This window comes from Rhea pennata, chromosome 19 (genome assembly GCF_028389875.1).
Source record: "Rhea pennata isolate bPtePen1 chromosome 19, bPtePen1.pri, whole genome shotgun sequence".
NCBI classification, from domain to species: Eukaryota; Metazoa; Chordata; class Aves; order Rheiformes; family Rheidae; genus Rhea; species Rhea pennata.
The window spans coordinates 632,370-768,577 of NC_084681.1; the positions used below are offsets into that span (position 1 = coordinate 632,370).

Below are 136,208 nucleotides of genomic sequence, written 5' to 3' on the forward strand. Positions count from 1 at the left end.
CTCTGCACCAGGGCTCAGTCCTGGCTCTCTGCTAGTCATACATCTGCCACGGGACAAGTCCATCAGCTGGCAGCGGGAATTACTTGTGCTCTCCATAACCTCATCTGCAAGCCTAGTAAACATCTGAAGAGGCAGGGAGCGCTGCTCTCTGCAGAGCCACGTTGGTCTCTCCCCAGGCACAGGGTCAGGGAAGGGCATGTAGCATGAGGACAGTTTAGGGAAAAGCCTAGGCACTGCCTTAAGGACGGGGCAGCTCCTGAGAGCTCCCAAGGGAACAGGGGCCAGTCTCCCCCGGACACAGCGATGGCCCAGCAAAACACCACAGGGATGCAAGGAAGATACCTTCACCGCAGGCGCTGTGGACTAGAAGTGGGGAGATCAGGCTGTAGATCATGTCATCATTCCTGGAACTCAAGACTCCCTCTTTGGCCGGAAACCCAGAGCCCAGGCTGTCATCACAGAGCCACCAACTCACCACAAAAGGTTTCTGTTGCAAGCAAGGGCTGGGCTGCGTGCTAACGACTGCAGCACGGGCTACCCCGTGGAAAACCACACAAGGGAACTTCACTATTCCATGTTCTCTGGCAGCTGGGGGCCCTGGACTGGGGGCCTTGCAGGCTGGCGCAAAGCTAGGAACACCATGCGGTGACAGTCCTTTGCCACCAGGTGCCACTGCCGAAACACTCGCACCACGCATGCTGCAGCAAAGCCAACGCTTTACAGGAGGTGCCAAGGCCAACTACAGAGCTGGGAGTGCTGCAAGGCATCCCTTTGCTTGCCAGAGCCTGACCAGTGAGCCCGGGGGCACGCGTGCTGGGCACTGCCAGCAGCGTGCTGTCAGGGCCTGCCCCAGCACCCCTCCTAAGCCCCCCTCATCCCTCCAGTCCAGTGCAAAAGTCTCTTAAATAAATTCAATGCCCTCATATTTCACGCTCCCAATTTTGGTCTCAGGCAGGAGGAAGCGCCCGTCCAGAGTAAAGGCCATGATGTAGCTGGCGATCTTGCCATCGTCCTCTTCTGATTTCAGCGCCACAATGATCTGGTCGTCTGTGTCTGGGATGAATTTGAAAGAGGAGAAGCCGTGGGTGGGGACCACATCACCCACGTGTCCTACTGTGACATCCCCAAAGTCCTGGGTGGAGCTCAGCAGCAGGTTGGTGCCCCGCCGCTCATCTGCCTTCTCGTTGTAGCGCTCGTGGCTGGCGCGGCGCGGCAGGAAGAACCAGCGCTGCAAGGTGTCGCTCCAAGATGCCGACTCGTGGATCAGGTAACCTAGGGCAGGGGAGCAGTACGTGATAGCACGGGGCAAGTACAACATCCCACGAGGGCTGAGCAAGCACCTGGTGCCGTGGGGCCGGGGCAGGACTCTCTGCCCATACTAAAGAGCACCCAGAGGTAGGGAGTCAGAAACCCATACAGTGCAAATGCTTCCGCCTCCTCCTGCGCTGTCACCCAGTGCTGATTTCCCAGCATGGCAAGCCACATCCCATCCCTCCCAAAGCAGGGCACGGTACACCCCAGGGTACTGCATCCTCCACCTGAGGGACCCAGACAGCCAGGCAGTGCCAGCTGAGCCGTTCTCCAGTTGCTCATGGCACAGAGTAAGGGAAGAGGACAGCGGACAGAGCAGGTTCTCACCTCCTCTGCCAGAAGGGGGGAAGGTTCACTCGGGCCTCTTAGATCCTCTAGATCTTGCACCAGTCCCCATATCAACAGGAGAGCCAGGCTGTGGAGCCCACACAGAGTGCAGCGCATGGGGCAGTAGGAATGAGCCTTGCTTAGTACCTGGGGGGCGGATCCCAACTGCAGCCCTCAGCGCATTGTAGTTTGCCACCCAGTTCTCATGGCCCACGTCGCCTTTGTAACCGATGACTTTCACCCACTCGGGGTTTTCATTCACCACCTCTCCCGTTGTCGTGGTCCACTCCTTGCCCAGTCCTCCCACGTAGAGGTGTTCATCTTTCACCGCCAGCCACTCTGCCTTGAAGCCTGCAGGGGAGAGAACAGCATGAGCCAGGCGGGGGCTCAGCAGCACAAAGATGCTGGACCGCCCCACGGCTCCCTGACCACCACGCAAGGTGGCTCAGTGCTGGAGCCTCTCCCAGCTAGCTCCTCCTGATCACGCCTGTGTGGTCACAGAAAAGGTGCATCCCACCACGATACAAAGGGCCAAAGGTTTCACTGCTCCCGGTCTGCAGGGTCTTCCCTGCCCACGCACAGCTAACCAGGCAGGACAGGGCAGGCTCACCTTTCCCCACGGTGCCGTCCCCATCTGAGAGGATCACCCAGGGCACCACCTTGTTGCCTTCGATCTGGTAGACCACACCTGTGCGGTCGTCCACGGAGTACAGCTTCCCATTGAAGACGACTAGCTCTGAGAGCTCCATGCCCCTGCCCTTCTCAGCCAAGTGCGACTGCAGCACGCTTTCGTCTTTGTCCCATTCCACCGTCACGCTGTCCCCGCTGTCTGACAGCACCAGGTAGCCTTTCTTCAGGTAACTGAACCAGGTGTGCTCCTCAGCACCCCGAGACTGTGTGTCCAGGTCCGCAATGACTCCAATGCGGTAGCGCACGCCGTCGGGGTTTCTCTGGGGTGGGGACAGCGGGTAGGTGTCATTGTAGCGGTCCCCTGCCTGCAGGCCGAGTCGCCAGTTGTGAGGATTGGGTGGGATGGGCCGTGCGGGGGAAGAGCGGTGCAAGCAGAGGAGCAGCAGCACAAACACCACGCAGGCTGAGGACAGCACGATGGCTTTCCAGCGCAGTCGGAAGCGGGGGTCAGCACCTTTGGTCATGGACGCAAGGACAGGAAGGCCACCCACGCTGATCCGGAGGGAGCTCATAGACTCATGGCAAGGCGGGACGGGCATCAGACTGGGGGCGAGGAGAACCTGGCAGCGGAAAGAAGAGGCAGCAGGTCAGAGAGCTGGAGCCTGGTGTTGCACCAAGCTCAGGTGGGACCGTAGGACACAGTGCTGGCCAAAGGAGAGGCGAGGGGCCCCATCGTCTATTCTTCTGCAGCAGGTGAAGGCACTGCTGCTGCACACTGAGAAGCTGTGCTGGAAGGAGAGCCTAAGCATGGGTACTTCACACAGATCAGCATCCCGATGGACTAGTCTCACTGCAGGAGCCCTTAGCCACTTTTAGGCCTTTTTCAGCCTCCCCCTCTGCACTCCCAGGTCAGAAGGAGCCCGCACATGCTGGTGCGCAGCTGTTTTGGCCATCCTTGTGCACGATGAACTGCAGAGCATCCTCTACCTCCCAAGGGGCTGCAGCAAGCCAGACAGGGAGCCAAGGCACTCTGGTCTAGGGTGAACCCCAGGGGTTCCAGCAGAGGTGCCTGGCTCAGCAGAGGCCTTGCACAGCCCGGAGAAGAAGGACGTTTCTGTTTGTGGGAGCTCCTCAGCCAGGCAGCAAGAAGGACCTTTATCTCTGGAGCGGCTCGCTTGCACAGATCTGTGAGCTGGCTGGCCCTGCTGCTGTGGTCCCAGTGGAACCAGCCCTTGCCTGCGAGCGTGTTCCAGTGCCCAGCAGGGACAGCGAGGAGGAGACGTGGAGACGCGTGGCAGCTCCGCCCGAGCAGGATGCCTGTGGCTGAGCAGGAAGCACAGCACGCAGGTCCAAGGGACACACGCCCCAACCTGCCCAAGCCTTAAAGCTGCAGCAGCCCCCTCCCTGCCACCCCCTGCCCAGCTGGCCGCAGTGACACCATCTCCTCAGGGCAGGACAGACGTGTGCGTACCTTCAGCCTGCCCCAATCCATGCCTGCCTGCAGGGCCGACGCACACAAGCTCATGGAGCCAGCAGTGCCTCGCCCCGCCATGTGTCCCTCTGTATCACCCAAGAAGGGATGTGGCCGCTCCCCTGGGCTCCTGCAGCTGGTGTCCGGGGCTGTTCAAGGTGCTGGGAAAAGCAGTTTCCCTGGGGCTGGACGCTGCCCTGCCCCAGCGCCAGCCACTGTCACTTTGCGCCATGTAGCACGGGGAAATGATGCCCTGCTGGGCAGCGATCCCTCAGCCTGAGGAGGGCAGAGGGCTCCCCACAGCCTGGGCATAGCACATACCTGCCACCTCCCTCCTCTGGCCCAACGCTGTCCCTGAAGGGCCAGCCCTTAGCCACCCTGAGGCCCCGAGCACGGCGATGGGTAAGGCCAGGGCACGGTCTGTGCTCCCCGCAGGCAGCCGCGCTGCAGGGCTCTCAATGTGCCTTTCAGGCAGCCCAAGGTGTGAACAGAAGCTCCATTGAGCATGGGGGGCCGAGCACCGGGCAGACATGTGCTCTGCTGGCCACGGTGGGGACACAGAGCCGGAACAGCCCGCGTGGGGCAGCTGCTTGCCACAGGGCAACGGAAACACTGCGGTACGGTGAGGGACAGAGCCCCGGGGGGACAGGGAGTGCCCCTCCATCCTGCCCGGGACCCCAGGACGCCCGCCCCGAGCCGAGCCCTAGGGGCTCCGCAGGTGCTGACCCTCTGTATGGCCGCAGGGACCCCAACACACCAGCACCGAGCGTGGGCACCCCAGTGCGCTCACCCTGAGCAGCGCATTTGGGGGACCCCGACGCACCCGGCCCGGCACAGCCGGGACCCCCTGCCCCGCCGCCGGGACCCCTGAGCAGTCACGGAGGCCCCAGTGCACCCGCCCCGGGACGCCCCCGCTCGGCAGCGCTGGGCCTCCAGGCGCAGCCGAGACCCCCGGGGCCCCTGCGCGGGCCCCAGCGCCCCGAGCCGCCCCACGCTCCCTCCCCGGGCCCGGGCCCGGCCCCAGCGGCCCCCGCCCCAGCGGCCCCCGGGTCCCCGCTCACCGCGGCGCCGCCCGAGCGCTCACGCCGGCCTCGGCCTCGGCCTCCCCCGCCGCCGCCAGCGCGGACTACCGCTCCCAGCGCGCCCCGCGCGCCCCCACGGCTCCCGGCACGGACCAAAACACCTCGGCGCGCGCGCCCGGCGGGATGGAACTACAGTTCCCAGCAGCGCCCGCGCCGCGCGCCGCGAGGCCTGCTGGGGGCTGCAGTCCGCCCGCGCCGGGCCGGGCCGGGCCGGGCCGGGCCGGGCCGCCAGCGCCGCCGCGCCCCGGCCGTGCCGCTCCGGCCCCGGGCCGGCTGGCGGTGCCGGGCTGCGCCGGGCGCGCTGCCGCCGGGCCCGCGTCGTGCCCCGACGGGTTGCGGCCCGTCCCGTGGGGGCGGCCCGGTGGCGGGGGCGGCCCGGTGGCGGGGGCTGGCGGCGCCCGCGGCCCGAAGCCCCCGGGGAGCTGCCCCGCGCCGCCGGGCCCGCTCCCAGGGCCGCCGGAGCCCCGCGGCTGCCCGAGGGTCTCCAGAGCCCGGCCGAGGGGCAGGGGTGGGGGGGTACAGGGCCCGCAGCCCCGGGCGGCCCTGGAGCTCGGAGGGGTCCAGGCCCTGCGGAGCCGTTCGGGGCCTCCGCCGCCCGGCTAGAGCGGCGTTTCCCCAGGTGCCGGCACCCAGCGGGCTGAGCCCCCTCGTGAGCCGCGCCGCGGGGCGCCCGGGCCCCGGGGGGCTCGCCGCAGCGAGGACCGCGGCCGTCGCGGGCTCCCGCGCTCCTCTCCATCTCGCCCTGGTGGGCAAGACGCCGCGTGTCGGGCCGGCTCCTCCCGCCGCCGCAGCTCCCCCACCCAGCCGCTCACCTTGGCGCCTGGGATTAGCCAGGCGGGAGCGGGAGCGCGGCACCTCACAGCCCACGTTCTCGCCGCTCGCACCGAGCCCCGGCTGCAGCCGAGCTCCAGCGCGAAGCAGAACCAGGTAGGGAGGCAGCGAGGGACCCTGCTCCGGGGCCGGAGCCAGGCAAGAGGGACTGCGGCCCACGAGCCGCCCTGGCCCGGGCAAGCCTTACTCTGTGCGGAGGGGCCATGGCCTGCCCTGGGGCTGTGGCGCAGGGACCTAGAGCACCCCAGGCCGTCCCGTCCTGTGCACAAGGCCCTGCTTTGAGCATCTTCCGCTGATCCCTAGGGCACAAACTGTCCTTTCAGGGGAGGAACAGGTTGCAGCCCCTGCTGCTCTGCACCACTGGCTCAGATGTGCTCTGCTGACCCCACATCACCTCGGGAGGAGCTGGAGGGAGCTGGGACAGTCCTGCCCTACCGCTACAGCACAGGATGCATTTACATGGCTGGCAGGCACCAGCTGTGCAGGCATCTCTGAAAATAGCAGCCCTGGCCAGGGGGCAGCAGGCTTGGGGGGCTCCCCTGCCATGGGGCAGGCTCCTGCACTGGAGCAGAGGCTGTAGCCTCCAGGGAGCCTCCCCTTGGCGCCTGTCTCCAACATCTGGAGCCGCTTTCTGGCACATGACACCTGCCTCCCCTGATCTGAGGCCAGTAACGGCTGCAGCCGCAGGCCCGGAGCTGGCAGGCTCTGGGTGCACACATGGTTAACGCCGACCGACCGCGCTCTGCTGGGCTCACATCTGGCAGGGGGAGGGCGGCTCACTGCGTTTGTCCTGCTTCTTCCCTCTCCTCCTTTGCTCTCTAGAAAGTGCATTTCCGCCCTTCGAAAAGGGCGGAAGGGCCGAAGGAGGAGAAGAGGCTGTCAGAGAGGCAGGGAGCAGGCCGGGCTCGGCACCCAGGTCCAGAGAGGCTGGCGGTGTAGCACTTGGGAGATGCCCTAGAGAAGGAAAGGCAGCGAGAGGAGAGAGCAGCCTGCCCCAGAGGTAGGTGGGGGGCAGGTGGGGCCCTGGGGTGCTTGTCCTGCAGGCCCAAGTGCCATGGAGCTGCATCTTGCATGCTCATCCTTGCACGCCATCAGCGATGGGTGCTCCGGCATCTGTCCGGATTCACCCAGGAAGTGTGTGTAACCTCCCTAGGTACATTGTGAGTTGGGACACTCGCTGGGTGAGTTGGGACATGTCCAGCAAGGGGGGGACAGCAGTGGTCCTCCATTCTAGTTAGCTGCCTGTGAAAGGGGCTTCAGGAACTGTGGGGCTGAGTGCCTTGGAGGGGCACTGCCCAACCTACAGCAGCTCTGGGAGGTCAGACCCAGGGAGAAGATTAATGCTGGAGCCTCTTGCTGGTTCTGCTGGGTGCCACAGAAACTGGAGGGCTGGGTCAAGAGCTGTATTCACCCCATGAGCCCTTGAGTGCAGCTGACCCCAGGCAGCTCCCACTCTGCTGCCCACCAGATCCAGGCTGCTCCTGCGGTGCAAGCAGCTCCACAAATTTGCAGGCTGCTGCAGCAAAAAAATGGGGAGTGCGAGTCCCACCAGCACATTCCTGGATGCCAGAAACATCCTTGTTCTGGCTCCTGCAGCTCAGGGAGGGCAGTATCCAATGGCCGGTGAGCAGGGAGTGTGAGAGGGGCACGCAGATCCTACTGCCTGCCTCCACACAGCTCTGCGACCCCCCTCGTCCCTCTCCCTAGGGTTTGCTCTTGTTTCATCCTGATCTTTAACGCTGCCTGGAATGTATTTCAGGATGTTTTGACTTGCAGTCCCAAGGCTTTAGCAGCCGCTGAATTTCAATCTCCAAACTGCTCCTGGAGAGCATCCAACTCTGACAGAAAAAAAAAAAAAAAAAAAACAAGAGTCCCTTCAGCAAACCGTATATGCCCATGCATATAGGTACACCTCTCACCCAGTACATCTGCAGGGTGCAGAGGCCTCAGGGGCATTGCTGAGCCTTGCACACTGCCCGCAAGTGCACCATACACACCAGCGCTCCTGTGCAGCGTCGGTAGCGCTATGCACACAGCACCTTTGCCTCCATTTGCAGTGCTGCAAAAGTGCGGGAAATGAGCTGCCTTTCTCGGTGGGAATTTCCTAGTTAAGGATTTTTTAGCCCTGTTGAGCAGTTTCCTGCAAAGCTGCATTTTCCCAAGCGCTGAGCCTGCTGCAGATCCCAGGGGAATCCCTGGCTTGATGAGAAGCCTCAGAGCTGCAGTCCCAGAGCAGAGGGAAAGCCACAGGCTTCCCAAAAGCATGAGCGCTGGGCTGCAAAGGCTGCATGCCACACTTGCTAGCACATGGCTGGCAGAGCTGGAGGCCAGGCAGGGTTAAGAGAGCCAGGACTGATACTCCCCTGAATTACATCTACTTGCGGCACGGGGAGGGAGGCTGTGGCGCCAGGCTCCTGCGCGCTGCCTCTGTTGGTACCAGGCAGCGCCAGCCAGGCGCCAGCTGAGATGCTGGGCCCAGTGCACAGGGCAGGACAGGCTGCCAGAGACCTTGCAGGCAACAGCCCCTGTCCAGGCCTCACCTAGGGCAGGCGGGCACATGGGGAAACACATGAGGGGACGGATCTTTGCAGAGGGTGCGCAGCTAAGGGAAAGCCCTTTGGAGCCTCTCCCTCCCCCATCCCTCCTCCCCTTCCCGGCTGCAGTTAACATGACTCATAAGCCAGGCATCCTGGCCTCGAACGCCCTCCGCCCTCTGAGTGCGGGGACTCAGCCAGCCCTGATGCACTGGGGACAACGTGTGGACAGCCTAGCACGAGGCTGTCCCTGCCCCAGAGTTGTCACTTACCGGGCATCCCTGCTGCATGAGGAGCTGGCATTCACCCAGGCAGCTGGATTCTGCCCCAAACTCCAGAGAGCTGCCGCCCACCTACCCCGTTCCCACTGGGATGAGGCAGGAGGTGCTAGTCTGTGGCATGCTTGGCCTGGCTCCTCTCCCCTCACCGCTGGGGCGACAGCCCTTTCCACACTTCCACTCTCAAGACACAAGGCTGCAATGCAAGGGGCTCCTTGGGGCATATATTCCTGGCTCCTCGCAGACCTGGGCGGCTTGCTAGGCTCCTCAGAGCCTGCATCCCTTAGCACGCTGCCAAGCAACAAGCAGGGAGGCCATCTGGGAGAGGAGAGTCAGGCAAAGGCCGTTCTCCTTTTGGGGACACACCTGATAGATGTGAACTGTGCACATTGGCCCCATTATGGCTTTCTGGGCTGCGCTGGGCCCTCTGGACTTGCCCGTGGGATCTGCAGTGCTCCAGCAGCTCCCTGTGCCCAGTCCTGCCCTCATGCTCTACCAGGAGCCCTTGCAGTGTGGCACCACCTCAGATCCTGCTGCTGTGGCATACCAAGTAGCTGGGCAGCACCAGGTGCTTGCTTGGCCCCAGGGCTGGCCTGGCCCCTCCAGGGCCTTGGGGTGAGGTGTTGTATGCTTGGCCCCGTGTCTAGACATGGCCTCAAGCTAAAGAAAAATGAGTGTGACAAAGCAAGGAAGGGCAGCTGCCTCATGTGGACCATGGTGCCACCAGCTATTGCAAATATTAGCTTTGGCCCCACGCAGGATGCAGATTCTTGGCTGCCAAAGTTTCTCCCAATGGTGGCTGGCTCCTAGCTGGGCTGTGGATACCAGAAGGCATTTGTGTCTCTGGAGAAACAGGTTTTGTTTCCCTTGCTGACTCTCAGGTGACAGGCCCAGACATAGGTGCAGGCTGAGGGCTGGCTGCTGCCTGGGACAGGGGCAGCCCCTTTCACCAGTGCGTACACCTGCAGATTGCCCGCACACTCAAGGACAGTCCCTGGGGCCAAGGCAGGAGTACGGGCTGGCATGAGACTGAATGCAGACCCTGCCCCCAAGGGCGGGGCTGAGGACCCTCGGGAGGGGCAGGTCCCCAGCAGGAAGGCAGTTTGTAGGCAGCTCTGGCAGCCAGGAGCACCATGCAAGCTTGGTGCACTCCTCCCTGTGGTGACCTCCCAGTGCAATGGGCAAGGCCTGAACTGAAAGCGCAGCTGTGCCCTGCCTGGTGCAACCAGGCCCCACGTTGGGATCATCACAGGACACAGCAAGACATCTTTGCAGCTCCTGGGGACAGGATGCAGCACTGGGGGGAACCCACATGCCTTGCCCCTTTTCTGGGAGCTCAGGATGCTGCTGAGCACAGGCCTGGACTCATCCCTTCTAGCAGCTGGTCACCAGTGTGGGGAACAGCCCCTGGCCAGGGCCTTCCCCCATCCCACATACTCTCTTGCTGCCCCTTCCCTCCAGCACTTCCCTGTCCCATCCAGCTGAAGCAAGGGTGCTGGAAGGACGCGTCCTCATGAGGTCCCATCCTGCTGCTGCAGCCCTCATCCCTGTGCTCTGCTGTGCTGTCCCCCTCAGCTGTCCCTGGTGTCTTACAGGGCGCTGCTGCAGCATGGAGGGGCTTGGGGCAGCCAGTGTCCTGCTGCTCTGCTGTCTGCTGCTGCCTTCCCCTGCGGAGAACCAGCCCAGCCCACATATGCAGATGGACCCCAAGGAGACACCGTCCCAGCACCATGCTGCCAGGTGAGGGACCTGGGGCCCAGGGCAGTTCACCGAGGGGGACAGGGCAGTAGTGGTGCCCACTGAGTGGGGGCCCCTGGCCCCCACCACAGCTCCCCATTGCGCTTTGCTTTCTGCCCTCCCTCAGGGCCAGGTGGGAGCAGGACAGCAGCACCCAGGAGGGGCTGCCCCCCCGGCCCCGCTGCGTCCGCTGTTGTGAGCCACCCGACCAGCGCTACTCCTACCCCCCGCACCAGCCCCTGCCTCAGATCAACATGACCATCCTGAAAGGTGAGGGCTGCCTCGGCACAGCACTGACCACCACGGGCCAGGTGCTCGGCTGTCCCAGCTGAGCCCACTGCCGGGCACCCCACACTGCAGGGCAGGAGCTGCCCATGCTGCCTGCATCTCCCTGGGACCTCAGTGGAGCTGGGTTCCCCGTACTGAGTCTCAGCTCTCTGGGTGCTTCCCCAAGCAGCTGGAGGGGGAATAAGGAGCTGGGACTGGTGCCTGCGGTCCAGGGCCGTATGTGGAACAGGGAGGGAGGCAGAAGACCTCCCTGAGACATGAGCTGCTCATGCTGCTGATTGGGGCAGCAGTTTTGGTGGGCAAACATCAGAGCCTAGGCTGACAGTTGGGGGAGCAGGGACCGCGAGCAGGCTGTGGGCAGGCAGAGCCAGAGCTGGTCGGAGCAGCAGATCTGGGAGACGTGGGGGTCCCTGTTCTGTCCCCCTTTGCTAGCCAAGGGGCTGTCTGAGCATGCTGACAGCTTCCTGGGCACTGGGGGTAGAGGTGGCATCCATGTCTGACAGTATACTGTCCCTCCTGCTTTGCCCAGGTGAGAAGGGAGACAGAGGCGAGCGAGGCATGCAGGGGAAGTTTGGCAAGACAGGGGTGGCCGGTAGCAGGGGCCACACGGGGCCCAAGGGGCAGAAGGGCAGCGTGGGCGCCCCAGGGGAGCGGTGCAAGAACCACTACGCAGCCTTCTCAGTGGGCCGCAAGAAACCCCTGCACAGCAATGACTACTACCAAACACTGATCTTCGACACGGAGTTTGTCAACCTCTATGACCACTTCAACATGTTCACGGGTAAATTCTACTGCTACGTCCCCGGGATCTACTACTTCAGCCTCAACGTGCACACCTGGAACCAGAAGGAGACCTACCTGCACATCATGCACAACGGGGCAGAGGTGGTGATCCTCTACGCCCAGGTGAGTGACCGCAGCATCATGCAGAGCCAGAGTGTCATGCTGGAGCTGCAGGAGAAGGATGAGGTCTGGGTGCGGCTCTACAAGGGCGAGCGTGAGAATGCAGTTTTCAGTGATGAGTACGACACCTACGTCACCTTCAGTGGCCACCTCATCAAGTACAGCGGGGACCCCTGAGCGCCTGCTCCAACCCTGCCCCTCCTCCCTCAGCACAGGTGTCCAAGGAGCCCTTGCTACCCCCCCTTGCCCCAGGCATGCCACCCTCCATTAAGCCGTTAGCCCTTTTGAGTACCACCACCTCCAGCAGCTTTAGGAACACATGAATAACACCTCTGTCCAGCTCCACCAGTTCCTCAAGAGGCAGATCAGATGCACCTGGAGGCAACGGAGCTGCTTCCAGCCTCTGCTGCATTTATGACCCAGGAAGCCCATGCTCAGCTGGGGCAGGCAGGGAACACATCCCCACCTGCAGTTGGTTCACAGCTGGGTTTGCTGGGGTGTAAATGTGCAGAGCACTGGCTGTGACCTGGCACCAGCTGAACAGTTTTGACTGCCAACAGCCACAGTAACAAGCAGCACAGACCACCATATTGTGTGCCTTTGTCCCCTGCTCAGCAGCCCCCCGTGTGACATGCACTGCAGACTTCGCCTGTAGAAGGGTGGAGGATGCTTGGCATCTAGCAGGATAGGAGGAGGGGAGCAGCAACAGCAGAGATGCTAAAGGCTCCTGTTCCCTTCCTCAGGGCTGGGTGACAAGGATTACAATACTGCCCCGTGGCACTAGGGGTTGCCCCTGGGCTGATATATCCCTTTAAGTGCTGCCAGTGGGGGAAGAAGTTGTAGCAACTCCTCTTTCCCAATAGCCACCCCAGTCCCCCACATAGCAGCTTCTGCTCTGTGTTGACACCCACTGAGGAGGGGGCTAGATCCCAGCTGGCAGCCCTGGCTGCAGGGACCTCTGGCTTCAGCCTCTCCCTCTTTGGTTAGACTTTCTGCTGGCCAGGCTTTTTATTTTTGTATATGCAATAGCAGAGCAGGGATTGAGGCAGTGTGCTGCTTTCCCTCTGCTCTCTGTATGGCTTATGATGGCATTAAACAGCACAAAGTTTGGAGTCTTACTCACATTTCTGGTGTGTCCTGCTTTGTGTGGGCGTCCTCTGAGCAGCTTAAGTAGGTTCCCAGCTCCTAGGGTGCAGGTCCTCCCCTGAGAGCCATAGGAGACATGCTGAGAACAGCCTGGCCAAGCTGGTAGCAGGAAGGGGACACTGTCCCTGGAGACCCAGGCTGCAGCCCAGCAGGAACATTCCCTACCAGGGCACCTGGTATCAGGGAGCCACAAGGGCAGCTTCTCCCTAAGGGACAGAGACTTGGTGTAGCCCAGCAGTGGGGCAACAACCTCAGCCAGAGTCTGTCCTGCAGTCCCTGAGCACAGTGAGCAGGACAGACCTAAGGACTGCAGTCAGATTTAACAAAGAGTCCAGGTCATCAGGCAAGTTCATGGTGGTGACACAGGTCCAAGGTTAAGCCAGGATATCAATCTGCAGATCAAGTCCAGATCAACAAGGACCCCCAGCCAGGCACAACTGGGCTGAGCTAGAGACCAGCATACCCACAACACAGCTTGGGAAAGGAATGGAGGCCCTGGACTGAGCTTAAATACAGCTGTGGGCCCTTAGGCAGAATGTGGGTGGGAGCCCCAGGTGAGGCTGCTCAGGGCTATTGGGGCCTGTTGGTGCTCTTGGGCCCTGATGCTGCGGTACCAAAGGTGCTGATGCTCACATGCCCGTGCAGGATGGGGTGGAGGGGATGGACACAGGTGCTTGGGAGGAGGCAGCAGCCTTCTGATCTGTGCCAGCCCTGGCACCAGGCTGGGAGCCATCTGGTCGCAGAGCTCAGAGGCCACAGCGCATATGTCCCCTACGGGGATGCAAACACCAGGGCGATGACAAGCTGGTGCTGTCTCTGCGCCCAGGGAGCTGAAACACACAGCCCTTCTCAGCACGGACGTGGCAAAGGTGCCGCCGGGATGGTGCACGCTGATGTGTGGCCGGGGTGACCTGGCACCCCCAGCATGGGTCTGGCGATGAGCGCTTGGTCCTGGCCACAAAGCTGCGTGTCTGGGCCAGCCTCGCTGTCCTGCCCGGGCCTTGGGTGGGTCAGCCAGGTGGCAGAGGTGGATCTGTCCAAGAACATCACTGGGAAAGGCTCCCTGGAGCAGCGTGGGGATGAGGTCGCGCACGGGGGCCACCTGGGGCCGAGGGAGGCGTTCCAGGAGGAGCAGCCCTGTCCTTCGCCCGCAGAGCTGCCGGAGCCCTGCAGAGCCAGTGCTGGGGAGAGGTCTTCAGGGCAAAAGCACTCACTCCGCAGCCCAGCCTCTGGACTCGCTTGGGCCCTCGTGGGACCTGGGGAGGGGAATGCCCGGCATGTGGGGTAGCATTCAGCAGAGCTGTGATTAAACACACGCAGGCAGAAGGGCTCGAGAAGGCGCTGAGGGATCTCACAGTATTTTTAGTGGACAGATACAAAACACATCTGCTTTGATGCCTCCCTTGTGCAAGCAGCCAAGTCAGTCCAGCCCAGCTTGCGCAGGTTTGGAGACCTGGATGCATCTTTGATGCAGGATGTAGACCAAGGAGACAAGCCAGGCCTTCTTTTCTGTCCTAACACGGGCTCTGCTCTATACCACGGCCCTGGGCTGCCAGCCAGATCCCTGCCCTCACCCCGGCCTGGGCCCTTGCGCTGGCCTGGTCCTGGCTTCGTGCAGCACAGAGCAGATTTGGGCTTCTGGAAAGCGGCTGCCACAAGGAGCCTAATGACCAAAAATGTTCTCAGAGCAAGAGGAAAACAAAAAACAAAAAAATAATAATAAGAAAACAAAGCCAAAAAAAAGCACTACGAGGTTTCAGTGAAGAAAATACTGCTTTGTTTGGATTTAAAGGGCACTGGCACCAAACCCCCAGCTGCAGTTTGCAAAAACAAGCTCCCAGAGAGCAGCAGGCAGTTACAGTGTTCCCAAGAAAACAGCTTTCAGACACAACCCATTCCCCCGTGGCACCCGAGGCCTTGAGAACAGAACAGATTTCAGGGCTGCTCCTCTGCTGAGCATGCAGCAACCTGGCAGCTTGGAGCAAGCCTGTGGCTTCCTCCCTCCCAGCTCCCGGCACACCGGGGCAGCAAAGCTGTGGGGCCGTGCTGGGCCCCTCGGACAGATGGCAGGACCTGCCCTGCAACAAGATTTTCTCTGGGCACATGCCAGTTAAGGAGTGTTGCAGAGTTGCTTTTAATTGGGTCACCAGCAGTGGCCGAGTGGAAGCCCCCAAATGCCAAGGAGGCTCCCTGGAGCGGGGCGGCGCTGGGGCCGCTGTCCCAGCCCCGTCACAGAGCTGGGAGCCCCAGCCGGGCTCTGCGCAGAGGGGCTCAGCAAGGGGCCAGCCCTGCCCGGCGCGGGAGCGTCCTGGTGCTGCAGGGGTCTGCAGAGAGGAGCCGTCTCCCACCCAGCGACAGGCTCGGGAGCGGCCCCTGCCCCAGCACCCCCAGCCCCTGTCCTGTGCCGAGCACCCCGGGACGGGGCCAACGGGTGCCGCGATACGGGGCTTTGCACCCCGGGATGGACGAACCGTGCCCCCTGGGACGGAGCTGTGCGCCCCAGGAACGGGCCGTGCACGCCAGGAACGGGCCGTGCACCTCGGGATGGAGCTGTGCACACTGATGCGGTGCTGTGCACCCCGCGAAGGAGCTGTGCACCCCGCCATGGGGCCACGCACGCTGATGCAGCGCTGTGCGCCGCGGGCCGGGCCGCGGGGGGCCCCGCCGGGCGCCCCGCGCGAGGCAGCCCGGGGCCGGGCCAAGCCGGGGCCGGGCCGGGCCAGGCCGGGCGGAGCGTCCGGCGGTGCCACCGCCCCGGGGCGGAGCTGGCGGCGGCGCCGCGCGTGACGGGAAGCGACGGCGGCAGCAGCGACATGGACGAGGAGCGGGACGCGGGCGGCCGGCGCGGGAAGAGAGCCGGGCCCGAGGCCGGGCCGGCGGCGGCGGCGGCGGCGCGGGACGGGCGGCGGCGGCGGAGGTGCGCGGCGGGCGGCGGGCGCGGGGCGCGCGGTGCCCGGGGCGCGCGGTGCCCTGGGCCGCCGGCGGGCGCTGGCCGCGGTGCTGCTCCCGGTGCTGCTCCCGGTGCTGCTCCCGCGGCTCCGGGGGCCCCGACGGCTCCCGCGGCCCCGACGGCTCCCGCGGCTCTGGGGGCTCCGGGGGCTCCCGCGGCCCCGGGGGCTCCCGCGGCTCTGGGGGCTCCGGGGGCTCCCGCGGCCCCGGGGGCTCCCGCGGCTCCAGGGGCTCCCGCAGCTCCCGTGGCTCCGGTGGCCCCAGCGCCGCCGCTCCAGCGCTCCCCTCCGCCGGCAGCTCCCCGCCCGCGACGGAGGCCCAGGGAACCACCGTGCTGCACGAGATCGTCAGCTACAGCCCCCAGCCCCTGCCAGGTGAGGCCCCGCTGCGGGCCCTGTGGCCGGAGCGAGCTGCCGCCGGGGCTGCCGGTGCGGGGAGGCTCCCGCTGCCCCCCGACTGCGGCCCCGGCCTCTCGCCCGCCCGCCCGCAGCCAGGCAGTTCGACACCGGCACCACGGAGCCCGTCAGCTTCTTCCTGTCGGGGCTGGAGGAGCTGCTGGCCTGGCAGCCCACCGACGACGACGACTTCAATGTCGCCGCCACGCCGCTGGCAAAGCGCCAGCCGCCGCTGCACGCCGACAGACCCCGGACGCTGCTGTGCCACGACATGAAGGGCGGCTACCTGGAGGACCGGTGAGCGCTGGGCGGACGCTGGCCCACGCGGCTGCTCCCACGGAGCCGCTGGCGCCGGCACGGTGGTTGTGGACAGCATCTGCCCCAGCTAGCATTTTCCCCAGTCTTCCCGCATGGTGCAAGCTCCAAACCTGTTTTTCCTCTGCTTGATTCATCGTTCCCTGCTGGATTGACCTCAGCCAGGCGGGGACTGGGCAGGGAGTTCCCAAGAGACCAGGAGTCCTGGTCTGGAGGGCAGGCGGCCTGGTCTTGCTTGGAGCAGCCCTAGCTGGGGTCTGCGCAGGGGTCACCCAGCGCCGTGGCCCGGGAGGTGCCTGGGGTGGCCAGGGCGCAGGTCTGGCCGCGGTGCCTGGCCGCTCGCCCAGCCCTCCTCCCTCCCCGCCGGCAGGTTCATCCAGGGCTCGGCCACGCGCAACCCCTACGTCTTCTACCACTGGCGGTACATCGACATCTTCGTCTACTTCAGCCACCACACGGTGACCATCCCGCCCGTGTGCTGGACCAACGCGGCCCACCGGAACGGGGTGCCCGTGCTGGGTGAGGGCCGGGGCGGGCGAGCTGGCGCCGCGAGGCCGGGGCGGCAGCGGCTGACGCGGCCCCGGCGCCTCCGCAGGCACGTTCATCGCGGAGTGGACGGACGGTGAGAAGCTGTGCGAGGCGTTCCTGGCCGGCGGGCCGGAGGCGTACGGCGCCGTCGGCGAGCAGCTGGCCCGCGTCGCCCGGCACTACCGCTTCGACGGCTGGCTGGTCAACCTGGAGAGCAAGCTGAGCGTGAGCAGCGCCCGCTCCCGCCGGCCGCCGCGGCAGGGCGTGGGGCGCCCGCCCGGCCCCGGCCCCGGCCCCGGCCCACCCGCCCTCTGCTCCCTGCCCGCAGGCGGCCGCCGCGAGGAACTTGCCCCCCTTCCTGCGGCACTTGACGGCGCGGGTGCACGAGGCCGTGCCGGGGGGGCTGGTGCTCTGGTACGACAGCGTGGTGCGGAGCGGCCAGCTGCAGTGGCAGAACGAGCTGAACGAGCAGAACAGGTGAGCGGCGGCGGGCCGGGCGGCGGCGGGCGCGGGGGCCGGGCGGGCGAGGGGGCCCAGCCCCGCGCCCGCCCCCCGCGCCGCCCCTCGTCCCCAGGGAGTTCTTCGACGCCTGCGACGGGCTGTTCGTCAACTACAACTGGAAGGAGTCGCAGCTGGAGCGCTCGCGAAGCCTGGCCGGGCAGCGCCTCGCCGACGTCTACTTCGGCATCGACGTCTTCGCCCGCGGCGACGTCCTTGGCGGCGGCTTCGACTCGCACAAGGTCCCCGGCGCTGCTGCCGCGCGGGGCTGCGGCTCGCTCCCGCGTGCCGGCAGAGCGTGCCGGCAGCGCGCTCCTGCCGCGGGGCCGGCGCTGCTCACGCCCCGTCCCCGCAGCCCCTCAGCCTGATCCGCAAGCACGGCTTCTCCGCTGCCGTCTTCGCCCCGGGCTGGGTCTATGAGCACCTGGGCGAGGAGAACTTCCTGCAGAACGAGAACAAGTGAGCGCGGGAAGGGCGCCGGGAGGGCCCCGCGGCACCAGCCCCCGCCCGCGGCCGTGCCCCTCGCCGCCCAGCGCCGCGTCCCGGCCGGCGGCTCGGTGCCCACGGCTCCTTCCCGCAGGTTCTGGGCCCTGCTGGCGGAGAACCTGCCCACACACAGCATCTGCACGCTGCCCTTCGGGACCTCCTTCGGCCTGGGCATGGGCACCGGCCGCTTCGCCGCCGGCGAGGTGGGTGGGGGGCGGCCGGGCGTGGGGTGCCCGCGGGGTGCCCGCCGCCCGCCCCGGCCCAGCAACCCCCGTCCCGCAGCGGGAGGAGGCCGGGCCCTGGTTCGACCTGAGCGCTCAGGACATCCAGCCGCTGTACGCCGAGCGCCGGGGCCGCCTGAGCACCGGCTGCTGCCTGGGGGACGCCTGGCGCGGCGGCAGCTCCCTGCGGGTGCAGGGCACCATCGCCGCCGGCGAGGACCGCGCCGCCGTCCGGTGAGTCTGGCGCCGGAGCCCCGCGCCCGGTCCCGCCCGGCGCCGAGCGCGCCGGGGCTCGCCGCGGCACGCGCCGCCCGCAAACCTAACGCAGTGTCTTCTCTCTGTCTCCCTCTCCGTGTCTCTGTCTCTCTCTGGGTGGATTCGGGGTCACCAGCCTTTTCTCCTTCCAGGTGCAGGCGCCCCCCAAGCTCCTCCTGACGCTGCTCTACAAGCTGGAGGAGCCGCGCGGCGACGAATTCACCGTCTCCCTGGAGCTCGCCACCGAGGCCTCGGGGACCGCCACCCCCGCGGCTGGTGAGCGCCCGCGGCCGGCGCGGCTCGGCGCGGCACCCGGGCACCCCAAACCACCTCCGTTGCCTCCCGCAGAGCCCGACACCTGGCACGAGCCCCGGCTGCTCCCGGCACCGCCGCCCGGCCTCGCCAAGCTGCTCCGCGGCTGCGACCACGGCTCCCACGGCTGGACGAGCCGGTGAGCGCCCCGGGGAGGGGGGGGGACGGCGCGGGCTGGGCGCGGGGGTGCGTGCACCCGCGGCAGGCGGGCCAGGGCCGGCCCCGTGCCGGCGCCGCGCACCCACCAGCGCGGCCCCTCTGCGCGCAGGTGCTACGAGCTGGACTTGCAGGACCGCAGCCTGCGCGCGCTCTCCCTGCTGGTGTCCCGCCGGCAGCCCGGCCCGCGGGACGCCCGCTTCGCCTGCCTCCTCGGCGAGCTGCAGGTGAGCGCCGCGGCGGCGCGGCCCGGCCGCTCCAGCCCGCCGGCCCGCGTCCCGACGGCGCCGCCTTCCCGCCCGCAGGTGCTGGACGCCGCCAGCCTGGCGGGCTCCCCGCCGCAGGTGCTGCACGTCCGCGCCTCGCAGCTGCGGTGGCACCGGCGCCCCGCCGCCGAGCCGCTCGCCCTCGACCTCACCCTGCGCTGGTCCTACCCGCCCGGCCGGGCCCGCGGCTTCCGCGTGCACCGCGCCGGCGCCGGCGGCCGGCCGCCGCGGCCGCTGGGGCTGGCGCAGGGCTGCCTGTACCGCGCCGCGGGGCTGCCGGTGCCGCGGCCCGCCGGCCGGCGGCCCCGCCGCCTGGAGCTGCTGGTGGAGCCGCTGCGCCGCGACGGGCTGCCCGTGCCGCCGCGGCGCTGGGGCCGCCTGCTGCTGCTCTACGCCGAGCCGGCCGGCTCTGCCGGGCATTAAACGGGAGCGCGCCGCAGCCCCGCGTCCGTGTCGTCCCTGCGTGCGCCCCGCGGGGTGGGGGCTCGCACGCGGCGGGCCCGTGCCGGGGAGGGGGGATGCACAAATTTATAGCGGCAGCGATTTTGCCGCGGTGTGGTGAGCAAGCAGGCGGCAACGTAGCCGAGCGTGCCGCACAGCGCCGCAGGCACGCCAGCCCCGGTCGGGAGAGCGAGCCTGCCGGCGCTGAATCCGCTGCTGCCGCGCCTCGGGCGGGTGAATCGCTCCGGGACGCGTTAGCCGACGCTTCGGGACCCCCCCAGCCCCCCCGAAGGGCTCTGCCGAGCCCGGGGCATGCTCCCGCGGCTGTCCCCACCGGCCCCCCCCGTGGCCCCGCCAACACCTGAGTCCTCCTGGTTGAAGAAAGAAATCTTTATTAATAATTTCAATAATAATAATAATAATCCTTGTAGTAATAATAATAATAATAATAATAATAATACTGTTTATTAGAATGGTCACACCTTTGAAGCATACAGCGCGGCCGGGGCCAGGCTGCCGTAGGGAAGAAGCCGGCACAGCGATGAAGGAGCTTTGTACAGGGGCCGGGGCGGCGGGCCGGGCCGGGGCTATGTACACCGGGAATAGAAAAGGAGGAGCCGGCGCCGGGTGCCTGCCGCCGAGGCAGCGAGGGTCGAGGCGATGGCAGAGCCGGCGGGGGGGCGCCGGGAGCCTGCGGCGCGGGGCGGCCCCGGCGGGCGGGTTTGCTGCCCGGGAGCCCGGGGTGCGCGAGGGGACGGGATGGGGCGGGGGACGGACGGGCGGACGGGGATGCAAGCGAGTTGCAGGCTCCTCTGAACAAAAGGTCCCTTTAAAACGCAGGGGCTCTCCCCGCTGCAACGCCCAGGGCCTCGGCAAAGCGGCTGCGGCGCGGGGGGCTGAGGCCTCGCACACTCGACACGCTGATGACCGGCAAGCGCAAAAAGCACCGGCGCTCCGGAAAGGGAAAAGCGTGACCCCCACCCCCCCCACCCCCACCGCGGCCCCAGGCCGGCGCCGGGGCGCTGCTCCGGCGGGGCTGCGAGGAAGACGTGGTGCCCGGCGCCGCGGGCCGGCAGGGCCGCGCGAGGCGGCCGCGGCGCTCGGGCGCGCCGGCCCCGGCTCGGCACGGCACGGCGCGGCACGGCGCGGCACGGCGCGGCGCGGCCGGCGAGGGGCCTGCGGGCCGGCTGCCTGCGGCCGCTCCGGGCTCTCCGTGGCTCTCCGCCGCGCGCGCGCTCGCTCGCTCGCTCGGTGCATGTGTGTGGACAGTATGGGACTTTTCACTTGGTTGTTGCCGCTTTGATTTTTTCTCGTTGCTTTGCTTTTGATTTTTTAACTTTTGATCTTTTTTTTGTGTGTGTGTGTGTGTGTGTGTGTTTGTTTTTGCCCCTCCTGGTCCCAGAAGGCAACGGCCGCGGTTTCACTACAACAGAAACAGAAAGGCAGATCTTTCACTGGGGCGAGCCCGGGGGGCCGCCCGGCGCCGTGCCCCGCGGCCGGCAGCGCCGCGCTCCCGGGCCGCCGCGCCGCGCCGCGCCGCCGGCCCCTGCCTCTGCTAGGGGGGAGAGGAGCCGCCCGGGGCGGCTGCATCCCCGCCGGGCGCCGGGAGGAGGAGGAGGAGGAGGAGGAGGAGGAGGAGGAGGAGGAAGGGGTCCCGGCGGCCCCGCGCGCTGCCCGCCGGGCAGCGGCCCTCGGTCGGCGGGCGGCTCGGCCTCTGCTTAGCGCCCGGGCGGGTTTGGTGCCTAGTGAGCGGCCAGTGTTAGTACTGAGAGGGGCTGGGTCTGTCTTGCTAGTAGGGAGTGAAGCGGCTGTACCCTCCTCGGTATAGACTAGCCTGCAACATCAAAGATGAAAAAGAAAAGCCGATCAGTATTCGAGAGAGAGGCAAAGCCCGTTTCTTCCCTTTCTTTTTCTCTTCTTCTTCTTCTTCTTTTTTTTTTTTTTTTTTTTTGGCAGATGACCCCAGCGGGAGTGTGCGGGGGCGCCCGGGGCCGTGGCCGGAGCTCACCGCCCGCCCCGGGGGAGCCCGGCCCCGCGGCGGCTCCGGAGGGGGTGCAGAGCGGGGCTGGGCCTCCGCTGCGGCGCGCGGGCAGGGTTATAAAAAAAGAAAGAAAAAAAAGAGAAAGAAAAAGAAAAAAAGGAAGAAAAAGACGGCTTGGCTTTGAGAGCCCACCCCCGAGGGGGGGTTTTCATCTTTGATGCTGGCTGCAACGCTACCTCGGAAGGGCGGCGGGGGCTGCGGGCGCCGGGCCGGGGGCCGCGCTGCCCCGGGCTGGGCTGGGCTGGGCTGGGCTGGGCTGGGCGGGCGCCGCGCGGGGCCCCCCTCCCCGGGCCGGCAGCGGGGGCCGGCGGGAAGCCCGGGAACGCCGGCGGCGGCTGCTCTTACCATGGTGCCGATGCTGTACGTGGCGGCGGGGCCGATGGTGTGGTGGTACGGGTCGGCGGCTGCGTACACTCTGCCGTAGCTAGGAGCAAGCAGAGCGGCGGGCGTTAGCCAGCGGGCGCGCGGGGGCCCTGCTCCCCCCAGCCCGGCGCCCGGCGGCCCAAATCCGGGCGCCTCGGGGAGGGGTGGGGGGGGGTCTCGGTCCATCCGTCCGTCTGTCCGTCCGGGGGCCCTACCTGTCGCTGTACGCCGCTGCTGCCGCCGCGGGCTGGGCGTATCGGTACGCGGCGTAGCCCCCCTGGAGCAGCGGGAGAGAGGCCGTCAGCGCGGGCGCCCCGGCTCCCCGGCACCCCGCGGTGCGCGCGCCGGCCTCCGTACCACCCCCCCGGGCTGCCACAGACATTAACCTTAAAAAAAAATTGGATTCCCAGAGGCGAGGACGTCCCCTCCCTCGCCTCCCTAACGAGGCGTCATGTTAGATAAATCCTGCAGCCGCCGGCTTTTCCGACAGCGGGGCCGAAGGCCGGCGCGACGCAGCGTGCCGACGCTCGCCGGGACCGCAAACCGGGCGGGCACCGGGCCCGCGGCAGGCAGCGTGCGGGAGCCCGCGGCCGGCCCGGCCCGGCCCGGCCCGGCCAGCGGCACCGTGCCGCCTTGCCCCTGCCTCCCCCCGACTGCGCTCGCTGCCGCGCCGGACTCATTAAAGAGAGATGCAAACAGCCACGCGAGCGCACGGGCGGCAGCTCTGTGCCGCGCCGTGCCACGCCACGCCACGCCGTGCCACGCCACGCCACGCCACGCCGCAGGTGAGGGCAGCCCCAGCGTGCCCCCAGCCCGGGCAGGGCTCGAGCGCTTCCCGGAGCGCGCGGCACTTACGTAGATCTCGGCTCCGTAGAACCCGTCCTGGTACACGACCCTGCGGAGGAGGCAGAGGGGCGTCGGGCGCCGCGCGGCGAGGGTGCAGCCCCCCCGGCCCCGCGAGCCCCGCGCGAGGACGCCGAAAGCCTCGGACCGGTGCCTCAAGCCCGGGCGCGGAGCAGAAGCGGCGCCGGTTTTGCGCGAAGCCCAGGCGGCGAGCGCCGCGGGCCGGTTGGTGCTGCGGGGACGCGGCGATGCCGGCTGCCGTTCGCGCCCCGCTTTGCTCCTAAGCCGCTTGCTCGGGGCCGCGGTGCTCGCTCCAGCCCGAGCGCGGAAACGCCGCGAGCACGGCGGCGGCGGCGCGCGGCGGGAAGGGGACGCGCGGATTAGAGGGGGGACGCGGCGCGGGGCGGCTGCCGGCGGTACTCACGCGCCGTAGGCGGGGATGGGCGGCGGCGGCGGGGCGGCGCGGAAGGTGTTGTAGACGGCGCGTCCCCGGCCCCGCAAGTGGGCCCCTCGGTAGGCCACGGCCGTGCCCGTGGCCGGGTAGGGGAACCCCGTGACTGCGGCAGAGAGGGAGCCAAACGTCAGCTTTCCCGCCGGCGCGCACCCGCCTCCCCGGCGGGCATCCCGTGCCGCGGCCGGCGCACGGCGGCGCTGCCCGCCGCGGACGTTACCTGCATAGAACTCGGGGCCGTAGACGGCTCCCACCACCGGGTTCAGCTTCCAGCCTGCGGGAGCGAGCGAGCGAGGGCGGGCGGGTGAGCCGCCGAGTGCCGGAGCCGCGGCCCGGCAGCGCCCCGCGGGCGCCGGCGCCAGCGGCAGCTCGGCTCTCCCCGCCTCCGCCGGCCCTTACCGTTGGTGTAGGGGTTTGTAGCCTTCTTGTTGGTCATGACCCGGGCCGTGGCGTTGTTCACCTGCGGGCAGAGGCACGGTGAAGCTCAGCGCCGCGTGCAGCCGGCCAGGTCGCCGGCCAGGGAGCCGCTCGGTGCACGCGGGAGCCGCCCGGGACAGAGACGCGGTCCTGCCCGTGCGCTGCCTGCCCGCACCTCGGCGCCGGTGCCGGCCTGCCTCAGCCACGCTGCGGACCGACCGCCGCGCCGTGCCGCGCCGGCCGAGCGCTGCGGTGCTGCGCTGCCGCCCGCTCCTGAGCCCGCACCCACTGCAGGCTGCGGAGACGGCGTCTTTGGGGCAGGGCCCTGCGAGCTCCCGGCAAGCGCCGGCGAGCTGCGGCCGGGGCTCCGTGGGTGCTGCTCCCGGAGAGGCAGAGCCGTGCCCGGCCGGGGTCAGTGGCATCCTGCTCCCCCCGAGGCAGGCGCAGAGCTCGGCAAGGTGCCATGCAGCCCAGGGGCAAAGCCTGCGTTGGGCTGCAAGGCTCCGCAGAGCATCCTCCCTCCTGGCTGCACGCGGCTGGCGCGGGGGCGACCGGCAGAGGAGCCTCCAGCTCCCCGGAGCGAGCGCGCTGCAGAGACGCACCCGGCTCCGCCAGCCCCTGCTCGGGCCCAGGCCAGGCTGCGGACGGGGCCCCCGAGCCAGCCGGCGGCTCTGCTGCCGGGGCGCTCCCGCCCGCTCTCGGACGGGCCCGCTCCGCCCTGCACCGTGCGCCGCCGGCGCGGCCCCTTCCCGCAGCTCCCCATGCACGCCTCCCCGTGCAGCATGCACGGCGCGCATGCACGGCACCGCCCAAGCACGCTCCTGGGGACGCGCCGTCCCCGGCGGCTCGCAGGACCGGGAGCAGAGCCTGGGCGCGGGCGGGGGCGAGCGCCCCCAGCCCTGCTCCGCCCGCCGCTCCGCGCCCTGGGAGGGGGATGCACGGCGCACGGCAGGCAGGGCACTAGCACACTTATCTGAGCACCTCAATCTTCCGGCCCTCTACGATCGTGCCATTCAGCTTCTCCCGCGCCCGGTCGGCATCTGTGCTAGTTTCAAAAGTTACAAACCCAAAACCCTGTGAGCAGAGGAGAAAAGGAGGAAGAAAGAGACAGAGAGAGACAGAGAGAGAGGGGGTGCGGGGGCAGAGAGAGAGAGGGGGTGAATCAGGAGAGCTGGCAGAAGAGAGAAGGCTGCCGCTGTGCAGAGACGGAGCGCCGGGCCGGCTCCCGTGCGGAGAGTCCGAGGGGTCCCGGCTCCGGGCCCCGGCGTCGCCCCGCCAGCTGGGAGAAGAGGCTGGGAGAGGGGCACAGAAAGCAGGGAAGATACAACAGACATCCACACAGAGAGGGACACGAGCCCCCAGCGCGGGCGCGGGACAGAGAGCCAGCCCTGCCCTCCCGCCCTCCCTCCTTGCCGGCCGCCGGAGGAGGCTCCCGGCGTCTCTCCCAGGCAGCGCAGGGCAGTGGGATGGTGCCGTCCCTTCTGCCGGCAGCACGTCGGGGTCAGTGCGTGCTCCGAGGCCAGTGCACACCCCGGGGCCAGGGCTGGTGCACGCCCCAGGGACGATGCACGCCCTGGGGACAGAGACTCTGCACGCCCTGGGGATGATGCACACCCTGGGGATGATGCACGCCCTGGGGACAGAGACTCTGCACGCCCTGGGGATGATGCACACCCTGGGGATGATGCACGCCCTGGGGACAGAGACTCTGCACGCCCTGGGGATGATGCACACCCTGGGGATGATGCACACCCTGGGGACAGAGACTCTGCACGCCCTGGGGATGATGCACACCCTGGGGACGATGCACACCCTGGGGACAGAGACTCTGCACGCCCTGGGGATGATGCACGCCCTGGGGACGATGCACGCCCTGGGGACGGAGACCCTGCACACCCTGGGGACGATGCATGCCCTGGGGATCGGGGTGCACGTCCCCAGGGATGGTGCACACCCCTGGGGAACCCACTGCCCTGCTGTGGCCCGTGCCTCTGTCCCGTGGCCGTGCCGGGGTGCTCCCGCGCGGCTGGGGGCCGGCCTGGGAGGCGGATGCGAGAGAGAGAAGCAGCAGCGCAGGGGGCAGGAGAGGAGGGGGAGAGCAGGGAAGAGAAGCTCCCAGGGCCCCAGGGGCCTTCCGAGGAGAAACGCACATGTCACGGGGCAGCCTGGCCCGCTCCCCGGGCTCGCTGTAACGGCGCCGGCCTCGGGCAGCACCCACCTTGGAGCCCCGCTCATTGAAAATTATCTCCACATCGAGGATCTTCCCGAATTGCTGCAAGCGGAGAGAGCAGAGGGGTGAGCGGCCGTGGGGCTCGGCACCCCGGCGGGGGACAGGGCTGGGCGCTCGCGGGGGTCGGCGCCGGGTCCCCGCGGCGCGCACTCACCCCGAACATTTGCCGCAGGTCCGGGTCCCGGAACCGAAAGGGGATGTTGGAGACGTGTAACCGCTTGGGCTGCTGCTTGTCTGTGTTCTCTGAGGAGTGTAGCTGTTGGCTGTCTGTCTGTGCCGCTTCGTCTGTCTGCTGCTGGGAGCAACGCCGTCCCGTCGGCCTCCCCGCCGCGCGGCCCTGCGGCTCCCGCGGCGCCGCCCCGGCACAGCCCGGCCGACACCGGCGGGCCTCTCCGCTCGCGAGGTGCCGGGCACAGCCGGGCTCCGGGAACAACCCCGCTGCCCCCGCCTGCTGCTAGCCGCCTGCTTCGGGCTTCGCCTCTCCCGGCGCTGCCTGCCGCGGCGGCATGGCCGCGGCTGCGCTCGGAGCAGCGCCGCGCTCGCGTGCCGCCGCGGGGCTGCCGGGAGCGCCCGGCCCAGCGCTTCCCCCCAGAGCCGCATCGCGACCACGAGGCTGAAGCTACGCGATTGGAAAGCGGCCGAGCAGCTGGGTCACGAGGGATTAGAGACGGCGGCGGGGGGCTGCGGCGCAGGGAGCCCGCAGCGGCAGGCGCCCCGAGCAGCGCGCGGCCCTTGCACGGCCCCCGCCGCTCCCGCACCGGCCCGTGCACCCGTGCACGCCGCCCGCTCTTACCGGTACCGTCTGCGTCCCTGCTATGGACTGTGTGCTGGCGTCGGTGCCCGGCTGCTCGGCGTGGCTCTGTGCTGGTGTGTAGAGGGTCATGGCGTGCTCCGGTACTGTGCTTTGCCCCGAGTAGTCCGGCGTGGGGTGGGGATGTGGCGGTGCGTACTCTGCTGGGATCCCGTTCTGGGGCGGCGGGGGGTACTGGGCCGGGGGGTAGGGCTGGGCCATGGCGTCAGGCGGAGCCGTGGCGTCCTGGTTGCCCTGCCGGGAGATACGGCGCCGGGTGCCTTAGCGGCTGTGCCCCGCGCCGCCGTCGAGCCCCGCACCGCCACCGAGCCCCGCACTGCCGCCGAGCCCCACACCGCCGCCGAGCCCCGTGCTGCTGCCGCCGAGCCCCGCGCCGCCGCCGAGCCCCGCGCTGCCGCTGCCGAGCCCCGCGCCGCCGCCGAGCCCCATGCTGCCGCCGAGCCCCGCACCGCCACCGAGCCCCGTGCTGCTGCCATCGAGCCCCGCACCACCGCTGCCAAGCCCTGTGCCACCGCCGAGCCCCGCACCGCCGCTGAGCCCCGCGCCGCCACCGAGCCCTGTGCTGCTGCCGCCGAGCCCTGCACCGCCGCCGAGCCCCGCGCCGCCGCCGTCGAGCCCTGCACTGCCGCCAAGCCCTGTGCTGCTGCCGCCGAGCCCCGTGCCGCCGCCGAGCCCCGTGCCGCCGCCGAGCCCCGTGCCGCTAGCCCGCCCGCTGCCCCGCGCCCTCCCGCTGCGAGCTCGGTGCCAGCGCCGCACTGCGCCGCGGCGGCATCGCCTCGCCGCCCTCGCGGAGCCCCTCCGCCCGCCGGCGCGTGCCCCTGCCGCGCTCTGAGCCGGGATCCCCTCGGGTGCTCGGCAGCCCCCTGGCAGCGGGGCCCGTGGGGGACAGCGGGGCATCACCAGCCTCCTCTGCCCGGGGGTGGGGGGTCCCTGGGGGTCCGCGGCGCAGGGTCCCGGCCTGCCGGGGTGCCGGCTCCGCGAGCCACGGCGGGTCCCCGGCGCCGCTGGCCGCGCGCCAGCCCGGCCCGACAGCCCCCTTCGTTTCCGTTATTAATTAGGGCTGTCGCAGCGCGTGTCAGCCTGGCTGTTATTTCATTCAGGGACCATTAGGTTCCCCGGGTTCGCTGCTCGCCGGTGCTCAGACCTACGGCTGCCTCGCGCCTCCCGCCGCCCAGCCATCGCCGGCGCGGCGCTGCCGGCGGGACGCGGCGCGGCGCTCCCGAGGGCGGCTCTCCGCGTGCCCGTTAAAAGGCTCCCGGCATCGGCGCCCCGGCTCGGGCAAGGCGCCGGCGAGGAGCGCGCTGCCGGGCGGGCGCAGCGCCCCGCGCGACACGCAGCCGCGGAGGCGCTCGGGCCCCGGCAGCTCCGGCAGCCGGGCTCTGGCCGCCGCCATCGTCTCTAGCTGATTAAATGTCCCTCATTAACGAGTTTCTTTAATTAACGAAGTTCTTCTGTTTGCTCCGCTTGCTCCCCCCCGCGCTCTGCCTCCTCAGCACAATCCAGGCCGTTTCCTTTCAAGTCGTTCAGCGCGTGGGGCCGGTTCCTGCCGACGCCGCACTTTGGTGATTGCGCCTGTCAGCTCGGGGCTGCCGACTCCATTTTTAACGTTTTCTCCGTTTTAAGGGAAGAAGGCAGCAGAGGAAGCGCCCGAGCTCGAGCGGAGCGCAGGACGCCGGCGCCGGCACGGCTCGGGGCCCGCGACCCGTCCCCAGCCCCGCTCCCGCCTGCCGCTGAGCGTCAGCTGCCTTCTCCAAGGAGGAAAACACCGTAAATTTTGGATGATGGCGGCTGTGCCCAGCGCAGCGCGAGAGCTCTGCTGAATTATTAAGCCGCTGGTTACACTGCGTCACTCACCGGCTACCCGCCTCCGGCCGAGGCGGACGGGCGGCAAACGCCGGGGGCTCGGGCGGCAAGCGGCATCCTCGCGGCCCCCTGCCCGCGCGCGCCCGCCCGCCCCCGAGCCCCGCCGGGGGCAGCAGGACGATCCCCCAGGCTGCACCCGCGGGTGCTCCCGGCTCCCGCGGGGCGCGCGCCCCGCCTCGGCCCGGGGTCGCTCCCCCTGGCCGCCCGGCTGCTGCGGCGCCCCGAGCAGCACCGCCTCCCCGGCAGCGCGGCAGCCGCGCGCGGCACCGAGCAAGAAGGGCGCCGAGCAACGCCCGGCGCCTGCGGCGCGCCGGCTGCAGCGGGGCGGCACTTCACTGCTGCAACACGTCTGCAGCGGCTGCCGCCGGCAGCGCTCGCGTGTCCGGCCGCGAGCCGCGGGCGCCGGGAACGGCCCGGAGCGGAGCCCGCTCTGCGGGGCGGGCGAGCGGCGCCGGGCCCCGTGCCGAGAGCCTGGCACGGCCCGGGCGCGCGCCCCGGAGCAGGCGCGAGCCGCCGGGGCGCGAGCGCGGCCTCGGGCACGGCCCCGCGCTCGGCCGCTCGCAGCCGGGCCGGGAGGGAGGCGAGGGGCCGCGGGGAACGGCTTGAGTAGCGACGTGGCGGGGAGGGGCGGGCGGCACCGGCCGAGGACGCGCGCTGCCGAAGCCGTGCCGGGGCAGCGAGCCTACGGCGCTAACGGGACGGGACCGCTGCGGTCCCCCCCCGTGCCGCGGCCGGGAAGGAGTGGGAACGCCGCAGCCCCGGCTCGCTCCCCGGCTGCGCCGTGCCCGGCGGAGCGGCGCTGCCGGTGCAGGACGGTGCTGGGACGCAGGCGCCGCGCGCGGAGCTGGGAGGTCGCGGCGCACCGGGCCGGCGTGCCGGAGCGCAGGTCCCCGGTCAGCCAGGCACCGGGGGTCCGGCACGGGCTCCCGGCTCCATCAGCCGGAAACTTCGGAGCTGAGGCGGCATGAAATATTCATGAAGTAAATGGTGCAATTTCATCTGCATTCAGCCAACTTCATGTATATTGCAGCGCATTATGAAATGATAATGTTGTGTAAGCGAGGCGCGGCGGGGGGCTGCGCGGCCCCCAGCCTCGCGCCGGCCCGGCGGGCAGGCAGGGACGGGGCGGCGGCTCCGCGCCGCGCGCTCCTCTCGTCCTTCCCGCGAGCGCCGCCGGGGCGCTCCGGCAGCAGAGCCGGCCCGCGCCGAGCCCGCGGCCCCGGCGGACGCTGCCCAAGAGGAGCGGCCGGGCCGGCTCGCTGCGGAGCGCTGGGTAGGCCCGCGGGAGCGCGGCGCAGCGGGACGCGTGCACGCGGCAGCCAGGACTGCCCGGAGCGCTCCGTCTCCGGCGGGCGCCAAACGCAGCGCACAGGAGGTGGGAAAGCCGGGAGGGCACGGCGCAGGCTTGGCGGCAGGATCCCGGACGGGCAGGCGTGGGAACCGGCCGGAAAAGGACGCGCACCCTTGGCAGGGCTGCCCGAGCTGCCTGCTGCTCCGGGGCATCGGCACGGGCCTGCAGCGCGCCGCGCCGCGCCGCGCCGGCCGCAGCCTCCCCGCGCGCCGCGGCGGTGCCGGTGCTGCTGCAGCCGGGCCCGTGTCCCCCCCCCGCCGCCGGCCGGGCCCCCGCGCAGGTCCCCGCTCTCGCCGCCCCGCCGGCGCGCGCCCACGCGTGCACGAGCCCACGGAGCCCGGCTCTCCCACACAAACCTCCCTAATAGGCAGTCAGGAGCATAATTTTTCCTCTAATTACATATTCAGCACTTCTGAGAAAATGAGATTTTGGTAATTCAATTGGACTGAAAAGCAGGGCTATAATAAAATGAAATTTGTAACAATCGCGCAGTTAAATTAGTTAAATGGAGAGGAAGGAGCTGTGGAAAATTGACCCCTCGATCTCCTAAAGACTAATCAGACATTTGAACCGAGCTGCACTAACAAAGCGCCCGGGGTGCTGCGGCGGCGGGGACGAGAGCGGAGACGGCGCCGGGCGAGAGCCGGGAACAGCGGGGCCGCGCCAGGGCTGGGAGCCGCCTGCGCGGGGACGGAGCGGCCTCCCGGCCTCCCGGCGGGACCGGCCCGCGCGGGGACGGAGCGGCCTCCCGGCCTCCCCGCGGGTCCAGCCCGCGCGGGGACGGAGCGGCCTCCCGGCCTCCCCGCGGGTCCGGCACGCGCGGGGACGGAGCGGCCTCCCGGCCTCCCGGCGGGTCCGGCCCGCGCGGGGACGGAGCGGCCTCCCGGCCTCCCCGCGGGTCCGGCCCGCGCGGGGACGGAGCGGCCTCCCGGCCTCCCCGCGGGTCCGGCACGCGCGGGGACGGAGCGGCCTCCCGGCCTCCCCGCGGGTCCGGCCCGCGCGGGGACGGAGCGGCCTCCCGGCCTCCCCGCGGGTCCGGCCCGCGCGGGGACGGAGCGGCCTCCCGGCCTCCCCGCGGGTCCGGCACACGCGGGGACGGAGCGGCCTCCCGGCCTCCCCGCGGGTCGGGCCGCACGGGGACGGAGCGGCCTCCCGGCCTCCCCGCGGGTCCGGCCCGCGCGGGGACGGAGCGGCCTCCCGGCCTCCCCGCGGGTCCGGCCCGCGCGGGGACGGAGCGGCCTCCCGGTCTCCCCGCGGGTCCGGCACGCGCGGGGACGGAGCGGCCTCCCGGCCTCCCCGCGGGTCCGGCACACGCGGGGACGGAGCGGCCTCCCGGCCTCCCCGCGGGTCCGGCCCACGCGGGGACGGAGCGGCCTCCCGGCCTCCCCGCGGGACCGGCACGCGCGGGGACGGAGCGGCCTCCCGGCCTCCCCGTGGGTCCGGCCCGCGCGGGGACGGAGCGGCCTCCCGGCCTCCCCGCGGGTCCGGCCCGCGCGGGGACGGAGCGGCCTCCCGGCCTCCCCGCGGGTCCGGCCTGCGCGGGGACGGAGTGGCCTCCCGGCCTCCCCGCGGGTCCGGCACACGCGGGGACGGAGCGGCCTCCCGGCCTCCCCGCGGGTCCAGCCCGCGCGGGGACGGAGCGGCCTCCCGGCCTCCCCGTGGGTCCAGAGTGGCCTCCCAGCCTCCCTGCAGCCCTGGCACGCGTGTGTCCAGAGCGGCCTCCCCGTGGGTCCAAAGCAGCATCCCGGCCTCCTCATGAGACCGGAGCGGCCTCCTGGCCTCCCCGCGGCCCTGGCATGCGTGCATCTGGAGTGGCCTCCTGGCCTCCCTACGGGTCCGGAGTGGCCTCCGTGCGGGAAAGGCATGCATGGGGACAGAGCGACATCCCAGCCTCCCCGTGGGTCCGGAGCGGCCTCCCGGCCTCCCCGCAGCCCTGGCGCACATGGGCATGGAGCAGCCTCCCCGTGGGTCCGGAGCGGCCTCCCCGCAGCCCTGGCGCGTGGGGACGGAGCGGCCTCCCCGTGGGTCCGGAGCGGCCTCCCCGCAGCCCTGGCGCGTGGGGACGGAGCGGCCTCCCCGTGGGTCCGGAGCGACCTCCCCGCAGCCCTGGCGCGTGGGGACGGAGCGGCCTCCCCGTGGGTCCGGAGCGGCCTCCCCGCAGCCCTGGCGCGTGGGGACGGAGCAGCCTCCCCGTGGGTCTGGCGCAGCCTCCCCACAGCCCTGGCGCGTGGGGACGGAGCGGCCTCCCCGTGGGTCTGGCGCAGCCTCCCCGCAGCCCTGGCGCGTGGGGACGGAGCGGCCTCCCCGTGGGTCCGGAGCGGCCTCCCCGCAGCGCTGGCGCGTGGGGACGGAGCGGCCTCCCCGTGGGTCCGGAGCGGCCTCCCCGCAGCCCTGGCGCGTGGGGACGGAGCGGCCTCCCCGTGGGTCCGGAGCGGCCTCCCCGCAGCCCTGGCGCGTGGGGACGGAGCGGCCTCCCCGTGGGTCCGGAGCGGCCTCCCCGCAGCCCTGGCGCGTGGGGACGGAGCGGCCTCCCCGTGGGTCCGGAGCGGCCTCCCCGCGGCCCTGGCGCGTGGGGACGGAGCGGCCTCCCCGTGGGTCCGGAGCGGCCTCCCCGCGGCCCTGGCGCGTGGGGACGGAGCGGCCTCCCCGTGGGTCCGGAGCGGCCTCCCCGCAGCCCTGGCGCGTGGGGACGGAGCGGCCTCCCCGTGGGTCCGGAGCGGCCTCCCCGCGGCCCTGGCGCGTGGGGACGGAGCGGCCTCCCCGCGGGTCCGGAGCGGCCTCCCCGCGGCCCTGGCGCGTGGGGACGGAGCGGCCTCCCCGCGGGTCCGGAGCGGCCTCCCCGCGGCCCTGGCGCGTGGGGACGGAGCGGCCTCCCCGCGGGTCCGGAGCGGCCTCCCCGCAGCCCTGGCGCGTGGGGACGGAGCGGCCTCCCCGTGGGTCCGGAGCGGCCTCCCCGCAGCCCTGGCGCGTGGGGACGGAGCGGCCTCCCCGTGGGTCCGGCGCAGCCTCCCCGCAGCCCTGGCGCGTGGGGACGGAGCGGCCTCCCCGCGGGTCCGGAGCGGCCTCCCCGCAGCCCTGGCGCGTGGGGACGGAGCGGCCTCCCCGCGGGTCCGGAGCGGCCTCCCCGCAGCCCTGGCGCGTGGGGACGGAGCGGCCTCCCCGTGGGTCCGGAGCGGCCTCCCCGCAGCCCTGGCGCGTGGGGACGGAGCGGCCTCCCCGTGGGTCCGGAGCGGCCTCCCCGCAGCCCTGGCGCGTGGGGACGGAGCGGCCTCCCCGTGGGTCCGGAGCGGCCTCCCCGCAGCCCTGGCGCGTGGGGACGGAGCGGCCTCCCCGTGGGTCCGGAGCGGCCTCCCCGCAGCCCTGGCGCGTGGGGACGGAGTGGCCTCCCCGTGGGTCCGGAGCGGCCTCCCCGCAGCCCTGGCGCGTGGGGACGGAGCGGCCTCCCCGTGGGTCTGGCGCAGCCTCCCCGCAGCCCTGGCGCGTGGGGACGGAGTGGCCTCCCCGTGGGTCCGGAGCGGCCTCCCCGCAGCCCTGGCGCGTGGGGACGGAGCGGCCTCCCCGTGGGTCCGGAGCGGCCTCCCCGCAGCCCTGGCGCGTGGGGACGGAGCGGCCTCCCCGTGGGTCCGGAGCGGCCTCCCCGCAGCCCTGGCGCGTGGGGACGGAGCGGCCTCCCCGTGGGTCTGGCGCAGCCTCCCCGCAGCCCTGGCGCGTGGGGACGGAGCGGCCTCCCCGTGGGTCCGGAGCGGCCTCCCCGCAGCCCTGGCGCGTGGGGACGGAGTGGCCTCCCCGTGGGTCTGGCGCAGCCTCCCCGCAGCCCTGGCGCGTGGGGACGGAGCGGCCTCCCCGTGGGTCTGGCGCAGCCTCCCCGCAGCCCTGGCGCGTGGGGACGGAGCGGCCTCCCCGCGGGTCCGGAGCGGCCTCCCCGCAGCCCTGGCGCGTGGGGACGGAGCGGCCTCCCCGCGGGTCCGGAGCGGCCTCCCCGCAGCCCTGGCGCGTGGGGACGGAGCGGCCTCCCCGTGGGTCCGGAGCGGCCTCCCCGCAGCCCTGGCGCGTGGGGACGGAGCGGCCTCCCCGCGGGTCTGGCGCAGCCTCCCCGCAGCCCTGGCGCGTGGGGACGGAGCGGCCTCCCCGCGGGTCTGGCGCAGCCTCCCCGCAGCCCTGGCGCGTGGGGACGGAGCGGCCTCCCCGTGGGTCTGGCACAGCCTCCCCGCAGCCCTGGCGCGTGGGGACGGAGCGGCCTCCCCGCGGGTCTGGCGCAGCCTCCCCGCAGCCCTGGCGCGTGGGGACGGAGCGGCCCCATCGCGGCGCGGTGGCTGCCGGTGCTGCCGGTGCTCTGGAGCAGGTACAAATCCATTAGCCTCAACAGTTATCTTGTTGTTCGTCCTTTTTCATTTTTTTTTCCTCGTGTGAAAGAAAGACAAGTTTCTCATTTGCAAGTTAATTAGTCTAATTAGCTCTAATTAAGAGCTCCCCGCACAATGCGGATCGCGAGGAAGCCGCCACCGTCGCCTGCTCCCTCCCTCGGCTCCCGCCGCCGAGCCGGTGGCGAAGGCTGCACCGGCAGGGCGGCCGCCCCGGCGCCGCGTGCCCGCTCCGGCAGCCGCGCGCCTCCCCTCCGCTCCCCTCCCGTCCGCCGCGGAAACGCCGGGAAAGCGGCTGGCAAACTCGGGATTTCCCGGGGCCGGCCGCAGCGGAGCAGGTTTAGGGGGGCCGGGGTGCTGCGCCCCTTCGGCGGGCGTCCCGGGGCAGAGCGGTCCCAGGGCCGCGGCCGGGCCGCGGACAGCGCGCGGCGTCGCGTGCCGGCGGCGATCGCGCCAGCTCGTGCGCCGCTGTGCGCCCGGGCGACGCGAGCGGCGAGGGATCGCCGCTCGGAGACGAGGCGCAAACCGCGGCGGAGCTGCCATTGCGCCCAGGGCAGCACCGCGCCCGGGGCGCCGGAGCGGGGAGGGCTGCGCGGCCCGGCGGAGACGCGCGGCCCCGCGGGTGCCGCGCCGTGCCGGCTGCGCCGGTCCCGGCACCCGCCGCGGCAGCCTCGCGCCGCCCGCGGCTCCTTCCAGCGCTTGCCGCGCTCTGTCCAACGGGATGCCGGTGCCAGGGATCGCCTTCCAGCAGCGCTGCTTGCAGAGGCCTGGAGCGGCGCCTGCTGATCCTGGGCAAAGCCAACCGGTACCATCCGCGCAGCTCGGCCAGGGCGCGAAGCCGCCGGCGCTGGGGGCTGCCGGGGCCGGGGAGCGCGGCCCGCGGGGACGCCTCTGCCCGCCGGCCGCCGCCAGCCCTCTGCCTGGGGCCGCGGCACGGCCGTCCCGGGCCGGAGCATCCCCGCCGAGCGCCGCTGAGCCCGGCGCGGCCAGGCCTTCCCGCCGCGCCGCCAGCGACGTCCCGGCCAGCGCGGCGGCGGCGCTGGCTCTGCCGCCAGGACGGCTGCTCCGGCTCCGGCAGGACGCAGATGAGCTCCGCGCCGAGGGCTCGCGCGGGCGCCGCACGCCCTGCACCGAGGCGCGTCCCGCGCGCTCCCTGCGCCCCGGGGCGCCTCCTCCCGCGGCGCCCTCGCCTCTGCCCCACGCCGAAAGCTGCCCGGCTCCTGCGCCGCTGCAGCGAGCGGGGCCGCCGGGGCCAGCGCCGGGCCCAGCGCCGGGCCCAGCGCCGGGCCCGGGGCCACCGCTGCCGCGCAAGCCGCGGACCACGCGCAAACTCGCGCTCCGTTGCCTGGGTGGGGTCTGAGTCTCCACCGCCCGACGTCCGCCACTTCGGCACCAGCGCGCTGGGAGCACACAACTGCCTGCTTCAGGCAACTGGCTTTCTCCCTTGCGAAGCAAATACTCCAGTGTTCCCCGACTAAGGCATTTTTGGAAGCGTTTTGGGACCCTCTCGGCACCCTCAGCCCGGCCCCGCGTGGCCGCTGGCCGGTGCCCGAGGGCACCGCGCCGTTCCCGAGCCGGGTGCTGCGCCCTCCCGGCGCCCCGTCTCCGGAGCCGTCATCTCCCAGCTGCAAACCCTGGGAACAGGAACGCCGCCGAAACACCGCCGCCACGCCGGGGCCCGCTCCTGCTAGGGCCCCACCGCGTTTTGGGCCAGAAGTCCTTATCGCTCGATATGCGCAATGCGCCTTACGCACGAGAGCCCCGTTTGGAGCCGTCAGCAGGAACTGGGGGAAGAGCTGGCAGTTAGCACTCAGCCTTCATGGCAAAAGCAGCCGGGGAGCCAAATTACCACCGTGACTTTGCAGATCCCTGGGAGGAGCGAGACTACTGGGGCGTTTGAGCCCCCGAAGCAAAAGCTGCAAATGCCAGAACCGCCCCGAACTTGGAGCAGCTCGACAGAGCTGGTTGCAAACGCACTTTTCTGCGCGCTGAGCTCGGAGTCAGCGGGTGCCGCTCCGAGGGCGCAGGCGGGACGCGCGTACGGTGCGCGTCTGCACGGGCACGCTGAGTTTGCTATCCTAATTAGCCTTTCTTCTTCGTTAAGCCATATCCCTCCAATGACTGCCTGTAATGCTTCAAAGAATGATAGATACTAAATCTAATTTAATCTACCCATTCACCCATCACTATAGTACTAAAATAAGAATATACCTATAAAAAGAGCATCGCCAGGCAGTGTAGGCCTAAATTATAGCTTTTGTGGGAAAACCAGCTTTGCAAAAGCTAAAATTAATGCCAGTGTTTTCGATATTTTAAAAAAAAGAAAACGTATTTTTTTGCGGCTTGAAAGCCTTTCCTCCACCGTGCACCAAAACCGAACGCTGCAGTGCGGGACGAGCGCCCGGGAGCCGGAGGAGCCACCCAACAGCAAGGTTTGGGCTCTCGAGTCTGCGAATCGTGCAAGGAGGGGGAAGGAGCGGGTTTTTAAGAGAACCCGCTGTTGCGATATGCCAGAGTTCTGCCAGGAATAGACCTGGTCCCTAAAAATACAATATTCTAAACTCGGCAGCAGCCCTTTTGGAAAGGAATTTTCCAAGCAGCCTTTTGCAGCGGCTGGTTCCTGGGGAGGCCGGTGCTGCGCAGGTGCACCGCGGGCCGGGCCCCCGGGAGTGGGGGGAGCGGGACGCGGGGTCGCTTCCGCAGGGGGGCTCAGCCCACCTGTGAATTAGCCCGCACTGACGCACAGCCTGACATGCAAGTAACTTGCTGCGCGAGATGCGGGAGCCCAGGTCTCGCGGCTCGCGAACGGCGACGCCGAGCCTCCGGGCCCCAGCCCGCTCCGGGTCGGCAGCGCGGCTCTTCCTGCAGCGATTAGCTGCTCTGCTGTTACTACAGTTGAGACACTTCTTAAGCAGCGACTAATTCCTGTTAACTAACCGCAGCCGCCGCAGCCTCCCTCTCCGCTCAGTCTTCACTGAGCGAGAAGCTCAGCGCTACAGTGAAACGCCCGGTGCAGCCCCGGCTCTCCCGCCCCTCCTCGCACCGCCCAGCCCGCGCACCCAGCCCCGCTGCCGGCTTCTCGCCGGGCTCCGCGCTCGCCCGGCCCCGCACGCCTCCTCTCCCGGGCGAGCCCGAGCCGGCGGAGCCCTCCTCCCGCAGTCCCCGAAGCGCGGAGACGCGCGGCACGGATCCGCACCGTGCGGAGAGCTGCGTAACCAGGCTGCCGGGGCTCGGAGCACGGCTGCTCCCGGGGAGCTGATCGGAGCGAGCTGCGAGGAGCCTGCAGCCGCTTTGATGAGCTATTCAGACCGCCAAAGCCCAGCCACAGCTGGATTTTTCCTGGCATTTGGCTGATCAAAGTTTTGCAGACAACTTCATTTCTTGGTCATCCCTTTAAATACTGCCACCATCAAAAATATTCATGCCGGGAAGCTAGAGAAATACGAGCTGCCTCGTTGGGAACAAATGCAGCAAACGCCACCAGGTTCCCTGCAGGGAGAGCGCACGGCCACGGAGGGGCCGGGGAACGGGGCTCAGCTGGGCGAGGAAGCCGTTGCCTGCACCTGTACCGCCGCAGCAGCCCCTCCGCTGCGAGCTCCCAGGCCGCGCCGCGCCGTGCACCATCTGCGCGAGGACTTCATTTCCAGCACGGGCCTCTTCGGCTGCACACGGTTTTCAGCTACCAGCTCTCTACGTATATTTGCACAACCCATATCTGATGCACGGAGTTGTCTCACTGCACCAACACAGAAACACTTTAACTACAGACATGCAACCTCTAAGGTCTAAACTACCCGAACTTTCCACAGCCAACCTCAGTTCAGGAAAACATTTGAAAAAATAAGTTTGTGCAACTTTTCTGAGCTGTTTCTAGGGGTACACGGGTGAAACCAGGCTGGCTAAAGGCCGAGCAGGGCCAAGCACGTGCACACCAGGGACGGCATTGCTGCGCTGCATGCTCCCAGGTGTGTTAACGCAGTCCGCGTCCAACGTCCCAGGCGAATTCCAGGGCTGAGTCCCGACGCACAGTCAACGCGCTGGCAACGTGCACGACGCAGAGCCGCTGCTGGGAGCGGGGACCGTGCGGGGCAGCCGGGGCGAGGAGCAGCGCTGCACCGCTGCCCAGCGCCCTTCCCGCTCGCAAACGCTGCTAGCGGCGTCCCTTTGCCTGACGTCGTGCTGCCGAGCGCAGCAGCGATGCTGCAATCACCATCTCCAGACCCCGCATGCCGAACCCAGCAACAGACAAATCCGGAGGAAAGGAGAGAGATCCTGGCCCTCGTCTCACTCATTAGCTGGGTAAAAACCCAACTCCAAATCTCTTAATAAAACCCTCCTTTCTGGCTCGCTTGTCCAAAACTGCTGCCAAGGAGCAGGAGGCTTCTGGGAGACCAGGAAGGAAGAGACGCTAAACGCTACGTCCAAATTAAAATAAATAGGGCACTGAAAGGAACCAGAAATTACTGGGTGCAAACTGCCACGGGTGGGGAAGAGCCGTAAATGAGATAAAAGTGTCTCCTTCCGGAGACCTGAAACCGTGCTCGAGGGTGTCCTAGCTGGTCGCCGGCGCCTGGCACGCGGGTCTGCGGGAACCGCCGCCGCCTCCGCCGCTCCTGGCTCTGGCGAGAGCCGCAGGCAGAAAAAAGGGAATTCCAGCTGGAAAATGCAACCACCCATGCCGCCGCCTGTGCCGGGCCCTGCGCCGCTGCCCGTTCAAAGCATCGGATGCCTTCCCTTCCCCAGACCTCCCCAGGGACCGGTGGGAATCTGGGGGCAATTCCTGCCCCTCGCCTTCCCGGGGTGCCTGGGCAGCAGAGGAGGAGCCGCGGGGCCCCGCTGCGCAGCCCGGAAAAGCCAAGGTTTAAATCCAACCCACCCCCGGCACATCAGAGCCTTCCCAGTGGCTCTGCCTGCAGGAAGGTGACATAAATCACGCGCCCGCTGCGGCCAGCCCATGCACCAGCCCCGCCGCGCGGCCCGGGCCCGGCGCCGGCGCGCACGCCGTGGCTGCCCCGGCGTAACCGGTGCCGCGCCGCCGGCCCTGGGGCCTTGCTGCCCCCATCTCCAGCTCGGCGCCCCCGCGGCCGCACGCTCTCCAAGTCTTTAGGGACCTCTAAGGAAACGAGCCGCGCTGCCCCCGGCTGGCGCCCGCGCCGGAGCCCGCTGTCCTCAGCTGCCAGGTGAGCTGCACCGGCCGCGCAGCGAGCGGTTAGCATGCCATGAATTTTTAAAGCTCCGAAAGCACAAATGGAGCAGTTAGCCCGGCTGGGAGATGGGGATTTCCGACACGGCAAAGAGGCTTTTGAAGAAAACACTTCCTCTGCTGAGCCGCGCTTCCCCGGGGACGGCCAGCCTGGGAACCGGCGGCGCTGGGTCCAGTGGAGCATCCGAGAACCGAACCGCAAGACGGCAAGAGCCCTGACGGGAAGTTAAAGAACTAAACCGGTGGCGCGGGGCACCCTGCAGCTGCCAGCGCCCGGCACCGGGGCTGCCCGGAGCCCCGGGGCGGCCCGGACCACGCGGCCCTGCCCGACCCATCTGCCGCACCTCCGCAGCAGCGGCGAGACGGACCGGTTGGCTCCTGAGCCGGGTCTCGGCCCCGGGCAGGCACCGGCTCATCACACGCGCACACGCGTGCACACGCATGTGCGTGCATCCCCAGCCGCTCACTTTCCCTCTCCCCAGAGGCTGCTCCAGCCACGGACAAGCCTTACGCCTTTTAGCTGAGCATCCATCATTTTTCCTCGCTTTCTGCTGGATGATAGCAGCCCTGAGAGGGAAGGTGCTGGACCGAGGCTGGCGGCTTTGCCTGCGGCACTCTGCCGGCATCGCAGCCCCTCTCGAGCCCTGGCCGCGCTCCGAGGCGCTGCACGGAGCAGACGCCGCGGCAGCAGAACCAGAGCCCCCCAGATGAACTCGCAACCACGGAGCACAAGCTGCTCCCGCAGGGCAGCCCGCCGGCGCCGGCAGGCTGGAGAGGCCACGCGGGGCTGGAGAGGAAGAGGTTAAGCCCTGACCCTTAGCTTAGAGCAAGCCGGCCAGAGCGCACGTGTGAACTGCAAAGCAAAAAAATCCCCCGAAGAGGGTCACTTACCTGTTGGAGGTAGAGGAAGGCTGGAGGACAGGGGAGAGAGTGAGGAAGCATGCCTGAGTTGGAGACAAGGAGGCAGCCCGAGTTAGCCATGGAGCACAGCATGTGTTGACAGGTAGCCGTGAAGCTGCTCGCAGTTTCGTCCTCTTCTACACACTGCTTATCCTCAGTCTTCCTTGCTCTCCCCCGCGCGCTCGCCCCCTCCTCTTGCGCGCCCTCCCGGCCCCCTCGGGTGCTATTAGGAGGAATTCATCTGAGGCAGGCTGGCCGCGCTCCGCTCTGCCACCGAAGGCAGGAACAATGCTCGGCTATTTACTCCGGTGCCATTAGACACTGGCACTGAGCGCACGGTCTGCAAAGGGTGTGCGTGAGCGAGAGAGAAGGAGAGGGGGAGAGAGAGAAAGGAAGGGGAGGAGGAAGGGAGAGAGGGCGAGGGAGCGAAATAAAAGGGGTGGGAGTTGGAGGAGGAGGGGGAGTCCCCTGTGCATTCAGACATCAAACAGAGCTCTGTATAAAATGAAGAGAATCCGTAATGACATGAGAACAGCTGATCCCGCACTTAACCCCTCCGCTGCTGGGCTCGCGCGCAGATGGCTTCCCCGACCGCCGGCAGCCCCTTCCGCAGCCCCCGCCGCACATGCTGCTGCGCCGGGCTTTCCGCTCGGCTGGGAGTCGCACGGGGAGGGACGGGCTTTGCAGGCAGGGGCTGGTCTCCTTCCTGACACTGACTCCGAAGGAAATACAGATCTTACCGGGAGTTTCGGTGATGTAATACGGGCACACGCGCCCGGGGAAGCTGCGCCGCGCAGCCTGCGCTTCCAGCGGAGCGCAGCCCCCGCGCTCCCCGCGCCTCCCCGCCGCGCCGGGCGGCCCCGGGACGCTCCACGCACGCACACGGAGACACGTGCACAAGCGCCACGCTCGCCGCGGGAGACGCGCATGCAAGCACAGGCAGCCGCGGCGCCCGGCGGAGCCCGCCGACCTGGCCTGCGAGCGGTGCCGGCGCGGCGGGCTCCGCGGTGCCGGCTCCGGCGCAGGTGCGGTGCCCGGGCACGGCGCTCCCCGGCGCGGCCCCTTCCTCCAGGAGCGCTCTGGGGAGGAGGCCGCGCCGCGATGCAGCTCCCCCGGACGCCGGAGCATCCGGGAGCCCCCGGCGCTGCCGCGAGCGGCGAGGATGGGCGCCCAGCCCCCGCGCAGCAAACTGGGGGGCAGGCGGGCGCGCGAGGGGCCCGCTCGCCCAGGCCCCCTGCCCCGCGCAGCCCTGCCGCCAGCCCGAGCGCCGCGGCGGCGGCGGCGGTGGCGGCGATGCGCCTGCACCCGCGCGGGGGTCTCGGCCCGCGCCGGCCCCGCGGCCGCCCCGCTCCGGAGCCGCGGCCAGCTCCGGAGCCGCCTGGCTCGCTTTGCGCTCAAGTACGTGGGAAAGCGAAACCTGGGTTCAATTCAGTTTCCATCTTGGCCAAATATGATGCACAAAGGCAGGTCTGTGCCAGCAGCTGCTGATGCTCTGTCTCCTCTGGAGCCTCCAGCACATGCACAGCCCTGTTTGGAGGCTGGGATTTTCCACAGTATCCCTAGACATAGCGACATGCTGCAGTGTCCTGGTACATTCACAGCGGTTCCAGTCTATGCTGCAGATACTCGGCAGACAGCGCAGGTCGCGTGGCCAAGCTGGAGGCTCGAAGCAGCGCCGCGGAACAGGAGCAGGGGGCTGCCAGCCCCGCGCTCGGCCCGGCGCCCGCCCAGGGGCCGGCCCCGGCCGCGGGGGGAGCGCCGCCGGCGCCCCGCTCCCCATCGCCCCCGGCCCGCAGCCCCGCCGAGCCGCGGCCCCCGAGGAGCCCCTCCAGAAGCGAAGGCTCCTGGAAGGAAAGTTTATTTATCTGTTTAATTAAGATGTGTTCACCAGGCGCACAGACCCCGTTCCATCTGTCTCACTTACAGCGGCGTCCCAGTAAAATTAAACCTAATAAATATCAGACGCGGGAAAGCAAAGGGCACATGTAAGATATATGATCAAAGGCAGAAGTTGCACAGGGCTGCAGTTCTAAGCACATCTTTCTCTCTGCCCTTCGGGGATGGGTTGGCGACGTGCTCCCATGCACAGGATGGGGCTGGCTTTCCTTCAAATCAGCACTATTTTCATTTTTTATTTATTTTAAATGAACCCTTGAGGGCTCCTTGGTTTTGTTTTCTGGAAGAGGGAGAGCAACGCGACGCCGGACAGCGGCGGCCTCGGCTGCCGGTGCAGAGCCCGGCCAGGCCCCGGAGCGAAGCGGCGGGACCCGTCTCGGCGAGCGAAGGGGCGAGGAGGCGATCGCCGGCTGCTCCCCGCACTGCCCTGCCGGCCGCTCGTGGGCGGCTCGGCCAGCCCACCCGCGACACGTGCACTCGGCGGGAGCCCTGCGCCGAGCTGCGCCGAGCTGCGCCGAGCACCGCGCCAGGGCCGCCGGCCGGAGCGGGGAGCTCCGGGCGCCGCGGGGGACGGCCGGGCGGCGGTGAGTCCTCCCCACCGCTCCTCTGGCAGGCCCCGCGGCCAAGGCGCTCGTTAATTAAAAGCTCATTAGTAGTTAGTCATAGATATAAAGCGATTAAACGAGGGCTCCTGCCGGGGCTGAGCTGCTAGGAGCAGGGCCCGGGCTGCAGCCGGTGGCCGGCAGCGAGGGGAGGGTCTCCGGCTTCTCCGTCCTGGAGCTTGCTGCTCCGCAGGGCTCGGCTGCTGCCTGGCCCCAGCCGAACGCTTCCTGGCGCGGGACAGCTGCCTCGGCACGGGACCCCGGCTCGGCACGGGACCCTGGCTTGGCATGGGACCCGGCTCGGCACGGGACCCTGGCTCGGCACGGGACCCGGCTCGGCACGGGACACCCGGCTCGGCACGGGACCCCGGCTCGGCACGGGACCCAGCTTGGCATGGGACTCCGGCTCGGCACGGGACCCAGCTCGGCACGGGACACCCGGCTCGGCACGGGACCCCGGCTCGGCACGGGACCCAGCTTGGCATGGGACCCCGGCTCGGCACGGGACCCAGCTTGGCGCGGGACCCCGGCTCGGCACGGGACTCCGGCTCGGCACGGGACCCAGCTTGGCGCGGGACCCCGGCTCGGCACGGGACCCAGCTTGGCACGGGACCCAGCTCGGCACAGGGGCCATCTGCATGCACATCCCAGCCCGGGTAATCGGCTTTCCCAGGGCGAAACCAGCCGCGAGGCCCCCGAGTGTTAAAGGCTCTGTGGGTGAAGCCGATGCCCAGGACCCTCCAGGCTGCTCCCGCAGCGGGGCCGAGCGCTCGCTGCAGCAGGTGAGCGGGGAGCAGCTTTGCCGGCTGGGACGCGCGGCCCCTGCCCGCTGCACCCCACGGGCACGTCCACAGTCCCCAGGGCCCCAGCGGCCACCGGGGCCGGGGGCCAACACGGAGAGTGGAGACTCCGAGTCCTCCTGCACCGTGCAAAACCTCGCAGAAACCCGCTGGGCCTGCCGGGGCGGTGGGAAAGGGAGCTCCCGCGGGGCCGGGGCCCAAAAACGAGCCCGGGAGATGGTGAGAAGGGCCAGGCTGCTGCTAGCCCTAATTCCCTTGGCTGGTGCTAGTACAAAGCCTGCGGAAAAACCCACCGATGCAGATAGCGCGGTGGAAAGGGAACCGACGGCGCACGCATTTGAACCAGGCAGCGCGGCGGCGCCGGGCCGGGGCTCCCCATGGCGCGCGGCGGCAGCCCCCGGTCCGGCCGCGGGCTCCGCTCCCGGCCCCGGCCCCCCGAACCGCCTCAGAGCCCCGTTGCAGAGAGGAAGAGCCGGTCGAGGAGGAGGAGGAGTTCCGGCAAATCCACGGCGAGGAGGAATATCCGCCCGCGCAGAGGGAGGAAGCGCGGTGCCGTGGGCCCCTCGGCGGGTCCCGCGTGCCACGGGAGCGTGGCCCGGCGCCGCTCCGCCGGGACACCTGCACCAGCCTCCTCTGTCCCCATCTAACCTTTTTTCCCATCTTTTCCCTCGCTCGTTCCTCCTCCTGCAACACCTGTGCCTCTAAGGGGGTCGATTAAGCCACAGCCTGCTCCAAACTCCAAAATCATACAGGAGATTTTACTGAAAATCTCCACTTTGAGCCGTTCCCAGTGCACTGGCTGCTGCCGTCCCGGATCCCGGCCTCTGCCCAGCCTCCTGCCGCCCCGTCCCCACGTGCCGGCGGCTCGGCTCGGTCCCGGCCGCGTGCCGGGCTGGCGATGTCACCAGAGCTGGAGTTGGACTCACCAGGTAGGGAGGGGACCGCAATCAGCTGCAAATATCTGGGGCAGCAGCTGTGGCAGCAGGCAAGGGAGCAGGAATGCAGAGAAAGCACATGAAAGTTTAATGGGAACTAGGGAAAAATATCAGCTCGTTTCAACCTTAGTTGCATGTTGGAAGAAGAGACGGGGGGGGGGGGGGGGACGGGGCTGAGGATGCTTCTCCGTGAGGAGGAGCTGGGAGGCAGTCCCCCGGGGACGCATCCTCCAGCCATCCTCCGCTCCGCCCAGAGAAGAGGCCACTGAAACCCCGGGGTTTCCCCCCAGACGGAGCCCTGGCTGCCTGCGGGGCACCGGCGCCGCCGGCTCCGGCTCAGCCCGGCAACCCAGCCCCGGCTCGCAGAGCCACAGGCCCTGGCTTCCCTCCCTCCAGCCCTGTGGCCCTTCCTCTAGCCCTTTCATACGACAAAATATTTACACGAAATGGCAATTAGGCTCCCTAGGTTTAACGAGAATTAACGCGCCGGCAGCAGAACCGTGACCGAGCAGGTGCTGGGGCACCGGGCGGACGCGGGAACCGCCCGGGACACGTGCCCAGGCTGGCCCGGTCCGAGCCAGACCCACCGCGTCCTTCTGCCCCCCCCGACGCCGGCCCGCTCTCGCGCGGGGTACGCGCGCCTCCGACGGGGAGCGACCCGCAGCGCGCCGGGACGGACGGGGCCACGGGCGCCGCGCGGGGATGCGAGGCGGGAGGTGCTCGGGAAGCAGCCGCTCAGTCCTCATTATAAGGCTTTTTGCATGCACAGGCAGGATATTAGCGTTCAAACAGTCTCCAGGACTCCAGGGCAAACTTTAAAAATCATAATATTTATAGACCCCTCCTTCCGCTCGCCCCACGTGCTCCTTATTTCTCCTGCAATTACTGCTAATTTGAAGACGTTTAGCTTTGGTTTCTCAGCCTGCTGCGGTGCCGCTTGCCGAGGCCCCCGCTGGCGCCTGCCGCCGCGGCGCTCCCGACGGGGACCGCCGTGCCGGCACGCAGGGCGCCCGGCTCCTCCGTGCCTGCTCCCGCACCCACGCCCGCCGGAGCGGCGCCGCGAAACCCTGCTCGCCCGTGGGCCGGGCACGCCACTGCGCCCTGCACGAGCCCCGGAGCCGCCGCTGCGAGGGCCCCGGAGAGCCACCCCACGCGCTGCAGCCGCACCGAGATTGCAAAGCACCTTACGCCGCGAAGCCGCTTCCCCGAGAAGCGACAAATTCGCATTATCCTCCTCTTGCCCGTAAGCTCCTTTCGGCTGCATCTTCCCGTCATCCCGCTCTATCCCTCCCTGCTCCTTGCCGGCTAATCCCGGGGAGTTGGGCGCCCCAGCACCCGCGGGGAGCGTGCAATCCCGCAGGGACTCCCGCCCCCCGGCAGCCCCCGCCGGGCTCCGCAGCGGCGGCCCGCGGCGCCCTTCGCCTCACCGGGGCCGCCCGCCGTCGCCAGATCCCCCGGTCCCCGACAGCACCGGAGCGGAGCACCGGGGGCTGCCGCAGCCGAGCCGGGCAGCGGAGCGCGACGCGACACGTGCAGGTGCCACCGGCACCGAATCCATCCCCCATCCCCGCCGTGGGAAACCTGGGAAGAAACCGGTGCAAAACATCTCCCCGAGTCCCTCCAACCCCACCACTGGCTGCCTGGACCCAGGGCGGCTCCCCAGCCCGTGGCTCCCCCCGAGCCGAGGCCAAGCGCGGCGGCTCTGCGCTCGCGCCCCAGCGAGCCCTGCTGTGCCCGGGGCTCCTGCCGCAGACCCCTTCCCTGCCCGGGGCTCCCGCTGCGGACCCCTTCCCTGCCCGGGGCTCCCGCTGCGGACCCCTTCCCTGGCTGGGGCTCCTGCTGCGGACCCCTTCCCTGCCCAGGGCTCCTACCGCGGACCCATTCCCTGCCCGGGGCTCCTGCTGCGGACCCCTTGGACCCCTTCCCTGCCCGGGGCTCCTGCTGCGGACCCCTTCCCTGCCCAGGGCTCCTACCGCAGACCCATTCCCTGCCCGGGGCTCCTGCTGCGGACCCCTTGGACCCCTTCCCTGCCCGGGGCTCCCGCCGCGGACCCCTTCCCTGCCCAGGGCTCCTACCGCAGACCCATTCCCTGCCCGGGGCTCCTGCTGCAGACCCCTTGGACCCCTTCCCTGCCCGGGGCTCCCGCTGCGGACCCCTTCCCTGGCTGGGGCTCCTCTGTGGACCCCTTCCCTGCCCAGGGCTCCCGCTGCAGACCCCTTCCCTGCCCGGGGCTCCCGCTGCAGACCCCTTCCCTGCCCGGGGCTCCCGCTGCGGACCCCTTCCCTGGCTGGGGCTCCTGCTGCAGACCCCTTCCCTTGCTGGGGCTCCTGCTGTGGACCCCTTCCCTGCCCAGGGCTCCTACCGCGGACCCATTCCCTGCCCGGGGCTCCTGCTGCGGACCCCTTGGACCCCTTCCCTGCCCGGGGCTCCCGCCGCGGACCCCTTCCCTGCCCGGGGCTCCTGCTGTGGACCCCTTCCCTGGCCGCCTCCTTGCAGGCCCCCCTGCAAGCTTCACCTGGCTGATGAGTCAGGGCCTCCGGGGAGGGGACCCGGTGCGGCAGGGGCGCTGCTGGGGAAGGGGCAGGGAGCCGCCGGCCGGGGTCCGCCTTTCCCGCGCCGCCCGGCCCCGACGCCTGCTGCCTGCGGGCGAGATCCCCGCGGGAGCAGGGAGCAGGTCGCCGGCAGCAGCCCGGCCAGAGCGCCTCGGCAGCCCCAACAGCCCGAAGCCCGAGCGCCCGGCGCAGAGGGAGGGCCCGGGCCGCCCGGCACCTGGTACCTACCCAAAAATACATCATCATGTCGCCGGCGGGTGCTGGGGGCTCCTGGGGAGCGGCGAGAGGAGCAGCAGGTCAGCGGTGCTGCCCGTGCTGGGCTCTCCCTGCCGGCGCCGGCTCCGGTTGCCGGTGCTGGTGCCAACGGCCGGGGTGGCTGCGGCGCTCCGAGTGCTAGCCCTTCTCCCTGGCACGGCACGGCACGGCACAGCACGGCGTGCACCTCGGAGCTGGCCGCTCGGAGAGGTGAGGGCCGGAGTGGGGCTCCGCAGAGCCGCGGCACCGAGCGGTGTGGGCCTGGCAGCCGCCGGAGGGGCCTTATTCCATGTTAAAAAAAGGCGAGAGGGAGGGATAAACCCCAAATCCTCTCCGTCGTCTTTAAAACAAAAAGGAAGAGCGAGCGTGCGAGGGAGAGAGGCAGGAGCCGGGGCTCCGGGACGTGGGGGGCTGCGGCCCGGCGGAGGCGAGAGCGCTGGGCCCAGGCTCCCGGGGGGCCCAGGCGTCCGGGAGCGGGAGAGGAGCGTGGGCTCCGGCGCTGACACTCAGCGGTGCGTACGTCCTGCCTCAGCGTTTTTCGAGCTACCCTGTCGATACGGGAATCGGCCGCGCTCGTGGTTAACCTGCGAGGTGCCAGCCCGCTCCCGGCGCGCTCTGTGCCCGCGGGGAGCCGTCTGCCGCCTCCGCCCGCGCTCCCGACCCCGCTGCCGCCCCCGCCGTGCGCGGCTCGGGCCGCGCTCGGCCAGCGGCGACAGGCGCCCCGGCGCTCGGGGGCCGCGGCAGCCGGCGGGCTGGGAGCGCGTGGCGCCCACGGCTCACGCCCCGGAGTCCCCACCGGCACGCGGAGCGCCCCGGCCGCCCTGCTCCCGGCGGGGGCTTGGGGGACCAAGCCGGGCGCCGCAGCTGCCCGCGGCCCCCCGCCAGCACACCCACCCCGCCGCGGAGCGGCAGCGGGAGCCCTCGGGGGCCGGACAAGCCCCCCCGGCGCGCAGCGGGCCGGTGCACGCCGCAGCTCTCCGGCAGCGCGGTGCGTCGCCTCCCACACCTGCCGCGCTCCCGGGGCCGAGAGCAGAGCGGGGGAAGGAGCGGCGGAGCGGAGCCGCCGCTGCGGGGCCGGGGGCCTCCCGCTCCCTCTTACGTCTTGGCGATGGGAACGGGCTTCCCTGCCCCGGCCCCGCGCCGCCGGAGCCCGTTCCCCCCGGAGAGCCTCAAAACGAAACCTGTGCCGCGGCGCGGAGGCACGCGGCGGCACCGGGCACGGCGCGGTGCACAGGGCGCAGCACCGCGGGCGGCTCGGCGCTCCGGCGGCGCCGGCGGCCCGGCCGCACGCGCAGGGGGCTGCAGCGGGGCGGCCGCGGCCCCAGTCCAAGGCAGCTCCCGTCCGGCCGTGCCGCGCTCCGGCCCCGAGCCCTTCCCACCGCCTCCCTGCGCAGCGGCGACCCACCGCGCGCCAGCCCCACCTCGGCCCCCGCGACGCAGCGGACCGTCCGGCCTCTGGCTCGCGCTGCCCGTTGTCCCGCTCCCATCCCGGCCTTCGCCGCCTTTTCCCAGCAGCTCCTTTTCCTCCGCCCGTGCTGCGTCGCAGCCCGAGGGACGCTGCAGGCTGCTGACGGTCACCCGCCCCGCAAGGGCTGCAGGACACACGGACGCGCTTCCCCCGGGGTGGCCGACTGCCAAGTCAGGGCAACATCCTGGCGTCGGCCCGGCTAACACCGGGCGGGAAGATGCGGGTCCCGGCGAAAATGCTTCCCTCAGCAGACACCCGCGCGGACTGCTCCGGGAGCGGCGCACGGCACGGACACACGGACAGCAACGTCAGCACACACGGACCACTCGCAGGCACCGCAACCTCGGCCGCCGGTCCTCGCGCCGCTCACGTCACGCCTGCGCGGGGGCTCAGCGCTGCCATCCCGCGGCGGCGGGGCGCGGGCCGCCCCGGGAGCCCCCCGGGAGCCCCGGCGGGCGCTCGCTCCTCCTCCCGCCCTCCCTCGCCTGCCTCCTCCTGCCTCTCTGCGGGCCCTGGGCGCGGGAGCACGGGCGCAGGCTGCACCGGGGGGCGGGGGCCCGAGAAGCGGCCGCGGAGCACGGCCTCGCCGGGAACAGCAGACGCGTCGGTACCTTTTAGTCAGCCAAGCTTCTCCCGCGGTGCTCGCGCTGGACTCTCTAAGGGAAGACAAGAAAGAGGAGGCAGAATTAAAATCAATGGTCGTTATCACCAACTTGCTCACAGTCAATGCCGCTCGTGCGCTGCCTGGCAAAGTTCTGGCACGCGAGCGTGACCACGAGTCTTCCCGCCCCGGGAAACCTGCCCTGCTCGAAAGCCCGCTGCCGCCCCGGCTCCGACCGCCCGCGCCCCGGCCCGCGGCGAGGTCCGGGCGGCGCCGCCTGCCCCGGCCGGTCCCGCTGCGCCCCGGCCCGGGGGCAACCGGCGGCGGCGCGCGCGAGGACGGGAGCGGTACGGCTCCCGGCGCCCGCAGACAGCGGCCCCCTGCCCGGCGCCCCGCGGCTCTGCAAGCGGTCGCAGCCCGCGGTTCCCTTTCGGCGGGCATTTTGCAGCCTCGGACCGGCCACAGCCGTGGTCAGCGTGCTCCCGCTTTGCCGCCGGTCCCCACGCTGCCAGCGCGGGCGCCCGCAGCGCCTCGCCGCTGCCCGAGCCGGCCCTGCCGCGCCGGCTCCCGGCGCTTCTTGGAGAACATCACTGAGTTTCAAAGAAAACTTCCCGAGAGCGGCACTCCGACTAATTGGCTTTTGCAACGTTGCCAACCAAAATGATCATAAATCATGTCAGACCCTCAGAAATAATGAGAGCGGCTTGTACACCACGAGATCCTTGGAAAGAACGAGCGAGGGTTGTGTCAGTCCGTTAAGTGCCTCTTTGGGGACCCCGAGGCGTCCGGCCCCGCAGCGTCTCCCCGCCGGCTCGGCGGCCGCGCGCAGCCGCAGCGGGGGCTCGCGCTCGGCCGCGCAGCGGGACGCTGCGGTACGGCAACCCCCGCCCCGGCGAAGCGGGGCCGGGCCGCGGCGCAGCTCGCCACGCTGCCGCGGCCTCCCCGGGGCAAAACCCCGCGGGCAGCCCTAGCCGGCGGACGCCCGCCCCGGGCACGGCGCGACGCCCGGCGCTTCCCGGGGAGGCTCCTCCCGGCGCCGCCGGGATCTCCGGCGAGGGCGGCTGCAGCCGCGCGCGGCTCGGCGGATGCTCCCGCTCCCGCTCCCCGCAGCGCCGGGCAGGATCGCGTCTCCCACCTGCCTTCCGCGGAAGCCCCCGGCCGCCCCGCTGCCCCGGGCGCTGCGCGGAGCGGGCGGCCCGCGAAACCCCCCGTCCTGCCGCCGTTGCCGAAGCGGGAGAGGAAAAGCCGCGGCGCGGAGACCCGCGCCCGGCGGCGGGGCGGGAGCCGCTCCGGGCTCCGCGAGCGGCTCCCGCGGCCGTTCCCGCGGCTCCCCGGGAGCCAGAGGCCGATGCAGCCTGCCAAGGGCCTGGCGCGGCCCCGGCCCCTGCCCCCTTCCAGCTTCGCTGGGAAACTTCTCAGCAGAATTTGCATATATATTTTTTTAAATGTACATTTTGACCTGCCTTTCTCCACCAAAAAATCCTAAATTAATTTTGCTTTTAATTAAATTCATTAGCAAAGATTATCTGGCTGAGGAAAAATACTATCCTGCCCCTCCCCCAGCAGCCCTCTCTATTTATATCGCCTATATACATAAGCAGCAGCGAATATTTCTTTATGGGCCATTAAAGGTTTAATGTTTAATTTATAACCACGTTCTCTGGCGGGCGGGATGGCCAGGCACAATGTCAACACTTTTAATTAAATGAGAAGGCTTTTTTTTTTTTTAAAACGAAGAAAGATGGCAGGCAGCGTCCGCGCAGCTCCGGGGGCGCGGGGCGGGCGGGCGCTCGCACCGGCACCGGCACCGGCAGCGGGTCGGAGCGCCCGCCGGAGCCCCCCGCGCCCGCCTCGGCCGGTTTTCCAGGCCGCTGGAGAGCGGCCGCCGGAGGCTGGGCGGTAAAGCCGAGGCCACTGCGGATGGGCGCCCCAGCTCCGCCGGGAAGCAAGGGGAAGCTCGGGAGACGCTTTGACACTTGCATAGCGTCCACGAAGGCACCCGGCACCTCCAAACTTGGGCTTTCCCCGAAGAAACCCCGGTGCGCAAGGCGGGACGCTTCGACGCCGGGCACAAGCCCGCGCAGCCCCGCCTGCCCGCGGGCACCGCCGGTGCAAACGCCCGTCGCCAAAACTCCCACGTGGGCGATTGCCAGGAATCCTCCAACCGAAATTCTTCCCGCGACACCTGCTCGTCCTCCCGCGCTCCCTGCCCCGCGCCCGCGTGCCCGACGACGGCAGCTCGGCGCCGCTGCCACCCTTCCCCTCCGGGCGCGGCGCTCCTCGGAGCGGGAAGAAACGCTTCCGCTGTGCACGCCGGCCACGACGCCGGCCACGGAAGCGGCTCGTCCTGGCAGCATCCCTCCCGCGCGGCCCCGGCCCTGCCCGTGACGCTGGGCACCCGCGGAAGGCGTGGGCAGCGGCTCTGCGCCCGCCCGCCAACGCCGGCCCTGTCCACAGCGGCGCCGCGCTCAGCCCCTGGCCGCCGGCGCCCCCCGGCACGGCCCCGGCTGCTTGGACCGGAGAGAAGGGGCGGCTCTCCGCAGGCAGCTTCCCATTAACGGAGTATTTTATCTTCGGGGAGAGATTAAATCTCTGCACAGAGAAGCGCGAAAGAGATGAGTCAGCAGCTGGCGGAGGGGCGAGCAAGTCCAGCCGCGAGCGCTCGGCTCCGCTGGCGCGTTTCGGCACTCGGCTCTCCCGCAGCCAGGCTCGGCCGGGAGCGCGCAGCAGATGCCCCGCCGCCCGCCCCGCGCTGCACGGCCCCGCGCCCCACGGCCCCGCGCCCCACACACACGGGCTGCGCCCCGCCTGCTGCACGGCCCCGCGCCCCACTGCCTGCCCCACACACACGGGCTGCGCCCCGCCTGCTGCACGGCCCCGCGCCCCACTGCCCGCCCCACACACACGGGCTGCGCCCCGCCTGCTGCACGGCCCCGCGCCCCACTGCCCGCCCCACACACACGGGCTGCGCCCCGCCTGCTGCACGGCCCCGCGCCCCACTGCCCGCCCCACACACACGGGCTGCGCCCCGCCTGCTGCATGGCCCCGCGCCCCACGGCCCGCCCCACACACACGGGCTGCGCCCCGCCTGCTGCACGGCCCCGCGCCCCACTGCCCGCCCCACACACACGGGCTGCGCCCCGCCTGCTGCACGGCCCCGCGCCCCACTGCCCGCCCCACACACACGGGCTGCGCCCCGCCTGCTGCACGGCCCCGCGCCCCACTGCCCGCCCCACACACACGGGCTGCGCCCCGCCTGCTGCACGGCCCCGCGCCCCACTGCCCGCCCCACACACACGGGCTGCGCCCCGCCTGCTGCACGGCCCCGCGCCCCACTGCCCGCCCCACACACACGGGCTGCGCCCCGCCTGCTGCATGGCCCCGCGCCCCACGGCCCGCCCCACACACACGGGCTGCGCCCCGCCTGCTGCACGGCCCCGCGCCCCACGGCCCGCCCCACACACACGGGCTGCGCCCCGCCTGCTGCACGGCCCCGCGCCCCACTGCCCGCCCCACACACACGGGCTGCGCCCCGCCTGCTGCATGGCCCCGCGCCCCACTGCCCGCCCCACACACACGGGCTGCGCCCCGCCTGCTGCACGGCCCCGCGCCCCACTGCCCGCCCCACACACACGGGCTGCGCCCCGCCTGCTGCATGGCCCCGCGCCCCACGGCCCGCCCCACACACACGGGCTGCGCCCCGCCTGCTGCACGGCCCCGCGCCCCACTGCCCGCCCCACACACACGGGCTGCGCCCCGCCTGCTGCACGGCCCCGCGCCCCACTGCCCGCCCCACACACACGGGCTGCGCCCCGCCTGCTGCACGGCCCCGCGCCCCACTGCCCGCCCCACACACACGGGCTGCGCCCCGCCTGCTGCACGGCCCCGCGCCCCACTGCCCGCCCCACACACACGGGCTGCGCCCCGCCTGCTGCACGGCCCCGCGCCCCACTGCCCGCCCCACACACACGGGCTGCGCCCCGCCTGCTGCACGGCCCCGCGCCCCACGGCCCGCCCCACACACACGGGCTGCGCCCCGCCTGCTGCACGGCCCCGCGCCCCACGGCCCGCCCCACACACACGGGCTGCGCCCCGCCTGCTGCACGGCCCCGCGCCCCACGGCCCGTCCCACACACACGGGCTGCGCCCCGCCTGCTGCACGGCCCCGCGCCCCACGGCCCGCCCCACACACACGGGCTGCGCCCCGCCTGCTGCCCGCCCCGCGCTGCACAGCCCGGCGCCCCGCTCCCTGCCTGGCGTGCACGGTGCTGCACCCTGTTCCTGCCCAGCATGCACGAGACATGGTGGAGACGGTACTCGCTCGGTGGATGGGACACGGAGCAGGGCCGGGCGCCCTGCCAGCAGCAAGGTGACCGCGCACCTCGTGTCCCCCAGCCCCCGGCGGCCTCTCACCCAGCCGCGCTCTCCACCCGCGGCGCTCGGAGCATCGGCCCGTGCGGTGGTTCGTGCCTGCACCAGCGAGCCAGGCAGAGCCGGGACTCCGTCCCGAGCGCCGCGGCTCCAGTGGGCTCGTGCTGCCCCGTCGCTCCCTGCCGCGCTCTCCCACCCCGTGGCTTTCCACACTGGCACCCCTTGCAAATCCACGCCCGTGCTCGGCACGTGCTCAGCCCCCAGCGTGGGGCTGCTTTAATTACGAAGCCAAAGAGCAAACAGGAGCCGGCAGCGACTGCTCACGTGCCCAGCGCCACGCACGCGTGCCCGCGAGGAACGGGCGTGCGGGGCCGGCCACCGCCGCCGCGAGCCAGCCAACAGAGCGGTGATGGCACTGTGCCGCTCACTAAAAGCATGAGTGTCACTAAATCAATAATTCATTTACTTTAATGAGATAAGTACTTTGAAAACTAATTGCAAACCTGCTCCATTTACTCCAACCCGTTATAGCCTTTAATGTAAATGGCAGAAACACTGCTGGAGGAAGGGGAAAGGCTTTTGGGGGAAGATAGCGTGTCACCCTCTTCCCTTCCTCTAAGGAACAGCACTACCGGCTATCCGCGAGGACGGCGGGAGCCGAAGCCACCAGCTCCATCCCTCCGCGGAAGAGGGGCAGAGCCGGGCGCCCGCGCGGCTCGGAGGAGCGCGGGGTGGCGCGTCCCGCCGGAGCCGCCGCGCCGTCCCGGCCGCGGCCGGGCCGAGGCTCCGCGCCAGGCTCCGGCGGCGTTCCCGGGGAGGAGCCGGCAGCTCTCGGCGGCGATGCCGACGTGCTCCTGCGCGGCAGCCTGGAGCACAGCTCGACGCCAAGCGCTCTCGCTCCTTACTTGCTGGAGCAAACGGCAGGTCGTAAAAAGGAACCGTGACAGAAGAGAAAATGTTCCCGAGCCCACAAGGACCGGTCCAGGCTAAATCCATCTGCTCAGCAGTTTTGCTGGAAAACCCTTTCCAACCAGCCGCGCCGCAGGTCTTTCAGCTCGTGCTCCGAGGTCTGGGCACAGCGTTTCCCACGCCGGCAGCCCCAGGCCTGCTCGCGAGCAGGGGCATCGGCGGCACGTGGCACCCCCCTCCGCGGGGGTCTCCGGGAGCCCCCCGAGCTGCTCCCGGCAGCAGGATCCCGCCGAGCCCAGCGGCACGCCGGGGCCGGGCCACGCTCCTCCCCGCGGCGCAGCGTCCGGGCCCCCTCCGGGCTGCGGTGCCCGGCCCCGGGTTCGGCCCTTGCAGCCTTCTGCAAACGGAGGCGCGGAAGGAAACTTCAAAGTTTGCTGACCTCGAGCGACCGCACTCCAAGGCCGCAGGGAAGGAGCGGCAGGATGGATCATCCCTGCTTGGCGGGGGGCTCGGCCTCTCGCTGCCGCGGCTGCGCGCGAACCTGGAGATCTCCCCGCAGGCAGCTCTGCGGATCCCACCTCACCTGCTCCCGGCTCCCGGAAAATCAATGGCAGGCATCTCAATTAATCACACTTGGGGCAAATTGATTAGGAGCCTAAATAAGGTCAACATGGTTGTCTGCTTATAGGGTAGGACCCCTTAATCATCATTTTATCTGCAATCACACCATCTCCGGGCGCGCGCAGGGATCCTCCACTGATCTCCCGCAACTGCCAGGGCGGGCAGGGCAGGAGCCGCGTCTGTGCCGCAGGCGACCCGAGCTCGAGCCGGCAGCAGCCCCCGGCCGCGCGCAGCCGCGGGGCCTCGGCAGCAGCCCCCGGCCGCGCGCAGCCGCGGGGCCTCGGCGGCACCCCCGCGGCCGCCAAGCCCCGCTGCCTCCTCGGTTCAGAGGAGACAAAAGCGATCAAGCGCTGCAGCTCTGGGTGCGCTTCGCTCCCCCATGACCCCCGAGCAACAGCTCTGCCCGAGATTTGATTAGCCCTGTCGTTATCTCAGATTGCCTGCCTGAAAATATTGTTAGTGGTCACACCGGTATTGAACCTTTGCAGAAAGCCAGCCACAGGTCTCGTCTCCGTTGCCCTCAGCCGCTGGAAATCCCACAGGCGGCTTCCCCGCTCCGGGAAGTGCCGGTGCGTTTGTCAGAAACGCGCCGCTCCGGCGTTTCGCAGGAGCTGACTGATTCACGGCCTGACTCCGGCCCTTCTACCACGGCTCCGGGCAGGACCGCTTCCGCAGCCCCGCTCCCCCGTGCCGGGCTCGCCGCGCGCCTCTGCAAGGTTAGCAGCGCGGCAGGACACGGCGGGGACGAGTCACCCCGTTTAACGCCGCTTGACCCCGCGGCTCCGGCGCCGAGGCAGCCCGTCTGCCCCACGGGCCGCCCCGCGGCTGGGCGCTGCCACCCCCAACACAGCAAATCGCTTCTCTTTCCCGTTTCGGGAGCGAACAGCCCAGCGGAGCCCGGGCACGCCGGGGGCTCCGGGGCTCCGGGGCCGCCCGCCGCCCCCCGTGGTTGTGGATGCGCCCGTCAATATTACAATTCTGTTTAATATTTAATACCATCAGGTTAAGCAAGCATTCCCGGCCCCTAAATAATCATTAGCCGAGGGGTCTAATCGCGCTGCTGCGATGCTGCTCGTGAGTTACTGAGAGCAGCGGCGATCCCCGCGCTGGGAGCTGCCCCCGTGCTGGGAGCTGCCCCCGCGCCGGGAACTGCCCCCACGCGCCGGGAGCTGCCCCCGCACGCCAGGAGCTGCCCCCATGCCGGGAGCTGCCCCCGCGCCGGGAGCTGCCCCTGCTCGGCCTCTCCGGCGGGACCCCGCAGGACGCAGCCGAGGGAGGCTCCCGTGCTGCCCCCTCGCCGGGCGAGCCGGGGCGGCCAAGGCTTTTACTGTGAACACAAATCTACTGTAAAATTGATTGGAAACAATAGCAAAAAGGAAAAAACGAAAAAGGATCGAGGGCACAGGGAATTGGCTGGGGGCGAGTTTTGAAAGTGCAGCAGAACTGAGACACAGAGGACAGCTAAAGTGCAGGAAAACCTCCGTGCAAGAAGGTTTTCCCCTTAAGGGATGCGTTGATGCATTGCATTAAAAAATGGTTTGTTTTTTTGCTCTCTGTAGCTTAATTTCATCTTGTAATGAAAAACTACAAAAGTAAATTGAAACGGCCCTCGGCCCCGAGCCCGGACTGCTGCTCTGCAGCCGCTGGGCGCACTTCACGGGAAAGGCGGGCGCTCGCTTCGTTGTGCCTCGAGAGAAGCACGCGCACGGGAGCCGGCCGGAGAGGAGCGGGCAGCCGGCGGCCACGGGACCGCCAAGCACCGGGACCGCCGAGCACCAGGACCGCTGTGCACCGGGACTGCTGTGCACCAGGACCGCTGTGCACCAGGACTGCTGTGCACCAGGACCGCTGTGCACCGGGACTGCTGTGCACCGGGACTGCTGTGCACCAGGACCGCTGTGCACCGGGACCGCTGTGCACCAGGACCGCTGTGCACCGGGACTGCTGTGCACCGGGACTGCTGTGCACCAGGACCGCTGTGCACCGGGACCGCCGTGCACCAGGACCGCTGTGCACCGGGACTGCTGTGCACCAGGACCGCTGTGCACCGGGACCGCTGTGCACCAGGACCGCTGTGCACCGGGACTGCTGTGCACCGGGACTGCTGTGCACCAGGACCGCTGTGCACCAGGACCGCCGAGCACCGGGACTGCCGAGCACCAGGACCGCTGTGCACCAGGACCGCCGAGCACCGGGACTGCTGTGCACCAGGACCGCTGTGCACCAGGACCGCTGTGCACCGGGACTGCTGTGCACCGGGACTGCTGTGCACCAGGACCGCCGTGCACCGGGACCGCCGAGCACCAGGACCGCTGTGCACCGGGACTGCTGTGCACCAGGACTGCTGTGCACCAGGACCGCTGTGCACCAGGACCGCTGTGCACCAGGACCGCCGAGCACCAGGACCGCCGTGCACCGGGACCGCTGTGCACCGGGACTGCTGTGCACCGGGACCGCTGTGCACCGGGACTGCTGTGCACCGGGACTGCTGTGCACCAGGACCGCCGAGCACCAGGACCGCCGAGCACCAGGACCGCCGTGCACCGGGACCGCCGAGCACCGGGACCGCTGTGCACCGGGACCGCCGAGCACCGGGACTGCTGTGCACCAGGACCGCTGTGCACCAGGACCGCTGTGCACCAGGACCGCTGTGCACCGGGACTGCTGTGCACCGGGACTGCTGTGCACCAGGACCGCTGTGCACCGGGACCGCCGAGCACCAGGACCGCTGTGCACCGGGACTGCTGTGCACCGGGACTGCTGTGCACCAGGACCGCCGTGCACCGGGACCGCCGAGCACCAGGACCGCTGTGCACCGGGACTGCTGTGCACCAGGACTGCTGTGCACCAGGACCGCTGTGCACCAGGACCGCCGAGCACCAGGACCGCCGTGCACCGGGACCGCTGTGCACCGGGACTGCTGTGCACCGGGACTGCTGTGCACCAGGACCGCTGTGCACCGGGACTGCTGTGCACCGGGACTGCTGTGCACCAGGACTGCTGTGCACCAGGACCGCCGAGCACCAGGACCGCCGAGCACCAGGACCGCCGTGCACCGGGACCGCTGTGCACCGGGACCGCTGTGCACCGGGACTGCTGTGCACCGGGACCGCTGTGCACCAGGACCGCTGTGCACCGGGACCGCTGTGCACCGGGACTGCTGTGCACCGGGACCGCCGAGCACCAGGACCGCCGAGCACCGGGACTGCCAAGCACCAGGACCGCTGTGCACCAGGACCGCTGTGCACCGGGACCGCTGTGCACCGGGACTGCTGTGCACCAGGACCGCTGTGCACCAGGACCGCTGTGCACCAGGACCGCCGTGCACCAGGACTGCTGTGCACCAGGACCGCCGAGCACCAGGACCGCCGAGCACCAGGACCGCCGTGCACCGGGACCGCCGTGCACCGGGACCGCCGTGCACCGGGACCGCTGTGCACCGGGACTGCTGTGCACCGGGACTGCTGTGCACCAGGACCGCTGTGCACCGGGACTGCTGTGCACCAGGACTGCTGTGCACCAGGACCGCCGAGCACCAGGACCGCCGAGCACCAGGACCGCCGTGCACCGGGACCGCTGTGCACCGGGACCGCTGTGCACCGGGACTGCTGTGCACCGGGACCGCTGTGCACCAGGACCGCTGTGCACCGGGACCGCTGTGCACCGGGACTGCTGTGCACCGGGACCGCCGAGCACCAGGACCGCCGAGCACCGGGACTGCCAAGCACCAGGACCGCTGTGCACCAGGACTGCTGTGCACCGGGACCGCTGTGCACCGGGACTGCTGTGCACCAGGACCGCTGTGCACCAGGACCGCTGTGCACCAGGACCGCCGTGCACCAGGACCGCTGTGCACCAGGACCGCTGTGCACCGGGACTGCCGAGCACCAGGACCGCTGTGCACCGGGACTGCTGTGCACCAGGACCGCCGTGCACCAGGACCGCTGTGCACCAGGACCGCTGTGCACCAGAACCGCTGTGCACTAGGACCGCCGAGCACTGGGACTGCCAAGCACCAGGACCACTGTGCACCAGGACTGCTGTGCACTGGGACTGCTGTGCACCAGGACCGCCGAGCACCGGGACTGCCAAGCACCAGGACCGCTGTGCACCAGGACTGCTGTGCACCAGGACCGCTGTGCACCGGGACTGCTGTGCACCAGGACCGCTGTGCACCAGGACCGCTGTGCACCAGAACCGCTGTGCACTAGGACCGCCGAGCACTGGGACTGCCAAGCACCAGGACCACTGTGCACCAGGACTGCTGTGCACCAGGACCGCTGTGCACCGGGACTGCTGTGCACCAGGACCGCTGTGCACCAGGACTGCTGTGCACCAGGACCGCTGTGCACCGGGACTGCTGTGCACCAGGACCGCTGTGCACCAGGACCGCTGTGCACCGGGACTGCTGTGCACCGGGACTGCTGTGCACCAGGACCGCTGTGCACCGGGACTGCCGAGCACCAGGGCTGCTGGGGGTGCCCCCGCTCCCATGTTCCCGAGGTTCTGCCGGCTCCGGGCTGCGCGCAGCCGCGCGGCGACATCCCTGCGGCAGAGGTGGCCCGTGTCCCCCGGTGCAGCGCTGCCAGCGGGTGCAGCGAGGCTCGGCGGGGCGGCTAAGCGGGTTAGCATCGATCCCTCCTGGCTGCGATTGAGTTTCCATCGAGTGAGCGGGCTGGGGCAGGGGACCTGCCCTGCAGGGAAGCATGGGGTTTACATTTCATCTCAGCACTGGTCTCTCCTGCTCGAGTCCGTGCATTAATCAAAGAGATTGGCCAAGCGGTAACGCAAATGGAGCAGCAGCAAGGTGGCTGTTTGCACGCCGGCGGAGCCCCTCACTGCAGCATCAGGGTGCGAATGCCAAGGGCAAAACAGGGGGCAGAGCCGGGCGGGCACGACGGCGCCCGGCGCCAGCGCCCCCGGCTCACGGCCGCAGCAGGATCTGCAGCGAGCGCCCAGGAATCGGCTCCCAACCCACCCTGCACCCACTGCCTGACCCAGCCCTGGCCCCAGGCCCCTCTTTGCACACGCTGCTTCACCCGCATTAATCCCCAGGAAAGCAAAAACTCAGGAAATTAGCCTGCGCTCACTGCAAGCCCAACGCGAGCAGGAGCTCTGTGCAGGCCAGGCGGAAACGCAGAGCTCGCTCTCGACGCGCGGGACGCGGGCTGCGGCCGCGGCGCCCTGCATTACCGCCGGCAGCTCGGGGCATCGCCGGCCCGCACCAGTCGCACCGGGGGGGCGGCGCAGAGGCCCGAGCGCGGCTCAGCACCCGGGAGGGTTCCCAGGGCCGCCGCGGGCCGCGGCACGTTTTCGCGGGCATCGCCGCGGGAGCCCGCCCGGCACACACGTGCGCCTGCACCGCTTGGCCCGCGCCAGCGCCAGCCCATCTCCGAGTCTGGGCTGCAGCTCCATGGGAAACGGCGTATTTTATCTCTATGTGTCAGAATTTATATAAAAAGGGGATAGTTCAGCTCTAAATGTAATGAGTTGGAAGAACAGCCCTCCAGTGGCCTCCTCCAGCTCGCCTGGCATCAATAACATCGATTGCTAAAAATAACTAATAACCCGGCCGGCCCGGCCGGGAGCGCGCCGCGCAGGACCGCGCACCCGGCTCGCGGGGAGCTGCGCCGGGGCCGGCGCCCGCGCCGAAGCCCGCGGGGGCTCCTCGCCGGGCAGGTCCCGCAGCCCGCGGGGGCCGGAGGGGCAGCGTGCCCGCGCCGCGGCCGGGCGGGAACCGTCGCTCCGCGCCGTGCCGCGGCGAGGGTGCAGCGGGCCGCGAGCCCGCCGAGGCTCCGCGAGCGCTCCGGGAGGGACTAGCAAGGTTCCTGGCTCCGCTCGCCCCGGCCCCTGACCTCCCGCACCTTGCACGTCCCGAAGGCGCAAAGGGACGCGGCTCCGCCGCTCCGGCTTCCAGCTCCTCCCACCTTCCTTCCTTGCACCTTGCTGAGCTTCCCGGAGCGGGAACAGACGCTACGGAGGAAGGGAGCGATAAACCACCAGCCCGCAGTTAGGGAGCGAGAGTTATTTAGTCTGTTGAAAATGAGTCTAACTTAATAGAGAAGAAATAAAGTGTTTTAAAATTAACGACATAAATGTCAGCCCTGATCACGGAGATATTAAACTATATGGTTATTTGACTGCCTTTCGCAAAGTTACCTCTCCGCGCCGGCCTGGAGTCGGAGCAAGGGGCGCGAGTTGCTGTGGCTGCACCGGAAAGTGCGCCAGGAAGAGCACCGGGAAGCACGGTGGGAAGTGCACTGGGAAGCGTGCAGGGAAATGCACTGGGAAGCGCACTGGGAAGCGTGCAGGGAAGTGCATGAGGACGAGCACGGGGAAGCACGCCGGGAAGCACGCCGGGAAGCGTGTAGGGAAGTGCATGAGGACGAGCACGGGGAAGCACGCCGGGAAGCACGCCGGGAAGCGTGTAGGGAAGTGCATGAGGACAAGCACAGGGAAGCAGGCCGGGAAGCAGGCAGTGCTGGCGGGAGCCACGGAGAGCCCCGAGGCTGGTGCCCGGGCGCTGCGGGCGGCAGCAGCCTGCAGCAGCGGCCGTGCGAGGCCGGCCCGGGGCGCGAGCCCCCTCCCACACGTGTGGAGCATGGCGGGGGGGAGGGAGCGCTGGCGGCGGGGAGCGGGCAGCAGGGCACGGCGTGATTGCCATTATTTGTAAATAATCCTTAATTAACGAGAGCCTCGGTAACGGATGGCCCTGAGTTACCCCGGGCAGGGACGATGGCAATCTCCATTCTTCCACTTCGCAATTACGTCTTTGGGGAGGGAGGCAGAAACTAGCCAGGGTGAATTAGAGAGACTTTTGTCGCGTTTAATATCAATTCATTTTGCAGACTGCTGACACAGCGGGATTTCACAGCTCCGAATTTATGGTTCTTTTGAGAGGCGTGCACAAAAAAGGGGGGGGGAATACCTTGCCATCAGCACAAACCTACAAACCGTGCCGGGAAGGCGCCGGGGCAGCCCGGGGCGCGGGGCCGGGCACAGGCGCCCGCGGCACCCGGCTCCTCCACCACAGAGCACGTCCAAGGCGCCCGGGGAGGCCCGGGGACGCCCCCGGACACGGCCGCCGTCCCTGTGCCCGCCGGGGCGGCTGCCGAGCTCCCGGCGCCCTGCCGCGGCCCCCGCTCCTCCGGGCCGCCCCCACGCCCGGCGGGTCCCGGACCGAGCGGCCGCCCGGCACGCTTCTCCTGTCGCCCGCGCGCAGCTGAGCAGGGAATCGCGCCCGGCCGGGGCATCCCCGCGCGGCTGCAAGCGGCTCCTCGTCGCGGCCTCTGCCCGTGTGGACAGCAGGGAGCTGCAGCGGCGGCGCAGGGAGCTGCAGCGGCCGACGGGGATCTGCAGCAGCAGCACAGGGAGCTGCAGTGGCAGCTCAGGGAGCTGCAGCAGTGGCACAGAGAGCTGCAGCAGCATTGCAGGGAGCTGCAGTGGCTAACAGGGAGCTGCAGCAGTGGCACAGGGAGCTGCAGTGGCTAACAGGGAGCTGCAGCAGCAGCATATGGAGCTGCAGCGGCTAACAGGGAGCTGCAGCAGCAGCGCAGGGAGCTGCAGCAGCTGACAGGGAGCTGCAGTGGTGGCACATGGAGCTGCAGCAGTGGCACAGGGAGCTGCAGCAGCAGCGCAGGCAGCTGCAGCGGCCAGTGGGGAGCTGCAGAAGCGGTGCAGGGAGCTGCAGCCACCGACAGGGAGCTGCAGTGGTGGCACATGGAGCTGCAGCAGTGGCACAGGGAGCTGCAGCAGCAGCGCAGGCAGCTGCAGTGGCCAGTGGGGAGCTGCAGCGGTGCAGGGAGCTGCAGCAGCGGCACGAGGAGCTGCAGTACCGGTGGGGAGCTGCAGCGGCAGCGCGAGGAGCTGCAGCAGGCAGCAGGGAGCTCGGGGCTCCTCTCGGCATCCCCGTGCCCGCGAGCTGCTGCCAGCAGCTCTCCCCTGCCGCCAGTCTCCGCGCCCAGGAGCAGAGGGACGCAGAGCTCTTCCCGAGCGCCAGCGCTCGCAGCGGGGCCGCGCGCGGCCGCCGAGCGCCGGGTCGAGCCGCTGCGAGCGGAGCCGCTGCCGGCCCCGGCGCAGGGGCGGCGCGAGGCCGCGCGGCGGGGCTGCCGCCGGCGGAGAGCCCCGGCTGCCCCGCGCCCGGCCGCGCCGCTCGCACCTCGCCGGCAGAGGCTCTGGGAAGGAAGGAGCCGTTATTACGCGGTGTTATTCGGCCCCGAGGGGGTTTTATGCAAAATGACACACAATATAAATGACTGTTGTAAACAGAGAGTTTAATAAAGGGCTGTGTGCGAATTTACAGCCTCCCCAAGGATAATTAAAATTATTTATCTACTTACCTAGCTAGCCGCCGGAGCAGTCTATTAATTATTATCTATTATACACGGGCTGCTTTGCATGCTGCCAGCGCGCTGCCTAACAGCCCCGCGCAGCGCGGCAGGCAGGCGAAGGGCCGCGCTCGCCCCGGCGGCTCCGCGTGGGCACCGGCCGGCGGCGGCCGCGGCGCTCGGGCCTGGCGCAGAGCCGGGGTCGGAGGCAGGCAGCGTCCGGGCCCGGAGCCGCCGGCACCCCGCCGCCGTCGCGGTGCTCCCTGCGCCCGCTATTTATTAGCCTGCAGCCGTTCGGAGGCGCTGGGCTCCCCCGGCTCCTCTCCGCGCATAAAGAGACCTCGGCGGGCCCCGGCGCGCGGATACTTAACATTGTTTTATTAGCTTAATAAACGCGGCGGACGCCGCCAGAATCTGCAAGCCGGTCGCAGAGGCGCCTCGCGGCAGAGGGGCTGCTGCAGCGGGGCGAGCGGCGGGGACGCCCGGCCGGCGAGCGGAGCGCGCCCGGCTCCGGGCCCGGCAGCCGCCGAGCAGCCAGTCGGGAGCAGAGGATCCAGGTGCTTGTTGCAGTGAGGTGTCGGCTCCCGGCAGGGCGCCCGTTAATCACGGCTGCCAGCGCTCTGCCTCCCTGCCCGGCCGGCTCCATGCGCCGCCCTCGCTGCAGTGGCGCTCGCACCCAGACCGGGCGCTCTGCACCGCTGCAACGGCACTCGCACCCAGACCGGGCGCTCCGCACCGCTGCGGCGGCACTCGCACCCAGACCGGGCGCTCCGCACCGCTGCAGCGGCACTCGCACCCAGACCGGGCGCTCTGCACCGCTGCAGTGGCGCCCGCACCCAGACCGGGCGCTCCGCACCGCTGCAGCGGCACTCGCACCCAGACCGGGCGCTCCGCACCGCTGCGGCGGCGCCCGCACCCAGACCGGGCGCTCTGCACCGCTGCGGCAGCGCCCGCACCCAGACCGGGCGCTCCGCACCGCTGCAACGGCACTCGCACCCAGACCGGGCACTCTGCACCGCTGCAGCGGCGCCCGCACCCAGACCGGGCGCTCCGCACCGCTGCAACGGCACTCGCACCCAGACCGGGCGCTCTGCACCGCTGCAACGGCACTCGCACCCAGACCGGGCGCTCCGCACCGCTGCAGCGGCGCTCGCACCCAGACCAGGCGCTCCGCACCGCTGCAGCGGCACTCGCACCCAGACCGGGCACTCTGCACCGCTGCGGCGGCGCCCGCACCCAGACCGGGCGCTCCGCACCGCTGCAACGGCACTCGCACCCAGACCGGGCGCTCCGCACCGCTGCAACGGCACTCGCACCCAGACCGGGCGCTCCGCACCGCTGCGGCAGCGCCCGCACCCAGACCGGGCGCTCCGCACCGCTGCAGCGGCGCTCGCACCCAGACCGGGCGCTCTGCACCGCTGCAACGGCGCTCGCACCCAGACCGGGCGCTCCGCACCGCTGCAACGGCGCTCGCACCCAGACCGGGCGCTCCGCACCGCTGCGGCGGCGCCTGCACCCAGACCGGGCGCTCTGCACCGCTGCAACGGCGCTCGCACCCAGACCGGGCGCTCTGCACCGCTGCAACGGCACTCGCACCCAGACCGGGCGCTCCGCACCGCTGCGGCGGCGCCCGCACCCAGACCGGGCGCTCTGCACTGCTGCAACAGCACTCGCACCCAGACCGGGCGCTCCGCACTGCTGCGGCGGCGCTCGCACCCAGACCGGGCGCTCCGCACCGCTGCAGCGGCACTCGCACCCAGACCGGGCGCTCCGCACCGCTGCGGCGGCGCCCGCACCCAGACCGGGCGCTCTGCACCGCTGCAACGGCACTCGCACCCAGACCGGGCGCTCTGCACCGCTGCGGCGGCGCCCGCACCCAGACCGGGCGCTCCGCACCGCTGCAGTGGCGCCCGCACCCAGACCGGGCGCTCTGCACCGCTGCAGTGGCGCCCGCACCCAGACCGGGCGCTCCGCACCGCTGCAGTGGCGCCCGCACCCAGACCGGGCGCTCCGCACCGCTGCGGCAGCGCTCGCACCCAGACCGGGCGCTCCGCACCGCTGCAGCGGCACTCGCACCCCGCAGCCCCGGGTGCCCGTCCCCTGCAGCACGGCTCACCGGGGAGGCGCTCTCCAAGCATTTCCGCTTGGAATTTCCAAGAATTTCCGCTGGCCCGTGCAATCCTCCTGGCCCCCTGTGAGGCCCTTCGCCTGCCCCGAGCAATGCCTGCCAGCGTGCACGCACACGCACGCGCCCCGCAGCAGTTGCTTCTCGTTGCTAACGTGCCACGAACGCATGCACCAGCCTTGCCTAAACTGCAGGGACCCGCCTGCGAGGCCAAGGGACCGGGCGCCCCGCCGGAGCCGAGTCCCCCGCGGCCCGGCGCGACCCCTGCCCTGAGCGCGTTCGGGTTTAAGCGGGCCCCGCTCGCGAGGAGCAGCGTGCAAAGCCGTCAAGGGCAGCGCCCAGAGGCCGCGAGGCCCCTCGGCAAGGCTCGAGCCGCCTCCGAGCTCCCCCAGCCCGAGGGGCCGCCGCGGGCTCGCGCGCAGCGCCGGCGCTGCAGCCGGGCGCCCCCGGCCCCGCGGGGCCTCCGGAGCTGCTCCGACGGGCGCCGCGCGGCTCCCACCTCGGACGAGGCTCCTGCCCCCGGCGGGGGCGCGCGGAGGGGGGCGGCGCGGGCAAAGCGCTTGCCGGGGCCAGGGCCGCCGCAGCTCTGCCTAAGCACACAACCGGCCCCGCTCCCCGCCTCTCCCGCTGGCCGCTTCCAGCCCCAACCTCCCGGATATTTATCGTTCGTCCCCTCCTAAATCAGCGCTGACGGCGGGGCTGCCCGCGCCCCATTACGGGGAGAGCTCGCTCGAGCCGCGGTTCCGTTTAGCTTGCAGAAACGGCGGCCGCGGAGGAGAGCCCCAGCCCGGCGCTGCCCGGGGCTCGGCCCCGCGGTGATGGACGGTTATGGACCATCTGCACTTCCCGAGGCGGATGGATTTACGAGCAGCGCAGACGGCTAGAAGAGCGTCCATTACTATAACTCACGGCCTCTTCGGAGATATTCTAATCAGGGCCCTCTGCTGCCGCAGCGGCAAGCTCCAGGTTAAGCACTAGCAGGAAGGAAAATCAATTACGTTTTTTTAATTCACTGCTGGCAGCGGGGGCCGGCGCTGACCCATGGCACGGGCTGCCGGGCCCCCGTGGCGCGGCACGGCACGGCACGGCACCCCCAAACCCGAGCGGCTGGGCGCCCCGGCGGCGCTGCCTCTGCGGGAAGGCGCAGCGCGATCCCGGCTCCGCTGCCCGCGCCGGCGCCGGACGCCGGGACGCCGGGACACGGCAGCACCTCTCCCCGCCCGCGCTCGGCGTGGCCCGTCGCTCCCGCCACCCTGCAAGAAGTCAGGGACGGGGCCGCGTCCTTTCCGGGCCGGCAGCATCAAGCCCTCTCGCGCTAAGCACCTGCCCCTCCTGGCTGCATTATTACCATCATCTTGATTAAGATTTGATAGAGTCCAGGATTCATTAAGAAAAAAAGTGCCCGAGGGCACCACAAACCCTTCCTGGCTGGAGCCCGGTGCGGACAGAGAAGGGGAGAAGCAGAACCAGCCCCTCAGTCCTCCAGCCCCCTCGCACCCAGTAGAAATTACAGCCGATGCCATTATGCGGCCGCCCCACAAACACAAATTGCTTTTGTGGGGACCTTTCTTCACTAAAGCCTTGCTGCCGCGAGCCGGCCGCTACGCCGCCGCCCTCCCTCCCTCCCTCCCTCCCTCCCCAGCAAGGCCCTGCACAAACCCTTGGCCGGCACGGGGCGAGGGCAGCCGAGCGCTCGTCCCTGGGGGTCTGGGCCATGCCCAGCGGCTCCCAAGAAGAAACCCCTGCGAGACCTGTATCCAGCACCAAAACTGCTTCCCAAACTGTTTTGCACATCTGCAGAGCAGCTTTCCACCAGGACCTGCAGGTAGCCACACACTGGGAGAGAATGTGCAGCGTGCAACAGTTCAGCTTGCTTTCATCTCCTGTCCAAACCTCTGCGAAGAAAGGCAACCCGGGGGAGTGGGTGCACACTGAGTCAGTGCCACCGCCAGGCTCGACTGTGGCCAGCCGGCTTTTCATGGATGAGGAGAGCCACCCACAAGTCCGCTCTGCAGAAAATCTAGATTTGAAAGCAGCCTCCGCCTGCGCGTTCCCTGGCTCGCAGAGAGCGCACGCGGTTTCTGCAGCACGGACGGATGTTGACTCACACCTCCTAGGGCGCCGGAGCTGACAAGCCATCAGCACGGAAGCGTGCGCGTGCATTCGCTCACGGGCACGGAGACAGGCTCCAACTCAGGTGGCATCAGGCGAGCAGAAGCCCTCGCGTTAGCCTGTTTCAGCTAAGACTGTTACCAGATTTCCACGCACAAACTCCACCATACGTGCTCCTGGGAAGGGCAAACACGAGCCCTGCCTGCGCCGCGCGTCCGCGGGGTGTTCGGCAAGCGAGCGCAGATGTTTCTGTATCAGTTGCTTTGCCCATAAGGACAGATGCTCCAGGACATCTGCGGCGCTCCCGAGCCGACGGCCCGAGTCATCCCTCCCCACTGCTCCGAGAGGCCAGCGTCAGCGGCAAGAGGCGGTAATTCAGCCCTCCACGTTTCTTCTTCCCGGCACGCAGGGCTCCCGCTTCACAGAGTCCTTCGTGGAAAGAGGAAGCACGCGTCGGCCGGGCGTGCAGCGCGCAGGCCGCCCCGGGCAGCTGCCTGCCCAGGAGACCGCCGGCCCGGGGGCGACCGAGGGGCGAGGAGAGGAGGAGGGAGCATTTCCGAGCGGGAGAGGCGAGGAGGAGAGGATACATGTTGAATAACAATGGTGAATTCCCCTGAGCTTTGGTGTTTTTAATGGTGGATTAGACTGTCAGGCAGCAATTAAATGGTGTAATAAAAAGCTAAGTGCTCGTATTTCAAGGTTCCTGCCTCCTGCTCTGCAGGGAGGTGTAGGGCAGGAGACCGCTCCGGCTCCCCGTGCGGTCCAGCCTTGGCTTTTGGAGGAAGAACGAAGGAACTTTTCAAAGGAGATTTGCACACAGTTTACATAGAATATGCCAAATGCGGGATTACAGTGCATAAATCTGTGCAAACTTCCTTCTGCAGCCTTTGAATGTGTGGCTTTTGAACGAAATGCTTCTTGCAGCCTTTGTGGCCTGCTGTTGAGAGACGTGGAGGGAGCTGCACAAGGAGGCAGCCCCGCCGTTGCTTCCCAAGGAGCCTTGGTTTTGTTTCCCTTAAATTGGGTGGAGAGAAAGCAAGGCAAACGCTCAGGGAAGTTAAAAGCAGGTAAAGCTGGCAGGAGCCCGGCCGTGCCCAGCGAGCTCTGCGCAAGCCTCGCTCAGCCCGGCTCGCCCCGGGGCTGCCGGCGCAGGGCAGCGCTCCTCGGGCCGGCGGTAATGCCCGTCCCGCCAGCGCCCGGCTTTGCAAACAGCACCGCTGGTGGGTGACGGTCGGGTCGGGTCGGGTCGGGGCGGCCCGCGGCGAGGGGCAGCGGGCTGCACGCTGGCCACGCACCGCACCGAGCTGCCGGCGCTTACTCGGCCGGGGAAGCCCCGCGGCGCTTCCACGGCGGGATGCGGCGCAGCCCCTCGCGCCCAGCTCCCCGGCAGCGCGGGCCAGCGCACGGGCGCCCGCGGAGCGGCGGGGCCGGCGGCTCCCGGAAGGACCTCGCTTCCCACGCCGGGCACCCTCCGGCAGCCGCGAGCAGGCGGGTTCTGCCGGCGCTCTAAGGGGATGGAGGAAACGTTTCCCCCTTTAAATCCCCGCCGCCTTGTCACCGAGGGACCTTGCTTCAGGCCCTGCTGCACTGAGTAACAAAGCGCCATGAAACACAACTGCGTACTGGAGACCATGAATTTACTCCAGAACCTCGGGGCCCAGGGGAAGCCCGACACGCATAACTTGCGGTATTTTATAATGGCCTGAGCTCCTGAATGAACATTTGCAATAAACCTCTAAGTGCAACCAACAATCCTGCATGTCATCAGTCTGCAGAAAGCAAGGAAGAAGAGGCTGCGGAAGGGAAGATACCGTTAAATAACGCTCCAGAAGGCCAAAACTTACTGTTTGAAGACGCTCTTCACGATTGCAGGCTCCGTACTTTGGTACCTCTCCTCAAAACCGATATAGTCGAGAAGGATTTTGTGCAGAGAAATGCAAAAGCAGAAGACTGTCTCCCTGGTGCTGGGGGCACCGCAGCTCCTCTGGTGCGAAGCCACGCACCCGGCCACCAGCCGGTCCCAACGCAGCGCCGCGGGCGACCGTGCGAGCGGGGCGCCGGCCCCCAGCCAGGCGGGGAGCGGCGACCTCGGGAGCATCTCGCGTCTCGCCGCGGACGAAGCAGACCGCCGTCCCTGCCGCCCGGGGACTAACGACGTGGCTCAGGTCTACGCGCGACATCCCCCAGCGCAGCGGCGGTTCCCCAGGCAGGGCAGCCCCGCGGGCAGAGCACAGCGGAGCACAGCCGGCGATGGGCGCCCGCGGGCGCCCGCCCGCCTCGGCAGAGGAGCCCGGCTCCGCACCCCCGGAGCGTGCACCCCGCACCGGCACGCCTTGCAGAGCGTGCACCCCGCACCAGCACACCTCCTGGAGCGTGCACCCCACAGAGCGTGCACCCCACACCGGCACACCTCCTGGAGCGTGCACCCCACAGAGCGTGCACCCCACAATGCATGCACCCCACAGAGCGTGCACCCCGCACTGGCACACCTCGCAGAGCGTGCACCCCGCAATGCATGCACCCCGCAGAGCATGCACCCCACACCGGCACACCTTGCAGAGCGTGCACCCCACAGTGCGTGCACCCCACAGGGTGCTGGCACACCCCACATCACGTGCACCCCACACTGGCACACCCCATGGCGCACACACCCCACAGCACATGCACCCCGCACTGGCACACCCCACAGCGCGTGCACCCCACGGCGCGTGCACCCGCTGCGGCAGCGAGCGGGGGACCAGCTCAGCCTGCTCCTGCCGCCCGTCCCTCGTCCCCGGGGGTGGCTCCCCCTTCCCCCCCGGCGGCTCATTTGCCAAGCCTGTCAGGCAGGATTAGACGTAATGGAAACCATGTGCTTTTCTAACCTCGCTGTGCATCTTGTGTTTAGGGCCCTTGCCTTATCAGGTTTTATCCTGTGTAATATTCATCATGCTGGTTTATTTATGGGCCCCCTCTTCGGGAAGGTGTTTTTCAGGCCTGCTGAATAAAACATAAGCCTTTGCTGCTTGTCGGAGCAAACGCGGCTTCTCTGATGTCAGCCTGACTAACGGCCTTTAGTTTTCTCCGATGACCGCGCTTTGGGAGAAATTTATTTGTATTTGGGTTCGTGTTGGTTGGGGGAGACGCGAATTCTTTTCCACTCTGCATAAACGAAACTTCAGCTTTCGGGTGGCGGGCAGGAAGCGAGGGCGGGGAAGGCAGCCGGGGGCTGCGGGGAAGGGGCCGCTGCTCCGCGGCAGGGTCCGCGGCGGGCACCGGCGCAGGGAGCATCGCCGCCGCCCGGCCGCCTTCCCGCCCCGGGGCGAACCCTTCCCTCGGCCCGGCCGGCGATTCCTGGCGCCGAACCCAAGCTCCTATTAACAAATCAAACTGTGAGAACCAACAGAAGCAGCCAGGAGATTTCCCTCCATCATCTGCTAATTTATAGGGTTACTGGTGTCAGCAGTTTAAAAGCAGCAAAATTCTATCAAAGAGCCACTAAAACTCGACACTGTGTGCTTTAAAACAATCACAAATGCTCATCTGAAAAGACTGCTTGGGATATAATTCCTTGATGTTTAATTATTAATATTCCAGGCAAACTAGTTAAATTCTACTGAAGAGAAGAGAAGCAATCAGAGTTAAAAATTAGCTGAAGTAGTATCATCAATCATTCTGGGGAATATTTTGCAGAAGTCTCGGCGGAGCTGCTCACGCTGAAAAGGAGGAGAGGGGCACGCGGCGGTCCCGGAAACTCGGGAGGCAGGAAGGGAGGGAGAGAGGGAAGGAGGGAAACCAGTTGCACGCTCTCCTGGGACACGGAAAGGCTGCAGAGCGCTTTCCGGAGCAAGTAGGTCCCTGCTGCCTGGACGCACAGGGAGGGCACCGCGGCGAAGCAGCAGCTTAACCCACCGGGCAAACCGCGTGCGCGGCCGCGGCGCCCGGGAACCCCGCGCGTCAGCGCCCACGCAGCTCTGCTCCTCCCCAGCTTCCCGCCCCCTTCCCGACACGCTCCCAGAAACCCCTCCAAACCCTCTCGGCAAAGCCGCCGCCGTCGCGCCGACCGCCAGGCTCTCGGCGGGTTCCCCCGCCCCGGATCGGGCGCTTGTTTCGCTCCCTCCTCTCCTTTCCCCTCTTTGCTCTTCTGCTTCTCTACCAGAAAAAGAGGAGAAGCCGAGGGCTTCTGCTGCTCCATCTGGACTCGGCCGGGTTTGTGTCTCACAAACGCGTATGCGGATTTCTCTGCTTCTTTATTTGTTCATTAAGACTTCAATAAAACGTTATAAAAACGTCCTTTTTTTGTTGTTAATTGCAATTCCCGTTTCAACATGCCGGGTGGGCCGGCTCTCCTCGGAGCCCCCCCGAGCCTCTCCGTAAGTAACACGGCCGGCGCGGCGCGGCACGGTGCGCGAGGCTCCGGGGGCCGCGGGCACCGGCGCCCGCGCGGGAACCCGCCTTCCCCTGCCCCACGCAGCGCGCCCCGCGGGGCCAGGGGGCCGGGCTGCCCCGCTCGCGCCGCAGCCACGCAGGCGGCCCCCGAAGAGCGACCTGTGAAAATCCGGCGGAACGAGGAGGGCCAGCGAACACAGCAAAACGACGCTGCCGGAGAACCAGACCCGTCCGATGGCTCCGACGACGCTCGGTTTTAACGGCACGGCTCGGTTCAATTCACGGTTAAGCCCGGCAGAGCCCGGTGCCTCCCGCACGAGCGGCAGACCAACGGAGTCCGCTCGGCGCCGAGGCGAGCGCCCGACCGCTCCGGCACAGCCGCACGCGAGCAGCGTGGTAGCGGAAAATGCATCCTGCGACGTGCATCACCGGCGCGTTTGATAACGCGTCCTCAAGAAATAAAATTGAAGGGAGAGCTAGACCTCTGCCGAGACAACGGAGAGGAACAGGCACGCTCGGGAGCCTGGGCGCACAGCCCGCGGACCTCGCCGGGCGCAGGGAGCGCTGCGGAACCGCCGACACGAAGCACGGCGAGCTGCAACCGGCAACAGCGGCCCGGCAGTGCCGTGCTGCTCGCTGCAGAGGAGCCCAGCAAGCGGCACTCAGCAGCAGTAACTAGCTGGGGCGGAAACTCCAACTTCAGAAGGAAAAAAAAAAAAAATCAACTCATGCCAGTGGTGCTGCAACAGCAGAAAAGGGCTCAGAAGCAAAATGAACCCAGAAATTACCTTGGCTCAACTACCTTTAACAGTCTACCAGTCAGCAGTAAAATCAACTTTCTGGTTGCTAATTCTGGTTGATTGAGCTGCATAAAGCTTAAGATTTCTTTACGCCATCATTTTTCACTCTAACACATTCAAGAAAACGTTGGGCTCTTGTGGCAAACGCCGGTTTTGGAAGCAAGCTGCTCTTGTATGTTATGTTGTTCTGGTACCGCATCGCAATCTATCAACGTCGGAGTCCCCAGAGCAGGAGAAATCAAACCATCGCGAATAAAGTGCAACTTTAAAACTCCAGTAGCCTGACAGTGTTACGCTAAGCCTCCTAACACGCCGCGTTGTATTGATGCTCTCCCCAATAAAGTCAATGCTGGCCCAGCTCGCTGCCTACAGCGCGTTTGCTCAATTAGAGGAGAACAAATAAGGCAACAAGCCAAGACGGTAGTGGGAAGCGCGGCGCAAAGCTAGCGAGGGCTGCTGCGCCCACGCACGGGGAGCCGCAGCTGCCCGCTCCGCACGTGCTCGCTCCCCGTCCCGTCCGCTCCCGGCTCTTCCCCTCGACCTGCTGCCCCGGCGCTGCTCCTGCAGCCGCTCCCGGACGGCCCTGCTCCTCGCGCCGGGGCCGCGGCTCGCCGGGGGGGCACGCAAACCGAAGGCGCAGCGCAGACTTTCGCCGCTGCCCCTCCCAGCCTGGCAGGGGACAGTGCGCAGGGGACACCCGGGCCACGTTTGCACCGCTGCTGTCGGGCACGGTGCACGCAGCCCCTGGCAGACGGGGCCCGCGCGCCCGCGCCGGCCCTTCCGGGACCCCCGCCTGGCCTGCCTCCGGGGGCTCTCCCGCCGCCGGGCTCCCCCGACTCCCTCCGAGCAGGCGGATCGCCCCGACCCTCCGCACCCCAGCGGGAGGAAGCCCCTCGCTGCTGAGGGCAGCTCTGTTTTCTTGCCCTCACGCGGCGCTCCTGGCTCCCAGCGTTTCCAAAGGCAATTAGAACAGCCCTCGCCCTGGGATTTGCCAGCTATGGCTGAGCAGCCTGAGAGATTCCTGCTTTTACACCTTTCCCAGCGCACCGAGAGTCGGTCTAGAACCAGGTGCAGCAGGAAAAGCCCTAGAGAACCCAGGCGACAGGAAGGAGCGATAAGCCCCCGGAGGCGGGCCAGGCGGGGGTCCCGGAAGGGCCGGCGCGAGGACCGCCTGGGTTTCCTCCCAGCCCGCCGCTGCCAGGGCCCTTCTCTGCTCCCCCCGGCGGGGCGCACGGGCGTTTATTTTTTGCACATTTTGAAAACGCTGACGCATCCCGCCAGGCTCCAAATCTGCAACCCCAGCGGCGGGATTTCTATCCTGCCGGCTCCCCCGGCCGCACAGCGGGACGGACCGTGGCACCTCGGCACGGCTGCGGCGATAACCCCCTGCTCCGCCCGCGCCCGGAGGAGCCGCGGGGCGAGCTGCAGGGACGCTGGCCGCCGGCACCGGGCCTCGGCCAGGGCTCCCCTTGCAGCTCGTCTCGGCCGAGCGCCGGCACCTGGCGTCGCCCCACAGCTCTGGGTTAACGTGCCCGAGCGGCGGCCGTGGGCGAAGGCACCGGCCCTCCGCGCCCGGCACGTCGGGCTCTTAACCCGCCGGAGACCCGGGCGAGGGGGCCGCGCGGGCGCAGGGCTCCTTCCCCCGCCCCGGCGCGTCGCATCGACGCCGTTAATTCCCCCTCCCGACACCTCGCGGCTCCTCTCTGTCCTGCAAACTCCCCCCTGCCCAGCCAGGCCCCGTGACTGGGAGCGAGCAGGGCACCAGTACAGCAGAAGGATTTAATTGCATGTCAAAATTAAATCTCTTCTGATGAAGAACAATTCAACTATGGCCCTGCCTAATCAAATTAACAAAGTCTTTTTTGATTTTCAATTATCTTCTTCGCAGGAACGCTTCATCCGGCGCTCCTGCAATACAGCGGACAAGCCCCGACTGACAACAAGACGGTGGCCCCGCGCCACAGCCGCTGGCCCCGCACACCGCGGCAGCTCCCCGGGCCGGGTGGGAGCCCGGCGGCAGCGCCGGAGCCGGCGATCCCTGCACCAGGCATCGCGCTTAGAGGTCGCGTGCGGAGAACCGACCCGTGCAAAGACGTCAACGGAGAGGCCGGTGCATCTGTTACAGGGCGCGGGGAGCCAGCCCCGCGGCGCAGGGCACGGGCCGCCCCGCGGAGCCGAGCACCGGCCCCGCTCCCGGAAGGCGCCCGGGCCGCCCGGCTCCGCAGGGAGCGGCCAAAGCGGGCGGCTGGCCGGGACGCGGCGTGCCAGCGGGGCTGCTCGCGCCGGGGAGCGCGGCTGGCGGAGGGGCAAATCCCGACAGCCTGCAGGCTCTGGGGCTGCTCCTAGCAGCCCCGGCACCCGAGGGACCCCTCGGTCCTCGGGGGCACCCCACAGCCCGGGGGTCCGGGGGACGCCCCGCGCTCCTCTCCGGGACGCTGTCGGCTCGCCCGTGCATCCCGCCCGCAGCAGCACTGCTCGCCCGCGCGTCCCACCGGCACCAGCACCACTCGCCCGCGCATCCCACCGGCACCGGTCTGTGCACGCGCCACGGGCGCCAGGAGCAGCTCGCAGCTCCCTGCAGCTGGAAAGAGACATTAAGTTCTCATGGCAGGACAAAACGCATTAAAAGATGCTAATTTAATTAAAAGAACACGACAATGGCTAAATTAGCAAGCAAAGGAGATCACCTATCCTCAATGAGGGCAGAAACACAACCGCAGAGGGCCGCAGCCGGCCCCGCGGCTCCGGCGCAGGCAGAGGCAGCCCGCTCGGCGAGGACGGCCGCTCCGCGGGGAGGGTTCAGCGGTCCCCTCGCCTCCCCGGCCAGCTGCAGGCACCCAGGGCAAGCAGGCGAGCACACAAAACGTTTCCCCTGGATCACCGGTGCTCCAGCGTCCAGCCTTTGCTCTGCCACCAGCACGCTGGGAAACCTGGAGCAATTCCTCCTCTCTAGCATGGTTTCCCCTCCCAAGCACAGGCTACAGCATTTGGTCCTACTGCAAGGTCTCTGGGGCAGGGAGCGGATTTTTATTTACATCTTTCACTGCATTTAAACTGCAACTAACCACAGACCTGCGTTCTCCCAGCAATAGCGGGTACCTGCCTCCCCCCAGCAACGCTGGGGCAACGTGGCACGCGTGCATCTCCCTCGTGCTGCTGACAGTGCACAGGAGGGAGGCAGGGAGGGAGGGAGACCCTCCCGCGGTGGCAGCTGGCCAGTCCCTAACGAGTTGCATTTGCAGATTCTCAGACCTGAGCTCCATCCTGCAGTGGTTGCAAACGTTTCAGGACAGCTTTATTGCCTTTTCGCTTTATTAAGCTGTTTTCAATGGAAACCATCTTAATTTGTATTGATCTTCATCTTACCGCTGCCCCTTCCTGCAGGCTTGGAGTCAGCAGTTGCCCCAGTATTTCCTCTCCTCCCTCCAGCACACAGCTATCCCACGCACTGTATAAAAATAGGCGCAGGTGATTTAAGCTGTTTGGGAAGCTCTCTGTGTGTGCCTGCTGCTCCCACAGGGGATTTACTGCTGCGCTCCAGCACATGCTCGGGGAGGGGGGGCTTTGCCGCCTATTTACTCATTCCGGCAGCGTTCGGCGCCGAACGGCTGCGCTGCGCTGTGCTGCAGCACGCTCTAGCGGCAAAAGCTCCTCAGTATGAGCCCGGGAGCGCGGCTCCGGGGCGCGAACGGGCCCTGCCTCACCGCGGGCCGGGCCTGGGCAGCCCCCGCGCCCGGGCGCAGGCAGCCCTCCCCGAAACCCTCACGGCACGCACCAGGAGGACCCGCAGCTCGCGACCGCCGGCAACGCGGGGGAAAAGCGGCCCAGCCGCGGCGACCGCCGCCTGCGGAGGCCTGCAAACGGCCACGCGTTGCATCGTGCTCCGCAGACCCTTCGGATGCTCCTTATAAGCGCCCCGGCACCCGGCAGCCCCCAGCCCACGTGCGGGCTGCAGCTGACACCTGCTGGCAACGCGGCCCCGGGGAGGGGGAGCCGCCGGCAGCGCCGAGAACCCGCCGGCCACCAGCCGCCCCCTGGCAGCGCCGACTCCGGGGGTGCTGCCCGGACCAGCGGGTCCTGCTGCTAACGCCCTTCCAGGGAGATGCGCCAGTCCCAACCCCCCCCACCAGTCGCGACTGCAGGGTCTTTCTTCCGCACAGACCAGCGTTCCCCATCCTCTTCCCAGGGCAAAGCACGCCGCGGCTCAGAGGGATCCTGCACCCATCACCACCGTAAGGATAACAGAGCACTGGCACAGGCTGCCCAGAGAGGCTGTGGAGCCTCCTTCCCCGGAGATATTCCAAACCTGCCTGGACACGATCCAGTCTAACACGCTCCAGGTGACCCTGCTGGAGCAGGGAGGTTGGACTAGGTGATCTCCAGAGGTCCCTTCCAACCTCACTGATTCTATGATCCCCTGTCCACGGTGCCACCGCTCCGCAGGTACAGCAGATACTCTGATGCACATGCGATTCCCTGCACCCCGGGTCCTTCACCTTTTATAGGAAGGCCACGACGCACAAGAACATGCATGCAGTTGCATCCCAGATTATCACACACGTGCCAGATGTCTTCTGCAATAGGGAACATAGTGAGACTCAGCATGAGAGCACTTACAGGGCTCGTAGCAGGTTGTATTCGTGGGCCTGGAGATTGCACAGACTTGGAGCAAACACCTGCCAAATCCCCAAGCACAGCCATTCCCAAGCAGCGCGTTCTGGATGTCCGGGTGCAGGGGAGCTGCTGAGCTGCAAGAAATCCCCTTGCAAACTCCCAGGGCAAAGGAGAAAGGGTCCAGGAAGCCCGGGGAGGGGGACCTGGGAACCACACTCCCCTTTCAAGGGCAGTTGGACTCACCTCTCGCATCCCTGGACTAGCTCAACCTTGGCTCTGCTGGAGCGGGGCTCCCAGCTGCCGCAGCTCACGCAGACATCCCTAGGCACCAGGAGGGGCTGGCGATGGCCAGGACCATGCTGCTTACCCTTGGGCGACCTGCATGGGCCTGCCAAAAGTCACAGCCTCAGCCCCCGTCCTCCTGCTGTTGCTGGATACGGCAGCAAGTGCACCACGGGGCTGGAGAAGAGCATGGACGCTGCTCCTCCAGAACATCGGTGGCTTCCAAAAACAATATCTGATTCCTGATTTATGGATAAAGGGACCAGATCCCATTCCCAGGTCTCTCCACTTCCACTCCCTTTTGTGCATTTTCCAAAGAGGGGTTGATCACATCCTGGCAGATGCTGGGAGCAGACGCCTAATGGAGGCCATCTGCCACATTTCACAGGGAAAATTATTCAAACTCACTAGGACTTTAATTTAATCAGCTGGCACTGAAGTGGGCACTGGGCTTTCATGTGAGCAGGTGTGAGCACAAATCGGCAAAGGCAAAGTAAAGCATTTCATCTCCATTCACTGAACCCACGAAACGGGAGCTAACATGCAGTGTGCAACCAACACATCCACCAACACCTTCCACCAGGGCAAAGGCAGAACTCCCGAGATGTCCTGAGCACTTTGCTACCAAGGAGCATTTCCACTAGAAAAGCTTAGCCACTAACCCTCCAGCATTCAAGAACCGCAACACAGAGAAGATTCATTGCAGATGACACGAGACCAGATGGGGTGGTGGTTACAAGTGGAATGAGTCTGCTGGCCTCAGTCTTATGCACATTCATCCACATCAGTGTCCCTGCAGACCTGGGAATGCCACTAACCAAAGGCAGAGCTAACTGCTCAGAGAGCAAACAGCAGGCAGGACGAGTCCCCAGGGCGCCGCCAGGACTGACGGGGAGCTGAGCTCAGAACAGCTCCGGGCGCTGTGCACAAAGTACACCGCACCCTCCTGGGCCTCTCCTGCCCTCGAAAAAACTGTCACACCCTCATTCCCCCAAATACTTCCCATATGCGAAGTGATAGTTAATTTACTGCAACGAAGAAGGGAACATGTCAGTCTGGCGCTTGCAAAATGGGACGGTGAGAAAGGTGCCGTCTGTGCAGCACGCTCGGAAATCTCTGCTTCACCCGAATGTACGGAAACTTCCCCGAGCTCAACGGCTCTCAGCTCATACACGGTTACCCTCAAAACTAGATAAAAACGTGTCTGTCAAAGAACGGATGCTGATACAGCAAGAACTCTGCTCAAGGGAAGCTGCACACAGCGACCCGGTGCCCACCCAAGTGCGTGCGTGTCTCCCCACCGCAGGCTCCCGTACAGCCGCTCCTGTGCCTGCCGCTCCACGGGCTCCCCAGGGCCAAAACTCGTGACACGGACTACGAGGTAAAAAGGCTCCAGTGCACCATGATGCAGAAGGGAGACAGGAACCGAGGTACCATCAGTCACTCTCCTGGAAAGGGTTTGTTAAAGTCCTCGCCTGACCACAGAAAGCAGAACCCACCTGCACTGCAGAGAAGGACAAAATCCCCAGTAACGTGTGCCAATCGACCTAGAGGAGAATTTCCTCCTGACCCCGAATCCAGGGGCTTGCCCAAACTCGAGCTGGTAAATACGACACATCACGCAGTATAAGGCCGTTTAGCACGCTCTTCCCCCAAACATAGCTCGTTGGGCTTTCCCCTTAGCGTTATCGCCTGTCCAGCCTCAACGACCAAAGCTCGCTTCACCCAGAGGCAGCTGGCAGCGACCTTCCCAGCACGGCCACCGAGCTGCGTCCCCGCCACGCTGGGCCCTGCAGCTCTGTCACTTACTGTTCAGCCAAAACGCTCCCAGGCACCGGCCTCTGCAGTATCATCCCCCCTTTCCTTCCGCTAACTTTCATTGCCACTACAACTGGTATATTATTATGGACATATGACATGAATTATTCTCCCCTGTCTGCATTTTAAATAAGTTACCCAGCAGCCTGGTACCAGACATATTTCAACCCTCAACCAGCCTGACTCAGTGCAACTCAGGGGATCAGGCAGTGAGCTATGCAAGTGCCTCGCTCCAAGTTTTACACCCTGCAGAAAGAGGAGCTTTCTCGCTCTGACCGTAAGTTCCTGCAACGTTCGAGGTACGCTGACGAAGGACTCAGCCCGCCTTCCTGTGCAGGAGCCAAGCAGTGCGGAGACAACCCCCACGGGAGGGATGGGAAGGAGCAGCGCTACCGAGCGCCGGGTTCCAGCCCCCCGACGCACACGCCACTGCAGCCGGCGTTTTTTCTGCTACGTGTGGGAAGCCGCCTGCGGATCTACCGGTTAAAGTGCAAGCCAGAGACCCCCCGCGTGGGTAATCCCACCTTTCACTTGCAGCGTGTCGCTGCGCGCCCTTCGTCCTTTGCCACCGCGGGGGCTGCAACACAAACTTGCTTGCTCCAGGATGTGGTGCAAGCGTTAAGCCTACACTGAGCTCCTGCCCCTGCAGGACAGGCCCACGCCTGGGGAGAGGTGCGAGTGCTCGGAGCGCGTCTCATCTCGTGCACTCCGACCCAGGGCAGCGGAAAGGAGCAAACGCGTTTTCTCATCCTTGGGGCTACCCAGAGACCTCACTCACCTGCCTGCCTAGGACCTTCCAAAAGACCAGAGCCCAGCTCAGCTGGAAAGCCCACGGAGCTGCACTGAAACTGGGTGGAGAGGGAGACAGGGAGGGAACGGGGATAACTTGGCAGCTGCTCCCATTTAGTTTGCACCTTCCTTGCCAGTGTGGAAGGAAACAAACGACCTGTGAAGGGAATGGAACGCAGTGATTCATTACCCCTGATGTGTGATGATGGCTTAATTATTTTTCTAACTGGGGAGAGACGCTTTCTGACAGCAGGTGCAAATTAATTCTCCACTGTTTTAAGGAGTGATCGGCCCAGGACAAGCAGAAAACTGGAAAACCTAATTAAATCGGGAACTGGGTGGAATAAATGGAGCGGGGAGTTTGTTTGCACGATGCTGATGGATATTAACGATTGCTGGTGAAGGCACCAGGGCTCCCAGCGGGAAAGTGGAGCTGTCTTGGCGTCTGCGCGCACCCAGCCAGGCTCTGACAATTTGGGGCAGGAGGTGTCATGATAGTCATGGTAAGTGCTACTACTGTGCACAGACGGGAAACCAGGGCCCTCCTTAGGGAAAAGCATCCACAGCTCTGCGTGCGTGGAGCGGAGAAGGGAGGCGCTAACAGGCTGCCAGCCAGATGTGCAGGCTCCAGGAATCCCTTGAGTGGTTCCCAGGCTCCGGGGAGGGCTGAGGCCCCTCAAGGGCAACAGGAAAATGCCACGCAATTACGGAGAGCCGTCGGCAGACGCCCTGCGCCACAGGCAGCAGGGTTGGGCAAAACAGTTGTCCCACTTGTGCGCAACCAGAGCGGAGACGTATTAAACAGGGGGATCTCTGGCAGAGCCAGTGTCCGGCCCCCAAGGCTCTAGAAGCCCCGAGGCTTCCAGACCCCAGGAGGGTTAACGGGGCTCTGCCCGCCGCCGCTCCGGCCGTGCCTCGCGCCGGCTCCGGGCGCCTGCCGTCCCTCCGCCAAGGAGCGTGAGGAAGAGCCGACACCGGAAGGGTTTTGCCACGGGGGGGAGCAGCCCAAGACCGCTTGGGAACATCGTTAGCTCAGTAATCAGGAAGGAAAGAGTTTATGTTGAGCGGTTGCCACAGAAACAGCATTTACGCTTTCCCGACGCTCCAGATTTCGGCTCTCTCCCAGCTCTTTCCGCGGGGTCCCGCGAGCCCAGCCCGGCCGCTGCCTCCTCTCGCCACCTCCGGGCTCGCTTTCGCTGCCCAGCCGGCTCCGTCCCGGGCCGCGGCGGAGGCGCCCGGCGCATCCCTTCCCCGGAGCGGGCGCCAGGCGCGGCGGGGCCGAGGGGCACCCTGCTGCCCCGCTCCCTCCTCTCCTCCCCGCCGGGGCCCTGCCCGCGGCCGGGCGGCCGGGGCCGAGGGCGGCCGGGGCCGAGGGCGGCCGGGCCGGCGGCTCCCGCCCCGCCGGGCTCTCCTTCCTCCCGCTCCCCCGACGCCCGACCCGGCGCTGCCGAGTCGCCCCTTTCCCTCCAGCTCCAGACCGCCAGCAATGCTGGGAAGAGCAGCCCTAATTGCTTTTTGTTTTTCTGTTTCTCCCTTCATTAAATCCCTTCTTCATCCCTAATAGTTTGGGATTATATAAAGGTTAATGTGTTTCAGGTTCCACACAAGTACAGCTAATTAACAAACAGTCCCCTCAATTCCCTTTAATGCCTACACATGTAATGTGATCGCTGCAATTACCTGCTTCCCAAAGCCATTACAAACCCCTGAAAATTAGCTGGAACAGGTGATAAAAGCCTCCTTTTATGGGTCCATAAAAGGAGCTGATCTCAGGGCAGCAGCTCCTCACCAGCCTGCCCGGAGCGAGCCAGCATCGGCAAGGGCCAGCACCCTTCCTCGGGCAGCCCGGCCCCAGCCGCCGGCTTGTTCCCTGCGCCCAAAGGGCCACCAGAAATGCTGTTAACTGAAACGCTGAGCTTTACCGCCTCTCGCGTGGTTTAGGCCCAGACTCGCTGCTTGAGACCACGTCACTTAGTAAGAGGCAATGCTGCTTTCTACCTGCAAAACAAGCTTGCAACCAAAGCAAAACCAGTCGGGTGTTTGGGGCACCCCGGAGGAGCCAGGGGAGCACGTACGTTTGTGTCTCCGTTTCTCCCATCATTAAATCCCTTCTTCATCCCCAGAAAGTGTCCCTGGGCAAAGGCGTTCCTGACCGACGTCCTCACGCGCTTGGCCGAACCGATGGCCGGTGCTGGCCCGGGTTCCTCGGGGCAGGCATGTCTGCCACGGCCTCGAAGAGCTGAGCTATCATTTCCAGGGACATAAATGTCAAAAGCAGCTGGGGACAAGCACAGGAAAAGGGTTAGAACTATTCAGCAATTACCTCCCTTCCAGGCAAAAGCAGGAGGGAAGCCAGAAAATGAGGCGAGCCCTTATCTGCATCTCCATCCTTCCCGAGAAGGAGCATCCCTGGGCAGATTTCAAGAGGGGCCATAGAAAAACCTCAATCGACCTCACTTAACCCAGGCCAGAGCTCTCTGCCCCGGGGAGCTGAGCTGTTCCTGCAACAACTGAAACAGCTCGTGGTTAAACTACTTCACGGCTGTTACAGGAAGCCACAGAGGGAAAGACCCGGTGCCAAAGAACGCAATGAGCTCTCAGAAAATTGCTCCGCTGGTCTATTAGCCCTTGTTAAAAACCTGTACCTATCAGGCAAGTTTCAATTTCCAGCTACTGGATCTTGTTACGCCTGTGCCTGCCAGATTAAAGAGCTCTCTAATGCTCGGTTTCTCCTCTGCTCCGTTATTGACGCTGCGACGATAACACTTGGATCCTCTCAGAAGCACGTGATGCTACAGCATCGAGATCCGAATCGAGCACCAGGTTTCTCCGTCCGCCCGCGTGCCCAGAGGCAGGCGGGCGGCCGCCCCGCGCCGCAGCCCTGGAGCGGCCGGGCGCCGGGTCCCAGGCACGCCGGGGAAGGCGATGCAGGCACCGCTCTGTCCAAAGCTGGTAAAACCCGCCGGCAGCACCAAGAACGCCTCTTGCCCAGCACCGCGGGCCGGCAGGACGCAGCCCAGATGTGACACCCATCCTCGCAGCGCAAAGCCGGCCGCCTTGCTCCGGGCACCCGGAGGTGCGCATCCGGCTGCAAACTCCCTTGGAAAATCAGCCCGGCTTCTCCGGAGCAGGCAGCTCCCACTCCTCCGTTGCCGGAGCAGCCTCGGGATCCGCACCCGGCAGTCCGCACAAGCGAACCTCGCCGCAGCGCGTGCTGCAAGGCAGAGCGGAGCAGACGCAGGTGCGCGCAGGCTCGGCGGCGCCGGGCTCGCGCGGCAGCGCAGCGATTCGGCTCCCGAGGGCAGCAGTAAACCCGCAGGTCTTCGGCTGGTCTTCAGCAGATGTTTACGCGCATCGCGCGGGCGCAGCGGAGCCGCGTGCCAGCCCGGCACCGGGGCGCGCGGGACGCACCGCGGGGCTTCGGGGGGCCCCGCTAGCCGGGCTCGGCTCCGCGGGCGCCCGCCGGCCTCGTCCAGCAGCCCTCATCTTCTCGGCATCCCCCCAAGCGCCCAGAGCCCCCTCCAGCGACGGACCTTCCACGCAAGAGCTTTTTATAAATGTAAATCGGGAAGAGCCTCGCAGCACAGGAGGAAAATCACTGTAAACAAAATCGCCGTTGCTGTGGAAACCATTAAAAATAGATTCCCCGCGCTCCCCCTTTTGTGCTGGGTATTATACAGCTGGGTTCCTTCATTCCACATTATTATTACTTTTTAATTATGAATAATTTCCGCCCTTCTATAGGAAGATGAAGTAAAAAACAGAACTTTCCAAACGAAGGGTCTTTAGGATGTATTTCAATATGCAAATGAAGGCAAACACCCGTTCTGTAGTGTTTATGCCACAGGGTAAAAGCTCTCTGCATTAACCCCTCCCATGCCACATTTCCTGTTTTCTCCCCTTTTCTGCAGCCAGGAAAGTCAGCGGCGGTTCTCGAGTCCGGAAAGTCGCCTGAGGAGCGCAGCCGGCGGGCAGCGGCGCGGCCGCTCGCAGCAGCCCTCGCCGCGGCGGGGAGGCTCCGACGCGCTCGCCCCGCCAGCCCCGCGGCTCGAGCGCGGCCCCGTCGCTCCTGCCTGCCCGGAGGCCGCGGGCGCCGGGCGCCGGCGACGCTCTCGGCGGCAGGGGCCAGGTTTGCCTTTGCATCGACAGTCCTGCAAGCTCAAAACGCCAAGGGCAGCACAGCGGCAGCTCCAGCGCCTCGACCGAGCCACGCACGGACACCCGCCGACGGCCGCGCCGCGCCGGGGCGCAGCTAGGGCCAGCTCGCCGGGCAGCCTCGGGGATCCTCTCCAGCAGCGACGTCTCCTCCGCGCTCAGCAGCAGGCCCAGAAGCGTGAGCGTCAGCCCACGTTAACGCGGACCTTTGTAGCCGCTTCCCGTTTCACCTCCTTTCCAACGCAGGATTTGGACTCCGAGCAGAGGACAAATGTCCGAGAGCGTTTGGAGAGCCGGGAGCGTGGTCCCGTTCCAGAGTCTGACTCACTCTCCGTTCGCAGCCCCGCTCATCAGGAGAGGATGCTCCTCAATCCGGACCGGTGACCGAGGACACCGCCGGCCGCCAGCCCGGTGCCAGGCGCCAGCCGAGGTCCTGGCAGGCCGCGCGCGCGGGGCAGCTCCTGCCAAGGCCTGCCGGCGAGAGCAAGCTCACGTCCCCCGCCACGCCGGCAGCGGGGGAAGGCTCCCCCGAGCGGGCTGGCCCCGGCCCGCGCGCCGCGCGCCCCGCACGAGGTCCGCGCTGACCCGAAGGGCCAGATGGACGGCACCGGGAACCGAGTCAAGGCACGCTGGGCGAACGGGCTGCCCGCTCTCCCGGCAACGCGCTCCACCCTCGCCCCAGGCCGGGAGCGGGGACGCCCCGCGCGGGAGGGCTGCAGGACAGACATCTGTCCGTTTGTCCGCAGGGAGCACAGACCGCGCAAGGGGCCGCTGCAGTCGCAGCCAGCCAATTTGTGCAGACCAAATTACATCACCCCAATCCAATTTCATCCTCCCAGAGGATAACTGGGTCGGCTCATACAGGAAACAACTTGTTTCGTCTTTAGGAAAGCTTCTGATACTCCATCACATGATGCTCATAAATAAAGCAGAGAAGCACGGTCTAGCCAAAAGCATTACCGTGTGGGCACAAAACTGGCTGGAAAACCATCATCAGATCTGTCTTCCAGTGTGCCAGAGACTACGCTGTATTTTCATAAGTGAGCACACAAAGAAAGAGTTTTCTGAAAATTTCCAGCTGACGCCAAACCAGAGCTGGGGCACGGCTCGGAGGAGAGAGGGCAAAGGCTGTTCTGCCTCGGGCTGCACCCGTGGAGGGGAACGCCGGGACAAGGCGTCCGCCTCGGTGCACGAGGAGGAGGAGGAGGAGGAGGAGGAGGAGGAGGATGTGCTGTGGCACCCAGACAAAAAGGAGCAAGCGCTGATATGCTGTTTTGAAAAACCGGCGAACACCGTACTACGAGGCACGAAGCAGGCGCCAGCTGCAAGACGCGCAGAGCAGTTCTCCTGCCCGTCCCTGGCTGCAGGCCAAGTCCAGCTTCGGACACAGCGACCCAGGAGACTCGAGCCAGCCGGGGAAGAGCTCGAAGGAGACCAGCAGAGCAAACAGGGCTACAGAAGTCACAGCTTACAAGAGACACCGAACAGACAGGGATGGATTAGTCCAAATGAGCGAATTTGGGGTGGAAGAGGGGAGCAAGAGGCATAAGTAGAGTGCAGCAAAAGAGACGTGCAAACCTGAAACCTCTCTAGGAACTGACCCTCAGCAAGAGTTTGTTTCCAACAGAGACTTCTAGGGCGTCCCGAGAGCAAAGCCCGTTCGAGAGCCTGGGGAGTTCCCTCGCCTCTTACTGGCGTTCGAGGGAGATGCAGCACGCCTCTTCTGTCAGAAATCCCCAAAGAAAACAAGCTCCCTTCTCTACCACTACAAGCTCTGTTGCTTCCCATTTCCAAGTTCTTTTGTGCTCTGTTTCTCCTACCACAACCTAAATTTTAACCCAGCCCCAAGTATAAACACTCAACGTTATTACCGCTTAAGGCTAGACGGACCATTAAACCCAGTTAGCACGGTGCCTGAGCAACACAGGCCAGCGACCACCGGGCTACAGCAGCACGTCCACCCCAGCCACGGCGCCTCTCTGCTAGGCGGGTATCCGGGCTTGATCCAAAGGCGCCAAGTGACGGAGAATCGCCCGCAGGCCCAAGCCGCTCCAATGGTTAATTACCTTCCCTGTCAAAGAGACGCACTTCGTTTCTAGCTGGAACGTGTCTAGCTCGAGCTTTCTCTGCCTGGATCTCGTCGTGCCTTTTCCCCTGCTAAACTGAAGAGCTCTGCTCTCGCAGAAATCTCTTGATCACAGCCTGAAACTACCCACACTGCAAAGTCATCTCTTAAACTCCTCTTGGATAAGAAGTTCCTGCTTAGGCTATGCCTCTCACAAAAAAAGCAGATTTTCCAGCACTTGAGTCATTTTTGTAGCTCCTTCCTGAGCATTTTCCGTTCCAAGACCGGTCCCAGCGCCCAGACCAGGCTGCGCGCGGGAGCGAGCTGCCTTCGACTCGACGCGCGGCGCGGGAAGCGTTCGGGCAGCACGGCCGTGGCGCTCTGCACGGAGAGCAGGAGCCCGCGAGCGGCTCACCCCTGCCCACGGGAGTATTTTCAGTTTGAAAGCAAGCTACTAAGGGAAAAAACTTCAGCATGCTGTCCTGCTCCTGGAAAACGACCCAACAAACCGGCTGCACGCAGGGGCAGAGTTCTGGCAGCACACTTGCAACGCAGAGCTGCCCGAGGGCAGGCTCCGGCCCCGAGGCCAGAGCCAAAGGGAGGGGGAAGAACCGCCGCCTGCGGGGAATACTCACGGGTCGCCTGGCTCCGGACGGCAAATCCGCTCCGGTCAGACCTGCCGCTTGAAAGAGAGAGAGCAAAGGTTTGTGCCGGGAAGGCAGGGATGCACCGAAAGCCCGGGAACCCTCCCCGGCTCCCGGGATCAAAGGCCAGCGGCTCCCCGCGGCGCGGGAGCGGCCGGGGCCGCCGAACTTCCACGCGCCCGGTCGCGGGAGGTCCTGCTCCAGCCACAACTGCGTCCTTATTTAATTCACAGCAATTATACTCGCATTCTGCTAGACAAATAGATTTTACAAGCCCTCAGTTAAACGTGGATAATTACGGCTGCCTGCGTCAGGGGACAGCCCTGCCCGGGCTCAGGAGGAAGAATCGCATCCCGGCTCCGTTAATGCTGTAAATTAGCGAGGAACGTCCCAGTGGCAGCAGAGTAATTACCAGCGATGTCGCCCCCCTTCCGCGGGCTGCCGCTCTCGCTCCCCCCAGCCCGCGTCTTCCTCCCTCTCGGTACGTGTGTGTTCGCAGGCATATGCTGCTGTTAATGGGGCTTCTGTCACTTCATCTGCTGGCGGAGAGTATTTTATCTTGGGAACCCTCTTTCAGTGTCAGAGCACAGACTTCCGACTCTAAATCACCGTCGGGGGAACACGCAGGTGTCGGGGAACGGGGAAGGGAAGCGCGAGGGCTCTGGACGGTAGCAGCGCCGGGGCGGTAAACCGAGGCACGGAGCGGGAGAGCCGACGCAGACGCCGAGCTGCCGCAGCGAGCGGAAGCAGCCCCCCGCGAGCCCACCGGCCCCTCCGTCTCCCCGGCACGCCGCCGCGTCCCAGCGGGGTCGCGGAGCGGGTCTGCAGCGCCCGGAGCCGTGCTCGCGGCGCAGCAGCGGGCCGGGCGCCCGCGCGGCCCCGGGGGCTCCGCTCCCGCGGAGGCTTTGGCCTTTCCCTCCCGGCTCCCGCAGGGACTCTCCGGGCCGTCCCGGCAGCACCGAGCCCCTACCGAAGTCCGCCAGGAGAGCCCCGAGCGCCGCCGGGCACGGCCCGGAGCCGCACGGGACCACGGCTCCTCGCTCCCCCACCGGCAGCCGCCACAGCAGAATAAAGATAAATAAGAGAAACAGAACAAAATCGCTGCATTTTTCAAAACGATCTGTCAAAGTAAAACCATGCAATCTAGCTTCATTAGGCCCTGTTGTCCCAGCGATGACTCTGCTGTCAAAGAGCAGGTAGAGCGAGCTCTCGCCAGCACCCCGTCCGTCTGCTTCCTGCAGAGCACCAGCTGCGCAGACGCTACCGGAGGCAGCGCCCGAGCCTCCGAGGCAGCCAGCACCGCGGCGCGGCCTCTGCGGTGATGCACCGCCGCGCTACCCGGGCGAAAGCAAGCCAGGAGGACACGGCGCGGCGTCCCTCTCCGCCGGGCCCGCAGCGGAGACGCACAGGGAGCGAGCGGCTCCCTGCAGCGGGGGCATCGGGGAAGCAGGGCCGCCTCCGTGCCCTGCCAAACCGCCTTCCAGGGAACCCGCTCGACCTTTCCAAAGCCCAGGTGCTCCCCGCTCCAGCTCCTCGCCCGAGGCCGGCGCACGCAGCAGCGACACGGCCCTCGGAGGGCTCCGACAAGCAGGGCTCCGGGGGGCAGATTCGCCGCCTTCTCCACGGCTTGTCAGACCTAGTCAGCGCCGGGCGTTCGCTGAGACACTCGAGAGCCTTGGTGACTGCGCGAGCGGGGCTCGGACCGGGAGCGCCTGGGGAAACGCCGCGCGCTTCATCAAAATAATTAGCTGAGCGTACGCAGGAAGAGGACAGCAGGGGCGCGTGGAAGAGCACCCTGCCCTGGCGTGCTCCAGCACGGGCTCCCGAGCCCTGCGAGCGAGACTCGACCTGACGGTCGCGACGACGGACTGTCGCGCAAACACGTATCCACCGAGCCCGCGAAGCGCGTACCCTCAACTCAGGCAACACGCGTCTTCGCAGGCGGTTTGCAGACCCTGCCGCCCATCCGCTCCCCGAAGCCGGGAACGCTCGGCACTCTGCGGACAAAACGGGCAGGAATCAGGCACAAAGCAATCGCGGCAGCGCGGCAAAGCTGCGGGCCGCCGGGCGCAGCAGGCAGGCTCAGAGCCGTGCGCCAGACCGCAGCCCGGCGGGGGCCCTGCCTGGCGCAGGCTCGAGGAGGCGTCTGCCGCACGGCCGGGATGCCCCCGCTCCGCCCGCGCTGCAGCTCCCACCCAGCTCCGGGAGGCTCCTGCCAGGGAAAGCTCGTGCACTTTGCCACTGCTGAGAAACTTCTGTGTTCCTTAAATACCATCTTCCCCTGGGCAACTTTGCATGCAAGTCTTGGGAATTGCTGGAGCATTAAACTGACATGTAGGTCAGAGTAAGAAATAGCTCAGTGCCTCCAGGAAAAAGGGTTTTCCTTTCTTATCCCAGTGCCTCCTCTGCAAGCGAGACACCCCGTGTAGGAACCAGCACTTAGCGTGGTTGACCGTTTCAAGCCTAGCACGAAGCACGGTGGGGCTTGGGCACCGGATTCAAACAATTTCTGAGATCTGACCTAGAGACAAATTACCATTTCCAGGGTCCTCCTAGCTCTTTATGCTCCCCAGAGCATTACATCTGCCGGAAAAGGCACTCAGACAATTCAATGCAGCAGGGCAGCCTGGGGGGACACAGACTGCCTGGACCTCAGCAGCGCACTACCCGGACCAGGGCAGGCCCAGAGATTCTCACTGTATTTTACATTGCAGAAGCTGTGTCTAAGGGCACACAGAAGACATGCCCTGGCCATAGGCGTCTGCGACCTAGGACCCTCAGCACCTGCCGGCCTTTCTGTGCAAGCTCCGTCCCTACCTGCAGCTCCCCGGACACTGCATTTACGGGAGCCCCCTGGGAAGGGCACCGAGGAAGGATGCACCATGCTCTAGCAGCGTACAGCCGTGCTGAGACCACGGCATGCCGCACCGCAGCCGTGCCTGGAGCTGCCACGGCCCTGCGTTTTCTGGCAGGAAACACCCAGCCACTGGCTCCATCACAGCCCGGCTGAAAGCCCAGCACGTGCTCCCGACGCGGCCGCAGCGGCCCTCGGCCCAGGCAGCACCTGCCCTGCACCTCGCGAGAGCAGCACGTCCCCGGTACCCGCAGGCCTCGTGGACGCCACCGCACTTAACCGACAGCTGTCTGTCTAAATATCCGCAACGCAAAGGCTCACGAGCACGTTCCCCCGTCCCTGTTCTTCCAGAAATACAAAGAGCTTATTAAATAAATAAAGTTTGGTAGGAAGGATGGCTGAAGGACAGGAAAGCCGCAGGCTCCCGTGAGCAGCAGCTGCCAATCAGTGTCACCCTTAATCACGCGTGCGCTGGAGGTCCGTGCAGGCCCACAGCTCCCAGGGTGATGGAGAAGGCGGCTCTCCAAAGCCCTGCACTGAGTTCAGGCAGCAGGTGAGCAGCACTGGTCCATTTTTCCCCACCGTGTTGGGTGCTCAGTCTTTTGGCTCCCTGTGCCTCCAAGGAGAATGAAAGAACAAGCAGCCAGCAAAGGACGACGGTCCTGCCGGGCGACGGCGGGGGAAGAAACCCCTTCTGCGGACGAGTCAGGCGGAGCAGAGCTGCCAGCACTGCTCAGACGATGCCCTCCGCCACGCAACATGCCAAGCTCCTGCCTGCAGAAGGAGCTTTCCCTTGAGAACAAGGTGAGTACGTCTGGGGACCAAAGGAGGGCACAGGGAAGCAAGGCAGCGCGGCAAGAAGCAATGCGGCAGAGAACCGGAGTCGTTTGCTCCAGGTGAGAAACGCCTGCAGGCGAGCTGCCCCCGAACGGAGGAAACCCTCTGCTCAAAACCAGGGGCCATGGGCCCCCGGGGATCCCCTCTAGGCCACCCCAAGACTTGAAACCACTGACGTTCCCAGGAAGACTGGCCCCACGGGGTGGGGGGAACAGCAGGAAGACTGCTCGCACTGCCAGCTACAGAAACTGGGGACCTCAGAGCAGAACGTTTGCCCGACGAAGCGTCCCCGCGGCTGTGCAGCAGGAGCTGCTGCGACAGATCACAGGAATAAAACCAAGAGAAGGGGGAGGCAAGCAATCGGCAAGGACCAGCTGTAAATCTTGGTTCTGGTGGGGCTGGAGATGAGCCGGTTGGGTTATGAGAGCGGGTGAGCAGCAGAGAGAAGAGGCTGATAACAAGAACAGTACGCGGCGCCTGATCCTGCTTCCCGGCTGATGCAGAGGCCTTGCTGTCAGGGAGACAAAGTGGAAGCGCTCAAGTGCATCATTGATTTTTAATAAAAGCAGGTAACACTCTGAAAACGCAACACTTAGCCTGGTTTTCTCTCCTCTGTTTGCCCAGTCTTACCCCCATCCCCAACTTGCTCCCCGCAAGCCCCAGGGGCCCAGGATTCAGCACGCAGCGGCTGCTCCTCCAGCACCCCCGGACGCAGGGGCTGTTCCCTGCCGGGATCTTCCCGTCCAGCCCCCCGCCAGCGAGCGCCTTCCTCAGGGGCACCGGGAAGAGCACAGGCCGAGCGCTCTGCGCCCGCGGGAACGCGCTCCCCGGCACCCTGCCAGCAGCAGCGGCCGCTCCCAGACCGGCCCGTCAGGGCACAAGGGCTTTGCTCTTACTCACGCTCCTCCTCCCAGCAGAAAGCCAGCGATGCAAACGCTTCCTCTTGCACGGGCTCGCTCTGTCAGCCGTGATTAGGACCGAAAGCAACTTCATCTTGCGCTGCACACACAGGATCAGGGCGGCATCTCTGCCGGGAAACCACGTACCCCCAAACCCTGTCCAAAATGGGTTTCCCAAAGCAATCGATCCACTTACAACTGGTGGTAACGCCCCCCTGGTAGCACGTCCCAGGACACTGCGCCTGAATTTCCACGGAGAGACGGCAGCCCGGCTAGAAAACCTCCCTTCGGCCGCAAGCCGCTCTCTTCTGCTCCGTTCACAGCCCCGGCCGAGGGGAAAGGATCAGAGCGGGGAAAGGAGCCGGGGGGGGGGGGGGGTGGGAGGGTGTGCAGTGGCCGCTGGCCGGACGCTCGGCTCCCCGCGAGGGAAGGGAGCCCTGCCTGAGGCCTGAAACTCCGGGGACTGGCAGAGAGAGCGGGTCAGGGCCCGGGCGCACACGCAGGGGATGGGGAACAGGAGAAACGCGGTGCGGATCTCCTGCAGGAAACCCCTGCGTGCAGCGGCGCGCGCGCCCCTCCCCTGCCCTGTCACTATGATTGAGTGCGGGATGCAAGCGCCCTAATGGTTTCATCAGCTTAGCTACTTTTTATGAGAAATTTGTTGCAATAGCTTCGCTTTCCCAGGCTGCTGTCACTTTAACGGATGCCAGACCAGAAAGAATAATAATCACGATGAGAAAACTTTGAACCAGAGCTAGTGACTTCCCAGGGGCGTGGGCAGGAGATGGGAGAAAACTTATTTTTGTAGGCGGCTCAGAACAACTGAGGTCTGCCCCAGCCCAGCACCACCCGAGTTATGAGATACACTCGAGCCTTCCTCTCCCTCCATAGCGCAAAGTAACAGCAGATGCGCTGCAGCGCTTGTGAAACGCGCAGCTTTGGACAGGCGCCCTCCGGACCCCGTCCCGCGCATCCTGCATCACTGCCTGCTGGACCAGTCCTCCGTGCCCGCGATCGCTTGCACCGTGCTTCCTCCCTGCCCGAAGCAATTCCCACACCTATTTCTGTCCCTGACACCTCTCGCCCTCCGCCGACTGCTCTTGCAGCCCCGGTCTCCCCCCGCACAGCTCTGCCAAGCGGCTCCGTCCCACTTGGCAGAGCATCTGACCTTCCACTCCCGCACTCCCACACTGTGCTCAAGAGCTCAATTATGCCCTGGAGCACCCTGTCACTTACTCCTTCCACCCACAACTTTGCCAATTAACTTCAGTCCTTGCCTACTGCCTCCTCCCCTCCGCCAGCCCTGCAACAGCCTGCCGCAGCCTGAGCGAGCCGATGGGTCTCGGGACAGGCGCACGGAGCCACGGGACGCAGCAACGCGCTGCGCCTCGGGTCGCCCCTCCAGCTGCGCCCCGTGCTCTGCCGGTCCGTCTGCAGCCCGAGGGCGGCGGGTCCCTCCGCGCAGGGGCTCCTAAGCGCTCTCTGCCTCGCGGGAACGCCGAGCACCGACGCGGCAGCAGCGGACAGGATGCGTGCCTCTCCCGCCGCCCCGGCACCCCGCGCACGGGGCCCCCGCCGCCCCTTTGCCGCCCGCCTACCTCTGCACCAAGCACCCGGCGAGACGTTTGCCCGCAGGACGGGAGCAGCCGCGGCGGCCAGCACCGAGCCGCTAACGAGCGCCGCCGCGGAACCGGGGCCCAGCGGATCGCAGCTATCGCACCCCACGTCCGGGGAGCACCCCGCTCCCCAGGCTGCCGGGGACGTCCCCGCGTGGAGCACCGGGCCCTGCGGCCCGCAAGCGCGGCGCTCCAGGGCCAGCGCGCTCCGGACGGGGCCCGTGCCTGCCGGGGAGCCGCGACGGCCGCGACGGGGGCAGCTTGCTCCGCGCGCGGAGGAGCCCCGGGAGCTCGCGCGGGGATTCCCGAGGCTGCGAGTGCCAGACCTGCCCTGCCGCCTGCCTCCTCCCGCGCGGAGCTGCTGCTTTGATATGACTCATTGCTGGAAGACAGGATTCTATTTAAAGGACGTTATTCGTAGAAAATTGAGTTTTAATAACAGGGCATCAAACGAGGAGAAAATACCAAACTTCCAGAGGGAGTTAAGTTTCCTTATGTTAATTTATACAGCACAGTTACTGCTTGAAGGAACAAAAATCACGGAGAGAGCCTCCCCTCCCGACAAAAAAGCCAAGGGAGCCTTGGCCGGTCTGTGCCCCCCCCCCCCGGCGTGGGTGCACCCTCCAGGCAGGGGCCCGGGGCAGGGGCCGGCTGCCCGGCGCAGGCAGCGCCGCCGGCACGGCCCCCCGCGAGCGGCGCGGGCTCCGGGCTCGCTCGCTGCTGCCGCTCCGCTCGCTGCCTTGCTCCCAAGAGCCTCCAGGCTTAGTTTAGCCTGCTGGTGGGAGGGCGGTAAGAGACAGCGCTGAGCTTGCTTTAAAAATAGATCAAACCCTCTGCTATGGAGCCATTTTATTAGAGCAGCACAAGCTGTTTGGCTGGTGACACCTATAAGAACACGCAGATGAGTTTTCCTTTATGCATCTGAAAAGCAAGCGAGGGGAAGAACAGCAAAGGCAGCAAAACAGGCTTGTTCCCCCCAACCCTCACAAAGCTGGGGGGAGAGAAAAGCAAAGCAAAGCAAAGCTGCCTGTACTCGCAGCGCTCGGCCCCAGCGCAGCACCCACCGCCTCGGGAAACGCCGCCACGAAACCCGCTCGCCCCTGCGGCGCCCGGCCGGCGCTCAGCGCCGCCGCCGCGTCCCCAGCTTTCCAGCACGCCGAGAAGCGAGTCACTGCCCCGGCTCCGAGCATCCACCACCGCGCTTCCCCGGGGGCGGCAGGGCGGGCGCCGCGGTCCCCCCGCGCCCGGGGCGGCTGCAGCCCTCCCGCGCGCGGGAAACGCGCCTGCTGCTCGCAGCCGAGGACGCGCTCCAGCCCGGCCCCGAGTCAAGTCGTCGCCTGATTTCTTTCCCTGCCCTCGGCCTCCCGCTGGCGCAAGGGACGGTGCCACGGGCGGGCTGGCAGCAGGCGCCGCTGGACCCCTCCCGGGCAGCCGGCCCGCCCGACGTCCCTCCTGCTGCCCCGCCACGGGCGGCGAGCACGGCCGAGCCCCAGCTCAGAGCAGGGCGCTCGGCAGCACCAGCCCCGCGAGGCCCCGGAGCCCAGCGAGGCTGCGCGGCGAAAGCCGACGGGAAGCTGCCGGCGCCGCCGGTGCCCGGCCCGGGCCGCGCCGCGCAGGAGGCACCGAAGCGGCGCGCAGCATCCCGCCGCGGCTCTCGCCTTCCCCTTGCGCACGCTACGATTGACTCGTGTTTTCAGAAGGAAAATCGTGAGGGAGGAGGGGAAAATGCAGAAATGCCTCCGAATGAAACCGCAGAGAAGGCGTAGGAGCTCTCCGGGGAGGAGGAAAGCACTTTCTATATAATTCACCTTTTGTCATTTAATCACCACCCCTCTTGCTGCCGGCAGCCGGGATGCAGAGCCGGGTAATGGCTGTGCGCTGGGAAATCCACCTCGCAGCGCCGAGGGAACGCTTGCTCTGGTGTGCAAGCAGGTCTCCCTCGCTCCGCTCCCAGCCGCGGCGGAAAACTTCCATTCCCCGGCCCAGCTCGCCAAGGAGACAAGATTATTTCCTCTGCTGTGAAGCAGCTTACGAAGCAGCTGGCAAAACGCCAGGGTCTTTTTAGAGAAATGTTAACGATGCCCGGAGAAGCGCTAATCATGTGTCATGGAAACAACGGCGCGGCAGCGGAGGGAGCGCCCGGCCGGCGCCCCGGGAGCGAGGGCAGGGTGACGGCCGCCGGCCGGGCGCCCGCCGCCGCGAGGCTCAGGCCAGCCCGGGCTTCGCGCCCTCCCGAGCCGCGCGGAGCCCCCCGGGCCGCCGGGCACTCCCACCGCGGCGCGGGAGGAGACCCCGCGGCGCTCCCACCTCCGAGGCTGCCAGCGGCCGTCGGGCGCCCTACGGACGGGAGGGCTCTGCTCGGAAAGACAGAAACCAAGGGACGCGCGGGGACCGGCACGCCCGCCCGCGAGCAGGGCAGGGCGCAAGCACCCCCGCGGGGAGCCGGGGACGGCAGCCGGGATCGCGGCTCTCCCCGGCACCGAGCCGGCTCCCTCGGGGAAATTCAAGGGGAAAAAAGTTCAGACTTCCGTTTTCCTCAAGGCAAAGGGTTAAACGTCTCATTGCAGCTGCCAGCGGCGGCGTTGGGAACAGATGAAACCGCCTCACGACGCCGTGGCAGCCAGGGCGGTCGGGGATCTCTTCCCGCGCCTTTTGCAGGGCGCTCGGAGCGCGGGGTCCGGCCGCGCGGCGCCCGCCCTGCGCTCTCCCCGGCGGTCCCAGCCTTTCCAGCCGCCCCCCGCTCCGGGGAACGGCGCAGACTCCCGCGCTCGCTCGGGGCCGCGGCGCTGCGGCCTCGCTCCCGGCGCCCCGCAGTCAGCCCCTGCGCGCGAGCTGCCCGGATGCCTCCAAGCCCACCCGAGAAAACCGCTCCCGGACGAGCCGAGGGGATTCTCGGGCAGCTCCTGCGGCTCCGCCTGCCTCGCCTCCGCCGTCGTTTTGAGAGGAATCACAAACGACGCGGCAACATTTGGCAAGCCACACCTTGCGCTTTTCTGCATTTTGCACCCATTTGTCTTCGAGCCTCTCCCCGATGGGTAGCGTGGCTTCCATCGGGAATCTTTTCCTGCCTTCGTAATAGTTTGCTGCTTGCTCATAATAAAGGGCATCATCTACACCACATTTCTCGCAGCCTGACATTTCCAGTCATGTTGCGGGGTTTCCAAACACAGTTCTTACGCCACGGCACAGAGTAGAGGAGAAAAGGCTGCAGAAAACTGCCTTGGCTCAAACGACCACGTGCTGATTCTGTTTAAACAGCACAACAGTAAACAAAAACATACCTGTGAGTTAGGGCTAGCTCCCAGAGCAAAGACAAGAGGAGCTAAGAGGCCACAGTCTTCGGCTTTCTTTAATGTAAGAGGAGCAAATAATGTCCTTAAGCAAGAGGAAAAAAGCTCATACAGAACAGACCGAGCACGAAGCAGATAAATAACCGAGCCAAGCAGATCTGAGCCTTACGAAGAGAGCCTGCAAGGAGCAGGAGAGGGAAAGGGAAGATCAGCACAGAAAGCCTGATACGCCGGAGAGCACGGGGCCGAGCAAGAGCCGCCAAGAGGAGGCTGAACAAGGTGCTGTGGCAGAACAGTAAAAGGTTCATTAGTTATGCAAATAAAAAGGTAACACAGAAAAAGTGAGGCTGCTGCACAGCACGGACGAGAGAGATAAAACTAACCGAGGTGTTGCCTGAGGACTGATTTCCGAAGGGATGGGGACGAGCACGCTGCAGTCTGCAGGCTGGTTCACAGGACACAGGTACAGAAATTAAAACGACGCCTCCAAAGCAGGAGCAACACTCAAAAGGTCCTAACGGGTTTAAATCGGAGGACCGAGGAAGCCTGTCGCAGGACCGAGCAGAACCGGCCCAGCTCACAGCCCAGCAGCAGCGTTTCCGTAGCTTGGTCCGGCTGCGGCGGGCCGCGCAGCTCGAGCTCTGCAGACCAAAGACCAAACAGCCCCTCCGGACCTCCACGACCCGCAGAGCAGCAGCCAGAGGAGCACAAAGTGGAAATAAGTGAGAAACAGGAAAGATTTAACGTTGCCTTACCAAAGGCAGATCATGCCAGAATAAGCTGATATCTTCCTTCGGACAAGGGGAAGGCAAACGGCTTGGCCTTCGAGCCCGGCGCCGCAGGACCTACCGAGCCCAGCCGGCGAGGAAGGTCGGAGGCATTTTCAGTGCAAGGAGGTATCAGCCTGGCAGTGCTGGCAGACCTCGAGGACTCGAGCGAGTGAACAGCACAAAGTTCAAAATGCCGTACATAAGGACTACGCAAGCATTTCTGCTATAACCTGGAAAAACACACAGAGAAACATCTAGGTATATTACTCAGTTACAAGCTGACTATGAGTCACCATCTCCTGCATCTGTGAAAAAAGCAAGTGTGTTTCTAGGTTGCCTGGGAAAGATATTTCCAGGAGAGCGCAGCCAGCACTCGAGCCGCTGTACGATGCTCTGCCGAGGCCGGACCCGTCCCGCCGGACGGCCGGGGCTGCCCCCGGCCCCAGCACAGGCGGGTTCGCGTGGGGGAGCAGCGGCGAGGGGCTGCCAGGACCATCAGGGCACCCAGAGCCGCTCCTAGAAAAGCAGACGGAGAGAGCCCGTCCCGCTCGGCCTCGCCAAAGGAAGCCTGAATGAAAGCTTGCTCCCTATAAATACTTCGGGAGTAGGCACTGGGGAGGCAGAAGAGCTATTTAAGCTAAAGGACAATGCTGGCACAAATATAAATGGGTATAAATGGCTGCAAGTAAATTTAGGCAGGAAATCAGAAGAAGGTTTCTAAGCACGGAGGGAGGCGCTGGAACAGGCTCCGTGCCGGGGAGCGGCGGGACAGTCCCCCAGCGGTGCGGGCGCACGATCCCTGCGGAGAGGGAGGCGGATGGGGCGGCCTCCGGCAGCAGGGGCCAGTCCTGCCCCAAAAACATGGCTTTAAACCATTTTAAAACGTTGCTCTGATATTTTGACCATTTCCACTAGCCGAAACGAGGAGCAGTAGCCCGCAGCTGACCAGGCATCGCGGAGCAGGCGAGCAGGGCAGGCAGGCGGCAGCTCCGCGCGCAGGCACGGCCGCCCTCCCTGCTCCACGCGGGGAGGAAACTTCCCGACCGCGGCAAACCGCTGGAAGCGCGGGGCAGAGCGCGACGCACCCGCCCAGGGACGCCTTCCCGCCGCCTGCGCGCCGGCGCTGCCGCACCGAAGCCCCTTCCCGCTCCTGCCCTTGAAAAGCCTGGGCCGGGCGCCCGCGCTCCATGTTCTGCTCCGATTGCTTCGTTAACTCGGCGCAGAAATCCGAGCTGCTAATCAGATGGAAAGTCTCCATCCCATAATAAACAGAATGAACTATTTATAAACCTGAAAACGTCTTTATTATTATTATTTTCCCCCAGAAAAAAAAAAATCTTGCACAATACTGTTAAATACGCCCCACCAAGGACTCGCAGGTCTGCAGCGCTGGTATCGCTTCCCCAGGCAGTGCCCAGTGGAACAGATGGCAGTGTGGGCGTTAGGTACCAGCCTCCTGGCAATCTGAACATCTGTTACCGTTAGAAAATGCTAATTGCCATCAATCAGGACAGCACCTACCCACATTTACATGCAAGCACAAAAAAATTACGTCTAAATTTCTCTGAGTACAACACTTGCTGCATGTTAAGTAACTGGAGCTGCTCAGATGCTGCAAGCGCGCCTGGCGCGGGCGGCTGCTAGCGACGGACTGCATCCGAGCGCCCGGCTCCTCCGGCCTTCCCGGCGGCTCCGCCGCGCGACGGGCTGGGGACCGGGCACGGCGAGGCCCGTCCTCCCACCTCGTTCGCGCAGCAGAGCTCCGGGCTCCCTCCGGCACCCGCCGGACGCGGTCCGAGCGCCGGGCGGCCGCAGCCGCGTCGGCCTCCCAGGGCGGCTCCCCCCTCTCCGGGCTGTCCTCCCAGGGCGGCTCCCCTGCCCTGCCCTCCCCTCGCCCCCGCAGGCGCCGCGCACTCTCCGCACCCTTCTCTGGGCGCCTGTCCCGGCTCACCCCGGGCACCCCAGAAACGCAGCAGTAACGTTTTTACGATTCTGCTCTCTCTGCGCGTTTGCTCTGCGCACGTGAGACGTTGCTCGGAGGTAGCGTCCTCCCCTTCAGCAGCGCATCCTCCCCATCTCCCTTTGCCAGAAGTCAGATTTTTCCAAAGCAGCTTTGCAGCGTAAAGGGCCGCGGCGGCGAGGGCGCTGCACCGGCCGGGTGCCGGCGGGCCTCTGGCACAACGTCCGCTTGCCTCCAGCCCTCGAGGGACCCTTCCGGCAAGGGTGCGCTGCATTATAGGCTCCACGCATCACGCAGCACCTTACTGTTTGAGAGCAAGCAATCACTCTAAGCAGTTTTAGAGCACCTAGTCCTGACAGCCGCTTTTGAAGATCTGCTAGATCTCTGCACCCTTTCTGCTAATCCTCTTCAGTCTCGACCTGCAGCATTTCTTATTATTCCAGTTCTGAAATTCCACCTAACAGGAGCTGCCAACTGCACGCAAGTCTCCTGGAAACAGGGGACAGCTGCACTGGCAGCTCGCTTTTCGCCATACGTAACACCACGATGAACCCCCTGAATTCATCCGAGAATTACCTTGGCCCTGGCTGCTCCTCCTGGTCCACTTTGCAGGAACATGAGACGCTCTCTATCCCCAGAGAGCGCACGAACAGACGAGAATAAAAATAGCTCCAACATGGTTTATCAGATGACGTTACAGGAATTATACAGAAAGGTTTGGAGAAGCCCATCCTGCCATAAAGCTGTGGGCAACCTCCTCCTAGCCTCCCTCTTTTAGCAGGCACAGAATAACACTTATATCTCCTCCTTATGCTGGTACTTAATATTCCCAGCTTCCAAACAGCCTCTTACAGCTTGGTGGGAAACACTCCCCAGCTCCCGAGCCTCCCCGAGCTGTGGCAGGTTGTGGGCTCCAAAAGAGCATCTGAAGCACTGTGTCACCTGGGCTTTATCTGGAGCATCTGGACTTAGAGGTGAACCTCAAGCACTGGACACTGAGGTGAAAAAGCAATTTCTGTTCCAAGAAGCAAAGGCACAAGTCTCGGATCGCAAACTCGGAAACAAAGTTGAAACAGAAAAGCAGGAAACCCAGGAAAGGTGGAGCGAGGAGATCCCGGAGACCGAGCTGCCTCCGCAGCCGCCCGAGGAGGCCGCGACGCCCGGCGCCAGCCGCGCTCCCGGGCTGCTCCAGAAACTCCCTGGTCCTTTTTAATTTAGGACGCCTCGTTTGCAGGGACTCCGCTCGGACCCCCGAGTGCCGCGATCCACCCGCGCTTCCGTCTTTTCTCTTAGGATTGCAGTTCTAGAGCTCATCCGGGGGCCACCGACCCCCCGACGAACGCGAGCCCCCTTCCTCCGAAACCCCCCACGCCAGCCCCTCGGGTCCTTCGACACCCTGGCCGGCCCACGGCGGCTACAGAAGCCCCTTCTGGAGGAAGCCCCGGCTGCCCTGGAGGCTGCCCCGCAGCGAGACGGGTCTCGCCGCTCCGGCAAAGGCAACGGCGCGCCGGACTTCGGAGCTGCCCGGGACCCCCTCGCTCCGGACACGCGCGCCTCCGAGCCCCCCTCCGCCCGAGGGGAGCGGGCAGCGGCCGCGCACGCGCAGCTCCCTGCCAGCCGCCGCGCCGCGGCCGCCGCTCCTTGGCTCCATCCCCGGCTCGCCCCCCGGCCGCCCCGGCGCTGGCTTCCCGACAAGCTCCCCCGGGCGCGAGCAGGTTGCAGCACCGCCGCTCGCTCCCCGCCGCCCCGACCATCACTCGGCAACCGAGGGAGCTGCAAGGTCGCTCAAAAACACCATCTGTCCAGCACCGCTCGCCTCGCCCCGGAGAGCGGGAGAGGAACCGTCCTCCGCCGCGCCGAAGGCCGCCCGCCCCCGCTCCGCCGGGCCGCCCCGCCACGAGCGACCCCCCGAACGAGCGACCCGAGCTCGTTGCAAGCGGCGCAGAGCCCGCCGCGGCCTCCTCGCCCGGCTCCCCCTCGTCCCCGGGAGCGTCCCTCCGCTCCCGGCGGCCTCAGCGGCTCCTCCGCGCGCTCGGCCCCGCCGCAGAGCGGTCTGCCCGGGCAGGCGGGCGCGCCGGCGGCGCGGACGGGCAGGGCGCCCCGGAGCCCGCCGTGCCGCGAGATCGTCTCCATATGGGAGCAGCCAGCGGAGCTGCCAGCTCCCGGCTCCGGCGCTTGCCGCTACATCTGGAAACTCTTCTCGCCCTTAATTGTTCTTAATGCTTTAACACGCAGAGTGACTAATAACACGCTAATTGGGCGGCGGTAGCGGCGAGAGGCGGCGCGGGGAGCGCGGCCGCGCCGAGCGGCTCCTCTCCGGCCGCCCCGCTGCCGTCGCGCGCAAGCCGAAGGGAATCCCCCCGCTCCGCGGCGAAGGGCGCCGCCGGGCCCGCGCCCGGCCGAGGCTCCGAACCGGCCGGCTTCGGGCCGACCCGGGAAGAGGCGGCCGCCGGCAGCGCCGCCGGCCTGGAGCGCGCCGGGCTCGCTGGCGCTGGAGCTGCTCTACAGCAGGAAACAGGCACAAATCTTGTTACACACTGGCTAAGCCTCCCTGGGCATGTTTTCTATAAATCTCCTGGAATTTATTATATGATAACTAGCCTGGAAAAGCCAAATTAAATCCACAGCCAAGAAGCTGACTTTCAAGTATGACCTAATTTGCTCGCTCGGAGGGAAGGGAAGGGAGGGAGAGGGGAGTCCCGGTGCCAGCCGCTCCCGGGCTGACCTCCCTTCGCAGCCGCGCGCCCGCCGTCCTCCTCCTCGCCGCAGCGAGGGGACTTTGGGGACAGAGCCGCGCCGCCTTTCATGTCTAAGCGGATCTCGCACTCCCACTCGCTGGAACAAAAGCGCCTCGAGGGCTCCCCTTTCAGATGTTTCTCCATTGCTCATCTCCAAGCCTTCCTTTAAGGAGCGCTCCCCTCCCGGGGAGGGCTCCGTCGGATTTGAGGACGACACGGAGCGTGCTCGCAGGGGCTAAGTAACACTGCGCTCGCGCCTTGATCCAGGCTTCTCTCCCCGCCGCTAAACCAAGCTCCATGCGAAGCGTCGGCACCTTGTTTGAAGGCAACAGCAAAAAGATGGTTCTCGGCAAGGGAAGGTTTAAAGGCAGAGAGAAAAGCAGCAAGGAGAAAGCCTGGATGGGGCAGAGGCTCGGTGGGCTGCGCACATGGAAGCCCCACGTTTCTGCCACGGAGCCCACCGTGCTGGGTGCTGGGCAGCCTCGCGCTTTACCACCGGGGTGCTAAGCCAGACCAGTGGCACATTCCCCCACTTGAGCTTGATTTTGTTCCGTTACAAGCAGAGATTGAGACAAGCCAGGTCCTGTTTCTGTTTGTCTGCTTGCTACGTGGAAAGAGAGACCAATTTTTGCAGTGAAGACGCATCCGTGAGCAGCCTCAGACCGCCCAGGCACTCACAAAGTGCCTTCCCTGGGGCTGCAGCTCCCCATGGACAAGGGCTGGAGAGCAACAGGGACGTCCAGGGACAGCGAAGGTGAGGGAAGTTGCTCATCACAGTTGCAGAACGGTCGAGGCTGGAAGGGACCTCTGGAGATCACCTAGTCCAAGCACCAGCTCAAGCAGGGCACCTAGAGCACGTTTCCCAGGATCACGTCCAGGCGGGTTTTGAAGATCTCCAAGGATGGAGACCCCACAACCTCTCGGGGAGAACCACAGGTATCGCTGTAACGTGAGAGCGGCAATACCCATGCATCACCTGGGGCTGCCGGACCAGACAAGCTTAATCTCTGAGCTATTCGGGAATAAAATCAGCCCTTCTGGCTCGGAGCTGCTTCCAAACCCTCTGCCAAAGAGCAGCGCAGCCCTCAGCCCAAAGCTGTAAGTGCGCAGGACCGCCGGAGAAGCAGCCGAGGCGCCTGCGCCGGGGCAGCTCCGAGGCTCCGCGGCCCTCGGCCGGCGCCGGGAGGAGCGGGGTGCTCTGCGGGGCCGGCGGCGCGGGCTGCTGCTCTGGAACGACGTGCACTGGCAGAGCGCGGAGTGGGAGGCTTGCATAACAGCGCCAGCCCACACGACGCCTGCTCCTACCCAGCATGATCAGACCCTCGCTTTCATGAGCAATAACATCCACCCGAAGTTTTCTAAAAGACAAAAAAAAGCTTCAAGGTGATACGCAGAGCTCAGCTTCCTTTGCTGCCTTCAAACTGATTAATGCAGCTGGGGAAATACATCTGCACTGCCTCTTCGCAGAGGCACGGCTTCGCTTTAATCCTTCTCTCAGGACGACCTCTGCCCCCAGCGGAGGGAGGAAGATTCTCAAAATCTCCTTCCTTCTTTTATGATTTCCGAGCATGCACCCGGCATCGACAGCACAACAGAGAAGCGAACGGGCAGAGAGCCGCCGCTGCCGCCCGGCCGAGGCGCGGGGCTCCGGCGGCGTTCCCGGCTCCCGGCGCTCCCGGCAGCACCCGCTCCCGCCCCGGGGAGCCACCAACGCCCCGCGCCCGCCGGCAGCAGCTCCGTTCAGCTGGAGCCGGCTCGATGCCGGCCCCGGGCAGGGTCCCCGCACTCGCTCCCTCCGTGCCCCGGCGAGACCCACCTGGGCGGCGCGGGGAGGCCCCCGGGCCGCGGCCGCCGGCCCGCCGAGGAGGCTCGCGCTCGTCGCTGGCCCTCGGCGCCGGAGCGAGGAGCTGTCGGGGCCTCGCAGCAGCCGCTCCGCAACCTGCAAGAGAGAGGCAGAGGCTCCGGTGTGGCTCCTGCGCGGGCACCGTCCCCAACGCCGCGGGAGCGAGCGGGACGCGTGGAGCGGCAGGGCTCTCGGGGTCCCGCGCCGCTTCTCCCGCACTGGTATTTTTCCGCCGTGCAATTAGCTCGTGGCCGGGGACAGCTCCGGCGGCTGCTCCCGCTGCCCAGCAAACAGGAGCACGGCGCCGGGCAGCTCCCGGGCGGCGATGCTCCCTCCGAAGGAAGGAAATTCCCCTCGGGACGCAGCCGCTGCCGCGGCTCCCAGGAGGCGAGCGGCTCTCCCGCGCGGCTCTCGGCAGCTTGGGCTCGTTTGTCAGGACCCAGGTTGAAGGGGAGATAATTTAACAGCTTGTCCCCTGCTGTAATGGGGCTTTTTCCCTCACTCCACCCCGAGAAGCCCATCAATCACGGAGCGCGATGGAAAACATCCCCCCGGTGCCGGGCCCACGGCCCCCCCGCACCCGTGAGTTATGGAGCCTGCACCGCGCCGCGGGCTGGGCTCGGCGCTCCGGCTCCGCGCCGCAAGCCGAGATTTATCCCCTCGGCGGAATAGGGGGCAGAGGCCGGGAGATAAGTCACAGCAAAGCTGCAGGAGCGTCTCTCAAGGTCCTCCAAGGTTGGCTCATTAAAAAGCAAGGAGAAGAGGGGGGGGGGAAAAAATGCCCGCAGTGGTGTGGCTGGCAAATAACCCTCCTGCTTGCGAACGAGCCAGAAAAGAACGGGGAAGCGGAAGGGGGCCGGGAGCACCCGGGCCGGGTGCCCACGCGCATCCCGACCGCGGCGGCGGCATCGCCCGCGCGGGCGCTTCCCTGCCCCTTCCCGCGGGAGCTTCAGCGCGACACCCGCGGGCAGCGCCGGGCGCCCCATTGGGCACCGGAAAACTCTCAGAAAGGAGAGGAACGGTGGGGAAACTCCCCGCGCCTCGCGGGCGCGCTGGAACTCCCCTTCCGCCTAATTACACCCGCTCGTTAGGCTCCGCTCCCGACGAGCGCGCGCAGCTTCGGCGCAGCTCGGCACAACTTTACGCTTCAAAGCCCCTCCCCGGCCCCCTCCATCACGGCCGCCTCTGAAGTCAATCTGTCACAGCCCAATTTCCTAATCCGCCCTGCACAGAGACCCGTTTGCTGTTCTCTCGCAAATTAAGCTTCCTCTGCAGCTCTGCTCCTCTCCTCCTTTGATTATTTCTATGTTACCAGAAACTGAAGCGGAGCCCAGGGTTAAACGGGGATTCAGACACTCGGGTTTCTAAGAGGGATTTTTTTTAATCACACACACACACCCCTCCTCTCCTCTCGCATCTGACACAGCTGCCGTTAATCACCGTGAAAACCGCTTCCCAGGGAGCGGCCCAGGCCGGGTGCCGCGGGCGCCGCGGCAGGGAAGCCCGGCGGAGCACGCGCGCGAAGCCGCCGGGAGCCGGCGAGGGGGAATTCCCGCGGCAGGGACGACCGGGACGGAGGCCGCAAGCAAAGCTCCGGCCCCGGACGGAGGCCCACGCGCTCCCGAGCCCCTTGGAAAGCTGCAGCCGAAGAGGCGAGCAGCTCTCGGGGACGCAGCCCGAGGCAGGAGGTCGGGGGCTGCCCGGCGCTGCGGTGCTCAGCGCTCCGGCCCCTCCTGCACGGGGCTCTGCAGAGCAGGTCCACGTCGCTGGAGCTGGACCCGCAGCTCCCAGGGAGGGTTCCGGGTATTTTAAAAGCCAGAAAAAACATTACGATCATCGCTTCTCGTTTCCTGCCTCATACAGAGCAAAGAACCTCACCCAGGAATCTCTGCAGGAAACTACAACTCCCGCCCAGGCTTCAGCATCGTGCCCAAACGCTTCCCACCTAGGTCTAAGCAACGGAGAATCCGCTCCCTTCAACTCCCTGCCCAGCACTGGGCAGTTCCAGAGCTAATAACTCTGCCCTTCTCCCCAACACCTTATTTCTAACGTGAGCTGCGTTCTAGCCTTTACCCAACACCAAAATCCCGAAGCACGTGCAGCTAACGCAGCACACAGTAAACAGGGGCAAACCAATCGCATCCCTAAAACAAAACAAAACGGCGTAATCAGCATCTGCTATTTCAGAGGGCAAGCCCACGCGTGCGCAGCGGGACGGGGCTGGCAGGGCGCGCAGCAGCGCCCGGGGGCTGACGGGACCCGGCAGCGAAGGCCTCCAGCCCGCAGCGAGCCTCGTCTCTCCAGAATCTCTCCCCCACGCTCCCAGAAACCGGTCCAGTCCCAAGAGGGGCGTGCAAATACGGCAGACTGAAAGTGTATTACCGATCCCTGGGGTGCGTCTCCCTCTACAAGCCACTGAGCTTTTACTACACAATAAAACATCATGATTAGATCTACAAACCAAGCCCTGAAAGGCTAAGAGGTTTTATCAAAGCCAGCAGAACCCCGGGGAGGAGACGCAGAGATAAGGGGAGCTGCCGGCAGCATTTGCGATCCCCAGGCAAGCCGCAGGCGCCGCGGGGCCGGGGTGCAGCGGGCGCCCCGCTCTGCTGCTCCTCCGGGAGCCCGAGCGTCCCGCCGCCGGCAGCGCTCCCGGGAAACGCTGTGCCGCCGCCACAGCCCCGACCCGTCCGTCCGTCCGTCCGTCCAATCTGTCGGCTGCTCTGACCTACCTTGGGGAGCGCAACCCACGCAGGTGCCCCGCGCCCCGGCCGCTGCAGCTGCAGGGCTAAAGATAAGGGCTTGCGAGCGGCGGTGGCGAGCAACAAGATTTGCAAATTGGATTTCGCTGTAGCAACAGCGCTACTGAAAAAAAATCTTCTTTTGGGCCGGGGAGGTAGCGGTGGGGACAGCTGCGAAGGCAAATAGAAGCAGTATTTTTCCCTTTGTACCCAAGATGAGCGGAGACGCGTTCAGCAGAAAACGCACTGAAGCAGCACTGCGAGCCTGTGCAGCCCGAGATACAGCCGCCTGCTCCAGCCGCGATCAGAAGCTATTTCCCACTTATCTGCGCCGAGCCTGGTATCTGTGCAGCAGAACACAGCATCGGGTAATGGGATTTTGATGCTGAACAGAAGATGCTTTTCCCCGAGTCTCTCCTACGTCACACCTGGAGGTATCCATGACCGTAAAGGTGATGCGGAGGAAGGCTAAAGAGTTTGAACTCTCACACCGAGCGAGCAGCCGCTCGTTTAGCTGCAAAAGAGCAGAGTTAAAGTGCTCTAACATGAGCTACCCCCTTGGCAGCCCCGCTGCCCCCAGCCCCGGGAAGCCAGGGGGACGAGCGCAGCCCCGCAGCCCGACCCCGGGCCCTGCTCCGCCGCCGCACCGACCCGCTGGCCTCAGGGCCCCGAGGCAGCCCGCGAGCGAGCGGAGCTGTCCCGGCTTCCCGGGGCTGCAGCACTGCCGCCCGCGCGAGCCGGGGCTCCGGGCGGCACGAGGGGCAAGCGGTAAAAGGTGCCCGTGCAGCGAGCACCTCTGGAGACCACCTACTCCAGCCTCCCCACTCAGCAGGGTCACCCAGAGCACGTTAGACAGGGTCGCATCCAGGCAGGCCTTGAACACACCCAGAGAAGGAGACTCCGCAACCTCCCTGGGCACCCTGTAAAAAATGCGGAGGGAGAACCCACCTCGAACAAAAGGATGGAGAAAACCGCCCGGGAGCGCGCTGCAGCGCCCGCCGGCGCGGGGGTCGGGGGCCTGCCGGCCGCCCCTTGGCCCCCTGCTAGATGATCCGCGGGAGCGGAGGAACAGGGTGGCTGTGGAGCGTAGCCCGTGCTGTATTTCACAGCTTTACGCTTCTTGCACCCTCCTTTTTTTTTTCAATTTTGCAATTAAGACCTTCAGCCTTTGCTTTATTATTTGTTCTCTAACTAACACGAGCGCCGTGACTGAAGCCTTTGGGATGTTTCTCCATCTCCAGAAGCAACAAAAACAGGGGCACAGACAGAGCTTCGGGGTGTCTGCTCCCCACGCGGGAAAAGTCTGGGAGTCCCAAGGGCTGGCACGTGTTTCCCAGGAAGCCCAAGAACCGGCTCGGAGGCATCTCCCCTGCGGCCACCGCCTCTGCGGGGGGCAGCGGTGACAGCCTGCGGCTCGGGGACCCGGTGGCACACAGGTCCCTGCGTGCGGCTGCCCTGCAGCGCCGGCACGGAGCAGGGCACCATCGCGCCGTGGGAGAGGAGGAGCAGGGACACTGCTGTGGCCATCCTCGTGGACTCTGGCACGCGCGGGCGGCACGGCCAGGAACGGGCCGCTGCGGAGGGAGAGCAAGCGCGGGCAGCGCCTGCTGCGGGGGCAGGTTGTGGACACCGAGACGACTCTTGCAGTCTATTTTTCTGCACCAATGCATTAAGTATTCTGCGCAGCACTTTTGCTGTAAATCAGTTCCTATTCAGGCTCACTGCTGAGGGTCTCTGAAGGTCGATTTTCCATGGTTATGACAACAAAAACTAAAATTGGGTCAAACCTGAAAGGTATTATCTTCCTCCAAGCTGCTAAATGCACAATAGTAATGAGGTTGGTTAAGCAATTCACCCACGGACTGCATTATTTGCTCTGTAGCTGTATTAACCAGTTAAATGAGTGTGATAAGGCAGCTCTGCTTATTTCTCTCGCCAGCCACACCACAGATCTGAGGTTCGGGGTCTCAGGATCCTGGCTAACAACCGAGACCGCAGACAGGCTGCCAGAGGCGAGCGGTCCAGCCTGACCCGCGCTAACACAGGGGGAACTTTAAAGGCATCCGGCAGCTGGAAGCTATTCGAAAAAATCGTTATACTTCCTCTGCCCCCTTTCTTTTTCTTCTTCCTGAATGCTGTCCCCCCCCGCCCCCAGCGTACAAATCCGCTGGGTCGCCCAGGCAGCAGCGAGGCAGGAAAAGCTCGTGCAGAGCCGCAGGGCTTCTCCGCCGGGAACGGTCCAGCACGGCCGGAGCGCCCGCGAGCCCCACCTGCGCAGCCGCGGGAGCCTCCCGGCCGGCACCCGGCGCATCCTGCGAGCAGCCTGTGCCCGTGCTACAGCTATTTATAAACCCGGCAGCGACCTCCTTCAGCTGGCGGCTTGAACGGAAGCTCTTGGGAAAGGGCTGCCCAAGGGGACCACCCGCAGGAACCACCGCCACGGGACTGCCACGGCAGCTCTGGATGCAAACAGCATTTGTTTTTACAGCATTTCTGCTGTTTTCCCCCAAACAAACATCCATTAACGTAAATATAACCAATGTAAACAAGCATGACCCTAAAATCCATGTGCAGCTGTATGTAATGGGGGAGAAGGAGGGAGGGAGAAGAAACACTTTAATTAATCCCTAAAATGAATGAGATGGAAGAACTCTAACCGTAAGAGAAAGCATCTGTTGCTGCTACGGAAGGAGCCGCGGCGGCCGGAGGGACACGGCAGCCGCCCCGAGGCCGCCTGGAAGCCGGGCGCCCGCGGGGAGGGTCCGGGCCCCGCTCCAGCGCAGGACCCACGCGCGAGGACGCCGCGGCCCCGCAGCCGGGAGCAGGTCAGTGTTTCTGCCTGCCTTGCGGCCGGGTCCCGACTCCTCTCGCTGTGCTCTAGCGGGAGGCTCCTCGAACCTCACCGTGATTCGCGTATCCATCTCCAGGCAGGCAGCAGAGGCAGCTCAGCTTTCCTGGAAGCTGCCTGCCCGCAGCCCCTTACCCCATCGTCCTGCTGGGGCAATTACCCGGTGCAATTTCAAGGAGTTTGCACAGAAAAGGGCCCAACAGAGCACAGGCTTTCGGGGACCGCGGAAGCCAAGTCCACCCACTCCCCGCCAGACAGGCACTTGAGCTAATTCTCACAGTGCTCTCCCCGAACAGCTGCTGAAGGGCAAGGGGCTGGGGTAGACGTCAGGGCTAGAAGGACAGAGAAAAGAGCCAGAACAACAAAGCATCAGAAAAGGGGGCAGTCGGCCTGCTTGAGACAGAAATTCCTCCTCTTCTCAACCTTCCCTAGGAAGGTGCTCCGGCATTTTCCTTAACCTGGCAGAAGGAGGGCAACGGAGAGGGGGCATCCGACGCCTGACGCCGTGACACGAGGGCTGCTGCAGGGATCGGAGCAGCGCCTGCCGTGAGCCACCCAAGTGCCCCGGGCTCCTTCCCCAAACCAGAAAGCAGCAAGAGTTTTGGGGGGAGCCAAGGAGGTGCACCTGTCCACCCTCCACACGCAGCCCGTAACAGCAAGCTCAGCCTGACACATCAGATGATTGAGACACCACTAGAGACAGCAGCAGGCTCCAACCACCCGCGAGAGGGACCCAGACAACAGCCGGGGAACACAGAGAAAGCACGGAGAAAGCCTTTATTTTTCTCTCCTGGTGATCCAGCTGGCAGTTTGCCAGGAGAAAGTAGCTGCATGGAGAAATGCCAGCACTTTCTAGCACAGAAGGATGTAGGTATCCTTCCAAAGTGGGATGCTTGTCAACAGTAGCTCTGGGAACAACACTGAGACCTCCAAGAATGACCCCTCAGGTGACGTTTTGAGAAATACTGCTGAAAGGTGGCCAGAAGGTACCTTAAGAATGAAAAGGGAAAGAGACCATGGACTAGACCTGAGGGGCTCTAAGGAAGGAGGTCTGCTTCATGAAGGTGGATTGGGTCAATCAGAGAGGCATCAACAGATCTGCACAGCCTAAACGGACTGCAGTAGTCCATACAATGATTTCTTCTAGCCAGGCCTTCCTCAAACACTCAATGCACCAGGCAGTTTGCTGGGAGAGGAGGTCTGAAGTGAACATACAAAGAAAGGTGGATAAACATGACAAGATAACTTTGGAGCTCTCATTCATTTAAGACCTGTAACTCAAGTCTGCACATGGGATGTCCTCTTTGGAGAAGTGCAGAGAGGGCAAGACCAACCGGGAACATCGCCTGAAGAGAAGAAGCTAAGAGCAGGAGCTGCTGTGCAGGCTCTATAGACACATGGTGAGGCTGGGGCATGCAGTGCCCAGGACCACCCAAGACCACCCAGCCTGCCATGTCAGTGCCGGGGCCTTCTGGGAGAGGGGCAGAAGGTACTGCAAGGCCAAAACACCACTGTGCAGAGGATTCAGAAAGCAAAAGCATCAAGGAAAGATAAGGGAGACCTGTCTTTCCCTCTGCTGGGTTTTGGATGGATGCAACTCCTAGGAGAGCTGCTCCGTAGGAGGAGCGCAGTGGACAGCATTGGCCAGCTTTACTGCCCAGGCGTGCTGGCTGCCCCAGCTGCGGCAAGGAGGAAGAGGAGGGAGCAACCACATTTGAAGCTGACAAGAAACTGCAGCAAGTCATCCCGAGGATCTGACCGAGTCCACTGCAAACCCACCACCATGCCCTTCCTTGCCATCTCCACAGACAGATCCTCACGCCCTTGCTCTCCACTCCGAGGGACTCAAAGACCGCATTGCACCACTCTGTCCTTGCAAGAAGATGCGGGAGGACCTAAACTCTCCCAGCGTTGCCTTCTGCAGCGAGAAGGCAGCAGAGTGAGGAGAGGCAGGTTAGTATTCAGGATGGCACTGCTCTCCCGTTTAAATGCGCTGAGCCCATACAATCCGCTAAGAGGTCTCCGCATTCATTCCAGATTCAGGTGGCCTGCCTGCCCACCGAGAAACGTCCACTGCCCGGCAAACACACACCTGTCTCTCAAGGTGACACCGTGCATATTCAGGGATGTATTCATTAGATCGGTCCTGCTCCTCCTCTTATTATTAGATCTTAAACTCTTTCCCTCACCATCTGCCACTCACCAGTCATATTTTCGAGGAGGAAGTGACAGCTTCCCTTTGATCACCCTTAGAAACCCCGCTGGTGTCAGGCACCAGGAAACGAGGGGAATTCATAATCCTGGCTCGAGGTGGACTCCTGACCCCCGGCCGCCCCGCGGGACCGTCACCGAGCTCGGATCCAGCAAGGATGCGGCTCTGCCTGCCCGCCACGTGCCGTGTCCCCGGCGACGGGAGCGAGCTAGGAATGCCACAAGAAGCATCTCTCATTTCGAGAAGTCAGGTCAGCCGAAGATCGGCAAAAATCCAGAGCTCGGAGAGACAAGCCCAGAGATAGGGCGGCGCGGGCCAAGGGAAAGCAGAGCTTCAGCAAACTGTTCGAAAACTCACGGGGAGGCCGACAAGGGAAGACTGGAGCGACCAGGCGGCACCGCGCCTACGGGCCAAGAGCAAAAGCGAAAGGAGAAACAAGCCGAACGACGGCAGCCCGGAGGCGAAGGGGCAACGCGCCCAGGAGCCCACGCGGGCACCGGCCCCGCTCAGGGAGCGGGGACCCGGCAGCGCCCGGGCGCGAGCCGCTGGAGCGCCCTGCGCAGGATCCAGCCCCCCCTTCCTCCCCCTCCTCCCCCTCCTCCCGGGCTCGCTCGCTCCCCCTCCTTGTCATTCCTCTCAGCTCACGCCTCTGCTCTGCTCTCCTTCAGCTGCTCGCAGCAACAACCCCGGGCACTGCCGCCCTGGCACATTGCTCAGCGCTGTTCCCTGCCGGCGCCGACCAGGGTTTTAATGACTCCCCTGCTCGAGCCTCACCTCCGCGTGCAGAAAGCAAGCCTCCCCGCTCCCTTCCTCCCCTGCAAAAGGATTGCACCTAACGAGGCCTGGGCACGCCGCAGAGGCGATCGAGCAGCATCCACCACCTCCACGCGGCACGCGGTGGCTCAGCCTGCCTTCGCCTCTCTCCTTGTTCCAGGGCTCTCGCCTCTCCCAGGGACTCGTAGGATCCCCACCAAAGCCTGGTCGCTGCAAGGCTTCCCGGCCCCCTGAGACATGCGAGCCACTCGACACGTACCAACGCAGCAGCGACAGAGGGGCAGCAGGTGGGGAGCACAGGGCTGGTGCCCCGGGGCAGGGGAAGGGACGGCCCCGCGTTGGCGAGGGTTACACGGAGCTGCTGCTCAAAGCCCCTCAACGGCGGCTCTCTGCAGCATTAGGGAGCTGGCCAAGGGGACTGGGACACCAAGGATGAAAGCAAGCTGGAGGGACGGACCAGCAGGAACTTCGCACAGTCTGATAAAACGAATTGCAGAGTCCCGCACCCAGGAAAGAGCAACGTGTGCACCAGGCCAGGCACGAAGGACCCTGGGCTCTGGGTGGACACGTTGCAGACAAGCCAGCTTCACGCCCTTACAGCCGCACACAGGGCTGCGTTGGCCAGAGGGCAGGTGGGAGCAGAGGGGAGCAATCGTTCCCCTGTACTCAGCACTTGTGAAGCCTCATCTAGATCCTGCGACCAGCTCTAGGACCTCCAGTACAAGAGACCGATGTACTGGAGTGAGTCCAGCAGAAGGCCGCAACGATGGTGAGAGGCTGGAGCACGTGGCTGAGATGCTGAGCAAGATGGGCTGTTCAGCCTGCAGAAGAGGAGGCTCAGAGGCACCCAATTACCGTTTCCAACAACCTAAGGGGGGGCAATAAGGGGGACCGAGCCAGGAGAAGCAGTAGGGTGTGAAGCAGAGCTCCATTTGCAGTATCTTATTTCCACACCATATCTTACCACCCACATCAGCAAACAGATTTTAGAGGCAAGCAGCAATCCCAGAGTAGAAACCACAGCAGCCGCCCATCCAGGAATCAAAAAGCAAAGCCAACGCTGACTCCAAGCAAGCACATCCAGCTAGCTAGCTCTGTGCATCCCTTGCAGGATGGTGCCGCGGGAAGCAAAGCCACCCAGGGCAGAAGGGTTAATCCCTGCAGCCCTCCGGCCGGGCCGAGCCCCTCGCCACGCGGAAGCTGCCTGGCTGCCAGGCTGCGGGTCCCTGCATCCCGTGCATTAATTAACATTCCACATGTAAAGTTGGGATTGTAATTACTGCAACTGATTAACAGGCCGAAGGTAGCCCGTCTCCGAGGGAGCAGATTAACAGAGGCTCTCTCAAGCTCCTGCTCTCACCTCGGCACTGTCAATGCATTTTAAACAGGGGCCTGATGCCCCTGCAGTCGGTGATTAATGGGCGAGCTCGGCAAGACGGACGTGCCGGTGGTTCCTGCCCCCCGGCTTGCTCTTCCCGTGCTCATCCTAGGCAGGACGGCTCAGGCGGCCCGGGGCCGCCCGAGGACAGGCGAACGGCAGCGCCCGGGAGCCGCTCGGGGCTGCCGGGGGCCGCGGAGCCCCCGCGAGCCGCGCTGCCCTCCGCACGGCGTCGCGCCGCGGCCGGGGAGGGCTGGCGGACCGCGGCCCCCGGGAAGCGGCGGCAGCTGCGGCAGGCTGATAACGGCGCCCGGCTAAGCAGGCGCCGGGAGAGGCCCGGGCAGCGTTGGAGGGGAGAGCGCTTTGGCAAGCTCGAGCGCCGGTCTAAGGGGACAACAACGCGCTGAAGGATGAGCCCGGCGGGAGGCTGCTCGTTCCCTGCCCCTCCAAGGCGAGGGAAAGTAGGGTGCAATTCCCAGGAAGCCGCGAGCTCCAGGTACCTATTCTGCACGGGAAGGAGAGCAACAACTCAAACCAGCAACCCCAAGACAGGGGACGCCCCGGGAGCAGCTCCGCGGCCCCCGGGCAGGCTGGCAGCGAGGCCGCCGGTCCCGGCCCGTTTCTGCGCCCGCTGGCACGCGGGCGCTCTCCCCGCGGTCCGGCTCTACGGCAGGTGCCCGGATGCAGCAGGACACACGCGGCTCAGATAACAAGGATGCTCCTCACTTAGTGCTGCAGCGTTCACCGGAGCGCCTGCGAAGCCCAGCTGGGCGCGGGCACCCCCTGCTCCACAGGCTCACACCTTTCCCACAAAATGTCACCCCAGAATGAGCTATTAAAAAAAAAAAAATAAATAAAAACAGGAAAGAAGAATATTTAAGCAGCCTGAGGCAGCTCCCCTCCTCACCTCGGCTACCTGCTCCCCCAGGACACAGGTCACCGCCTCGGGGCTGCAGATCCCGTGGGGCCCAGGTGTCCGGCCAGCTCCGTCCCCGCAGCCCTGCTCGCACCGAAGCGGCAAGAGGAGCCCGCGGCCCCCGGCAGCTCCTCGCCTCCCTCCCGCTTCCTCCCCCGGCCCCGGCTCTCAGCGCTTCCACCCCTGCAGCTGGATTCCTCCCCCAGAGGCTTCACAGCCTTTTCCATAGCAACTCGCTGGAGGCGCTGGGTCTCTGCCGCGCAGCAGCCGGGACCGAGCGGAGACGCGGCCCGGCAAGGGAAGAGCAGAGACAGGCCAGGGCTCGGCGCCTGCTGCTCCTGCACCGGCCCCGACTCCGGTAAATCCAAGCACGCTCCTCGGGTTGCACCTCTGCACTTCCCAGGTGCAAAAACGCACGAGCACGTCCTCCTTCCAAAGCTCTCCTTCCCTGGCGCGCTCCTTCCTGGACACGTCCAGCATCGTCCCAAGCTCAGATCCCCCAGGCCGCGTGCCCGCGGAGCGGCTTCACTGCGTATCGATCTGCGAGTGCAAAGGGGAGCTGCCGGTAGGCGAGAGCCCAACGAGACTCCTATAATTACGAGGAGATAAGGCTATCAGCTGTAATTAAACACTATCCACAGGCAGACCGCTTGGCTGCAGAGACTTTCTTCCCTTCTTTTCCCCAAGACTGCAAAATAAATTATCCTGCAAAGTTAGCAGAGGCTGAGCTATGGAAACAATTAAACAAAAATTAAATCTAATTCATTTATACTCTGAGCACAAAGTGGATAATATGGGGGTTTTCTTCTCTCTCCTCTCTTTGTCTTGGTGTTACTGAGGACTATTATGGGAAATTAATCACGGGGAAAAGCAATGAACGTGATCTATCGCTCTTCAGAAGTGCACTGTAGTGATTATATAAAAATCTATTAGAGAGGCCAGGAAATTTAAGAGCGACATCATTTAAAAGGAAAAAGGAGACAGAGCTAGTGGCAAAGGGGATCGATTTCTGAACAAACGGATCCGCAGAAGGAGCAGGCGGAGGTCAGGACTCGGCTCCGCGGGCGGACCCTGCCCGGGGCCGGCTCCGGGGGAGCGCGGGAGCGGCGGCGCGGTCCGGCTCGGGAGCAGCGCGCCGCGGGCTCACCGGCGCCCGCGGCCCCCGAGGCCGCTGCCTAGAGCCGACGGCTACAAACGCGCCGCTTCCACGCTCCCGCAGGCGAACGCCTTCACGCGAATTTAACGGAAGCGTCTCCTCCCCACCAGGCTAAAGGAAACAGAAAACAACATGCTCCCGCCGATGCATCTTTCCAATGGTTTGAAGAAGGAAAAAAAAAGTAAAAATAAAAAAATAAAAAAAATAAAAACAACACTTTCTGATCTCAGCAGCCCATTTGCTTAGTCCCACGCCGGGATTTAATTGAGAAGGGATGTCCTTGAATAAACGGGGAAGCGTCCTCGCTCCCTAGAAGTCTGCCTCAAGCTGCAAAAGCCGCGGGACGAGGTTTCCTGCCTATCCAGAGAGATCCCGGGGCAAAGCCGCCCGGGCCCCTCCCGCCCCGGGGACGTTCACGGGACACCGCAACAGCGAGGAGGTTCCCAGGCTGCGCAGCCGAGCCGGGACAGGCCGGAGGCGCTTTGCGGCCAGCGCTCCCGAGGGAAAACGGCCCCGACTGGGACGGTTGTCCTGCGGGCAGCGAACGCGCCGCCGCGGAGGAGCCGCGTTGCGGGGGGACGGAAGCAGAGGGGCAGCCCGTCCCCGAGAGCCGGGGCTGGCGCCCGGGCTGCCGGCCGGTCCCCGCGGGCGCCGGCGGGGCCGCGGCCGAGCCCCGCGAGCCGGGAGGAAAGTCAGCACCCGCGGGCGCCGGCGGGGCCGCGGCCGAGCCCCGCGAGCGGCTCGGCGGGGTGCACCTGCGCCTCGGGAGCCTGCCGGACTCGGGCCGCTGCGGCGGAAAGGGCTCGCTGCTTGCTGGACTCCTTTGGCTGAGCTGCAGCACGCAGGCCTAAAGGCGAGCTGATTAAAGCAATTACGATTTTAAATAGTAACATCAGAGTGGCTCATCAGCGCTGAAGAGGCAGTCAACTGGCTGAGTCTGAGGATCCTATTTAGGGGTCTCGCTTGGCTGCTGGTCCAAAGCAAGCCCCACGGCTCCGGCGCCAGGAGCGGGGCCCGGCGGGGGAGCGCCCCAGCCCCGCGCCTCCCCCCTTCCTTAGGCTCCCTGTTTATTTTCCCCTTATAGAGGCTCCAGGAAGGAAAAACGTGGCCGGAATTCAGCAGCGCTTCACAGGACGCAGTGCTGCACGCCGGTGGCCAGCGAGCACCTTTCGCCGCAGATAAAGCATCCCACGCACGTTCGGTCTGCTCGGGCTCCGAGTCCGAGATGCCGGAGATTCAGGACAGTCCGCTGGGAAATCTATGTTAGTATACAAAAATCTCCAATCGCAAAGGAACCTGGACACAAATACAGATTCAAGAGCAGCATAAGCAGCCTTGAAACGCTCTGTACGCTTCCACCTAGCACCCGATTTCTTGCACTCGAATGTCCTGATCCTGCTCGCTAACTTCCGCACGGCGCCAGCGGCAGCGCCCAGCCGGGAAATCCGTGGGGCCGAGCGCCCGGGGCTGCCCCACAGCCAGGCACGGGCTGCGCTGCCCCGCGGGGAGGCGGCCCTAGGGCACGCGGACCCCGGCGGAAGCACCGCGCGCTCAGCACCGCTCGGCGGCTGCGTCCCTCCGAGCGGCTCCGCGCCCAGACAGGCCCCGGCGTCCCGCTCCCGGGACGCGAGCGGCTCGGTGCCGTGCACCGACAGCGCCAGGGCCGGGGCAGCGCGCGGGAGCACGGGCACGCGGGAGCGCCAGAACTGCCCGGCCGGGAGCGACCCGGAGACGCCGCATCCGTCCCTCCCCGAGGCCTCTGCCGGGCCGAGCGCTTCTCCCACCGCGACTTTCCAGCGACGCAGAACGGGCGCAGGCAGGGCCAGCCAGCGCGGGGCAACGCGGCCACCCAGGGCCGGCACCGCTCGCCTCCAGAGCGAAAAATCAAACAGACTTTTAAATAGTAAAGATAAAAAAGAGGCCAGGAGCGGGGAGAGCAGGTGCCTGCGGCCTGAACACGAGCCACTTGTCTACTTTCTTGCGAGCTCTGGAGATGCTGTAGGAGGGCACTGGCATAGGCATATTACATTTATTTATAGGCATTTCTGTGGCACTCAAACAGAGTGGTGGAGATATTGCGGCGTGAAGAGTATTTAGAGCCATTTAACACCTCTGAGTCGGCAAAAGCCCATCCAATTCCGGCAGCAAACTGGGAAAGCGCACGTAGCAAGGGCAAGAGCGGGGAAGCCCGCCCTTTCGCATCGCGAGCGTTACCTGCGGAGCGCGCCGCGGTGCTTTCGCCGGTGCGGCGCGGCCCCGTGCCGTGCCCCGCTCCGCGCGCTGCTGCTTCCAGCTCGCCGGGCGAGGGACGGGCTCGGCGCCGCGCGGAGCCTCCCCGGCACACAGCCTGCGACGCCCCGACGTCTCCTTGCCGCGCGGGAAAGGCCGTTTTGCAGCCAGAGCCGGGTTCCTGCTGATAACTGCTTCCCAACGCCTCGCTGCAACTTCTCGGCACGGAGGAAGACGGAGCCGGTAAACCTCTAGGTCTCAGGAAGGCCGAGCTCAAAGCGAAGGCTGACGAGCGCACGCCAAGGTCAGTGCTAACTGCACCGCTGCTGGTTCTCCGTCGGCGCTTTCGGCCCCCGACCTGCCGGCGCCGCGGCCCCGCTCTCGCTGGAGCGATTTGCCCCCGCGCCGAGCTCCGGGCGCCGCACCAGCCCCGCGGGAACGGCAGCAAAGCGGCCCGGCGCCGCGGCTCCCGAGCGGACCCGCGTTCCCGGAGGAGCCGGGAGCGGCGGCACGAGGCGGCCCGTAGCGCCGGCAGCTCCGCGGCCACGGAGAAGGGGGAGACGCAAAGCGCAGCGCCACGGAGGAGCGGAGCTGGAGGGGACGAGCCGGCCGCATCCCGAACCGCGCGCGGCCCCGGCCCCGAGCGCTGCGCCGGGTCGGGGCGCCGCGGCGGCGGATCCAGCCGGGAAAGGGCCGGAGCTGCCGGCGCTCCGGGGCGCGGGGAGCCCGCAGCCGGCCCCGCTCGCGCCGCTTCCGAGCGGAAGCGATTAAGCCGAGGCTGCAGCGGGGCCGTAATTGCCGTTTCCTTAGCTTGGCAACACGACCCCGGAAACCCCCATTACACCAATCACTGTCAAACGGATACAATCGCAGCACACATAAAAACCTGGTGTACTTCACGGTGAAATACAACACCGCAGAAGGCTGAACCGTCCCATAAATCTGCTCAGCACTTAACACTGCCGGCTAAATGGCCCCGCTTAATTATAGCTCTATAAACATGACTTTATAGCAATATCAATACAGTCCAAAAAAAAGAAAAAAAAAATCAATCCCAGTGACGGACAAATGGACAGACTCGCACGCCGCTGCTCCCACGGCCCCGCGCGACTGCCGCGGCCAAGACATTAGCATTACAACCCACACTGATCTTTGTCAATTATGCTACAGTATTTGAGCTCTAACCAGCTTTAAATTGAATCAGGACGAAATCATCAGTATAAAAAGAGCCCGCACCAGCCTTTCAATTCCAGCACTGGGGAAAAAAAAAAAAAAAAAAAAGTTATACATCTCATAATGGCCTTCTACCCCATAATGAACAGGAAAAATAAATTAGATTCCCAGCTAAGGGTATATTTATACAATTTCATTATGTGTCCATGAGCAAGTCTGGTTTTCACCAAGATAAAAATGAGCTCTCAGCAATGCTCATACTAAATAAATGGAGTGATTTAACAGCTTAACAAGGAGCACGATAGAGGGGCTGAGGAACAATGTCAAAAATGGAAAATAAAATAAAAAAATTAAAATGCTTGGCATTTTTGAACTGCACTGCTGCTGCGTGGCTGGGCTGCGTGCAAATCCCTGCTCAGCGGCAGCTCCGCAGCTCCCGGCACCGCTGCGCGCCGGCGGGACCCGGGAGCACCCGCGAGCCCGGGACACAGCGGGAGCAGGGATCACCGGGACGCCCCAGGCGCCGAGCGGCAGAAACCTTCCTACTTCTTTATTTATTGTACAGCTCTGCACAAGTGCTTCCTGCGCATTTAAAAACAAGAAAAAAGGGAGAGGAGCAGCACGCTCCGGTCCTCGCTGCCTCCTTTTCCCAACGGCAGCGGCAAGGCTCGCTTCGCGCCGGGGGGCTGCGGGCGGCCGCAAAGGGAGGCCGGCGGCCGCGCGGCGCCCCGGGCTCCGGCGCGCTCGAGGAGCCAGCGCGAGGGCCGAGCAGCAGAGCTCCGCAGCGCGCAGCTCCCGCGGCGGACGCGGGCCTCGGTTAACATTCAAATCCAGCTGTCGGCGAAACGCGCAGACCGAGCGAGAGCCTCTTCCTGCTGGAACGAGAACAGGAATTACTCCTCTTCCTCTCCTGCGAGCTATTTAAATGTTTTCTCCCGCTGATCAGTTTGCCGCTCCCCGCGGCTCGGCGCTCTGCTCCCGAGCTGCGGCAGATGCCCGCTCCGAGGAGCCCCGGCGCTCCCGCGGCTCCGCGGGGAGGAGCCCGCGCACGCCCCGGCCCTGCCGGCGCTCCTCCCGCTCGTGCTCGACGAGGGACGTCCCGGGCTTTGCGCGGGACGCGGCCCCGGCTCGCCGTCACGCGCGGGCATCGGATGGCACCGGCCCGCCCGACGCTTCAAAGCCGCTTTCCCCGGCGGCTGCCGCGCCGCCCGCGCTCCCTTCCAAGCAATTTCACTGAACCCACAGGGAAATGCTTAATTCCCTCTTCCAAGCGCAGCCCGTTTAATCAATCCTGTCACCCCCTTTGGCTGCGAGCTGAAGCCCCAGCTCGCTCCTCAGGCTGCTTTTCCAGGCCCTCGGCCTCGCCCCCCTCCGCCGGCCGCAGGGCTCCCGCGGAGCTCCGCGGCATCCGCGCCCAGGCAAGCTTCTTCCCTTCCCACCTTCCGCAGGGCCGAAAGGAGCGCGTTGGCTCCCCGGCGGGCCCCCGTCCCGGACCACACGTCCATCCGGGCTGAGCACCACGTGTCTTCTCCAGCACGGTCAGACCGATCCCAAATCCATAACCCACACTTGACCAGCTCATCCATTTAACAGCAGATAGCTGCCAGCAGGCAAATCTGTCCTCTCAGCAGCAGCAAAACCAGAGCTAAGCAGTTACCTTTTTTTTTTTTTTCCTTTTTAAATCAATTGCGAGGCCACATGGTCCACGGGAGTGATCTGGAGACCAGGAGACCTCTCCAAGAAGGAGCTGACTGACTTGGCTGCATATCACAGCTCTCCTGCCGCAAGGTGACATTTCCCCCTCTCCCTACCCCAGGGAGCTGGGAGGATTAATAGTTCAACTGGGCTTTGGAAATACGTGTGCTAAGAGTTATGAGCCTGATTCATAATAGGAGTTCCCTCCCCTGCTACAAAGATTAATCGCGGGTACAAATGCAAACACCATTTGGGCTCAACTGTCCCAAAACGCGGCACAGCTGGAGAGGAAGGGGAATGCTTTTCCTGCTCACTCCACACAGCCCCAGTTTGATAGTGGAGTTTGTGCTACTCATAATGTTGTTGTAGCCTTTACCTTGAATATTATGGAAAAATAAATTTGCTGTGGAAAGCCTCGGTTCAAAAGCTACCGAACGCTGCATGCAAACAAGCCGCAAGCCCCGGAGCCTGACTGCATTTCTTATTACAGGAAAGAGTTATCGACCAGCCTTGGAGGGAGCTCTGCTCCGCTCCAGCCCCGCGCACAGGAGACCTGAGGAATTCAGCCCGGAAAAGGGCACAGATCGTTTAACAGCTGATTTATCCTCAGAGACTGCAATAAACGCGACAAGAGCTCGAAACCACCCTTAGAAGATGTGTGAAAACGCAACGAAGTCGCCAACGGCGTTCCCGGCCGGAGCCTCGGCGCTTTCCCGGCGTCGCGCGCCGGCTGGGGCAGAAGCTGAGCCCGGAGCCCCGCGGCAGCGCGCGGGGCCGCGGCGCTGGGCTCCCCGGCTCGCGGCTCCCCGTTGCCCGCGCGCCCCCAGGCAGCAGCCCGGACCCCTTTCCCCGAGGGGGCCGAGAACGCGCTGCCCCGGCCGCTCCGTGCGTTTGCTCTCTCCAACGTAACGTCTCACACAGTACTTCAAGCGGCCCCAGCTCGAGCAGTTTCCTAGGTTGCTGGAATCCTTTACAGCCCCCGGAAGGATTAGCCAATGATTTTTCACTCTTTCCTTTCGATTTCGGAGAAGGAGAGGGATGTCGGCTCAATAGTAATTAGAGCGAACTGCAGCTTTTAAGTAGTCAAGGCTCATGTTACCACCGAGACACGAGAATGATCTAATCAGACACCAGGGTCAGATAACCGAAACAAAAAATCTTCGAGGAGATGGCAGCAGCCTGCAGCCGCGGCGCACCGGGCGCCGGGGGAGCCCAGCTGGGCGAGGAGGGACGGGGCACACGCCGCAGGAGCTCCCCGCTCGCTGTCCTCGACCTTCATCCGCAGGAGGAGGAGGAGGAGGAGTGTTCCCACGCTTCCCACCGCTGCCGGCAGAGCGGAGCGCAGCACGCGTCCCTGCCACGATGCTCCTGCAGCCCAGCAGCTCCCCGGGAGCGGGCAGGTCTCCCAGGGCCTCGGAGGGCAGCGCGCCTCCGCTCCCCCGCCGGAGCCGGCGCGGGACGTCCCGGCCGGAGGACGGCCATCCGGAGCACCGGCGCTACGCACGGCCGCGGAAGACCCCGGCCGGGACCGGGGGCCGCCGGAGGGGCTCCCGCTGCAGGGGCGCTGCGACGGGAGGGAAACGCACTTGCTCTCGCTCTCCTTCCCCCACGCTGCTCGATCTCTCCTTTGCCTCCCCCCTCGCTTCTTACTCTTTTATCCATCTAATCTGCCTCCTCACCCCCAAATTCAGGCAGGATGCAAGTTCACTTGGGCTGGATGCTACAGATTAGATTGCATCTGTCTGGGTATAAATAATTTACTGCTTGATGGTCAGAGTGAATTTAATTAGCTCTTGTTCTCCTGATAGAATCAGCCCACCGCTGCTAAAGCATTTCACTCCGAATTAGCCTGAAAAGGACTAACAAGGCAGTGCTAATTTTACACACACGACATCCCCCGCAGTCTCTGAAAATACAGATACACTGAACACCATGCACCTCCCGGACTGCCGTCCCCGCTGAAGGCTGGGGGATCCAGGGCGGGCGGGCGAGAGGGAACAAATCACAGGCAAAAACCTGTGAAAGGCAGAAAGCCGGGGCGTGCGCAGAAACACAGCGCAGGCAGGTTTGCACCAGCTTGCAGCCACGCGGCTCTTCCCCCTCCCGCTTCGCCCTTGTATCCCAGCAGCTCCCGGGCAGGAGAGGCGCACATCCCAGCCGAGGTGCACCCAAACCCGTCCTGGCAGCATGGGCTCAACTGCGGAAAGCAAAGGCAGCAGAAATTCCTTCGTTTCAAAGCAGTGGGTGCAATTGCTGCAGGCTTCGAGAGCCGGCTGTGCCGGGGGGGGCGGAAACGCACCAAAAAGCAGTGCTGCCCCCCAAAAGCTCTCCGCACAGAGGGCGGAGGACGGGGAGCAAGGGAGGGGAGACAGCGGCAGGGACGTCAAACCCGCGCGCCGGCGGGGAGCAGGATGGGAGCGCCCGGGGGGACGCCCGCAGACCCCGCAGAGGCGGCGCCCCAGCCCCGGGCGGGCGGCTCGCCGCTCCTACGGCGCCTCGGCGCGTTTTCCCTCCGCTCCGCGGGGAGACCCCGGTCCCTCCTCCGAGGACGGCGTCTCGCCGACCGTAACGCTTTGCCGATCCCGTCTCCCTCCTCTGACCTACGCTGTCTCCACCGCGATTTATGCTCCACATTAGCAGCCTACCGGAGGCTGCTCGCACGCCGCCGGTGCGGGCTGGCGCCCCGCGGCACGGGGACCGCCGGCAGGGCCGGGCTGCCCGGCGGCAGCGTGCGGCACCACGGGCTGCCCCGGGGCCGCGCTCGGCCGGAGCGAGACCCCTTCAGCCAGCACCGACCCGGGAAATTTCTGCCGAAGGCGAGTTTTCAGGGCAGACAGGCCCCAGCCGACGATGAAAGGTTTAGCAAAGACTCTTGCTCGGACGCTTTCCAGCCCTTCCTGCATTTACTGCCCGGACAGGAGGGAGCAGGCGGGCACCGCCGCGCCGTGACCGGCAGCCACACCGGGCCCTTGGCACGTTCCCCTCCTCCGCCCCAGCGATGCTCCGGCAAAGCGAACCAACAGGCCAATTTTCTCCGCTCGGTTCCTAATCGCAAGGCTCCGGCTCTAAGCCTATAATCCCGCGCGCAGCATCTCACTCAGTAAATCCCCCCCCGGAAAGGCAATCCGGCAAACGGCTACAGGCAGCTGTCAAGAGCCTGCAGGTAAAACCCCAGCTCCCCGGCGAGCGCCGGCACCCCGGGGCGCACGCCAGCCTCGTCCCTGTCCCCCGGGGCCGGCGCAGCCCCGCGGCCGCTCCGCAGGACCGGCACGGAAGGCCCCATCCCAGCGGGACATCCGTTTCTACCTCGGAACGGAGGCGAGCGGCACCCGGCAAAGGAGACGCTCCCGGAGACCAGGTCTGATCCTGAGCAGAAGCCAGGTAGCCACGGGGCGAGAGGGAGCCAAAGATCCCTGGAAGCACTGCTGGAGAGAAGAGGAGAGAGGTGAGCAGAGGCCACCACGGCACGCGAGGTGGAGGCTGAGCGACGGAGCAGATCCAAAGCAGTCAAGCCAGAGCCTCGCGGCGTCCATCAGCGCTAAAAGCAGATCCCACTCCTGAGTCCCAGCTGTTTTCCCAGATGTTACTCACACTGGGGAATCTTGATCTCAGCCAGGCCAAAGCCACGAGAGCGCTGGCAGAGAAGCAGCAGCCCTAGACGCTGCCAGCAGTATCTTAGCCAGCTGGGGCATGAGCCACCACAGCCATTTCCACCCCAACAAGAGGAACCAGCACCTAGCCACACTAGAGATGCCGGTCCTCGGCCTTCTCCTTCACCTCAGCCAGCAACAGGAAGAGTCACTGCCGTCTGCTTGTATAATTTTGCCCTCACTGCTATTTACATGTAAGCTGCGCTGACAACTCCTCTTCATCACAGCGCCAGGGCCTTCCTCAGAGGCCATGCATTTCAAGCGGGACAGCACCATAAATATTGCATAGGAGGTGTTTCTAATCTAGTTATGGGTTCAGCCTCTCACACTCTTCCATCAGGGAGCCTTGGATTGAAATTGAAGTGTATTAGTATAATTTTATCAAGTTTTATTAAGCCTAGGGTCTTACGTTTTTGATATATAGTTTTAATTAAGTTTTAAGTCAAAGAATGCAGTTGCTCATATTTTATCTTGCCATGTCACATCAGAGGGAGGCAGTTAATCAGCATGTACAAAAACTTCCATCACCAATGATGAACATTCATGAACTTTGCCTGCAGAGACCATCTTCCTTCCATCACTCACAGCAGGAAACCACAGCGTCCCCAACCCTCTTCCCAGCACCAATTTTTCCTTGTCCTCCTGTCTCCTACATACGTACGTATGCACGCTCACATCCCATCCTGCCCTCCAAACACCACTCCTGCAGCATCCACAAGGAATGCTATCACGCGAGAAGGGAAAAGACAGACTCCAAGGACAGAAAAGGCGGCACAGAAGCATCTGACACCAGGGGCTGCTGGTTAGCCTGGGACTAACAGCTGCCACTGCCGGCAGGGAGAGCGGATGTTTTAACGAAGGAGCAGGTCCCGGGAACGCTGGCAAAGGTTTTGTCAGCATGCATCGTCCTCCTGCAGCACCGAGGCAGCTCCCTGCCAGCTCCCGCAACGGGATGCGGCCAAGGGAAAGCTCCGGTTACGCCCGTTACTCAAAGCCCTTCCTGCTCCCCCTCCAAAACGCAGGTAGGCGACTTACAGCATGCACAGACACACGCAAATACCCACCTACTCCTACAGCTTCAAAGCAGCCAGCCAGCACGAGCAAACTGGCAGAGGAGACGGGAAGGACGGTTACAGCTGGCGGAGGAGGAGGGAGCAGCGGCCGGGGAGGGCCCTGGGTGCCCGCTTCTCAGCCGGACCCTTCGGAGCTCCGTCCCGGCCGGCGGCACCCGCGAGGCTTGGACGGCCTCGGGCCGAAGGGGCCCGGTCTCAGATCACACAGTGCTTTGCGCTCAGTTTCCTTCCCGTTTAAACCACCCCTCGGTGGGCTCTGCACCAGCACGATACCCTCAGCACCATGCAAGGCAGCCAGTGCTTCGGGGGGATCCGCACGTCCCCAGGAAAGCAAAACTCCCTCCCAGGAATTTCCCAGCAAGGCAGCAGGAACGCGCACACGGAGGGGCTGCACCCACCCGCCCCCAGGCTGCTTGTAAGCCCTCTCCGGTTTCATGGCTCAGCCTTCCCAAAACATCGGTAGGTAGGTTTGGGGAGATCCCAGCTGAACGCACGTCCCAGCTCAGGCCGAGCCGTCCCCTCTCCCCCGAGTCAAACACAGAGCTACAGGTGGGCCACGCGCTGCAGCGAGGGGCCCCACCTGGGCAGGCTTATCTCCTCCCCTACGCAGGAAACAAAAACCCCGTCCCTTACCTCGGAGGCACTGTCCCGACCGCTGCAACGGGCGCCGAGCGGGCGCAGCAGCTCCCGGGGACGGGGCGGACGCTGCAGCCCCAGCACGCCCGCGCTCCCCGCGCCGCTCTCGTCCGCCAAGCTCGCGAATCAAGCGCCTCTCTCCTTCAGAGAGCGCGCTGGGGGAGCCGAGGTCTGCGGATATTCGCCAGCAAGGGCAGCAGATGGCATCGCAGCTTGCACCGCCAAAGCGCTCGCCCTCCGCCTAGCTCGGAAACGTGGCCTGGGGAGGGCTGCTGCTCTCCCGGGGGACGGAGGATGAGGCGGTGGTAGATCACTTACTGCTACTCGTGAACGACGGACTGATTCATGCTGGCTGGGAAGCGCTGCAACACACGCTCTGCGGAGCGCGGGCTTCCCACGCACCGCTCCGCCCGGGCACCTCCGGCGCGCCGTCCCGCCGGCCGGGCCGGGCCGCAGCGCCCTCCCGCACGCCCGCGCCTCCCGCTGCGCCGCGGCCTCCGCAGACCGTCACCTGGACTGGGGGGGGGAATGCAAAATAAATATATACGTGTATATGTGACTACAGACATGCAGCCAAGCCCAGGTTCCTGGGGAACCGGCCAGAGCATCACCTCGTCTCCCGCACAGCGGCGCCTGCGCGGCACAGGCGGTGGAAGACGGGAAGTGTACGGAGGGATTTGCACGCATCATTCGCATGCCAACTTTTCCCTTAGCTAAAGGCAGCAGAGATCTCAGAGGCTTTCTAAGCAAGAATAAAGACAGCAGCAGTCAAGAAACATTTCAGGTTCTCGAGCTTCTCGGGGGCCTGCTTCCTTCTCAGCACACCCAAAGCAAGGCTTTCTGCGTTTTGCCAGGGAGAGAGAGAACAAAATGCTTCCCAGGTGCAAGCTGAATCAATTAGAGGCTCACACGAGGAGCAGAGCAGCTGAGTGCAAGCACGTCTCCAAGTTGAGGTGCTTAAAAATTTATCATTGAACCTGCAGAAATGAACTCAATTAAAAACCATTTTAATGATATTACATTAAAAAAAATAACTCTCGTATTTCCAGTGTCAAGGTTCTTCTCCACAAGAGAGGCAGAAACCTCCAAGCGTAGCGTTAAAAATGATGGGATACGCGCTCCGCCAATAAAAGCCTCCATTAGCGGCCCGCACGCTCCCTGCCACATGTTCCGCTTCCGAGCAGTGAAGTTTGCAGCCAGCTCCCGGCTTTCTCAGGGCGGAGGGAAGCCCTTCCCTCGGCTCTCCGTCCCCACGGCAGGAGGCAGCGGATCGGATCCCCGGGGCATCACCGCCAGCCGTGCCATGCCGTGCCGTGCCGTGCGGGGCTCCCCGAGCCCTCGTCCGGGCCGCCCCGCTCTCCCGGTGCCCGGATTAGTGCCTCAGCCCTGCAGAGCAGGGGGAAACCCAGAACGGAGCCTTGTTCCCTCTTCTCACCCCCAGGCAGGGGGACGAGCCTCTCCTCGCCCATTTATAGAGCAACCTCACCATGTAATGCAGGAAACAGCAGGAGCAACCTCTTCCAGGAGAGCAGGAAGGGAATCCCAGCAAGAGGGATTTTGTGCATCCATTGCAAACTGATGGACTTTGCAGGGATAGGGAAGCAGCTTTTGCATTTCATTCTTCTGTGCAAAGAAATAGAGATTTTGCTGCAGATTTGAAGTTCATCCAGAAGAAAAGAACTTCAAAGACCGCAGCTTGCTTGTGTTTTCTCTTCTACCCCTCTCTCCCCCAATATTCCTAAATTCAAATGGGATTTGAGACAAGAAGTTTCAAGCCAAGCAGCCCCTTTGCTGCTAAGCACTAAGGGAGTGTTTAACCCCGAGGCAGCAGCTTGCGCCTTGCAGGGGACTCTCAGCCAAGCTCGACGCTCACCCCTGCACAGCAAAACCGCCGCTCGCCCGAGCGACGAGGGGTTCAAAGCAAGCAAAAAGCAGGCTGCAGGGTGGAGGGAGGCACGCCATATCCCACAGCAACTGTGTCTGTATTAATAAAATGAGCCCGTGACAGAGCAAAGCTGGGACGCCATCCAATCCGCATATGTTACGAGGCAGAAGGTGTGTTCAGAGCGGTATCCAGACTGGAAAAGGATTCCCTGGGAGGCACGGGGACCGCAGCCTCGCGCACGGCTTGCTCGTGGGCACTTACCCCTTTCCAGGGCCTGGAAGCACCTTATTAAGCGCAGACCGGGGCCATTGCAGCACGCCGCCTCGGCTGCTTACAGGTGCGGGACGTCCCGGGGCCTCCTGCCTCGGGGGGAGCACTTGCCCCCCAGCCGCGGCGGGGACCGCGCTCACCGCGGTGCATGCAGCACCCCGGGCGCCCGCGGCGCAGAGGGCTGGGGCAGCGGCGGGCCGGCCCCGGCGCTCGTGCAAGGGCGCGTGCAGCACCGGTGCCGCGGGGAGCACCGCCAGCGCCGGGCAGAGGCTGCGGGTAAATTTTAACTGGGCAGCAAGAGAAGATGGGAGAGCGGGCGCCGGGGAGGGAGCGCGCTGCGTGCCATTTCAACGCGGGTATTTATATCCTTCACAGACGCAGCATCCCTTTGTAAAGCCACGGAGCACGTATAGTCAGGGCTGTCAGTTCAGCGGCATGTTACAAGTGTTTGATATGGAGATTTTGGCAGTGGGAATGGATGTACCTCACTGAGAGGTTTATGTAAAATGACAGCTTCTGGAAAATGAAGCACTCAGATTTAAAAAAAAGGGGGGAAAGAAAGAAAAAGAGTACAAACAAAAGGGAAGAGAGGCCTTCCGCTCACCGAGCCCAAAATGGATTTCTCCTCCCTGCCTGCACCTCCCCATCTCGGGCCTGAGGCAGCAAGCAGGCAGCAATCTCACCAGCTGCACCATCCCCGTGATCTCAGCTCCTCTGGTTTAAACTTCACACTCGCATCCCCCGCCTCAGACCGCTGCCCCATTTTCGCTCCGTCGCTCCCTCCCCTTGTTTACCGGGCTGAGCCTTTTATCGCTCGCTGCGCGCGGGCGGCGTGGGAGGGAGGCGGGTGCCTCTGAGCGCCGCTCTCAGGAGGCCCAAGGAAGATGTTTTGCAACTTTTGCCATTTCGGGGTTTCGAAGCGGGGGATTCTGCGAAAACAAAGCGAGGCCGCGGGCTTGCCGGGAGGCAGGTTCGCCTCCCCGCCGAGGCAGGGATCCCGCCTCCGCGCGCCAAGCGCGGCTCAGCGCCAAGAGCGGCCCGAACGCCGTCCCGAGGCGGCGGAGCCCAGGGAGACGCCAGCCCCTGCAAGGGGAGCGGGAGGGACCCCTCACCGCGGGACCGGGCGCTCTGGAGCACCCAGCCGAGGCCGCCCCGTGCCCGGATCGGCTCCATCCCAGGAGCCGCAGGTCCGGGAGGGATACGCGCCTGCGCCCAGGGCGGAAGCAATTCCTGCTGCAGCTATAATGCTCTGTAAAGGAGCCGACTTGTTTCTTACCTCTCCGAAATGAGGGATGGTGATTACCCTACATCCCAGTTCACAAAGCTTAATCCAAATTGATGGCCTCCCAGAGATTGCTTTTCTTGCCTATCACCCAGTCTAATACCCAACTCTCCCTTCCCCACGTCTACTGAGTAGCAAAATGTCAGAGTAACTCATGCAGGCTCTAACGGAAAGGCCATTTATCCTGGAGTGAAAGGCTTCCAGACCAGACATTAAATTAACTGTGTGTTAGGGACAGGTGGCAGAGCAAGCCTTGCCTTCCTACTGGACCTGCACACAGCAGGCTAGAAGTCTTCCCCTTTGGGGAGAAGCTTTGACTACAACTCCATACCTGCTCCTAAGAGTCTCTGCAATGGATCCGAGGCCAGGAGACAACAAGGAGGCCTGCAAAGCCCCTCTGCCCGAGCCCCCTCCTCATTCTAAGTCAGATCTCAGGATCAACCTAACTCCAGACACACACAGGACCTTCACCCACTTTGCACAAGCATTAAAGCAAAAAGAAAAGCAGACTCCAAGTTTTGACCTGGGTGAATATCTAGAGCATCCCATACACCCCTGAACGCTAAGTGCTGAACACAAGCCCAGAAGCACCAGAACAGCTACAGATCTCAGCAGCTCGAGTAAGAGTTCCTAAGGAACTTATCCATCAGAGAAGACCACCACAGAGGAGAAAGCTCCCGCCAACGAGTAGGCCAACAAGACCTAGGGTGCAGCCGCCCTGCTCCACGGGGAGCGGGCAAACTCCCACATCGGCAGCGGCCACGCGGCAGGGACGCGAGCACGGGCCTGGAGAGGAGCACAGCCGTGTCCCCGCACCACCTCAGGCTCCAAACGGGGTCGTTCGCTCAGGTGGCAGAGCGGTGACCCAGCACCACAGCGGGGGCTCTGCACCACGCTCCCCGCCCACAGCACCGATGCATCGAAAGAGAAGCTGCATAACTGCTCCAGCATCAGCGTCCAGACGCCTCCCTGACCGAGACCGCTGCCCCCGCGCCACGCAGCCAGCCCTCGGACAGGAGCCCGAGCTGCTCCCTCCCCGAAGCCGGAGCGCCCTCCTTGGCGCGGGCGGAGGATCCCGCGGGGAAGCTCTTCCCAGAGCCGTTCCCGCTCCCGCGCGCAGCTGAGCCGGGCAGCGCCGGTGCTCGGGGGCTCCCATCTCCCCCGGCACGCCAAGGCTCGGGCTGCAGCCCTCGCCCCGGCCGCGCGCGGGGCTGCGGCTCACCCGGGCACCACGCACCGCGCGAATGCGGCGGCCTCCGAACTCCGCGGCCCCGCGTTTCATCCACACCTTAATTAAACCTGGAAGATCGATCTCCCCGTTGTCCTATCTGTTGATAGCACCCAGCAAACGCGTAGTTGTCCCTGCAGCGCAGCCGCCTCCCGCCGTCGCGGGCTCGCCCGCGACAGTTTAAGCGAGACGCAGCAGGACACCGGGCAGTAAAGGCGGCAGTGGTTTCTCCCGGCAGCACGAGGCTCCGAGGCCGCCCTCCCCGGCGGATCACGGCGGCAGGCCCCGGCGGGGACGGCAGCGAGCGCCGCGCCGGGGCGGGACGGGCGACGGCGGGGAGGAGAACGCCCGCGAGCCCGAAGGACGCGAACGCGCAGAGCCGACGAGCGCGCGGCCCCGGGCGAGGAATCCCACGCGGCCCCAGAAGGGCCGGCCGGCCGCTCTGCTCCCTCCGATCCCCCCCTCAAATTCCCCTGAAAACTAAGCCTCCCCTCGCGTTGCAAGGGTTTCGTGCGTGCGCATGCATGTGTTTTTATTCCAGTCTTTAAATGAGGTCTTTGCTGAGAATTTACAATTCCCCTGTGGCCTCAATCTTGCAAAGATTGCTTTTTTAACACTGTTGGGCTTTAGTTCTAATAAGCCTCCTCTTTATTACAGAACCAGGTCACATTGCCTTGACACTGCAAGAAAATCTTTCATCAGGAAGGAAAACAGAGAAGGGAAAAAAGAAAAAAGGGGGAGAAGGAGGAAGAAACAAACAAGCGGGAGAGACAAGCAAACAGGAGCAGCTCCCTCCATGCGGGGCGCGCGCCGAGCAAGTGGCACGGCGCAGCTCGGCACGGCACGGCTCGGTGCAGCACGGCCACACACCCGCACTCGCAAGGCTACTTCTGGCGCGGCTTCACCTCTCGCACGGCCTCCTTCGCACCCAGAGCCCCGGCCCGAACCCGCCGCCTGCGGATTTTCCTTCTCAGGCGCCAGCCGGGGGGCTGAGCAGGTCCGTCCAGGGGGACGGACGGACGGACCCGTGGGCGGCCTCGCTGCCCGGAGCCGGGCAGGGAGCAGCCCGCGTCGCTGTGCCAGGGCCGTGCCGCCCGCTCCGCTGCTGCCGCGAGGGCTTCCCCAGCCCGCCGGGCACAAGCGTCTCTTCCACGCCGATGGGGACCTAGCGGCTCCCGGTCTCCCGCGCTCTCCCTTTTAGCAGGGCAGAGCTGGTGCTTTAACACCCCATGCAAGCCGGTCAAACACACAGCACGGAAATATCCCTCCCAGGCTCCGCAACAAACAAAGCTCCCGACCCGCCGCCTTCCCCCGCGCAAGGTTTACAGCTGGGGTAGGCCCGGGCTGCTCCAAATGTAGATGTTTTAATTCTTAATGCTAGCAGCTGCACTTAAGGCAAGAGAGGCATGGAAGCCATGCACAGGAGTAACCATGGCAACTTCACGGAAGTTAAATAAAAACTTCTTTAAAAAAAGATAACGAGGTCCCTGAATCATGCTTTATCAGCTATGTTGCTATAAAGATCGAGATACAGCCAGCTCAGGATTCCTAATTACTTCTGCAATATACTGTAGATAGCTTTATTTAAAAAAATCTGGCTGTGCGTATAATTATTTAGGCCTCTCTCTATACACAGATTTGCATATTCTGTGAAATACACTCGCACTCGGACCTGCCCGGGTAATGCCTGCCTCCTCGCCGCACAGGCGGCTTCCGCAGCTGAGCCCCGGCGGCCCCGGCCCGCGGCGGGGGGAGCCCGGCGGCCGCGGCAGACCCGGGGTGCGTCCTCGCGCTGGGTCCCGGGGAGCCCCGCTCGCCCCCGGGCTGGGAGGCTGCTTCTGGCGACCGCAGCCGGCATCGCACTGAAATGCAGATTACCCGGGCTGCCTGCAGAGCGCTTCGGCGCCCGGGAGCGCGCTCCAGCAGCGGCCTCCGTCCCTACGTGCTCGACATCCGTAGCAGCTCCCCGTCCTCTGATCTACACGGCACTGCAATCCCTATCGCACGCCAGCTGAAGAGGGGCTCTCGCAGCAGAGCTGTGACACCTCAGCCCTGAGCAGTCACCTTCTCCAGGCCCAGAAAATGGCCAAAAGCAGTGTTTATTCACAATTCAGCCAGCGTGCATCAGCTTGATGCACACTATCAATGCTGCAGCAGAAATGCCTTCACTGCCCGGGAATCAAACGCAAGTTGTTAGAGATCTCGAATCCCTTTTTCCTACCCCAAAAAAGGAATCTCAGGCAATCCCTGTAATGACTAGAAGGGCAGACAGATACTCCCTGCCTGCCCGTGGGCAGCGCTCGCTCCTCTCCATAAACAGCCTGAACGCGCCAGGCCCCTAAGGCGCTACGAGACCCAGGCACTGCTTTGCAAAGTTTCACCAAAATGTACCATTTCCATCAGTCACGAGAACCGCCGCCAAGGCGGCCGAGGAGCGACCTGCCAGAGCCCGGGGAGGTTCGTCGGCGCTCGGCGCTCCCCGAAGCCGGCACCGAGCACGCTGCCAGCCGGGGCTCAGCCTTGCCGGGCGCTCCAGGGCTGCGAGGCGCTAACACCCGAGCAGCCCTGCGCCTCCCCCCTCCTCCCGCTGCTGCTCAAGCCCATAAGAAGAGGGCATCAAAAGCTTTCTGGGCCGCGAATCCAAACCCGCACGACGAGAGCCTGCAGGGCGCAGCGGCTCCGCGGGCACCCCGTTCCCGGGGCGGCGCGCGCTGCGCCCCTAACGCGCGCAGCTCAAACCTTCAACCGAAGGCGACTGATTTATTCCGACTCCTGCTGCCTCTCGGAGACGCTGCTCTCCTCCAGCCGTGCAGCGCTTCAATTGCCCATCAAGCCGAGCAGGTAGGAGCCGTAAATCTTCCCTCGCCGCCCCTCGGAGCTAACGGCCGCTCGCCCTCCCGCGCCCCGAGGGCCGGAGCTCGCCGCGGGCCCCGGGGCTGCCGCAGAGCCGCGCCGCACGGACGGGGGTTACGGGGCAGCGGGCAGGCGCAGGGCTCCGGCGCCCCGGCGCCCGCCCGGACGTCCTGGGAACGGGGAGGAGTGGCGAAGCCTCCCCCCACGGAGGGGTTTAAAAGGTCACATTTACCTTATCATCTCTGTTGCAGTAACCATCTTAAAATTAGTATTTTTCTTACTGGTTAATTTGCCAGGACATCAAATTTACCAAAAAGTGCCAGGTCTAGTTTGCTCGCTAACTAGGAGGATGCAACTCATGCAAATTTACACAGTTATGGAGATTATTTTCACAGCTTACATTAAAACTAAGTGAATTATATTTCTTATTTACTATATTTTTAAAATCATTTAATTTAAGCTGATTTCAGAATGGAAATTGGAATTCAGTTAAAATGCGGGGGAAAAGTCAGCATTTCAAAGCAGATTATTAAGTAAAGCTACATTAAGCATGTTGGAAGCATAAATATCTAAGAACAAGTTCTATATTTAAAAGTGGATTTATTAAGCAAAGGAAGTATCATTTGTGGTTCATCAATTTAAGAACTAGTTATCAAGGTCAAGGTTTTAGAACTAATAGATCCCAAATTCTCACATCTATGTTTTATCCATAGCTTGATTAAGAGTTTAGAAATCGGGAAAACTCTTTTTCTCTGCTTCCCTGCTTTAGAATTAATTGTTTATTGATCTGACAAGGAGAAAATATTCTCTCTAGCTGCAGAGGAGGTGAACCTGTTGTCAAAAGTTGTTTTATCACTTCCATAAATTCTAGTTCTAATGACTTCCTCCGGTTCAATAATTGAGTTTCTCTAAACATCAGCAGTACACGTGATCTGCTCAAGTATTATTTGAAATTATTTTCACAAATTACAGTAAGCTCAGGCTATTACACAGATTCTCAATTTCAAAGTCTTGAATTCACCAGACTTCCAGAAGAAAAAAAATACCCACTTAGCACTTCCATTTAAAACCCCGTCCTGCTGTTGCAGAGCCCTTTCCCCCCGCCTCCACGGGGGACCGGCGCTGGGGCTGCTCTCGGGGCTGCACGTCCCCCGTGTCCCCCCCGGGCCCCTGGGGCTCCGGCGCGAGCTCTGCCAAGGTGCAAAGGACTGATGCAAAGGGGGAAAACCCGGGAAACTCGAGAGGCTCCGCGTCCCGCGGGGGAGCTGCTGGCACCCCGCTCCGCGCCGCCCCCGCTCGCCGCGCTGCCCTCGGCCGTCCCTCCACCCCCACGCGATCCGAGCGCGCAAACGAGAAGCCGCCTTTTCCTCCGGCTGGAAGCCCTCCCCGCGGCGACGGCCGCGAGCAGCCTGGACGGGGCCCACGCGAGCACGCAGGCGTTCACGCGCCAGCGGCGCGGGGCTCGGACGCGAGGCCAGAAGCCACCAAGGCGGGACCCAGCGCCGCCCGGAGGCCCCACCAGAAAGCACCAAAACCGCCCTGACGACAGAGCGAGCCCTGCGGTCGGGGAGGAGAAAAGCTGCTGCCGGCAGCGCCGGGCGCCGCGGCCTCGGCGAGCGCGTCCTGCGGGGAGCGGCCGCGGAGCCGCTGCCTCCCGCTCGCCGCGGGCGCGAGGGCCGGCGGGCTTCACCAGCCGCCCTAAGGCAGCGCACGAGAAGCTCGGCAGCTCGCGCTCCGAAAAGACGTATCCTTTACACCTCATAGTGTTCATCACCAAGAAGCAAAAGGCCCATAAACCCATTTAAATGAAAAATACCCTGCAGGTCTCCTTTAAATCCCAGCCGAGACATTGACTCGCTCTGCATCCTCAGGAAAGGCGCCTGAGTCTCTCATACCTAGTTATTCCAGATGGGAAAAGAGGAGAGACGGCGCCAACGAACCACCCGGCAGCACCTCCGCGAGCACGGAGCAGGGTCTGCATTAGGGTCCCGCCAGGGAGGCGGCGCGACCGGCGCGGAGGGGAGCTGCAGGCGCCCGCAGCAGCAAAGCTTCCCAATCCCGGTTTAGCCTTGCCACTTGGTTTAAGGTCTCAGACCTCA

The 136,208-nt window shown here is 65.6% G+C and overlaps 4 protein-coding genes across 13 annotated transcripts; 2 read left to right on the forward strand and 2 right to left on the reverse strand.

The window, feature by feature from the left end:
• Nucleotides 1–404: 404 nt before the first annotated feature.
• CANT1 (calcium activated nucleotidase 1) lies at nucleotides 405–4,883 on the reverse strand. The gene is made up of 4 exons (XM_062591680.1): nucleotides 4,801–4,883; nucleotides 2,249–2,888; nucleotides 1,786–1,989; nucleotides 405–1,272 (listed from the first exon to the last, which is right to left on the reverse strand). The coding sequence occupies exons 2-4, from the start codon at nucleotides 2,865–2,867 to the stop codon at nucleotides 902–904; spliced, it is 1,194 nt and encodes a 397-aa protein (XP_062447664.1). The 5' UTR covers nucleotides 2,868–2,888; nucleotides 4,801–4,883; the 3' UTR covers nucleotides 405–901.
• Nucleotides 4,884–5,220: 337 nt separating this feature from the next.
• Nucleotides 5,221–12,516, forward strand: C1QTNF1 (C1q and TNF related 1). Its single transcript, XM_062591719.1, has 5 exons — nucleotides 5,221–5,748; nucleotides 6,475–6,652; nucleotides 10,060–10,204; nucleotides 10,329–10,471; nucleotides 11,019–12,516. The coding sequence occupies exons 3-5, from the start codon at nucleotides 10,074–10,076 to the stop codon at nucleotides 11,567–11,569; spliced, it is 825 nt and encodes a 274-aa protein (XP_062447703.1). The 5' UTR covers nucleotides 5,221–5,748; nucleotides 6,475–6,652; nucleotides 10,060–10,073; the 3' UTR covers nucleotides 11,570–12,516.
• Nucleotides 12,517–15,351: 2,835 nt separating this feature from the next.
• Nucleotides 15,352–19,784, forward strand: ENGASE (endo-beta-N-acetylglucosaminidase). Its single transcript, XM_062592088.1, has 14 exons — nucleotides 15,352–15,455; nucleotides 15,785–15,861; nucleotides 15,978–16,179; nucleotides 16,568–16,716; nucleotides 16,793–16,950; nucleotides 17,054–17,202; nucleotides 17,300–17,465; nucleotides 17,579–17,682; nucleotides 17,804–17,912; nucleotides 17,992–18,164; nucleotides 18,322–18,461; nucleotides 18,534–18,636; nucleotides 18,766–18,880; nucleotides 18,959–19,784. Exons 1-14 carry the CDS (start codon nucleotides 15,352–15,354, stop codon nucleotides 19,340–19,342), a joined length of 2,133 nt encoding a protein of 710 aa, XP_062448072.1. The 3' UTR covers nucleotides 19,343–19,784.
• A 782-nt stretch (nucleotides 19,785–20,566) lies between these two features.
• RBFOX3 (RNA binding fox-1 homolog 3) lies at nucleotides 20,567–93,865 on the reverse strand. Of its 10 annotated transcripts, XM_062592068.1 has the most exons (13): nucleotides 93,836–93,865; nucleotides 87,295–87,341; nucleotides 26,499–26,750; nucleotides 25,860–25,997; nucleotides 25,694–25,747; nucleotides 24,457–24,549; nucleotides 23,458–23,518; nucleotides 23,279–23,332; nucleotides 23,032–23,164; nucleotides 22,620–22,659; nucleotides 21,980–22,041; nucleotides 21,747–21,825; nucleotides 20,981–21,194 (listed from the first exon to the last, which is right to left on the reverse strand). In XM_062592068.1, the coding sequence occupies exons 3-13, from the start codon at nucleotides 26,715–26,717 to the stop codon at nucleotides 21,150–21,152; spliced, it is 978 nt and encodes a 325-aa protein (XP_062448052.1). In that variant the 5' UTR covers nucleotides 26,718–26,750; nucleotides 87,295–87,341; nucleotides 93,836–93,865; the 3' UTR covers nucleotides 20,981–21,149. The 10 variants fall into 10 exon arrangements, with proteins under 10 accessions (XP_062448044.1, XP_062448052.1, XP_062448051.1 ...); XM_062592067.1 differs by having other exon boundaries at nucleotides 23,032–23,332; nucleotides 25,860–26,000; XM_062592065.1 differs by lacking the exons at nucleotides 87,295–87,341; nucleotides 93,836–93,865 and adding an exon at nucleotides 49,314–49,364 and having other exon boundaries at nucleotides 25,860–25,994.
• Between the last annotated feature and the right edge of the window lie 42,343 nt (nucleotides 93,866–136,208).

Excerpts from the sequence above, each read along its gene's own strand:
- CANT1 (XM_062591680.1), bottom strand. The coding sequence starts at position 2,867 with ATGCCCGTCCCGCCTTGCCATGAGTCTATGAGCTCCCTCCGGATCAGC. Across the intron at positions 1,990-2,248 it reads GGACGGCACCGTGGGGAAAG|GCTTCAAGGCAGAGTGGCTG; the intron begins GTGAGCCTGCCC and ends TCTCCCCTGCAG. Across the intron at positions 1,273-1,785 it reads AGTTGGGATCCGCCCCCCAG|GTTACCTGATCCACGAGTCG; the intron begins GTACTAAGCAAG and ends CCCCTGCCCTAG.
- C1QTNF1 (XM_062591719.1), top strand. The coding sequence starts at position 10,074 with ATGGAGGGGCTTGGGGCAGCCAGTGTCCTGCTGCTCTGCTGTCTGCTG. Across the intron at positions 10,205-10,328 it reads TCCCAGCACCATGCTGCCAG|GGCCAGGTGGGAGCAGGACA; the intron begins GTGAGGGACCTG and ends GCCCTCCCTCAG. Across the intron at positions 10,472-11,018 it reads CAACATGACCATCCTGAAAG|GTGAGAAGGGAGACAGAGGC; the intron begins GTGAGGGCTGCC and ends TGCTTTGCCCAG.
- ENGASE (XM_062592088.1), top strand. The coding sequence starts at position 15,352 with ATGGACGAGGAGCGGGACGCGGGCGGCCGGCGCGGGAAGAGAGCCGGG. Across the intron at positions 16,180-16,567 it reads GGCGGCTACCTGGAGGACCG|GTTCATCCAGGGCTCGGCCA; the intron begins GTGAGCGCTGGG and ends CCCCGCCGGCAG. Across the intron at positions 17,466-17,578 it reads GCGGCTTCGACTCGCACAAG|CCCCTCAGCCTGATCCGCAA; the intron begins GTCCCCGGCGCT and ends CCGTCCCCGCAG.
- RBFOX3 (XM_062592067.1), bottom strand. The coding sequence starts at position 26,717 with ATGGCCCAGCCCTACCCCCCGGCCCAGTACCCCCCGCCGCCCCAGAAC. Across the intron at positions 25,748-25,859 it reads ACCTGCGGCAAATGTTCGGG|CAATTCGGGAAGATCCTCGA; the intron begins GTGAGTGCGCGC and ends CTCCGCTTGCAG. Across the intron at positions 22,042-22,619 it reads TCTACGGAGCCGAGATCTAC|GGGGGCTACGCCGCGTACCG; the intron begins GTAAGTGCCGCG and ends CCGCTGCTCCAG.